Source organism: Lepidochelys kempii, chromosome 2, assembly GCF_965140265.1.
Source record: "Lepidochelys kempii isolate rLepKem1 chromosome 2, rLepKem1.hap2, whole genome shotgun sequence".
Classification (NCBI taxonomy): domain Eukaryota; kingdom Metazoa; phylum Chordata; order Testudines; family Cheloniidae; genus Lepidochelys; species Lepidochelys kempii.
The window spans coordinates 76763188-76891039 of NC_133257.1; the positions used below are offsets into that span (position 1 = coordinate 76763188).

The 127852-nt window shown below is 41.8% G+C and overlaps 2 protein-coding genes across 8 annotated transcripts; both read right to left on the reverse strand.

Moving 5' to 3' along the window:
- Window positions 1–11339: 11339 nt before the first annotated feature.
- Window positions 11340–78969, reverse strand: LOC140906747 (E3 ubiquitin-protein ligase RNF138-like). 6 transcript variants are annotated; one of them, XM_073331306.1, is made up of 21 exons: window positions 78076–78316; window positions 77766–77892; window positions 76353–76518; window positions 74892–75007; window positions 73253–73324; window positions 72752–72857; window positions 71796–71903; window positions 41965–41983; window positions 41738–41788; window positions 41597–41640; window positions 40099–40171; window positions 35952–36069; window positions 29835–30013; window positions 26874–27092; window positions 24743–24895; window positions 22381–22596; window positions 18419–18880; window positions 16770–16949; window positions 15978–16128; window positions 12680–12884; window positions 11340–11578 (listed from the first exon to the last, which is right to left on the reverse strand). In XM_073331306.1, exons 2-21 carry the CDS (start codon window positions 77870–77872, stop codon window positions 11543–11545), a joined length of 2781 nt encoding a protein of 926 aa, XP_073187407.1. In that variant the 5' UTR covers window positions 77873–77892; window positions 78076–78316; the 3' UTR covers window positions 11340–11542. The 6 variants fall into 6 exon arrangements, with proteins under 6 accessions (XP_073187407.1, XP_073187404.1, XP_073187403.1 ...); XM_073331303.1 differs by lacking the exons at window positions 11340–11578; window positions 12680–12884; window positions 15978–16128; ... (10 more) ...; window positions 41965–41983; window positions 78076–78316 and adding exons at window positions 67234–70109; window positions 78819–78969; XM_073331302.1 differs by lacking the exons at window positions 11340–11578; window positions 12680–12884; window positions 15978–16128; ... (10 more) ...; window positions 41965–41983; window positions 78076–78316 and adding exons at window positions 67234–70109; window positions 78624–78750.
- Window positions 78970–87896: 8927 nt separating this feature from the next.
- Window positions 87897–105511, reverse strand: RNF125 (ring finger protein 125). 2 transcript variants are annotated; one of them, XM_073329418.1, is made up of 6 exons: window positions 105271–105454; window positions 95738–95891; window positions 93359–93453; window positions 92735–92825; window positions 89852–89959; window positions 87897–88787 (listed from the first exon to the last, which is right to left on the reverse strand). In XM_073329418.1, the coding sequence occupies exons 1-6, from the start codon at window positions 105435–105437 to the stop codon at window positions 88695–88697; spliced, it is 708 nt and encodes a 235-aa protein (XP_073185519.1). In that variant the 5' UTR covers window positions 105438–105454; the 3' UTR covers window positions 87897–88694. The 2 variants fall into 2 exon arrangements, with proteins under 2 accessions (XP_073185519.1, XP_073185520.1); XM_073329419.1 differs by lacking the exon at window positions 89852–89959 and having other exon boundaries at window positions 105271–105511.
- Between the last annotated feature and the right edge of the window lie 22341 nt (window positions 105512–127852).

Below are 127852 nucleotides of genomic sequence, written 5' to 3' on the forward strand. Positions count from 1 at the left end.
TGTTGCTAATTCATTTGAGACTCACTGTTTTTTAATATGTAAAACCAGATAAAACTACAGAGGGTGGGAGTCTCTGTGTCATTTCTAAGAACAGTTGTTGTCACAAAATGTCAATATCAAATTACAAAGTATCGCTTAGAGCAATTGCGCGGTTTACAAGCTTTATGCAGACACTGTCTGTCAGCAGCTTACAAGTTAACAAGAGACCCGAAAGATCTTTTAACTGGTAGTGCCCTCTACTTTAAACTGTGGCGGACTAATCATGGAGAACCACAAATAGAATTATGGGGAATCACAAAATATGCCTATATTCTTCTGTTATGCATTAGTAAGAAAATAAAAGCCAAACTAGTACAATGACTCACATCATTTTGTCTTTTACAAAAATGTTTGTTACTGTCTCAGGATCAATGTATTTTATTTTGGGGCATGCTTTTACAGTCTCTATTTTGTCCCACGCTTTCCCGTTTGCTTGACATCTGTTTTATGTTCATAACTTGTGGAGTCATAATGGGCAATAAATGTAGAACCTAATCCTGCACTCCTTCCTCTGGCAAAACACTCACTGATTTCAAGAATGGTCCATCAGTGTCTCTATCAAGTTTGTGAAACTAGACTTCTGTTACGGGTAGGCATGGTAAAAGTTCAGTTACTGCTTCATTTGCAAATATCACTTCTTTTAGGTCTTCATAATTAAAGTATGTTAACTTAGTGATACCAACGTGGTACTTGATACCTCTTGGTAGAAATAACAACTTTCTTATACATATCAAACTGATCAAGTTGTTTTGGTAACTTGTCTTTAAAAATGGATTAACATGAAATAATGAGAGTATTAAATCCTTCCAGAATCTCTTTAAAAAAATGCTTCCCTTTTCTTTTCAAATGAATAACTTGCATGGGCAGTTACTGGTGTCATCAAAATGATACTTTGTGTACAGTTTACTGCCTACATTTTAACTAACTCAGTTAAAAATAGTAGTCCCATCTTTTCTTGTCTAAAGGGGCCTGTATAGGAGCGTGAAGGAAATACCTTGCAATGTATGAAGGCACATTATGTGTGCAGCCATTAATATTCATGCTAGACATTTAATGAATCTACAGGGCCTTTTGACCCAAAGCAATATCCATCAAACTTCTGTCGTTAGTAAAACAAAATGCTGGGATGGACATTGAACTAATTCTTTGGAACAGTTGTAATAGGAATACAGCTTTAAAAAAAAATCTTCACGGAATGTTCAGGGAACAGGAAATTCAGGTACATTTCTCTGAAGAATATATAACAGATGCCAATTATTCCATGAGGATTCAGGAGCTAGGGAATCTAGTAATCATAAGGGAAAGTCTCTAATTTGGGAGGTTCTATCATACCTGTCAGAAAAGTGTGACCATCCCTTCACCGTTCTAGTCTTATTGCAATGGACAAAGATTGTTTTGGTTTTTTCCAGTTCTTTATAACTACTGTACTAAAATAGCTTGGTTCTGTAAAATGTAGTATTCTTATGAAGTCCAGGGTCTGTCCTTTACACTCTATTACACTTCTGTTTCTAAAGTCAGTGTTCTCTTTCTTGTTTCTAATTTGAGTTTGAAATCAACATGACTTTCTTCACTTGCAATATTTTTTGTACACTAGCAACATACATGTTAGCCTGGGTCCAGGGAGAGCATTTTGGCAGTTAATTGTTGAGGCATGGTTTTGAAACTAGGTGGGACAAAAGGAAATGCTGGAATAAAATATCTGAATTCTAGAATGCAAAGAAGACTTCCCACCAGATTCTTAAAATGTTAAGGCTTAAACTACTAGTATCTCATTGTAAAGGTCTATTTAAGTGCTTCAACTTTCGTTTTTGTGCTGCTTGCAACACATGGGGTCCAATACAGAAGATCATCATTCCTAGAATAATTAAAAATGCTAGGTCAATGCTCTTGCTTTTATCTAGCCTAAATTACCACTTTTTAACAGCTTTCAAGTTTTAAATTACATTCAAAGTTTAATCTTTCATGGTCTTCATATGAAAACTTTTATTTTTTGGGGGGTGGGGGAGTATAAAATACAAGTCACGGAAGCTGGAAATAACATATTACTGATATTTGAAGTTGCTCACAGGACTTACTGAAGCTTTGGAAGTCTCTCTCTCTCTCCCTCCAGCCATCCCCCACCCCCGCCCCTTTTTCTTCCAGGATTAAATTAAACTTTGTGTCTGATATATCGCCTTTTCAACCTGGAAATAAGGTGTCAATTTTTAACAGTGAGAGTAATTAACTATTGGAACAATTTATCAAGGATCTTGATGGATTCAAGATTGGGAGTTTTTTTTCTAACAGATCTGCTCTGAGTTTTTTTCTAACAGATCTGCTCTGAGTTATTTTGGGGAAGTTTCATGGCCTAAGTTATACAGGAGGTCCGACTAGATGATCACAGTGGTCCTTTCTGGCCTTGGAATCTATGTATCTGTATGATTCTATAGCATTCATTTAAATATTCTCTTTTTAAAGGTTTCTTACCTTCACCCATTTTTTGCACAGGAATAGCAGTCCACAAGCGTCCAACGTATGAACCATTTGTCACCACAATTAAAATATATGTTGCAAACTTTAGCTACAACTGACTTTTAGCTGGCTGCCAAAGCCGAGCTCTTGAAGTCCATGGCTGCAGGCTCCTCTGAAATGAGGGACCTAGAAATGTCAGGGCTAACATAAGACTTTTTTTAACAGGTAAATTCCTAGCCCTCTGCCTTGTGAAATACTCAAAAATGAAAGCCAACTGCTTTCAATTTTAAAATCCTGTCATCTGAGCCTTCCTAAAAGGTCACATGTTGTTCTCTATCCTATTCCCACTGTCTCTGTCCGGTTACCCAGATTTGGTTTCTGGTGTCTCTGAAAGCTGTGACCAGAGGTCCACCCCGGCCATGGGTGTATTTGGTGTGCGTATGATTTTTGGGGTAGAGCTGGGAAGGAGTTTAAGAAGGGAAAGGACCTCAACCCAGTTCATGGCTGTGGGAGGGTAATGTTTCCCTGTCTGCTTCTGATGGCCCTAGGGCTGCTCCAAACTATCTTGTAGGTGGATGTCTGCAGTTGAGCTGACTCTGCTTGAACAAGTAGCGACCCCCCGGTCATGAGGAAGAACGGACAGCTCCGTAACACGAGGCGCTGTGTTCATGACCTAATCTCAGATTTGACAGTGATTTATTGTGACCTTACTACTCGATTTCCTCTCTTGTAAAATGGTGAAATGAGCTACTGTACTATCTGCATAACTACATGTTACGCTGAAAAGTACTGGAGACTGCGTGGGTCACAAACCATGTTGAGATTGACGGGTGTGAACATACACGTCAATTAACATAATTGTAAGAATAAGTTAATCATAAATCCCTCCCTAAGACAAGACAAAAGGGGTATGTGAACCCACTCAGCAGCTTTGGACTGAATGGCTGGAGGGGCTTTGTTGAATATTGTTTGGGTAACGGTTGTGGGGGGTTGTGAGTAGGCAGCCCACAAAGAATCAGAGAGCAACACAGGAGCAGCTGAAAGCAAGGTGTGTGTTTTTGTTCAGGAAGAAAATAAAAGCAGAAAACTACAACAAATGTAAGTGGGGGAATAGAACCGCTATTGTGGGGAACTTTCCTGGCTTCTGCACTACCCCGGTGAAGTGGGCTAGGGAAAGGATCTGAGTCCTCGCTCCCACTTCCTTTACCCAGTAGCCTCCCTGCCCTTGAGGACTCCCCTTCCACTCTCCTGTCTGGCAGAGTCGTTGTATCCCCAACAAGGCTGGGCCCAGGATTCCTGGGGGGCTCAACCCCCAACCCTGCTAGCACAGGGGCTAAGGTGTACCCACTCCGGGGTACTCTCTCTGCACTGAGCACTTCTCTGACCCACTGACCATTACATACAAGTTAAAACAAATGCAAGTTATTTAATCAACATTAATTTTAAAAAGAATAAGGAAAAATGGGAATGTTAAAGGAAACACATCACCCCACTCTGTGCCAGGGAACATCACAAACAATGTCTCTGGAATGTCAGGGCAGTTCACAGTCTGTTCCTTGTAAGTCCCAGGCCCCCTTCTCAGGCCCTGGCTGTGCTGCAGAGATGCTGTGAGTTGGTTGGACAGTCGCTCTGGTGGTGGCCACACGCTCTCAGGGTCTAAGTGGTAGGACCCTTCTTCCCAGTCTCGCCCCCGCCCTGTCGGGGTTACGATCCAAGCCTGGCCTGCAGAGCCTCTTGGCTGAGGCACCTCCCTGTGCTGGGCCCACTGCCCAGCGTTCCCCTCGCTCTCCCCAGCTGCTCTCCAGCCCCAGCTCCACCACTCTGTGTCTGCACTGCTGCTGCTGCTCTGCCTCCAGCTCCCTGGGCTGCTTCTTTGGCCCCTCTAGCTCTGGTTGCTGCAGCTCTGCTCCCAGGCCAGGTCTGCTCCGCAGGCTGCTTCTGTGACTCTGCTCCCAGCACTGACCTGCTTCGTGGGCTGCTTTTCTGGCCCCTCTGGCTCTGGTTGCTGCAGCTCTGCTCCCAGGGCAAGTCTGCTCTCTCTGGGCTGGGCCTCTGGCTTTGGGGATGCAGCTCTGCTCCCAGGACAGGGGCTGCTCTCTCTGGGCTGCTTTTCTGGTCCCTCTGGATCTGGTACAGCTCTGCTCCCCAGCTTAGCTTGGGCCCCTGCTTTCTCCTTAGCTCGGCCCCACTCTGTCTGACCCAGGCAAATCCAGCTCACACGGAGGACGGGACCTCCCTGGCCTCCTGACTCCCTGATTAGCCTGCTCGCCCTGTCATTCAGGCTGACCTGGAGCACTGGCCTCTCCCCATTGTACCTGGGGACTGTCAGTCTCAGGGTCCTGATTCCCCATCAACCCTTCCCCTTTGAGTACTGGGAGCTAACAACTAAAACACCCACACTGAATGTTAGTAAGGGGGCAACAGACCCCTTACACAAAGACTGGGGAGAATAACTAACTATAGAAATGTTAATGAAATAATGGTCACAAACGGACTGCTAATAGCTCCATCTCCAGCCAAGGGCGGTTGAGAAGGAACTGAGGGGGGTTAGCCTGTGCATGCTGGCTAGCCTCATGGCAGGGCACGAGGAGAGACAGCTCATGTGCGGGCCTACTGGATGCTGTTACTGAAGTCCTCCGATCATCAGCACAGGAATGCAAGCACACCTCCAGTGGCGCACCCATAGGGACACTACTGAAAGAGGAATGATTCCTTACACAGTGTGTGTAGGATGTTCAGAAAACTGGGTCACTTACACCCCTGTTTATGTAACTGCTGAATTTGGCCCAGAGACTTCTAGAGTAAGCAGGTAAAATTTTTATGGACCTGAATTTGGCTCCAAGGGTATGTCTGCACTCAGAACTGGGCATGTGAGGCCCAGCTCCAGAAGACATACTTGTGTTGGCTCTCATTGAGCTAGCATACTAAAAAGTAATGTAGCTGCAGTAGTGTGGGCAACGGCGGGAGAGGCTAGCGGCCCAGACTACAAACCTGTCCAGACTGGACCCCATGTGGATGTTCTTTGTGTGGTGAGCGCAAGCTTCTGCCTGCACCACTGTGGGTGCCTGGCTATTTTTAGTACATTAGCTGGATGTGAGCTGGCACGAGTATGTCTCCTCAAACTGGGAATCACACCTCCAACTCCAATTGTAGACAGATCCCGAATGTTAACCTCTTGCTTTGCACACACAAGAATGAAATCTGCTTCAGTACATTGTCCCCTTGGAATGAGTGTACAAGTCTCATAAACTGTACATGCTGAAAGGGCTTGGTTGAAACATAGTGCTAGATAGTAGCTACCTGAATTGTATATGTTTACTTACATTTAGACAATGCCAGTTAACCCAGTCAACTCTGGCTGTATCAGCTGCTCACACAAAAGCCACAATGAGCAGGACAATAGACCTTCAAGATGCTGAAATGGCATTGGAGTTGGTTCAAGTTGCTTCCTTCAAGAAGGTGAAGCTGTAGTATTCTAATACAATTAACTTTTAGTTTAGAAATTTGATGGAATTACTAGAAATTTTAAAATTATCTTAAAGGTCTTGGGGAACCAGAAAAAAAAAGAAAAGTAAATGAAGAGAACGAGGATAAGGGGTCAAGCCAAGAAGCGCTTAGTCAATATGGCATCAAGTAAAACCAAAACAAACAGCAACAAAAAACCCTAGCTTCTGTGGAGCAGGTGAATTTTTTTTTAATGTTCTCTTGAAGGAAGAGCTCCAGACATAAGAAAAGTCATGAACTGAAAGCACTTCAGGACTCCTACTTTTTCACCAGTAAAGATCATACCCAGCCTGGGGAGCTGGAACAATTTGTACAGTAGGGGTGCTGAGAGCCATTGAACCAAACTGTAAACCCTGTACATAATGGAAACCCATTCCAAGCCCGGGGGTGTTGCAGCACTCCCAGCACCCCTAGTTCTAGCACCTATGTACCCAGCCAAGTATGTAATAATCTTAATAAAATATACCTGGTTGTTTTCTTCCTTTTTTAAACTCATGAGCTGGAGTGGGATGTCTAGTTTACTCCATATAGGGCTTGAGCTGTACGTTAACTGTAACACCTTGATGTCTCAGAGTCCTGTGGCACCTTATAGACTAACAGACGTATTGGAGCATAAGCTTTTGTGGGTGAATACATGCATCTGACGAAGTGGGTATTCACCCACGAAAGCTTATGCTCCAATATGTCTGTTAGTCTATGAGGTGCCACAGGACTCTTTGCCGCTTTTACAGATCCAGACTAACACGGCTACCCCTCTGATACCTTGATGTGTGTTTATTGACAAAATATTAATTAACAACTTGAAATGTGTTCACCTCCTTCCTTCCAAGATTTGTTTTAGCTCATCTAAAAAGTTAAAATGTTTCACTAAACGTGATGGAACCTCTGTAAGGAAATTTTCATTTTGAGACAATGTGAGTCAGGTCTTTGGGAAGACTATATAAGACCAGATCTTGATATATCTTCAGTGCTGGTTTTACTAGAAATGGTCATATTGCAATTCAGCTTCATCCCGTCAGATTAGAACTTCAAGGTAAGTTCCTGTTGACAGTGAAGACATTCCCAAAATGCAGCACTTTATCACCCAACCCAGATATGTGTTTTTAATTCCCCACCCTATTTGTATAGAAAAATAGTATCACAACAGTTGGTTAAGCTCTGGTGTGTTCTGATGGTTATCCCTCCCCATAAAAAAAACACCTTTAGTCTCCTAATTTTATGCAGTCTTCATCGATTGCTATTTGAGGCCAGCAGGACTTAGTGTATGATTAAGTGTTTGATTGAATCTGGGCCTTCGTCAGTGGAGTACTATATACCTTAAGCTTTCTCGCTCTGATAGAGCTAGTCATGTTAGAGTTCAGGTGGCACATTTATTTACAGGCCTCTTAAGAATAAATTTGATAAGCTTCTGACTCAAAAAAAATATTATATCTGAAGTCCTACGTCTTGTAGTTTGTTTAAAATTATGAAAGGCTGATTGTTTACAACATTCCATTCTTAAATATTTTTAGCCAGAGCTAGTTGAAACATATAAAATCATAAGACTTTTTTGTGTGTCTGCTGTTGCATAAATCCACGCAAATCTGTCTCCTTATTTTAAGAGATGGGGCATTTTTGACTACTTACATGCAAATTGATCAGTGAGGTGCCTCAAACAAGGAAGTTATTTCAAGTCAGATACAGTATGATACAGATATATATTTTTAATCCACCCTGCTTATTGCCTCTAATCACCCTTATTAGTTTTACCTGACTGTTCTCTATAGTCTTCAGCTCCAACAAAGGCTAATAGAAAACAGCTAAAAATGCTTTAAAAATATTAGCTGCATTTTCAGACAATGTTGTTGAAATGCCTTCACCACAGAGCTGATGGGAAAATGGTAACTATTTTACTCACAAAAAAATCTAAAGAAATGAAAATTTTTGGATTATGATTTTTGGAAAAATTTGAAAACTGAAAAATTTTACTAATCAAGTTGTATTTGCTATTATATAAATACTTTTTTCAAGTACTTAGTATCTAAAATATGTACTGGTGAATTGCCTACAGATCTGCAAAATCTCTTGGCACGTTCTTTGTAGAAAGTTACACCTCTGGGCACTGTACATACAAATCTACATAATACAAAAAGAAAAGGAGTACTTGTGGCACCTTAGAGACTAACCAATTTATTTGAGCATGAGCTTTCGTGAGCTACAGCTCACTTCATCAGATGTTTACCTGTTGCACCAATAAAATAAAAACCAGCAGGATCTTATTAAAGGGAAAAAGGCAAAATACCACATTTATTGTGAATACAGAAAGAATCATAGTAAGCAGTTAGTTATAGCTATAACATTCCATTCAAACTCATATTTATTCTCACATTCATTCATACAAACACACGCTCACAGGTTCTGCAAGGTTGTTATCATAGTTACCAGCCTTAGAGTTGCTCATGCCAAGCCACTGGCCAGGTGGCCTGGACATGAGGAGGGAGCAGGGCCTTGTCAGATGCTCATCTGATGCTCCTGGAAGTTGGTTTGCAGAATCAGACCCCAAAGTTCTCACTTTTTAGAGTCTATTTTTACAGGAATTTCTTCCTATGCCAGTCTATGGGAATTGCTTCATCATGCTGTTGCTGAATCAATCAGCAGATAGCACATTCCTGAGGGCTCCAAGATGTTATCTTGTTCTTTGGTTCTCCCATTCTTGAGGCTGTTGGGTGGATTCCAGTCTGCCCTCCGGGGGGGGGTCCTCTGGTTATTTCCACTTGACGCCTTCTTCAGCCGATGGACACTGGATTCTTAGGCTGACACCTCCCTGATCATTCAGTTATTATCCACACCAAGCATCCATCCACATACATCCTCTATCTCTATTTTAATCACAATGGTTAATACAACAAAAGGGCGGGGAGTCTCTGGGTGCTGTTTCTGTTGTTAGAGTATTGCTTTGAGTCTCTCTCTGTGAATTGCTTTGAGAACAGACTCTGTCTGAGAATGTACTAACACAATTAGCAGCTTGCAAGTTTCACACATAGAGGGAGAGAAACAGTACCAAAAACCAAGAGACCTCTTAATTAGTAATACCCTGGAATTGAAACTCTGGGGAATCAAACTCATTTGTGATTTTAATACAGAACTTCTTTAATATGATCCAACATACCGTGGAAACTGCAGCAGACTTTATATACACACAGAAATCATGAAACAATACCTCCTCCCACCCCACTGTCCTGCTGGTAATAGCTTATCTAAAGTGATCAACAGGTGGGCCATTTCCAGCACAAATCCAGGTTTTCTCACCCTCCACCCCCCCACACAAATTCACTCTCCTGCTGGTGCTAGCCCATCCAAAGTGACAACTCTTTACATAATCAAGTCGGGCTATTTCCTGCATAGATCAAGGTTTTCTCACATCCCCCCCACCCCCATACACACACAAACTCACTCTCCTGCTGGTAATAGCTCATCTAAACTGACCATTCTCCAGGTTTAAATCCAAGTTAAACCAGAACATCTGGGGGGGGGGGGGGTAGGAAAAAACAAGAGGAAACAGGCTACCTTGCATAATGACTTAGCCACTCCCAGTCTCTATTTAAGCCTAAATTAATAGTATCCAATTTGCAAATGAATTCCAATTCAGCAGTTTCTCGCTGGAGTCTGGATTTGAAGTTTTTTTGTTTTAAGATAGCGACCTTCATGTCTGTGATTGCGTGACCAGAGAGATTGAAGTGTTCTCCGACTGGTTTATGAATGTTATAATTCTTGACATCTGATTTGTGTCCATTTATTCTTTTACGTAGAGACTGTCCAGTTTGACCAATGTACATGGCAGAGGGGCATTGCTGGCACATGATGGCATAGATCACAGTAGATCACTAATTTCTCGTGCTCAACTTGATAAGGCCCAGAGATGAAGGATGGCCTAATAGCTAGAGTGCTAGCCTGGAACTGGAATGACCAAGGTTCAGATCCTCTTCTACCAAAGTCTTCCTGTATGACCTTGCTTTAGTCTGTTCATCTCTCTTTGCCTCAGTTTCATATCTATAAAATGGGGATAATACTTTCCTACCTTGAGGGGTTGTGAGGATACACTGAGATTGTGAGGTGCCCAGATACTACTATGGTGGGAGTCATATAAATAATTTAGTTAGCAATACTAGGTCTTGTGTCTGATGTGCTGTGTTGCACTGACTATTACCAATATTGTTTTATTGAACTTCCCTGTGTCTCTGTATCCATCTGACTCTTGCCTTATATTGAGATTGTCCCTACCTCAAGGAGTTTAATCATGTTCTGTGATTGTACACCGCGTAGCACATTGGGGTCCTGATCCATGACTAGGGCTCCTAGATGCTACAGTAATATAAATAAATATAAGAAATTTCAAATGATGTGAAATTTAGCATAAACACTTTTCTAGAACATCCTGTTTCCTGAAATATGATGTATATTTGCAATAATAAAAATAAATAACAGCTTTGTGTAGGATGCAGGTAACTTGCAGTGTAAAATGAAGAATATCTATTGCTGAAGGACATATGAAAGACAATTTCGATCTCAAACAAATTAAATACAAACATATTCCATGAATAGTGAATATGCTGAATAATAGTAATTGTCTGAGCATGTCAGTGTTTAAAATTTATTTAAAAAATTACAGGTGATATTATCACTAATACGCACCATCATTAACACTCTGGAAAAATAGAGATGTGTTTTCTGTGAAACAAGTACACTGGAACTTGAGTGTTCTAAAAAGTCTGTCCTTTTTCCTTAAAACTGTTCTCACTTTTGCCAGATGTAAAGAGGTTAAAGCAGCTCTTCTGAAAGCATTCAGAGCAACTTGCTCACAATATATCCCTGTTCCTCAGCTTGTTCACTCTATAAACAGTGGAAATAATCAACCTTTCAAATCTAAGGAAGTGTGGTGTCTCTTGGACAAGATGCAAAAAGACAGTCAAGTCATGGTGTCGGATAATGTTGTATTTATCATTTAGTGCTTAGCTACTTTCATGTACTCAGGTCTTTGAAGCTAGTCTTGTTTTGAATGTTTTGTACAATAAAAATATGCAGCTGCCAGCAACGTCTCATGAATCAGTTCATGAAAATGCATCAGGAGCATTTAGTAGGTGTACATGTTTACTTGGATTTGTATGCCAAGCTGAGGTGCCAGCAGCCCAATGAGACAGTGTCTAATTGTTGTCTTGGTAAAATGGATAATCTAGGCTGCCTGGTGAGACTTCAACAGATTTTAAAAAATCTAGTCTCTCTTTGTTCTGTATATCTTCACCATGTTCAGGGAGATTTAAAGCAAATGTCAGATATCTCACACAATGACACATTTCCACGTGCAATGAGTAGAAGCCTTAAGCCTACCAATTTCAGACACTTTATTGGTCTTGTCATAGTACCCAGATGTTATCTAAGATGATGCTTTATTTTTCATTCTTAACAGATTTTAGCAAAATGACTAAGATGAACTATAACTGTAAAATAATTGTGTGATTGAGACATCCAGGTGACTTCAAACACCGATCTCTTGGTCATTGGTTTTTATGTCTCAGATTTCATTCATTTTATGTCTCAGGTGTTCATTCTGTTAAATGAAGAAAATGCATCTTATAACTAAAGGAAATGCCAAAACTTGAATGACTCTAGAAACACAAACAACAATTTTCAGGAACAACATTAAACAGTATAATTTGAGTGCAGATCAAGACGAGGTAAGAGACAGAAATTTTAGGGGAAAGTGAATCTTTGTCAGTATCCTGTTGGAAGACTTGTACTACATTATTGCTGTTCTCTATATTTACAGGGTACGCCTGTGCCTTGCTATGGATGTTGGGATTAGCCAGTTCATCCTTGCTGTATTTTGAGGTTTCATCTTGATCAGATTGGAAGAAAGAGTTTTCTCAGTTTACATATGTACAACTCCCTGCCTCGAAGACTGCCAGAGATCCTGTGTTATTCAAGACACAGTGAAGGCCACCTGATTCGGTGATTCTGGTTTATAAAACAGTTTTAACCTGCTCTCTTCTTTAGTATTAATTTTTATTTTATTATTTTAATGTATTATATAAAAAACTTGTATTTGCAAAAGGAATCGCCATTGGGCAGAGATGCTTGTCATCCTGTGCAGTAACCCACATGTTTTAAGATGAAATAAAATAATAAAAATAGTGGAAAATGCAGTAGCAGATCAGATGTTTTAAGTTTGGGAATGACTGAGGACAGAGGAGATGAGGACAGTTACCAGTTGGAAATCGGGTTTACAAACAGTGAGAGAGATGCGTGTGTATAATATATAATCCTGGCTTCTGTGAAGTCAGGAGCAAAACCTCCATTAACTTCAGTGAGGTCAGGATTTCACCCATCATGACTCAGTGCATTTTCCCTCACTTTTTAGGTTAACTTTAATTGCTACTTTATACAGGGATGTAAAGCTTTAACAGTGGATATCTGAAAAACATTTGCTTGTAGCTAATAAAATGGTGTATACTGTAAGTTACAGGCTTTTTATTTGATCTTTTTTAAGTATCAAGCCAGAGTGTCCTGGATATCTTCTTTTCCCCCTGACATTTGTTCAGCTCTTGTTCATTTAAGTTCAACTATATCACCTATTCAGCACACAATTATTTTGCGAAAAAGCCTTGTTTAGAAAATACCTGAATCTTTTAACTAAAAAGACAATACTTACGTTTTCTAAAATCCAAGCTTCTTTGTTTTTTATCATTTTTTGGTGGTATTTCTTCTTCATGCAACATGTGCTTATAATAGTGACAAGGAGCATAATGACAAATACAGCCATTGTCGAGGAAACAGCTATTATAATATTTTCTTTAGTTGAGCCTCTCCTCTCACACTTTTCTCCCATATACCACCAGTCATTACCTGCTGGACATCTATAAAATAAGAGCAACACCTATTTGACATCTAACAAAAATTAAAGAAAGATACAGTTCTGTAAATTGTAGGTTCATTATTAGTATACACTAAACCTTCATGATGCAATCTAACTCTGAATTAAAGTTGCTCTATGGGGTATTCCCATCTGTATATACACAGAGAGCTGCCACCTTGCTGCTGTTTCCCTTTGCTATCGTGTTCCAGATGGAGCCACTCTAGTTGACAGCCTTCTAGGGAAAGTCTAAAGATAAGACTGGTTGATCATTCTGATTACTTTAGCAGTTGACTTGGTTATATATGTCCCTCTAAAAAAAAAAAAACCCCACCACTGAAAAGGCACAACCTATGAGGAGAATTTAGTGTCCTTGGACCTCTTTCCCCCCCCCTCTGGCTGCTGATTAGCTCTTTTTTTCCCCCTTGAACTGATGACATTCCAGGTAATACAAAATTAATTTTCTACTCCTGGAAACTGGTGCTACTATCAGCAGAGCTGTTATGTGGCTTGCCTGTGTTACTGTTAATTCATTGTACTGACCTGCTGCAGTTCTGCCCACCTGCCATGCTCATCTCCTCTCTGTTGCACTTCTGTTTCCTTCAGCCAATCACTTCAAAAAAGTGTGTGGATGGGAGCAGAAGGTTATCAACAAAAGCAGCTCAACCAACCACCAAGTGCCTTACGCTATCCTTACAATTCAAAAGCACTCAATTAGCATGTTCTAGCAACCCTCTTCTTCTGCACCCCCACCTCTTCCTCTCTCCCTCATTATCAATTAAGCTCATCTGTCAATTTTTAAACTGGAAGACCATCAGGACAGGAACTATGGACCAAATTGTCAGGTCTGACCAAGTAGTGTTTGGCACAGGAGCTGGGGTTGAGGAAGCAAAGGTAACTTCACCCCTGTTGTTCCCCAATTCTGTGGATGGCCCAACTGAAGATGCTTCAGTCATGTCCCCTTTCCTTGGCCAGGCTTCCTCACCCAGTAGCTGGGCGGGATGTTGGTGTAGGGCTGCCACCTGGGGATTTTCCTTATGCTGGGGCAACTCCAAAAGATATTGGTACGACTTAAACAGAGCTGGACCATCGCACCAAAAAGTAGAAATGGTCTTCTGTTCTAAAGAAGTACTACTGGAGAATGGTGTGGATTGCACCCTCAGCCAGTTTGCAGACGACACTAAACTGGGAGGAGAGGTAGATACGCTGGAGGGTAGGGATAGGATACAGAGGGACCTAGACAAATTGGAGGATTGGGCCAAAAGAAATCTGATGAGGCTCAACAAGGACAAGTGCAGAGTCTTGCACTTAGGACTGAAGAATCTAATGCAGCGCTACAGACTAGGGACCGAATGGCTAGGAAGCAGTTCTGCAGAAAAGGACCTAGGGGTTACAGTGAACGAGAAGCTGGATGTGAGTCAACAGTGTGCCCTTGTTGCCAAGAAGGCCAATGGCATTTTGGGATGTATAAGTAGGGGCACTGCCAGCAGATCGAGGGATGTGATCGTTCCCCTCTATTCGACATTGGTGAGGCCTCATCTGGAGTACTGTGTCCAGTTTTGGGCCCCACACTACAAGAAGGATCTGGAAAAATTGGAGAGAGTCCAGCGGAGGGCAACAAAAATGATTAGGGGACTGGAACACATGACTTATGAGGAGAGGCTGAGGGAACTGGGATTGTTTAGTCTCCAGAAGAGAAGAATGAGGGGGGATTTGATAGCTGCTTTCAACTACCTGAAAGGTGGTTCCAAAGAGGATGGATCTAGACTATTCTCAGTGGTAGAAGAGGACAGGACAAGGAGTAATGGTCTCAAGTTGCAGTGGGGGAGATTTAGGTTGGATATTAGGAAAAAAATTTTCACTACGAGGATGGTGAAACACTGGAACGCGTTACCTAGGGAGGTGGTGGAATCTCCTTCCTTAGAAGTTTTTAAGGTCAGGCTTGACAAAGCTCTGGCTGGGATGATTTAATTGGGGATCGGTCCTGCTTTGAACAGGGGGTTGGACTAGATGACCTCCTGAAGTCCCTTCCAACCCTGATATTCTATGACTCTATGATTCCTTCTCCTTAGCCAGGACTGCTATTGTCCCCAGGAGATATAAGTTATGGCACATGGAGCAGGTGTTCCTGAGGTTTTTATTGAAAGATATTACTGTAAATTTACAATACAACTGCCACTTTTCTTCTAATCCATAAGCCTGGCAGCCCTACAGGCTGCAGTTTGTGGCTGTCTGGCCCTTTTAAACTCCGTCTATTAAATTATGGCCACATTTCTAGAAAAGGATCCACTTGCATAGAAACTATAAGCTCACATGAAGTGTATTGGCTTCAATGAGATTTTGCATGATCAGGGCTTAAATTAAAAGCTTGATGCACTTGGCCTTCAGAATTCTGCCTCACAGCAGTCCCAAGGTGTGCATGCTCTGGCATAACATTGCTATACTACTAACCAATTGAAAGGATGATGATACTGAGATCTGGAACAATGTTAACCAATCAGATTGCATATGTTAATGAATCTACCTTGCTTAGCTATAATAAATTCCAGAAATGCTGCTATACACTTCCTTGAAGGCAAAAACCTAGTTTAGTCATCAAACTTCCTGTCCCCTTTAGTTTCAAAGCCAAGCTGTTACACTTTTGAAATTCAGAGCCATAATCAGGACCACCTGATATTTCTGAAAAAACTGTTCAGAATGCATGTAACAATACATGGGTTGACTTCTTGTTTCAAAAATATAAATTTCCTTGAGATTACATTTAACTTCTGTTTCATCTCCATTAATATTTAACCCTCAGTTTAGGATGAGGTAATCCTTAACTATGATAACACATTAACAAAGCCATTAAAAATAAATATAGATTAAAAACAGAATACTTTAAAATAGGGAAAGACTGAGCCTGGGAAAAGCTGTGTTGCCCAAACTGGTCACAGATTTAGTCAGGATTTGTGATGTTAGACATTCGCTGTATTAAAACCAGCCAGTCTTCTCTGCGGGTAACAAGTTTAATTTATTTTCTTAAATGATTAAACTCTACTCCACGGTTTTCTTTCTGATCACAAAATTCACCTTGGGATTGAAGTAAGTTAGTTACCTGCACACTGGTTTTTCATCGACGACAATGGAGATACCACCATTTACACAGAAATTTAGAGTTGCTGTCACGGGTACTGTTGTGGGAATGGTGGTTGCTGTGGCGCTAGCATTTGTTAAGCTTGGTTCAGTTGATATCAGATGTGAGATATCTAAAGGGGAAAAAAAGAGCATGTGGTTTTCATGCCATACTCATTTTTAGTTGACCAGCTATAAGACTTTTCCATTACCCTGTTTTTTGAAGCTCTCTGATTTTCTGCAAATGGACACAACATTTCCCTACATTAAAATGAGAATATATAACACCCACAAGTTTGCACTACTGATGAATTCTAAAAGTAAATAGCAATAATATACTGGCTGTGACACATCCTAAGCAATTTTCAGCTGTTATAAATAAATAACTGGTATTTTCACCTTTCAGCAGCATGAAATTCCTCTGCCACGTTTTGCAGTTTATATTCAGAAACAGTCAAGAGACCAGAAGTGGTCTAGCGAAGAAATTTTGTATAGGAACAGCATCACATAGTGTATAATTAGATTTCTAACCCACTAATGAGCTAGGTTGAGATGATTATACAGTGACTATATCTATCCATACTTTCAGTCAAGCACATGATTAACTTTAAACATGAGTAGGCCCACTGACTCGCAGGACTACTCACGCATAAAATTAATCATGTGAATATATGTTTATAGGAACGGAGCCTTATGTAGTACTAAAAACATCATACTGCATGCTTACTGCATTATAAAGAGTTACTTTATATAGCTACCATCAATGCTTACATACCTTCCATTGTTAAAAGAATGTAAACACCATCTTCTTTGATGAAGTTGAGGCTTCTAAGCCTTTCATGAGTTAGAAATCCATTAGTTCCACGTCCTGGCCCTCTCATGAATTGAGTACCATTAGCGAAATTAGCAGGCGATCCTACTTTGTCTGGCCTGTCCCAAAAATAAGATGCGGAATCTGCAAGGGGGAAAAAAATGCGTGTATGTGTGTGTCCTGAATATTTAAACAGGAAGTCAAAACTCAGATAAGGAGTTATATTGGTTGTACAATTATATAAATTACTGTCTCTCTCCCCTCCACACTTCCTGGTCCTGAGAATCAACTCAAGTGTGCAGGAGGCTATTATCAAGAAAGTCTTCTGGTGGCTTGTTAAATAGATTTTTATCTTGGGATGGAACATGAGGCCTATTCTGTGTGTCATCCAAAAAATATTTTTTGGAAGAAAGTTGGAAGAAAAATTGGTAACACGGGATTAGTTTTTAAAATGCACTAGTTTGGTGGTTCTCAAAGTGAAGCATTTGCTGGTAGTCTGTGGAGAACTAGCTGGTCACAAGTTGCCAGCTCCTCCTCCAGATATGCCAGCTTGACACTGCAGAGCAGAGATCAAACACCTGTGAAAGTAGCTGGTAACACAGAGAAGGAGCCAGCCTTGCTGCCTGTACTAGGGGCTTCCACTACCTAGAAGGAGAAGAATCAAGAGCTGCCCTCAGGGATTGGAGATGTCAGCAGGATACGAATGACCAAGTGAAAAAAGAAGGAAAGTGAGTTGCAGGTGCATGGGTGCAGAGAACCAAGGGGGCTGAGCACTATGCCCAGGTGTGTAGGGTAAAAGGGAACTAAGTGGCAAGGACCAGAATGTATAGGGCAAGAAGATGACTATCAACAGGAAATCTTGTGTAGTGTTGTTTTATTAAAAGGGGATCCCATCCTGTCATTCTAGAGTATTTATCTCACATACTTTCCACATTAGGGAGTTTGATGTGTGTGTGCATCACAGAATATTTGTACTTAAAAAAAAATATTGTGACTTTTAGACAATTTTTAATGCTTTTCAGACCCTAGCGTTACTAAAGTCTGGGAATCCACACAGCTAGTTGTATTTCCATGCAAAGCAAGAACTTAAAGATTGTGATACTGGTAGTTGTCTTTTGTAGCAAAATTCTTACTACACTAGTATATAGAAAGTGTCTCAGGCCTATAGCCAATGTACATTAAAATAAAATCCTATAATTTACCTCCCCATAGAAATTCTTACTCTCTTCTGTTTTCAGTCTTTACCTTTTCATTGAATTTTCTCCTTTTAAAATGACTGTGAGCTATTGCCATTTCTTCTCTTTTCTTCCCTCTCACCCCCTCCAGCTGCAGGTTATTGAATTTGAATTATTGTTCTTTGTCCACTTGAAGACTAGGTTTGACACCAATGCTCCCTTCATCATGGGCTCTGGTTAATGATGGCACTCTTGTCTTGTATTAAATCATGCGTAATAGCTGGTCACCGCTCTCTATATAAAGGATGCCACCCAAGGCCCCTGCTCAACCCTATTATCCTGCTCTGGGACATACAATTCCCCAAAGTCACTGCTTCCTGCCATTGCATCAAATTCCCTACTAATGTAATGTAGTGTAGTCATCAGTTTTTAACTAACCTGTTAATACAGATAGATCTGTTGTTACACTTCTTTGATTTGACATGCGTTGACGAATATCAGGATTTTGATCCAACAGCACCATAGTAGCTTGTTGCCATTCACAAGGCCACTGCAGAAGATCATCATTTACTCCAGAGATTAAATGCAAATATATTGCTAAGTTAAATGGGTTGCTACTGGTACCATTCACATACAAGCCAACCTGAAAAGCATATCCTTTACTAGAGTAAAAAGGAGGACTGTATATTTTATTTTGTGCAGGACTTGTATTGAGGAGATGTGTGAAATTTCTTATATGCCAGACATGATGGGGACACTGTGTTTCTGAAAGGTTAATGTCATCAATAGAAAGGCCACCATTTGATGAACCATTTCCTTTTATGCCTTCAAATACAATCCTGAATTTAGTTGTGGCGTTCAAAGGAACATGGTAAAGCTGCCAATAATCCAGAGGTGAACCTGAAAAAGAATTGTGGGGTTTTCAAAGATGGCAAACAAAGCAGTCAAATACTGTACAGTATTCAGGATCTGTTACAACATTACACAAAAATTTATTAATTCCACTAGAGTTGAGGTTGTGTCAATATCTCTCTTATAAACACTGCTTTTCACGGAATTTAAATATGCATGCAGGAGCACATTCTTTTCCCTTCTAATTTTCTAACGTATGTTTAGTTGTTTAACATGCATAATATTTACTGAATTTAATAGTGGAAAAAAGTTATTGTTCTTAGAGATTTATTTTTCTTGATTATGTATTTTCAAAAGAATTTGACAGTGAGTTAATCCAAATGTTGTGAGAACTGGACGTGCACAAAAAACAGACTAGTATCTCAGTAACAATCCCCTCCTAACCAAAACAGTCCACTGCTCACCTCTACCAGCACCAAAACACAGCCCATGCACATAAATAGTTACATATCAAAAGAACAGAAAAGGATGGATTGATTTTAAATCAGAGCTACTTAAATTACCAATTTTAATCATGATATAAATCAGCAAGCAAGAAACCTTGATTTATATTCATTTTATTTGTGTTTTGCCATTGTACCATTTAGTTATTTTCCTGAAGAAAGACTGATTCTCATTGGTTGGTAACCATTAAAACATGCTGATTAGCAACTAAATATAACTTTTGCATTAAATTTGGTGCTTCTTTTTGCTAACCAGGAGAATACGCTCTATCTGTACATATTTATTTAAGCAGTTATATAGCTTAATATATACGTATTCAGATTCTTAATTTTTACATTTTTATATTAGAAAATGGTGAATGATGTATTTCTTGTTTACTAGATTAATTTTTACTTGTGATTTGTGTCAAACTCTATTTGTATGGAAATTCAAATCAATTAAAATGTACAAGAGAAGTATTTTAATTGTTTTATTAAATAAAACTACCTTAAATATTCTAGATACATAAGGAAAAAAAATTTATCGAACATTTTCTATTGAAAACTACCTGATTTATGAAGCAAAGGAAATATTATCTGTATTTAGTGAATTGAATAAATTATTTCCTATCACCATGTTCTCCAGGATTTTGGAACTAGCAGATCTCATCCTCTCACACCTATTTTCTTGGCTGCCAACTGGTTTCTTAATTCTGAATTAATTAATCATTGAACTGAACTAGTTGAATAAACTGAAATGCAGAAAATATTCTCTGCAGCTGCAGAAGAGACTACTGCTATCAAAATCTGGCTTAGCATGTCAACAAACTCTGGTTCCAGGTGCTTAGCCAGTGACTTCCACCATTTCAGTGGTTTGACTTCCTTTAAAACTTGGCAGCAAATGTGTACTGCTTAAAGTTTTTTTTTATTTAGTTTAAATGATTAATAGATAATAAATTTAGGTTAATATAGGTTTTCAATATCAAATTTAAATAGCTTTATTTTAAAAAAACTCTGTACTTAATTTAAATTTTAAAAAAATCTGATGTAAATATTTTTTAAAAAGTCATTGACTTATCCACCCTGTCCTGCAACCAAATATCCTGAGACAGATTTCAAGAAGTAGGCTGAAGTATAGAGAGAGTAAACTTGCTCTCAGGATAGGTTTAGTGAGAATTAGGGGTTTCCTTTAGATTAACCTGAGGTCTACACCAGCCCTGAGAAGCCCTGATACCTGTCTGTATGAGAGGAATCTGATAGTGTACAGGGATGCCAAAAACACCAGAGCAACCGGCTGGTGAAGTTCATGGGGCAATCAAGCACGCAGGAAAAAAAGGCTTAGAGGACTTGATATTTGCTACAGGGAAGACCTTGCAAGCAAACAGGTCTAATTAGATGTAGGCTATGTCTACACTATGGAGACTATACCCACATAGCCATGTCAGCATAGCTATGCTGGCATAACCCTGTAGTCGGAGCCTACATCAACAGGTTTTTTCCATTAGTGTGGGAATACTGCCTCCCCAAATGATTGATAGCTACTATTCTTTCCTCAATATAGCTGCATCTACACTGAGGGGATTTGGGGGCACGGTTAGATCAGCATAGCTATGTCTTTGGAGGTTTGGTGTTTTTCACACCCTTGGCCATCATAGCTATATTGACTAACTTTTAAGTGTAGAACAAGCCTTCGTCATAAAGGGGAACAAGTCTATTTATTATTAGTAGTATTTATTATTCTTCAGTCTAAAAGAGTGAGCATATGAATAACTGGGTACTGTATGTATAATTATTATGCATTTGCTTTTTCTAATGAGATCTGCTCTGACTTACTAAAAATGACAAAAGATCTTGTGCCTGATCCAAAACCCGATGAATCAATTAAAAAACTTCTGTAGATTTCAATGCATTTTAATTAGTCCTTATCTGGGAAATACACTATTATAGACTGGTCCTGTAAACCTGGAGATTGGTGAGGGGTTTTTATTTTTAATCAGTTTTAAAAAGTGTATTATATTTTCAAAAAAGAGGGAGAAAAGAAACAGGAAGGAAACTAGCATATAGAGTAAATTTTTCAAAAGGGCCCAAGTGACTAAACCCTGTTGATTTCCAGTAGGAGTTAGGTGTCTAATAAGGGTATGTCTTCACTACCTGCCAGATCGGCGGGCAGTGATCAATCCAGCGGGGATCGATTTATCGCATCTAGCCTAGACTAGACGCGATAAATCGACCTCCGAGCACTATCCCGTCGACTCCTGTACTCCAGCGCCGCGAGAGGTGCAGCCAGAGTCAACGGGGGAGTGGCAGCAGTTGACTCATCGTGGTGGAAACACCACGATAAGTGGATCTAAGTACATCGACTTCAGCTATGTTATTCACATAGCTGAAGCTGCATAACTTAGATCGCTCCCTCCCACCCCCGTGTAGACCAGGACTAAGTCACTTAAACCTATTTACAGTTGAAAGCTCACAGAATATATCATGCTACATGTCAACTGCAAATTATGATATGTTATTCACATACTTCTGTGAAGTGAGTCCAAATACTGTTAAATAAATGTCTGGAAATATTTTTTTCCAATTTGATAAGATACCTCAGACCAGGGCATTGGGCTAATCTTTTAGATTCACTCCAACTTTTCCACTTTTGTAATATTAATATCTTAACTATTAATTTGCTCTGCAACTTTTTATGTTGTCAAAGACGCATCTACCTACAATTTTAGATCAGCTACCATGAATGCTTGTGGATATTTCACTACGTTAGGTGAGAGAACCATACTGATGATAAGTGCAAGTCAGTTGTAGTAACTGACTAAGTTACTGGAAAATGACTGGCTGAGGTTGCATCTCAGAATGTCTCCTCAGCCAATAGAATCACTGCAGTAGCAAGAGAGAAGAAAGCAAACAACGAAACTACAGAGGACAGGAGTTAGAAGATGAACAATGATAAAGGAAAAATGCCACTTCATTATACTATGCTTTTCACTCCCAGTTGTCTGTTAAGCATATTGAATATATATCCAACCAGAAGGCACACATTTAAAAAGCAAATTTATTTCATACCTTGTATCCTTTCAACGAGTCTTAAGGTACTATTGGAGCTGGCTAAAGCATACTCCCTGACTAAGATGTTCAGCTTATCACTTTCATGACCACTGTTGTAATAATAGAATTGTAAGCACTGAAATCCTCTTTTCGGATATAGAATGCGGCTCTCCAGAGTAGCTGTGTTTCCCACGCTGCCAGCACTGGTGTTAAAATGCATGAAGTACCCAGTATCTGTGAAAAGGGCATGGGAAATACAAAAGAAAAAGAAAGCATACTTTTCCGGTTACATTTTTATTAATATTATTTAACATCACGTTCTGATAATGCCTAGGGGACTCAGCCAGCTTGGGGCCCCATTGTGTTAGGCCCTGTATAAATGTAGTAAATGATGGTCCCTACCCCAAAGGCCTTAAAGTCTCTGGGGATAGAGTGTTGGAGTAAAGAGAATTTTTCTCTTTTGCTACGTTTCAGAGTAGCAGCCGTGTTAGTCTGTATTCGCAAAAAGAAAAGGAGGACTTGTGGCACCTTAGAGACTAACCAATTTATTTGAGCATAAGCTTTCGATGAAGGGAGCTGTAGCTCACGAAAGCTTATGCTCAAATAAATTGGTTAGTCTCTAAGGTGCCACAAGTCCTCCTTTTCTCTTTTGCTAGCTATTTTCCCCATTTGCCTGTCTCTTATTATCCATGTTCCAAAGCATAGGCTCTTCTGGTCTACCCACTGAGGGACATAGGACTCAGGAATGGATTTACCATGAAACCGTTTGGTGGCATGGGGACCCCAATGATTGGGGGGCCCCCAAAATGCAGGACAAATCTCATCTGACAACTTGCCCCCGAGTCCTGGCCGGCAGCACAGCAAGGCTCAGGGAGGCAGGCTGCCTGCATGCTTTGGCCCATGGCCCCACACTACTCCTGGAAGCAGACGGCTGCTGGCATGTCTCTGTGCACCCTTGGCAAGGGGGTAGGTGGCTCCGTACACTGCCCTCGCCCTGGGTGGCCCAAGGAAACCCACTGCCCCCCTCCCCACAAGAGGCATGCAGAGACGTTCCAGCAGCAGGGCTAAGGCAGCTCCCTGCCTGCTCTGCCTCCCTCCCTTCGCGCCACACCGCTCCCGGAAGCTGCCTGCATGTCCCTGTGGTGCCCTGAGCGCTGACTCTGCAGCTCTCATTGTCTGGGAACTGCACCTGCAGAGACCCCCCCTCCCCACCACCCTCCACCTAGGAGGTGCTGCCAGAGGGGTGTGTGTGCCAGTCGCTTTGGGAGCCACACTGCCTGAGGTAAGCCCCACCCCCTACACCCTAACCCTCTGCCCCAGCCCAGAGCCTGCACTCTGCACCCAAACTTCCTTCCAGAGCCCGACCCCCCACCCCTCCTGCACCCAAAGCCCCTGCCCCAGCCCAGAGCCTGCACCCAAACTTCCTCCCAGAGCCCGCCCCCCCACCTCAACCCCCTGCCCCAGCCCAAACCCCGCACCCAGCACCCAAATTCCCTCCCAAAGCCCAACCCCGAACCTCCTCCTTCATCCAAACCCCCTGCCCCAATCAAGATAGCTCGCTTTATTTTCATTTACTTCCCATTGCTTATAATATAGGAGGAGGATGAAGAAAAAAAGAATGAAAAACTGGGGGGAGATGAGAGAATGTTCTTTTTCTTTGCTGGGTCCTGAGGGGGGTCCCCGAAAATGAAGCTGTGCACAGGGCCCCACTAACTCTAAATCCACCACTGACAGGACTGCAAGGGACCTCCTGATCTCTGAGTCTAGTCCCCTGCTATCTCAGGCAACCCCATCATAGAATCCCATTAATAAACTATCAAGCTCTATCTTGAAACTAGTCAAGTTGTTTGTCCCAATGTCTCCTTTCCAGATGGCCCATTATTTGCTTGCACATACTGCCTGGAGTTTTGGCTGACGCTGTTGAACCAAAACTCATGATGTTTGTTTTGGCAGGCTCAAAACAATCAGTTTGTATTCCCAATGAACTGTTTTCCCAGCCCAAATAATATATATTCTCAAATCCCAACCCTTTCCAAAATTACTACTGAACAGTTAATCACAAACAAGAATTTATGGTTATAGCAGAAATATTTTTCATCTCTCTGAACTACCATGGTTTGTAAATCTTTTTTTAAGTCAGTTAATACATCTTGTGTAGTTCTCTTGTTTTATTATTATACCAAAGGCCAGAAAGCAGAGGAAAGAGATTAGAACTTTCAACCTACAGCAAATATCTACAGCAAAAATGGCATGTGTCCCTGATAATTTTATGCTGCTTGGTTAAAAATTTATCCTCAGGTGCCCTCTGAAGAAGATCAAAGTCACAATTCTGCCATAGCAGAAAACATTTTCAAAAGAGATAAGAATTCCTTTACATTACCTTTGCAGTCTCCCATATTGGTATGATCAGTATGTGGGCCGGCAGGTACCTGAGACACACGCTGCCAGTCACTGTTATCTTCTGAACTTTGAATCATGCCGCACACATTTTCAAGTTCAAAACTGCATGTGTCCATAAAGCTTAGTGAGGAGGCTGCAAGATACAAAAGGAAGAAAGTGGTACATCTGAATTCTAGTCTTCCAAAGCTGGTGTAAGAGAGAATACTAAGACATTAGGCTCCTATGGAATCCTATGCATCCACCAATCCCATCAAAGTCAACATGAGTTGCGTGTTTAGCACTTCACATGATTGGGCCTTTAATTACCTGCGACAGACTGGAATGGGATTGACAAATGCAAAGTTTGGGTTCTTTTTCAGCAATCGTGAACATCAAGTGACACCATCGCACCTGAGAGATCCATTAATCATCTTCTGCATCTCTAAGTGTTGTATTGATATTGTGCAATAGACAGTTGTTTATAAAAATGATAGCCCAGATCCTCCAGTTCTTACTCAATCAAAATGACGATAGACTCTCCTTCCCCTTCAGATCTCCGTCGCCTCCAGTTATCCCAGGCATGGCCACCGGTTTTACCAAAATTTCCCTGACGACTTGGTTAGACTACTAATTTTGGAATATCAGTTGAATGTAACACTGAAGACCAGTAAAGAGGACATGATTTAGCTGGAATTTTTTAAACACAAAAACCTGTTTGCATTTGAAACCTATGGTTACATCAGCCCGTGGAAATTTTGAACATTTTGTCTGTCTCATATAAAAATAAACTAAAACCATACTGAGTGAATGCACAACACGTAGTTTAATAATAAATATTAAGCAGACTGTAAGGGAAAGTACAGGCCAGATTTAGGTCTCTGTCTAAGCTAGGAGAGAGACTGGTTGAAATCCTGACCCCGATGAAATCAATAGCAGAACACACATTGACTTCAATAGGCCTATGATTTCTCCCATTGAGTGGATGTGACTGGAGGTAAGGATAAGAGATATAGAATGGGACATGTGTAGTGAGGAAATAATAAAATGTGCGGAAAAGACAAAGAAAGTGGTTGTATACAATTTACAAAAGGGGGAACAGTCAGAGTTGCAAGAGATAAGGGGAGGACCCAACTATGACCCCAATTCAACAAAGCATGTAAGGACACCCTTAATTTTAAGCACATATGTACATCCCACTGAGCTCAAGTGCTTCATGTGCCTAAAGTTATGCATGTGTTTACGTGTGTTGCTGAACTGGGGCCTAAGCAAGCAAAGAGATTTTTACTAGGATCTTGTAGAATTTGAATGTTCATACTTATTGTAAAATGTTTTTTGAAACCATAATTGTTTTTATAAACATAATGTCTATTGATGCATGATTTGCTTGTTGTGGTGGTGAGGTTACCAAAAAAGTTATGATCTGCATGCCAGTGTATACCTATCTGAACTGGTTTAGCCAATCACAATTACAGATTTTTAATCCCCTTTGATAATGGAACCATATACTATAATTCTCCCTCCCTTGTTTTCATTCATCTTCTTGAATTACATGGCCTATGTGCAGAGGAACTGGTCTCACACTATTACCATACTGCATATAGACTGGATTTAGAAGGGATTTTAAAAAAAACAAACACATTTTCTTCAGAGAAACACCCCACAGTGTAATTTGATGACACACACCCTATATCTCCCAAATTGTGAGAGGTAAGGGTGCAGCCAGTGCAGATATAATAGAGACAGCAGAGATGTCAATTTTTCTATAGTGTCTACTGCAACTGCTGGGGAATCAAAAACTTTGTACAGCAAAGCATGTCTTAAAACAAGCACCCAAGGGATGAATACAAATCAGCTGCCTAGTAAAGGTGTTCTTTAACTAAAGGTCAAATAAAATTGCAGAGGGAGCTTTGCATTGCCTCTGCACAGCAGGACTCCCAGAGGAGTGGTCTGTTATTTCTAGCTGTCTTAATTGCACTGATATTTCTGGTGCTCTTAACATATCCATTTTTCTAAACCGTTGGCTTCTCTTTTACTTGTGCTAGGTGAGTCCCATATGGGTAAATTTTTCTTGATTTCTTCCATATAATGAACAGAAAGTGCAACAATGATTCAAGAGAACTTGAAAAACTTACTGCAGTTGTATAGGCGATTTAGCTTCTGGAGATCATAATCACTGAAATCCATTCGTTGCCCAATCACATCCATGAATTCTGGTATGTTAGTTACTATGGTTGGTTCAGTTCCATTCATGAACGACGTTTTACTATAGTGCATCACAGAAGTGTAATCATAAGGAACGTTCAGGGCACTTGATGTTTTATCATCGTATGTATTGAAATTGTGTTCTTTACCTAATGAAGAAAAAGAAGGGAGAGGTAATTGATCAATCAGGCTACAAAAGTTACCTAAAATGCATATGTGTACAGTCTGCTTTTACATTAAAAAAACCTGTGTAATTTAAGAGTTCTAGGACTGAGTCATAGTTTTTTAAGGGCAAAAGGGAGCACTATGATTATGACTATGACTAAATAGTCTGCCCTGCTGCATAAGACTGCCCATAGAATTTTACCGCACGCTTCCTGCATCAAACCCATAACTTCTCGTTAAACTATAGCATATCTTTTGGACCTCCAGTCTTGATTTCAAGACTTCAGGTTAGGAAGACTCCACTACATTCCTAGGTAAGTTGTTTATTTATTATCATTTAAAAAAAAACAACTTATTTCTGGCCTGAAATGTTTGTAGCTTCAGCTTCTGACCATTGAAACTTTTGACTTTGGATGGTTTAATATAAAACTTTTTGATGCAACTCCCAGTTTGTATGTTGCACCAATAGCATACACCAGGTTGTCTGTTCTGTTTTCAGTTTGCCTGGTGTGAACACATGGTGGTAATTTGCTGTGAACTGAGGAAATAGCATTCTTGGGGTAGAGATAGGCCATGGTGCTTTGCTTCACAGCAGGGCAGGAACTGGGTACATTGTTGCAGGCATGACTGGGGCTGGCTCTTCACCTGGCTGGCATCAAGGTTCTAGATCCTCAAAAGATCCTGGCTTCCAGGGGACAGCTCCTCTCTAGCATAGGCGCCAACTCCGTGAGTGCTCCAGGACTGCAGGGCCCCTGGGAAAAAAAATAGTGGGTGCTCAGCACCCACCGGCAGCCCTGCCAATCAGCTCCTCCCCCCCTAGATACGAGACACTGGAGAGCAGACGTGCCAACTTTCTGAGTTTCCCGGGGGATGCTCGACACCCGCTCTGCCCCAGGCCTATTCCAGTTGTCAACATCCTTTTGGAAGTGTGGACGCCAGAACTGGACACAGTATTCATGTAACTGTCTCAGTACTGCTCTATGCAATGGTAATAATGCCACCCTATTTCTGATTGATGTACCCTTATGTTTCGTGCCTGGTTATTTCACTTACCAGTACATAATCTAATAAACCAGGGGTGGCCGAACTGTGGCTCCGGAGCCACATGCGGCTCTTCAGAGGTTAATATGCAGCTCCTTGTATAGGCACCGACTCCGGGGCTGGAGCTACAGACGCCAACTTTCCAATGTGCCGGGGGGTGCTCACTGCTCAACCCCTGGCCCTGCCCCCACTCCATCCCTTCCCATGCCCTCCCCTGAGCCTGCAGTGCCCTCGCTCCTCCCCCCACCCCTGAGCCTCCTCCATGCCATGAAACAGCTGATCGGGAGGGGGAGGGGCTGATCGGTGGGGCTGCTGGTGGGTGGGAGGCGCTGGGAGCGGGGGGAGAGGGTGAGCTCATGGGAGGCTGCTGACGTATTACTGTGGCTCTTTGGCAATGTACATTGGTAAATTCTGGCTCCTTCTCAGGCTCAGGTTGGCCACCCCTGTAATAAACCATTTAGAGCAACCCTCAGTTAACCCTCAGAACATGTCCCTATACATATTTTCTAGACTTTTTTTAAAAAAATCATCTGTTTGAAGCGAAGTTTTTAAACTGTAAAAATGTTTTTAAATTATTTTATTAGTCTAAAAAAAGAGCATCCATGTTCTAGCTTTGTGGAAACATATGCAGTGTTGTTGTGACTGTGTTGGAGCCAGGATATTCGAGAGATAAGGTGAATGAGATATTATCTTTTATTGGACTAACTTCTGTCTCTCTCACCAACAGAGGATGGTCCAATAAAAGATACTACCTCACCTACTTTGTCTCTGGAAATATATTAGCATTTAAAAAATGTTAACAGCAGTGTTACCTGCTGATAAAGCATCAGCAAAAAAGAATTAAATACCAATCCAAAAACCAGATGCAGTTTAAATTAAGTCATTCTCTGCAATATATTCTGCAGCTTCTGGCTGATCATCCGTAAATAAAATGTATTTGATCTAATAATTATGTCTTTCGGTGTTGGATTTTGTAGGTGTTCTTGAGTTAGGAAGGAATGGAGTTCATATTCAATACCACAACCTTCATATTGCCTGACAAACACAGAAGATCACAATGAGCTGAAGAAATAGAGATCAATAAGATTCCTGAGACGGCCCCAGTTGTGGACCAAGCTTCTACCCCCCTTGCCTATAATAGTCCAAGATTGTTGAACTCCCCTGCTGCATGGCTCATATTTTTACCCAGGTGACTGTTTAAGGGGGTTGGAAACTTTAGTGGGAAAAGAGTCCCATAGGTTGGGTGGTATCCGTGGGTTGTAGTTTGCTGGGATTTTCCGTGGTTTGCTCCTGGTTTTGATTTGGTTGCACTGGGTTTTTGTTTGTTTTTTAAATAATGTCAAAAGCATCTAGAGAAGTGGGTGGCACCACTGTAAATTACAATAAATGAATCCAATTATTTTACTGTGCTCCAAAGTGCTCCCTTACTCTTGGTATTACACCTGGCAGACTGAGGCCCCAATCCTGCATTAAGGCCTCCGGGAAATGCCTTGATACAGATGATAATAAATATTGAGGTCTATGTCCCTTAACATTTACCTCTTTGGTGTGAGTATTGGTTAAAATAAGTAAATTGAGGTGAGGGAATCAAATTTTTAAAATCCTACTGTAGCTGAATGAGATGTTACACAGATTAGTCTTCTCCATTGCCTTAAGTGAAAAGAAAGCAAATGAAAATGGTTTACCAGACTGAATTCTGTCCCACATTATGGAGACATAATCACCCCGGTCGGATCGTGATTGCTCATGCCAGAATCCGAGTGCATGAAGGAACTCATGTTGAATAGTTGCAATCCTGTCGCAGTTGGCTCCAATTGAGAGTTGTTGCTTCCCTTCTTGGCGGTTCCCTACATAGGACCAGCAACTAATAATAAAATAAAATGCAGGACAGATCTGAGAAATACATAACTGATGTCCCCCAATAATATCTGTAATCAGTCTGCTCTGACAGATACAGTTTAAATGTAAGAGGTACAAAGGTTTATGAAATGATGTGTTTGCTACACAGAGAATGCATTTCTTTTTTTCTATAATTTATTCTGGTTTAATATATTTGGAGTTAGTTCTTCAGACTTGTCCCTTCCTCTAATATTCAGTTTAGTGGTTTTCACTGTGTCTGTCTGTCTGGAACTTGCTTTGTTTATATTGGTTTATTTCTTTAACAGGAAAATGTCACAATACTAATGACAGAAAGGGTTGATGGGATTTTCATTGATACTGCAAAAACCCCAGAAATGAGGAGCTACATAAAAATGAGTTGCTTGTGGAAGATGCTGGCATTGACAGCCCTGAAGAATGAAGCCATCTGTATGGCCTTAAAAATAGGGAGACAAGTTGAGTGAGGTAATATCTTTTATTAGATCAACTTCCCTTGGTGAGAGAGACAGACTTTTTGGTTCTGAAGGAACCCAAATATGAAATTGTAGAACTAATTGTGGTATGTAACCTAGCACTTAAATCAGCTTCTATACCAGATGACTAGAGGATAGATAGATGACTAGAGAATAATGCGACACCAATTTTTTAAAAAAGGCTTCGGAGGCACTCCTGGCAATTACAGGCCGGGAAGTCTATCTTCAGTAACAGGCAAATTGGTTGAAACTACAGAAAAGAACAGAATTGTGTTCAACACATTGTGTTCCACACAGCTTTTGTAAAGGGGAATCATGCATCGCCAATTTATTAGAATTATTTGAAGGAGTCAACAAACATGTGGACAAGGGTGATCCAGTGAATATCGTGTACTTGGACGGTCAGAAAGCCTTTGACAAAGTCCCTCACTGAAGGCTCTTTTGCAAACTAAACAGTCCTGGGATAAGAGGGTAGGTCCTCTCATGGATCAGTAATGGATTAAAGCATAGGAAACAAAAGGTCAGAATAAATGGTCAAATGGAGTTAGCATGCTACCTACCTCTCTCAGAATGGAGAGAGGTAGGTAGCATGTTTGCCAGGGATCTGTATTGGAACCAGTGCTGTTCAATGTATTCATAAATGATCTGGAAAAAAGGTGGAAACAGCAACATGGCAAAGTTTGCAGATGATACCAAATTACTTAATATAGTCCAAAGCTGACAGTGAAGAGTTACAAAGGAATCTCACAAAACTGGGTAACTGAGCAACAAAAGGCCAGATGAAATTCAATGTTGATAAATGCAACGTAATGCAAACTGGAAAACATAATCCCAACTACACATGCGAAATGATGGGGTCTACATTAGCTGTTACTGCTCAAGACAGAGATCTTGGAGTCATTGTGGATAGTTCTCTGAAAACATCCGATTAATGTGCAACCTCAGTCAAAAAAAGCAAACTATGTTGGGAACCACTAGGAAAGGGACAGCTAATAAGACTGAAAATATCACAGTGCCACAATATAAATTCATGATATGCCCACACCTTGAACACTACATGATGTTCTGGTCCCCCCATCTCAAAAATGTTGTTAGAAATGGAAAAGGTACAGAGAAGACCAACAAAAATGATTTGGGGTATGGAACAGCTTCCATAGGAGGAGAGATTAAAAAAACTGGGACTGTTCATCTTAGAAAAGAGAAGACGAAGGGGGGATATGATAGAGGTCTATAAAATCATGGATGGGGTGGAAAAAGTGAATAAGGAAGTGTTATTTACCCCTTCACATTACTCAAGAACCAGGGGTCACCCAATAAAATTAATAGGCAGCAGGTTTAAAACAAACAAACGGAAGTACTTCTTCATACAGCACACAATCTACCTGTGGAACTTGTCACCAGAGGATGTTGTGAAGGCCAAAACTATAATTGGGTTAAAAAAATAATTAGATACTTTCCTGGAGGATAAGTCCATCTTGACTAATTGACCCCTATGCTCTGGGTGTCCTTAAGCCTCTGATTGCCGGATACTGTGACTGGATGAGAGAGGATCGATCACTTGACAACTGGCCTGTTCTTTTCATTCCCTCCGGGGCACCTAGCATTGGCCACTGTTGAAAGGCAGGAGGCTGGGCTAGAGGGACCATTGGTCTGAGCCAGTATGGCCAGCCTTATGAGCTTACACAGAGCTGTTCTTCAGATCAGCAGGAGTCCAGCTTCCTGACAATGTGCCCCAACCTTTACCTAAAGAAAGCACATTTGTGGGTAAGCAGGTAGTTCCTCAATCATCGAGTTCTTGATCTCTGTTGTGATGTTGCTGAGAAGAGTGTGAATCATCACTTGTGATGTGGAGACATTGCCAGCGAAGAGGTTGTAAAGTCATATAATTTAGCTGCATTTTTTAAAGTTTATGACTACCAATAACTTTTACTGATAAGTTAGTCAAGATAAGGGTAATCAAACTAATTGTCGAAGCATATAAGGAAGGAATTTCTCCTTAAGCACAGCATTGCATAACTTAGCGATGAAGGCTAGATACATTACCAGACTAGATGGGCCAATGCTTTTGTCTGCTAGGGCAAGTTCTAATAGAGGTACAAAAAGGAATATAATGGCAATTGGATGTCTAACATAGTGAATGCCAGTGAAAATGGGGTAGGATCTGAGCCTAAAATAGGGAAAGAACAAGTAAAAAATGACTTAGACAAGTTAGATGTCTTCAAATCACCAGGGCCTGATGCAATACATCCTAGAATACTCAAGGATCTGACTGAGGAGATATCTGAGCCATTAGCAATTATCTTTGAAAAGTCATGGAAGATGGGAGACATTCCAGAAGACTGGAAAAGGGCAAATATAGTGCCCATCTATAAAAAGGGAAATAAGGACAACCCAGGGAATTGCAGACCAGTCAGCTTAACTTCTGTACCCAGAAAGATAATGGAGCAAATAATTAAGCAATCAATTTGCAAACACCTAGAAGATAATAAGGTGATAAATAACAGTCAGTATGGATTTGTCAAGAACCAATCATGTCAAACCAACCTGATAGCTTTCTTTGACAGCGTAACAAGCCTTGTGGATTGCGGGGAAACAGTAGATGTGGTATATCTTGACTTTAGTAAGGCTTTTGATACTGTCTCACATGACCTTTTCATAAACAAACTAGGGAAATACAACCTAGATGAAGCTACTATAAGGTGGGTGCATAACTGGTTGGAAAATCATTCCCAGAGAATACTTATCAGTGGTTCACAGTCATGCTGGAAGGGCATAACGAGTGGGGTCCCGTAGGGATCGGCTCTGGGTCCGGTTCTGTTCAATATCTTCATCAACGATTTAGATAATGGCACAGACAGTACACTTATAAAGTTTGCGGACGATACCAAGCTGGGAGGGGTGGCAGGTGCTTTGGAGGGTAGGATTAAAATTCAAAATGATCTGGACAAACTGGAGAAATGGTCTGAAGTAAATAGGATGAAATTCAATAAGGACAAAAGTACTCCACTTAGGAAGGAACAATCAGTTGCACACAAACAAAATGGGAAATGACTGTCTAGGAAGCAAGTACTGAGGAAAGGGATCAGGGGGTCATAGTGGATCACAAGCTAAATATGAATCAACAGTGTAATGCTGTTGCAAAAAAAGAAAACAACATTCTTGGATGTATTAGCAGGAGTATTGTAAGCAAGACACAAGAAGTAATTCTTCTGCTCTACTCTGCACTGATTAGGCCTCAACTGGAGTATTGTGTCCAGTTCTGGGTGACACATTTTAGGAAAGATCTGGACAAACTGGAGAAAGTCCAGAGAAGAGCAACAAAAATGATTAAAGGTCTAGAAAACATGACCTATGAGGGAAGATTGAAAATATTGGGTTTGTTTAGTTTGGAGAAGAGAAGACTGAGAGGGGACATGATAACAGTTTTCAAGTACATAAAAGGTTGTTACAAGAGAGGAGGGAGAAAAATTGTTCTTACCTCTGAGGATCGGAGAAGAAGCAATGGGCTTAAATTGCAGCAAGGGCGGTTTAGGTTGGATATTAGGAAAAATGTCCTAACTGTCAGAGTAGTTAAGCACTGGAATAAATTGCCTAGGGAGGTTGTGCAATCTCCATCATTGGGGATTTTTAAGAGCAGGTTGGACAAATACCTGTCAGGGATGATCTAGATAATACTTAGCCCTGCCATGAGTGCAGGGGAATGGATTAGATGACCTCTCGAGGTCCCTTCCAGTTCTAGGATTCTATGATAATGATGAGGTTTATTAAACACCATTGACTAAACCTTGCAATTCTTACTGTTGAAGTCAGTGGGAGTTCAGACGTCCAGGATTTAGCCCTATATGGTCTTTTTTGATCTGGCTGCTAAAACACTTGGATTTATGAGCATGGAAAATTCATAGGTCTAGGGCCATAGATTCATAGGTTAGGTTCAGCATTGCAATGGCTAACGTTCAGGCGTTCTGCCAGCCAGTGGAGTCCACAACCCTGAGTTAGGTGCCCAGGCTCCCAGTCCCTATAGAATGCATGAGGAAAATCAGGTGACAAAAATAGGATCCACCAAAGTCCAGCATGATACTGAGTGGGGAGCTGCCTAACCTAACAAGTAGAAAATGCAGAGGAGAAGAGCAGTTGGCCTAAGCCCCACTCCTCAAAACGAGGTGGACACCTAAAATAATACCTGTTCCACTTTGCATCAATAGTCATTACAACAGGGCCTGGAACTTGGACCTCACACATCCCAGGTGGGATGCGTTGTTCCAAGAATCATTATCATTGTGTCTCTGGCCCAATGCCTTAAGTATTTCACACAAAGTGGAAGAGATTCAACAGGAGAGACTGAGAGACAGGCATCCCTGAATACTTTATAGTGCAGTGGTTAGGGCAGCCACCTGTCGGGTGGGAGACCTGACTTCAAATTCCTGCTCCACATAGGTGGAAGTGGGACAGAGGTGGGATTTGAACCGGAATCTCCCCTCTCCTGGGTGCATGTGCTAATCATTGGGCTAAAAGTTACAAGGAGGTGGCATTACCACCACTAATAGTGTTTCATGTGAAGCCTGATCTATGAGGCATGCTCTCAATATGCCTACTGGAATGGGCCCCACAAGCAAGATAGATGGGGCAGTGCCTAGTTTGAAGATCTCGCTGGGGCAAGGATGTGAGCTGGGTGTCAGGACTGAAGTGGCTGTGTGCATGTCCAGTGGCTGAAATTTAGGTAACTACAGGGTTAGGTGGCAGCTGAGCAGGGGTTTTGAGGATCTATATTTTGGAGTTAAGTGCCTAAATCCCTTTGTGGCTTTAGCCCATAGCATTCAGATCACACTTGCACCTTGGTGGTTCACTATTAGTACACAGGTCTATAAAGTAAAATATTTATCATGGAAGAACAAATAGCCTGGGGCTGACTTTGTACCATTTTCCAGGCACAGGTGGGAGTCAAAACAAGCCTGCTATGTCACTATCCATATGTAATTCCCTTTATTATGGTCGGACAAATTTGCAGTCCTGCAGTCTAGGCTATGGCATTCCCATTGTGGGGAAATTTTTTTTTTTATAAGACAAATTTAGTAGGAGAACATGAGAATAGAACTTCATATGCCCACAGGCCAAACAAGAAAAAATGATTTGATCCAATAGCTTGATTTACCATGAAAGGTCCCATGTCTGTTAAGGATTCAGTTCTGTGCTCAGTTGCATCAGTACAACTTCCATTGGGTCCTAGAGCATTTGTTTGCAAACAAGTATAATAAGGGGAAAACTTAACCTTTATCCAGTTCATACCAGGTTTTGGGCTATTACAGTTTCCAGTGTGTAAAATCTGAGAAATGAATAGGTTGAGATAAGGAATTATATTCCGTTCCCAGTTTTTGGAGAATATCCTAATTAGTGCACATAAAAACTGGCCATATATCCAAATGGAATGAGAATTTGTCACGTTTTTCCTCTTACCCACTGCCCTTGAACACTGATATATAATTTTTTTCTCCTTCCCAAGGTTTGAAGTCAATACAGGTTTTTAGGCGATACCGTTCAAATGCTTTGAGGATAAGTCCTTTAGCATTCATTTCTGTAAGAGAAACAAATAGCATTGTTATCAATATAGGGCCAAATCCTAAGGTCCTTGCTGAGCTTTTTATAGACCTCACTCTGACAAACTACTATTAAAATCTTGGAGTTTTGACAGATTAAGGATTGAGCAAAAATTCAGTAAAGGCCTAAGAATCTAGACTGCTGGAAAACTGTATTCTACCTTTGTTTTATCTCAACATAATACAATATGTTTCATGGGCGATTTCAAAACAATTAAGGTGCATTGGCAGGGGGAGGGAGCAAGGCAAGGGAGTCAGCCTCTGAAACAATCAATGTGAATTGAGGGAGGGGGGACAGAGCAAGGCAAGGACATTTAACTGTTTCATGTACCAGCAGTGCTGCAAGTGGATATATCAGGCTGCAATTCTTTCTGGCTGTGTGCAGGTTGCTGCTCAGGTACCTGTACCTTTGCTGGAAAGGGGACAGGCAGAGGCTACAGCACAAGGCAGTCCCAAGGGAGCCCATGGACTGGAAGGGGACCCAAGACAGACAGTATTGCAGCAGGGCAAGGGGGCTCACAAGTATGGGGGCTGCTACTGTCCAGGGTGGTGTGTTTAATAACCCAAGGCATAACCCAGGGCAGCCTCATGGACTGAGGGAGGCAAATGACCAAAGGAAAGCATCCACGCATTCAGGGGGGCAGGCTGTGTGGATCAGTGGGGTAGTCAGCGAAGCTGTGCAGCAAATGCTCAGTGACTTTGTTTCTGAGGTTTTTTCCACAGCATTACAGCGCTTCAGAGGACACAAGGTCACCTAGAACCAGAATGTTCTCTTCCACCGAACACAAGGGATGGCGGTAATGCTGATCTCGGGGGTGAGTGTAATCTGAACCACACAGAGGTTGGGGGAATGGGTGGCAGAGGTGGTATCCAGCCTTCCAGCCTGGCAAGGGGTGGCACTTGCAGGGACCTTGCTCAACCAGTCATTCAGTGAGTTCACCTAAGGGGAATAGGAGTCAGCCTATTGGGGTATTAAATACTCTGGGCCCAGGAGTGGGAGGTCCAGAAGCCTGGGCAGACCCACCTAGGGGTGGCACCTTCAGTGTGGACACTGATGGTATTACACAGCTGCTGCAAGCTAATCTGAATTTACTACAGCAGCTTCAGGCAGTTAGATGTGAGGGGTCTGCACAGGGTGACAGGGCAGGCCCAGCATGGGCTCAAGTTTGGGCAGCAGGACAGGGAAGGGCACATGGGAACTCATCGGCCATCAGGACATGTAACCGCATGGGACAGAGTAGACACTCCCGGGGAGGGGGGGGGGTCTATGGGGGAGCAGGGCTCTGCAGAGCTCCCTCCATGCAGTCCTGAATACAATTATGCTGGGGTGGCTTACCCGATGGGAGTTCACCTACTCAGTACAACTAAATATAACATCCTGAGAGGCGAATTCGTGGATATAATATCCCTATGGCACAGGGAGGTGTTCACAGACAGTAAACATGGGCAAAGCAAGCAAAAGAGAGAACTGCCCAAGAGGCCAAGGGTGCCTAAAACATGGAAAAGTTGAAAGGCTACCTTCCTTATTTACATTATCCCTATTGCACAGGGAGGTGTTAACAAACAGTAAACATGGGCAAGACAAGCAAAAGAGCGAAGTGCCCAAGAGGCCAACAGTGCCTAGAACATGGAAAAAGTGGAAGGCTGCCTTCCTCATCTGGGCGGGTGTTACAGTACAGGCCTACCCAGACAGCAGCCCTGCGTTTGTTAAGTATACGGCTATAATCAGGCGGGCACACAATATGTTTGGGGGCATGTCATGAGCAGTTTCAATTAAGGGCAGCAAGACAAACTGGGATAAGGTGGCATCACACACTGTGGTTGCAGTGGATGACACCAAGGGCGCCAGGGGTTTGTTCATATCGCAACAAGCTCAGAAGGGGCCGCAGGCACGTAATAGTATTTGCTGGGCATTTAATAATGGTGGTTGTTTTCACAACCCCTGTAGATACAGGCATGTTTGCAAGACGACTACGGCTGGCAATTTTATTTTGACAAGGCTATGCCCATGGGCTCTTCAGTATCCCGTGCAGCTTTTGAGCATTTCAGTCCAATGGTGCACTGGGAAGGGGTGCAGTCAGCAGGAGTAAATTAAATAGTGCATTATTTGCATAATTTTTGTTTGGAGGGCGAGCCAGGTCACATGAGTGTTTTCACCTGTTGGACACATTTCAGGCCCTGGCTAAATAGTTGGGGGAACCCCTAGCGAAGGACAAAACAGAAGGCCCTTCCACTACATTAACCTACCTGGGCATTGAGCTGAACTTTGCTTGCAGGGTTGTTGCCCCAGGGCGGGCATTTTGTGCCAGGCTGGCAGCAGCAATGGCCAGCATAGCCAGGCTACACCATTACATACGAGTCACTACAGAGTCACTACAGAGATGAAAGAAGACTTGTGGGTGTGGGAAAGTTTTCTAAGTCAATTTAATGGGGTATCATTGTGGAGGGACAAATGGGTATTAATATGGGGATTAATTTGGGGATTGGAGCTAATATAAGGGTGTGCTTCTGGTGTGACAACATGGCAGTGGTACAGGTTATCAATCACCAAACTTCCAGATCACACAGGGTTGTGAAGTTGGTAAGGGCATTTGTTCTCCAATGCTTACCCTTCAACATCTGTTTTTTCTTCCAAGCACATGCCGGGCATGGATAATGGCATAGCAAACGCCTTATCTCATTTCCAGTTTGCCAAATTACGTAAGCTGTGGGCTCTCTGGAACCTCGGAATGTCATGTGGTTGGTGGAATGCTCCAACTTACAAGTTGTTTATTTTGTTTTCTTTTAAGGAGTCTTGTCAGTTCAAAGATCCAGAGAATGAGTCGCCTATGCAGCCCTCCGTTAAGGGCGGTTGTTGCAGTACTGGGTCAAGGACAATGCAGCTGCTGGTGCCCCTTGACGATCACACATGGAACAGCAGGTTTTTTCTCCCCAGTAGGGCTGCTAGCCAAGAGGCCATTTGGAGATGTCTGGGAACCCGACGGGGTTGGGGGGAGGCAGCCAAGCAAATGGCTGGTGCCTCCTTGGGGCAGATGTTCAGTGCAGATACTCCATAGGGAGGGCAGCCAGTGACCAGACAAATGGCCTGGTAAAGAACTTAAAAGGAGGTACTGGATAAAGGAACAGAACGGGGGAGGGGGTTGGGGACTCCTATGATTGGTATGTCAGGGAGCCAACAGCCCCGCCCCCACCATTCTCATAGCCCTCCTTAACCCTCTTATGAGGCTGGTGGATGGTAAGCTCCAAGCCATGGGTCAGCTGGGGAACCTGGATGGAAATAAAGGGGGGGCTGGTGGAAGCCCCGGAGAATTGATTTGAATAAGCATGGATTTGCTTGCACTGTACATTTTATCTGCTGGGTGGTCCCAGACATATATATAATAAAGTTGCAGCCTGATTAAAACCCATAACAAGTCAAATGTCCTTCTTGCGGTATACCCAGACAATTGTATTCTACCTTTGTTTTGTTTAAACATAATACGATACGTTTCATGGGTGATTTTTATGTATACTGTATAAGATGATGAGTACCTAATGCTTGATCCTGACAGTTGCTGAGTGTTCTCAACTGCTACTGACTTCAGTGGAGTTTATAGGACCAAGGATTGAATAAAAACTGAGTAAAAACCTCAGATTTCACCCAGAGCAAGTAAAGGGTTATAAACATCTCACTGGCATTGCTCAGATCCTTGAATGCTAGCAATACATCTGAGTTGTCATCTCTAGGAGACCTACTTGGCTTAAATTGGTTAGCCTATTTCTTCATCTATTCATATCCAAACTTTTTGTCACTCTGAACCATACAAATGGAAAGGTGAGATTCCCTGAATTAAAAAAGATCCCCAGTAACTTTTTCTTTCTTTTCACTTAATGCAGTGTCATACCTTAGACAGATGACTTTAAAAACAAACTTGTATTTAAAACTAGTGCAACTTTTCAACCAAAGCAGACACTATTATTTATATATATATGTATGTATATTTATATTTCAAAGGCAAATACTGTACCCAGGCTATCCTCAAGGACATATGGGATGGTGAGGGGCCACCGATAGTTGTCACCAATAATGGAGTTTCGTTCCTGTATTTGAGAAGGAAAATAAATGTGAAGAGTTCAGTAAGGGATGACATAGGAGTAGGCAGCAAAAACAAAATGTTGTAGCTCTAACCTGCAAGTAAGAAATATGTCTCTTATGAATCTCTGTGAGTAGTTGAGAAATAAGCTTAGGAGCACAAATACTGAGGAAGATGGCCCAGTGGTGTAGGCCTCAGGTTTGAAATACTAGAGACCATAGGCACCGACTCCATGGGTGCTCCAGGGCTGGAGCACCCATGGAAAAAAAAAAAAGGTGGGTACTGAGCACCCACTGGCAGCCCCCTTATCAGCACCTCCCCCTCCCCCCAGCACCTCCTGCTCACCATCATCAGCTGTTCCATGGCATTCAGGTGGCACTGCGGGGGAGGAGCGAGGTTGGGGTGTGCTCAGGGGATGGAGCAGAACAGGGCAAGGCAGGAGCGAGAAGAGGTGGGGCGGGGATGAGGTCTTGGGGGAAAGGGTGGAGTGGGGGTGGGGTCTGCAGTGGCACCTGGGGGGAGTACCACCCGGCACACTGGAAAGTCGGCGCCTATTCTAGAGACTTCCCAGGAACAAAATTTCAAATCCCAGCAAGGTCAGCTAAACCCTAAATTCCCTGCCATTTAGGAGGGTTTGTCTTTCATTATAATATAAAGTCCTATCTGCTCTGCCTGGACATTAACAATCCCATGACTCTTTTCATAAGTTTAGGAATTTGTTCCAGTGGCCTTGACTAAAACTACCCTTACTGTCACTGATGTACCACGTACAGATTGATTTCCATCCTCCATCCCAGAAGTAATTCAGTAGTGACTAATAATTATCTGCTCCCATTGAATTAGATAGCAAAATTCCCATTGACTTCAAAGGAATTAGGCTAAAGTAGATTGTCAGGTATTCCCACTGGGATTCTTTGAGATATAATGCAATAATTTTTTGAGGTGAATAGGGATACCAGAGGGATGTTCTAAAATGAGATGCTAATCAAGGACCTAAACTTGCATGAGGAGGCAACTCACATGAGGAGGAAGGGTTTGCAGGGAAGAGTCTGAAGTTTCATATGCTGACAAATATTGTGCAGAATTGCAGATAAACTAAGGATATCTCAAGCATGCCTGTCTGCATGTGATTAATGCCAATACTCTTAAAACTACAAGTCTAAATCACAGTAAGGGAAATAAGTTTATTACATTGATCTAATGGCTGAACTGATTTTTATTCTAGTTAATGCTTCTGTAAATTTACATGACTCATTCATTATCTATGACATTTTGTACAAATACATTCCCAAATTATTTCAATTTATTGTTACATAAACAACATTTATGGCTAGTACAAGCTGGATGGGCTGAGCATGTTCAGATCAGCCATGCTTTATATTCCATAACTCAATGACACATTTCTGGTTTTATATTTTATGTTTGAACTCACCCCATCAAGTTGGATATCTCCCTCAAAAAGGTTCAGTCCTAAAGCTAAAAAGTAAGAGCTGATTAACATTCAGACATTGTACTGATTTCTCACTGTTGCAATGAAACTTTCAAAATATGAAAAAGAAAATTAAAAAATAACCTTCATTGATGTCCAAGATATCTCGATCAATTCCACCATCTACATCTACTTCTGAAAAACAAAAGACAAGTGACATAGGACATTAGTCTTTGCTATTATCTTTATGAAGTGTGAAAATTAATGTAATAACAATAATAGTAATTATAAATCTGTCCCTGCTGTGTCTGAGCTGCTGTTTTTGTTGGCTGCCTCCAGTGCACTCAAATAGAACTCTAAACAGAACTCACCAAATGACTCTGGAGTAGGCTAGTGAGGGGAAAAAAAAAAGAGAGATTATCAGGATGCACAAAATGAAAGGCTACGAACATTATTCTTTTAATAATATTACAGATCCAGCTTGAGCTCAACTAACAGCATTTATTGCTGGCCACTTTCAGTGTGTTTTAATAGGCTACAATCAGGTTGCACTGGGAACCATGTGGCTGTTTCTGTGTTCCATGCACTCAGATGTTCCAGTATAGAGTATAGACTAGATAAGCCAAGAGATCCTTTCCAGCCCAATCTTCCCTGATTCTATAATGTCAATAGCCCTCGATTAAATACTAAAGTTTTAGGACCTAGGGGTGACAGTGGATGAGAAGCTGGATATGAGTCAGCAGTGTGCCCTTGTTGCCAAGAAGGCCAATGGCATTTTGGGATGTATAAGTAGGGGCATAGCGAGCAGATCGAGGGACATGATCGTTCCCCTCTATTCGACATTGGTGAGGCCTCATCTGGAGTACTGTGTCCAGTTTTGGGCCCCACACTACAAGAAGGATGTGGATAAATTGGAGAGAGTCCAGCGAAGGGCAACAAAAATGATTAGGGGTCTAGAACACATGACTTATGAGGAGAGGCTGAGGGAGCTGGGATTGTTTAGTCTGCAGAAGAGAAGAATGAGGGGGGATTTGATAGCTGCTTTCAACTACCTGAAAGGGGGTTCCAAAGAGGATGGCTCTAGACTGTTCTCAATGGTAGCAGATGACAGAACGAGGAGTAATGGTCTCAAGTTGCAGTGGGGGAGGTTTAGATTGGATATTAGGAAAAACTTTTTCACTATGAGGGTGGTGAAACACTGGAATGCGTTACCTAGGGAGGTGGTAGAATCTCCTTCCTTAGAGGTTTTTAAGGTCAGGCTTGACAAAGCCCTGGCTGGGATGATTTAACTGGGAATTGGTCCTGCTTCGAGCAGGAGGTTGGACTAGATGACCTTCTGGGGTCCCTTCCAACCCTGATATTCTATGATTCTATGGCACTTATGTCCTACCATCACATAGATCTACCTTTAAAAAAAATATTATTGCATAGTACAATGGCTAACCGATACAGGTATGCCATGGGAATGATACCAAAGAATTTTCACAGACTCCATCTGCTTTTGAAGAATCCGATCTTGTAAACTCTTACTCACACATGTAGCCCTCACTTACATGGATAAAGACTACCCCCACACAAGTAAGGGTTGGCAAGCTCCAACTCAGCTTGCATAGAATACATAGTTGTCATCCTGTTCATTTTCCTAGGCTTATTTAATTTTCTTTGTACATGGAGTCTGATCCAATGTCCATTGAATTCAGTAGGAGACTTTCTAGTGTCTTCAATGGGCTTTGGATCAGGCTCTTAAGTGAACAAATCGGAGCAGTTTCATTGAGAGGAGTAAATGAGTGCAAGGTTTAGGATGAACGTAAGGAAATTAAACCAATCCTTGGAATGCTTCTTGTTAGTAGGGGTTTTTTTAGAGACTGGTAATGAAAGAGTGTAATTTGCCTCTGGACTGAATACACAGAGGAGCCAATTTATTTCCAAACTGCAAAAAGTCTCATAATTCAATTAATGGTGATCTGATTTAGAAGTAATTAATAATCACCTTGATAGTTAATCTGACTAAAATTAATCCCCCAAGAATGATGTAATTAATATTGTCAGTTTCACGATGGTTTATCCAAAAATTGAAATAACAGTTTCTATAAACATAATTTTTTTTTAAAAAAAAAAAGCTTTATCCAAAGTGCTGAATGCCTTTAGTGCCATTAATGAAAGGTAAAGCATTTCTGTGGTCGCTATGATTACAATCACAATGCCTCCAGGCTTCAAAATCCATCATGCAAACAACACATACATCACAAAGCTAATTTTTTTTCAGTCCACGGACAAGATTTTCCAGCTGCATCAAAACTTTCATAAGTACAGCCGTAAAACAATTTTATTGATTCCAACCTGTACACTCCTGGTGAGTAAGAGAAAGCATGAGTGGGAGATTATTCAAATACCAAATTATTTCCAATTCCTCATGTAATGAAATCCAGCCCAGCTCAGCAGTGACTGAAAACTGTCACCACTGATGGCTTCAATGTTGAAGGAGTTGGTGATTTCCTGCTACATAGGGCCTAATCCTTACTCATATGTAGCTATGGAATCCAACAACTCCCAGTGAAATTACCTATTTTAGTGGGGATACTTGTGCGTGTAAAGATTACTCAGGGGAGCACCAGCTGCAGGATCCGGCTGCAGGTGTCCATAACCTCAAAGCCAACACAACTTACCAGAATGCCAGCCCCTACTATTTTATGAATAGCTACAATTTTGTACATTTATAACAAATTCACAATTAAGAATAACACCGTGCACTGCTAGCTGACACCAATTAAGGGTGTGTCAAGGAAAAATCCATTTCGTCCACTGAATACTATTTTAAAATCTAAAGGGAAGACGTTTCCTCTTTCCTGAATAATTTACTGTTTGTGGTTTATTCAGCCTAACTTTGGGAAACACTTTGAATGATGTTATATACATTAAAATGTAAGGTGGCCAGATTCTGCCACCTTAACTCGTATTAAGTAATACATTGCTCCATGAGTTGTCCCAGTGATACCAACATGAGAAAAGGTACCAGCTCCTGGCAAAGTAATAACAGTGTAATCAGACTCTCCACTTCCACCCACACAGTGTTTGTCTGACCCACAGATTCAGAATATTGTCTGCTCCAAATTCTTGCAAATCACACTGGGTCTTATTCACAGAAGTAGGAAAATACTACATTTCTCTGGAAAAACATAAGGCAGTATATAATTTCAAAGTTGCTATTGTTGTACGGTGTCATAAAATAGCTCACCACAGGTTGGGGAAGCTGCTAGCACAGCCAAAGAAAAGCATGTCCAGCTTGACTAAGAGGGCATTCACTTCCATGATATATTTATTATATTAAACAAAATACTTGGTGTCACTATCTATATTCCAAATAGTAGAATAGGTTTTACCATTTACCCTGATTCCAGGGCTGGACTGTCTATTCAGCCAAAATTGCTATAGAAAAATCAATGGGAGTTCTGCCAGAATAAGGAGTGTAGGATCAGGCCCTCTAGATATAGAGGTGGACTGATCATAAGTAGCAGTAATGAGAAAATCTACTCAGAAAACAAAATTTTCTGTGTTCCTCCTCTATGTTCTTAACGACGGGAGAGAACTGCTCATTTGCAGGAACAATATGCAGCAGTTTTTCTTTTTTTCACAAGCTTGTCATGACCTATATTACACTTCAAAATGTAAAGATTGTTTTCTTACCAGACCACAGCCAACCTGAAGAAGAGACCAAGTGAGGAGCACAGGCACAGACAACATACCCATCTTGCTTTACTCTGCAAAAGGCTGTGGACTCAATTTCAGAGCAACTTTCTAATTAAGGAAGTAAATAGAATACTTCAGAACCTTTGCCCTAGGATCTGTAGCTAGATGTTTTGTATCTTTATCTTAAATTGTCCAATCAGTAAAGTCTATTTCTTTTATCAGATTTATTACCACCATACATGTGTTCATTGAGATCATTAATGCGTATCTTACAAGTCACTTTTCCTTATGAAAAATAAGAGTAATAATACTTAGCATTTAATTTTGGAAACTAATCACAAGACTCTTGTGAGGTAGAGAAATTATTATTAATATACCTATTTTACAGAAAGGGAAACTGAGGGAGAAAGTTTGTGACTTTCCTAAGGCCACATAGGAGGTCTTGTCAAAGCCAATGCTCGAATCTGAGACCATGCTTCCCTATATAATGCCTTTCTCTAACTTGAAGTACTGCATTTGTCAATAAATTGAGTCATGGTATCCTGCTGGATCATTTACAAGTTTCCTCAGATTGAATTTATTCATTTTGGTATTACCATTTTGTTATCCTTGAACATAGTTCTACTTCTGTCTAGATTTTGTTTAGTTTCTTGCCAGCCTTAGTTAAGCCTTCTACTATTTTGCATACATAATGGTCACCATTTGCCAACACACATCCCACAGAGATCTAAGATTACCACAAATGTTCCTTATACTTAGAATAAAAGGTACCTAAGTTTGGTAAAATTAGGTAACCATGAGTTTAATAAAAGAAAAGGAGGACTTGTGGCACCTTAGAGACTAACAAATTTATTTAAGCATAAGCTTTCATGAGCTACAGCTCACTTCATTGGATGCATTCAGTGAAAATTACAAGTGGGGAGATTTATTTACACAGAGAATATGAAACAATGGGTGTTACCATACATACAGTAACGAGAGTGATCAGGTAAGCTATTACCAGCAGGAGAGCGGTGGCGGGGCGGAAACCTTTTGTAGTGATAATCAAGGTGGGCCATTTCCAGCAGTTGACAAGAACATCTGAGGAACAGCGGAGGTGGAGGGAGGAGGAGGAAATAAACATGGGGAAAATAGTTTTACTTTGTGTAATGACCCATCCACTCCCAGTCTTTATTCAAGCCTAAATTAATTGTATCCAGTTTGCAAATTAATTCCAATTCAGCAGTCTCTCATTGGAGTCTGTTTTTGAAGTTTTTTTGTTGAAGAATTGCCACTTTTAGGTCTGTAATCAAGTGACCAAAGAGATTGAAGTGTTCTCCGACTGGTTTTTGAATGTTATCATTCTTCTTCTTATGTTATAATTCTGCCATATGATGAAAATGGCTCAGTAGGCTATGACCCCTGCCTCTGGAGAGAGAAGGGCTACGTGGAAGGTCACAGTGAGCCTCTGAGGCTAGCAAAAATCTGCCTGGAAGCGTGGGACCAACTGAGACAAGGTCGGAGCTTTGTCACAGATTGTAATGTTGATAATCTTGCATTAGCCCTTGGCTAAGGCCTTGTCTACACTACAAAATTAAGTCGACTTAAGTTACGTTGAAGTACAGCTGCTGCAATAATTAAGCTGCTGTTGCATGTCCATACTACATTCTTTGTGTTGCTGGGGTGCATCCATACTAGCAGCACCTGTATCAGCCCAGAGAGCAGTGTACTGTGAGTAGCTATCCCACAGTGCAATTCGCCACCATCTAGTGCAGGGTGTTTTGGGAAGAGTTTGCAATGCCTCGTGGCCACAAACCAGGGCTTAAATTCAAATGGAGCCATCCAGAGCGGAGCTCTGGTAAATATTTTCAAACCTGCGAGAGCCCCGACTCTGCCCCCGTGGGACAGAAACCCCAATCCACAGTGCCCCTCTGCCCCCCTGTGGGGCTGAAGCCCCTAGAAATCCCCCCCATCCCAGCAGCTGAAGCCAGGAGCCCTGAAGCAGGGGAAGCTGGGGGGGGTCTGGGAAATTGTCTGAGTATTTAAGCCCTGGTGCAAAGGAGTTGTGCAAGGGTGGCTGGAAACATGTGTTCAGCATCCCATTATGCAGGTTTCTCCATCCCATCATTCAATGGCAATCCTATTACATTTCATGTTACTTTTTGGAAGCCCCGCTAACCTGCACGTCCGCCATCTCCGTGAGAAGCATAGATCCCGCGCTGCTCTTCAATATTGCACTGAGCATTACAAACATGATGTGCCTGATCCTGCAGTACTTCCTAAGCTGCGAGTCTGATAACGATGAGTTGGTGGCTGCCTTGCAGCGCGCCGTGGAAAGAAACAATTCAAGATTGCTGTTAACATTCACTGAGCAGCTGCACATGGTGGCCTGCTAGTTCTGGGCCTGAGAAACAAGCATGCACTAATAGGATCACATCGTTATGCAGATATCGGATGACGAGCAGTGGCTGCAGAACTCTGAGATGCACAAGGCCACATTCCTGGAACTGTATGCAGAGCTTGCCCCAGCCTCCCAGTGCAGCAACACCAAAATGAGACCTGCACTCATAATGAAGCGAGTGGTGATTGCTGTGTGGATGCTGCCAATGCCAGATTGCTACTGATCAGTCAGGAATCTATTTGGAGATGGTAAATCCCCTGTGGGCATTGCGGTGATGCAAATGTGCAGGGCCGTTAATTGTATCCTACTACGAAGGACTGACTCTGGGCAATGTGTGGGTAATAGTGGATGGTTTTTCCGCAATGGGGGTTCCCAAACTGCAGTGGGGCGATAGATAGCATGCAGATCCCTATTTTGGCACCAGACCACCTTGCAATGGAGTACATCAACAGAAAGGGTTATTTTTCTATGGTGTTGCAAGCACCACTGGATCACTAGAGTTGTGTCACCGGCATCAATGTGGACTGGTCAGGCAAGGTCATGATGCATGCATCTTTAGGAACATGGGCCTGTGCAGAAAGTTGCACACAGGGACTTTCTTTCCAGACCAGAGGATTACCATTTGGGATGTTGAAACACCAACAGTAATCCCTGTCTACCTTTTACTTCTGTGGCTCATGAAGCCATACACTGGCCACCTCAACAGTAACAAGGAGCACTTCAACAACAGGCTCAGCAGGTACAGAGTAACTGTTGAATATGCCTTCATTGGTTTGAAGGGCTGCTTGTGCTGTCTGCTCATGAGATTAGACCTCTGTGATTAGACCGGAATCCCAGGGGACTCAGCTGAGGTCACTCAATTAGGGTGAACTGCAAAAAATGGGGCAGGCAATCCCCAAAGCTGATGGATATTCCAATACTTAGATTTACCAAGCCAGCACAAAACAGCTTCTTTTATACCTCACCAGTTACTCAGAAATCACCAACACATTTCCCTTAAACTAACCCAGCCTCAGGCCTCCACCTAGACACCCATGTCAAATATGAGGATTAATGAAAATCTTATTCATCAAAAAAAAAAGGTTCTACCAATCCCAAAGGATCGGACACATTACCTCCCAGGTTATGAATATTTCAGATCTTACCCAAATACACACTTACAGCCAATTCTTATTAACTAAACTAAAATTTATTAAAAAGAGAGAGAGAGTTGGTTAAAAGAACAGTATACATACAGACATGAGTCAATCTGGAGATTCAGATTCATAGCAGAGATGGAGAGCTTTGTAGATGCAAAGAGTTCTTTCAGAAATAGTCCATAGGTTATAGTCCAATGTTTATATTCAGGGTGGTCCAGTCAGAACTGGGATCTCAGTCCTTGTGGCTTAGGCTTCCCCTGCATGAAACCTCAAGCAGATCTGAGATGACAGGATCAGGATCCAAGGGTCTTTTATACAGTGGTCTAGCAGCTACTTGACCTTACAGTCCTGGGTGAACTATAGGCTTTTGATGTAACCTTCTGTTTCCTAAGCACCACCACTAATTTGCTACACAAATTACCATAGGGCAATTTATCTATTGGGCAGTATATCACAAACTTCAAAGAGACATAGACAATGACATTATTTCACCCAAGATTCATCTAAATGTTAATATTCCCTTTTTAATCCCCAAATTAATAGTTATAGTGACGGACAGGAACTGTCTGTTTACATGGCTAGCGTCTAAGATACACACAATTAGTATCACTTCTAACAACATAGGTTTGCATTTCAAAATTCTAGTTTATCTAGCATCGAATGGCCCTAATTACCATTCACATACTTTCTAACATGCTTTAAAGGTTGGCTCTGGGTTATTTAGCCTGCAAGTTGCTTAACCCTTTCTGGTCATGAATCACAACCTCAGTGAAGAAAATATCCCATGGTCACAGCTGCGTGCTGTGCACTTCATAACGTCTGTGAAGGAAAGGGGGAAAAGTTTCTGCAGGGTTCGCGCATGGAGGTGGATCGGTTGTCCACTGATTTTTGAGCAGCCAGATACTAGGGCTATAAGAAGAGCTGAACGGGGAACTATTTGGCTCAGAGAAGCTTTGAAGGAGCATTTTAACAATGAACCACAGTAATATGTGTTGCTGTAATATGCTGTGCCTGGCACTGGTTTTTTGCACCATACTATGAACCTTGTAATGAGTGCTGAATGTGTGCTAATGTAACAGTGCAAATGCAACTATTGCTGTTATCTTTGGACGTTAGCCAAATGTCCAAATGCTTAATAAAGATGGAATAAGTTTCCATAAATAGACTTTTATTCCACACTCATGCAAACATACCTGCTTAAAGCTTAAATAAGTATCATGCATACAGGTAAAGGTATCTTTAAAGGGGGAGGAACATGGAATTCACAAACACATACAGCAACCTAGTCTCCCACAGTTGGGTGTATGTGGGGGCTGTAATTGTGTATACTCCCCCACGGGAGTGGCTGGGGTACTGCTGTGGCCTCGGAAGACATGTGGAATGTGAGGGGGAAGTGTAGGGAGGTCCTAGAATGCAGTTCTCTATGGGCTGCAGGGGGAGGCGAGTGCAAATGTGTTCAGCCTGAAGTTCAATAAGGGACCACAGAATGTCTGTTTGCTCCATTAGCAGCATGATCCTCTCTTGTCACCCATTTCTCCTGTCCTCGCTATCCCTCTGCATTTTGTCATTGATTGTCCCCCTCCAAGCCCTCTTCTTGCAATCCGATGCACCAGAGGCTTGCATGACATCCTGGAACATGTCTTCCCTTGTCCTCTTCTTTCTCCTCCTTATCTGGGCAAGCCATTCTGCCAGTGTGGATGGAGAGACCCTCAAGGCCACATTTGCAGTTGCTAAAGAAACAATGGACAGAGGTACTATTGTGAGTACATTCACTCCCCCTGAGCCACATAAGTTACAAGCACAACATTCTGACTTCCCCTTGGGATGAATAGAGCAGGGGGTTCTCAACCTTTTTCAGTCTGAGACCTCCCCCCCCCAACATGCTATAAAAATTCCACAGCCCACCTGTGCCACAACAACTGCTTTTCTGTATATAAGAGCCAGGGCCAGCGTTAGGGGGTATCAAGCAGGGCAATTGCCCGTGGCCTCATGCCGCAGGAGGCCCCATGAAGCTAAGTAGCTTGGGCTTCAGCCCCACTGCGGCGGGGCTCCAGCTTCAGCTTTCTGCCTTGGGCCCCAGTGAATCTAATGCTGACCCTGCTTGGCAGACCCCCTGAAATCTGTTCACGGCGCCTGCAGGGGCCCTGGACCCCCAGTTGAGAACGGCTGGCATAGAGCACAGCGGCAGTCCCAGCCATGAAGAGTACACCTGAAGGGGAGGGAGGGAGTTGGGACAATAAGAGGGGGTAGCTCTCAGGCATCAGTACAAGAGGATGGGGCAATTAAACTGACTACTGGCACCGTTCTCCACCGGCAGTGGTGATTTTAGCAGATATTTCATTCATGACTGTAACTGAGGCTGAAAGGGAATAGCTCCTGCATATGTCTGCCTGCAGACCAGGGCTGTATGCTGCTATGGTGCCTGCTGAAGTAATTGCTGACTGGTGTAGGAAAGTGTCCTACTGTGGTGGAAGAAATAAGGCAGCCTGCCCAAGAAAATTTTAGCAGAGGGTTGCAGGCTAGCAAAGTTTCCTAGCGGTCTCTATGGAGGAGTCACAGGACATCCTGGTGCACATAAACTATTCCGCAGGGCACCCTTTGCCTAGCTGTACAGGGGAATGAGAAGCAGGTAGCAACTGCACCTCTACTGGGTATTTCACTTCCTCTTCTAGCCTGATAAAAAAAAATAGTATATGAACAGATGTGTCCCTGCAATACTGAAGCAAACTGAGTGCTTACCAGAGGTTCCCTCTCCTGCATCAGGCTTGCCAGTGCTGGACTGCTGGAGTGGCTCGACTGCTCAGGAATCAAAAACAGGTCCTACCTTGCAATGCCACTGGAACCCCTGGTCACCTGTCCCAAATACTCCTCCTCCTCCTCTTCCTTGTCCAGTGTCCTTGTCCTCAGGTGGTGGCTTGTGACTCCAGCTCCCCCAAAGTATCCATGGGGCACTTGGCGGTAGAGGTGGGGGCACTGCCGAGGATGGCATGCAGCTCCTCATAGAAACCGACTGTTGCATCCCTTGCCTTCTGGTACGCCTGCAGCAGCTCCTTGATTTTTCACGCTGCGCGGCTGCATGTCCCTTTCATAGGTAGGGTTATCACTTAGCCGGTATTTGACAGGCCTGGCTGGGATTTTTAAGGATTTGCCAGTTGCCAGAAAAATAATGTAATCTTCCAGGGTTTTTTTACGTGGGTCTAAAGATTTGCATTATTATCACAACACCAGGGCCGGCTCTAGGCACCAGCAATCCAAGCACATGTTTGGGGCGTCACTTTTCAAGGGGCAGCACTCTGGCCTTTTTTTTTTTTTTTTTTGCACTTGGGGCAGCAAAAAAACCTAGAGCTGGCCCTGCACAACACACTGGGATAGGTAATATTAAAAGTGTCTGTGTCCAGCTAAAGATGCTGCAGTGTTCCCAGCTCCACTGCTTACGTGTTAATGGATCAAAACTGTTGAAAATACAGCAGCTGTTTGCCCACCAACACACAAGGCACCACGTGTGTGCAAGAGAGGGTTTGAGTCAAGAGTGAGGAGATGTGCAATGTTATTAATCTTATCTATATATGTTATTTCTCTAGATACTATAAGTGGCTGTTGAAGCGGGGGTGAGGTTTGCAAAGTTGCCTTGTGTATGGGGGTTAGGGTTGCGGTGAGCTTGCCTTGTGGGGAGGGGGTGCCTGTTTTTTGCATTTCAAAGGTGGTAATCCTAGTTGTAGCCCTTCTCCCCCATGCCCAGAGCGATCTGGCCATAGATCTCAAAATTCCTACAGCTGTATTGGAGCTGTGACTGCATGGCGTCCCCTCCCCACAGACCCAGGAGATCCACTACCTCTGGTGTACTCGAGGCAGGAGTGCTTTGGCTGCATGGAGCAGGCATGGTCAGCTGGGCAGTTGTTATGTTAGCTCTTCATGCCAAGGAAACAGGAAATGGAATTTCAAAAAATTCCTGGGGCTTTAAAAGGGGAGAGGCGAGGACCTGTGTACCTGGCTGCCGGGCAGCAGAGTTCAAAAGGGTGACCAGAGCAGTCACTTCGGGCCATTGTGGGACACCGTAAGTAACGCAGCATCTATACTGACACCACATCGGCCTACGATGACCTCATGCTACGCCTCTCGCCGAGGTGGATTTATTAGGTCGGTGTAGTGGGTGAGTTAAAGCGGCAGGAGGAACATTGTAGTGTAGATGCTTACACAATTAGGTCAATATAAGCTGCTTTACGTCAACTAACTCTATAGTGTTGATGAGGCCTTTGTAACGTCAGCTCCAGAGTCTAAACAGCTGGTATTGGGAGTGACTCTGGGGGCCTATTTCCCTTCCCACTCAAATTTCCCACACATATACCTGTCTGAGACAACCCCTTTCTATATACACACACACTTTCTCTCTCTCTCTCTCTGGCTGGCTATAAGAGACATCCAGCAGTTAAGGAAGCTCAACTTCCCTCAAGAAACAAAGGGAATCCATTCCCCAACTGCCTTACCAGCAAAGAGGACTCATCCCCAACCACTCTACAGCTAGAGACAGTAGGATGTCTTGCTTAACACCACTACTGCAAGCAGATACTGCATAACAGCCCACCTGTCATGTCTGCAGCTACTGTAAGGAGCAGCCCGCAGGTAGGTGAGTGACCTAAAAAAGAGTCCATAATGTACTGGGAGGGGGGAAGAAGGGGTACGGAGCCATATGGAAGGAAGGAATTATATTTAGTAGTGTTTGTAGCATTTTCATCTGTTCCATATAGTTGGTTTTCCCCAATTATTTATCCCAAATCAAATTAATCAATGCTGGGTTTGACATTGCACCCAACCAGTCTGTATATGTAGGACTTGCTTCAGACTTCCATTTTCTCAGCAGGATGTATTTTTCCACTAGCGCACACTTGCTATTGTGTGCCACTAAACACACAATAGCAAATACCATCCCCATAATACAGACAGCTTTTTGGTGTGCCACTTGGGCAGACTGCCAAGCTAGGCCCTCAACAGAGCCAAAACTAAACATGACTAAAGCTATAAACCAGCTAATTAAACAAAGCCCTAACTAAGAAACAGCTGAGTGGTTATACACAATTATCTATCAGATGTCAAGTGCTATTATTGTTTATAATAATTTACTACTTGTATACCTCTTCTTTTCTCCAAAAGAAAAGTGCTCTCCTTTTTTACTGCCCTCTCTCAGCAGCTCTGAGGTCTATCCACCACAGATCTTAGAGGAAAAGAAAATAACCAACTTTCCCTTTTCCAGTACTCCTTCTTTATAGAGTAGGCTGGATTTTTTGGCAGAGAAATAACCAGGGCAGCCATAACTCTCAACAATCTGTTAGTCCCACTTTAACTCAATTAAACCGCTGTTTTCAACGAACCAGTAAATGTGACCATGAAAGAGAAAATTAAAATGGAGGCACATGTGAACACTTATATGCATACCTAAATTATCATAATAAAACCAATCACATCACAGGGAACTAAATACAAAAGCAATATATTAATCACAAAATTTCAGGACATTGAGTGAAAGATCTTAGAGCAACAGTAACTCTGTCCCCCATGAAGCATGTACATGGATTGATTAATGTTTAGACTCAGGTCTGGCAGGTGGCCCATGCAGGAGAAGGAAAACTGATTTCCAAAATAACAAGAATGTGAGGCCTAGCCAGCTGATTCATAAAAGTTGTGCCAATCACACATGCTATATAAGTCTGCACCACCAACCCCAGCAAACAGCACAAGGTGAAGAAAGCATTAAGGTGATGAGTAAGTGCTTAATGTTCATACTGGACTTTTAAGACAAAAATTATATTATTTAAAGTCTAAGTGTTATAATGGGTTTTATTATATGATCACATGCCTGGGCAATGAGCCTCCAGCTCTGACACTAACTTGCTTTGTGACTTCAGGCATGTCACTTAACCCATATCTTTAAAATGTAAATAGAATAACAGTCACCTAATTCATAGGATATAGAGCACTATGTGCCAAACTGTGTTTTTTAAGGCAATGGTCCACATCGGGATAATCCTTCCCTGAATTCCATGGTTGACATCAACTGAAATCTAACCTCAGATTTTAAAAAAAAAACACAAAAACTTTAAGGTGGAAGTAACACCATACACAGTTTAAAGGTATCTCTGTTGGAAGGATGGAAACAAGTTCTGCCTCTGAAATGTGACTGAGGAACTGGATGAGTGCACTGTGAGTGGAACTGAAAGTGAATTTGTTATGGAGCTGATTACACTGAGTGGTAAAGCATGTGCATTGCCATCAGTGTGGGGGCTGATATTAATTTAACCAGTGATTTCCTTGAGTTTTAGTGATTGGTAGGAAATATACTTGAGCAAACTTAAGTGTAAATTAACAAAGAAGTGTGTGTGCGCTGTTTTGTGGCTAATGTAGCAGGATAAGATATAGTTTTAAACATAAATCACAAGCACATAAGCTGAGGATTCTTAAAGTAATATTGGAGCGGCATTAACAAAAGACATCTTGGTATTCCCATATATTAGGTACCTAATATATTTTAGACTGTACAAAACAGTGCTATTCAATCTGCAAATCAATTTTTCCCCCTATGACGGGAGAGGTGTTAACAAATCACTTCATCTTGAGTAGCCCTTTGAAATTTGTGTAAACTACTTATGCTAAACTATCTTTTCCACCTTGTATGTAATTGTGACATTCAGTGCATTTCCCAGACCTGAAGAAGAGCTCTGTATAAACTCAAAAGTTTGTCTCTCTTACCAACAGAACTTGGTCCTATATAAGATATTACCTCACCCACCCTGTCTCTCATTCAGTCTGACAGTCTGAGATATTGTCACTTTCTTCCTCAATCAGCTCTGCATAAGACAGAGTTGTACTATCACCCCACTGACCTGCATGTGCCCATAAATTAGGTTCAGAGTCATTGGCTTGAGGACGAAGAGATTCTTTTTGGGGTCTGTCTAGGCCATAAACATCTTCAGTTTCCCCAGTCTGTAGTACTTGTACATTTGAAAAAATAATTACATTATCTAAAAGCTTAGGACATTTATCTGAGTTTTTCTCCTTGCAATTGGTCCTCTTGGATAGAAATAACAACTTGAATGAGGGCAAAACTGCTTAATGAGTCCTGGGCAGCTATAAGAGACGCTGCAAACTCTGGTCCTTTGGCAGCCAATTAGATGCCTCTTTTTTTTCTTTTTTTTTCCATAAGCCCAAATGCTTCCCCCCACTTACTAAGACAAGCAGAGAGGAGTAAAACCCAGCAGAAAGTGGAGGGTGATATAGGCCTATTTGAGTAACCTTCCAACCTCACTCTGCACATTCACATCCCCACTGTTGCACACGGGGGGCCATGTTGGGAGAGGAATATAAGCTGTCCTGGGTAGGGACCATCTCTTTGATACGTATTTGTACAGTGCCAAACACCCTGGGGCCCAGACCTTTAGGTGATACGGAAACAGGAACAATTATGTCAAGGCCACTATCCTTTCAACAAACTGTGAGTATTTCCCTACAGCAGGTGACGTTGACTTTGTCAGGGTTCCTTCTCCATCATGGAAGATTTTCTGAATCAGCAGCTATACAAGACATAAAAATGAGTGGGGGAAAAGTGCACGAAGTGAGGGGAAGGAAGAAAAAACAGAAAACTTAAGGACAAGGATGGAAAATATAATCAGAGGGGAAAGGGCGCAAAAATTTGTAGGACTTGAAGATATTTGGGGAGATAAAGAACAAGAAAGGGGCTGAACTTATGGGTGAGGGATAATACTCTACAGATGGGGAAAGAGATAGTAAGAGGGGCATACAGGATAAATGTGGGAGGAAAACAGATAAGCAGGAGGAAATGGCAAAATGTTGCTCATGTTGTTTGCAAATACTGTCACCATAAACTACAGAAACTTAATCCCCAATTGTAACTTGAGCTAACGACTGAGAGCTGTGAAATGACTGAAAGTGAAAGAGCCAGCTTTGCCTTGTTTCAGAGTAACAGCCGTGTTAGTCTGTATTCGCAAAAAGGAGTACTTGTGGCACCTTAGAGACTAACCAATTTATTTGAGCATGAGCTTTCGTGAGCTACAGCTCACTTCATCGGATGCATACCGTGGAAACTGCAGCAGACTTTATATACACACAGAGAATATGAAACAATACCTCCTCCCACCCCACTGTCCTGCTGGTAATAGCTTATCTAAAGTGATCATCAAGTTGGGCCATTTCCAGCACAAATCCAGGTTTTCTCACCCTCCACCCCCCCCCACAAATTCACTCTCCTGCTGGTGATTTGTGTGGAGGGTGAGAAAACCTGGATTTGTGCTGGAAATGGCCCAACTTGATGATCACTTTAGATAAGCTATTACCAGCAGGACAGTGGGGTGGGAGGAGGTATTGTTTCATATTCTCTGTGTGTATATAAAGTCTGCTGCAGTTTCCACGGTATGCATCCGATGAAGTGAGCTGTAGCTCACGAAAGCTCATGCTCAAATAAATTGGTTAGTCTCTAAGGTGCCACAAGTACTCCTTTTCTTTCAGCTTTGCCTTGTTTTTGACTTATCTTTTTTTCTTTGTAGCTATTCTGGATATAAGAACAGACGCACGGGTAGTTTTGTGAGGCGAATGTTGCTTAAAGGACAAGGGTGATGGATGATTGTGCACTGACTGCTGGGTGGGCCCAAGTGATTAGGATGCCAGCTTGAAATGTGCGAGGCCAGGGTTCATGTCCAGCTCTACCATAGGCTTCCGGAAAAACTTAGTCACTTAGGCCCAGATCCTCAAAGGTTTTAAGCACCACTGTGAGCCACAAAACCCCCCACTTGACTGCCACCTACCCCTTTTGGCACCTAAAGTCACTCAGTGCCTAAGTTTTTCAGGGTAAAAGTTCCCTAGGCCTCTACATTTCTGCCTCTGAGCAAGTACATCACTGCCGGCCTCTAGGCATCCCACTGCTCAGCCGTAGTTAAATGAAAGAGCAACATATAGGCACAAAGCACGAGCTTGGGCCTGCGGCATTTCATCGCCCATCATCCTCCCCGCCCCCAAATTCTCTCTCTCTTTCAATCACACACATGTACATGTTATCTTTAGGAATGACTGTGAAAAATGCTTTTTCATGTGTTTTTGATAATTATTTCAAACGATTTTTTTCACCTGGAATTGGGCTCATGTCTGAAATACTTTTACACTAATATTTTTTGAAGTAAATCTCCTCTGTGGGGCAGATTCTGCACTGTGGTGTAGTACAGCTGCTCTAGGCTCCTCTGCTGGCACAAAGTCACCCTACAGTGGATGCTGGCCACCAAGAACTATTCCAATAAAGGGCATCTCTCAAAGATACAGATCCAGCAAAACAGCTGTTCTGCCACTCCTGTCCCAGCTGCCAGGAGACATGGCTTGAGAAAAGAGGAAAAGGCTTGGACATCTCTGTGCCCCAGAAATCCCTGGCTGCTATGTCAGTCCTTTGCCACTATTGGTTCAAGGGAGTGCCAATGTGAGCAGGTACGATAGCTTTGGACTGCCCAAGGGAAGGATTCTCCTGATCTCAGACTTTCTCCCTGTACCACCTATGTACTCAGGCTGTGAGCTGTCCAGACATTTCTCTCCTTAAAAATAAGCTATGTGTGGCTGAGCTGTTAGCAGTTTATAAGGAAAGAAATCTAAATGAAACAAAATTCAGCTATGCCTGCTTCTCTTCACTATTGTATAATGTAATTACCCTCAGATGCTCCCTTGTGGTTCTTATTTGTACACCATTTTAATTTTAAAGGTGACCACTAAAGCGTGGGGAAAAGTTGGATTTGTACCTCTCTTTCTCTCCTTCCCACCCCGCCTTAATGTTTAAATTTGGCGTGACATGGTTTTTTAATTTCTTTTTCTGTTTCAGTTAATGGGAGTTGAGTACTCTGCCTCTTCCGTGTTGGATCCTTTGAGAACACAGAGCTATTAATCCCTTTGTAAAACGTAATCAAATAAATAGAGAAATCTGGACGTGTCAGCTTTTAACTAATAGCAAATCAGTAACACAATTAATGTAGACTTGGAACAGTTACAGCAAGTCTATTACTGCAGATAGATTTTTTTTAGAGGTGAAATATTTCAATAGAGATGTCCCACCCAGGAATAGGATAACTGCTCAATGAATTATCATCTCTAAATGGAACAAATATAAAAACATTTAATTCAAAGGTGAAACCTTTCCATGCACTTTGTTTCTGGATTTAGACAACTAAAAATACTTAGTTCCTTGTTGTGGTTTAATGATAGACTATGAAAGTTTTTTCGGGGGGGGGGAAGCCCTCTCTCACAAAACTGCTGGATAAAAAGACTTTACAAAAGATTTTTCTAAGAGCTAAACAAACAAAAAAAAAATGCAGTTACCCTCTTAGATGCAGCTACTGCCAGAACAGAATCAAAGTTAGTGTTGAAAAGACCATCTAATTAACCTTCTTACTAATTTACATTTTTTTAATCTACACCTATAAAAAGCCTAGTGTCAGACTCCTGGCTTTCCTTGATGTATGGCACATTCAAATTCTGCTGAAATTAAGCTTTTCATTAAAAAAAAATCTAGCTATCACTGCAAAGAAAACTTTGCTAATGTAAACCAAGTGTTACTGATGCAGTGCTCACTTCATGAATCTGCAACCAGTCTCAAGCAAGAACTGAGGGGTGTAAACTCTCCTGTCCATAACACTATAGTAGTGGTGTTGACTCTTAAGGCTAGTGATGACATTTTAAATGTAAATTTAGCTGTTTAACTGCTGATCACTTTAGCAATAGGGAAGTGGGTGAGAGTGAAGTCTATAGGTATGGGAATTTGCTGTAGGAAAGGAAATGTGGATGTGGGGAAAAGGCAGACACACGAAAACAAGCATGAGAAACAGAAGATAGGAAATAAAGGGCATAAATAAGGATCCTACGCTTTTCCCACTTAGTGATGTTGAATGTGACTAACAAATAACCAAAGATTAAGAGATCCATAAAGGCACTATTCCATTCTTGATTTTCGTACAAATCTCCCATTGATATTCATGGAACACAAGACCGGCCATGCTGGGTCAGACCAAAGGTCCATCTAGCCCAGTATCCTGTCTTCTGACAGTGGCCAATGCCAGGTGCCCCAGAGGGAATGAACAGAACAGCTAATCATCAAGTGATCCATCCCCTGTCGCCCATTCCCAGCCTCTGGCAAACAGAGGCTAGGGACATCATCCCTGCCCATTCTGGCTAATAGCCATTGATGGACCTATCCTCCATGAATTTATCTAGTTCTTTTTTTGAACACTGTTATAGTCTTGGCCTTCACAACATTCTCTGGCAAGGAGTTCCACAGATTGACTGTGCATTGCGTGAAAAAAAAAATATTTACTTTTGTTTTAAACCTGCTACCTATAAATTTTATTTGGTGGTCCCTAGTTCTTGTGTTATGAGAAGGAGTAAATAACACTTCCTTATTTACTTTCTTCACACCCGTCATGATTTTATAGACCTCTATCATATACCCCTTAGTCGTCTCTTTTCTAAGATGAAAAGTCCCAGTCTTATTAATCTCGCCTCATACGGCAGACATTCCATACCTCTAATAATTTTTGTTGCCCTTTTCCGAACCTTTTCCAAGTCCAATATATCTTTTTTTGAGATGGGGCGACAGCTGCACGCAGTATTCAAGATGTGGGCGTACCATGGATTTATATAGAGGCAATATGATATTTTCGGTCTTATTATCTAATCCTTTCTTAATGATGCCTAACATTGTTTGCTTTTTTAACTGCCGCTGCACATTGAGTGGATGTTTTCAGAGAACTATCCACAATAACTCCAAGATCTCTTTCCTGAGTGGTAACAGCTAATTTAGACCCCATCATTTTGTATGTATAGTTGTGATTATGCTTTCCAACATGCATTATTTTGCATTTATCCACATTGAATGTCATCTGCCAGTCTGTTGCCCAGTCACCCAGTTTTGAAAGATCCTTTTGTAGCTCTTCACAGTCTGCCTGGGACTTAACTATCTTGAGTAGTTTTGTATCATCTGCAAATTTTGCCACTTCACTGTTTACCCCTTTTTCTAGATCATTTATGAGTATGTTGAATAGGACTGGTCCCAGCACAGACTTCTGGGGGACATCACTATTTACCTCTCTCCATTCTGAAAACTGACCATTTATTCCTACCCTTTGTTTCCTATCTTTTATCCAGTTACCAATCCATGAGAGAACCTTCCCTCTTATCCCATGACTGCTTACTTTGCTTAAGGGCCTTTGGTGAGGGATCCTGTCAAAGGCTTTCTGAAAATCTAAATACACTATATCCACTTGTCCACATGCTTGTTGACCCCCTCAAAGAATTCTAGTAGATTGATGAGGCATGATTTTCCTTTACAAAAACCATGTTGACTGTTTCCCAACAAATTATGTTCATCTATGTATCTGACAATTTTGTTCTTTATTATAGTTTCTACCAGTTTGCCCAGTACTTAAGTCAGGCTTAACGACCTGTAATTGCCAGGGTCACTTCTGGAGCCCTTTTAAAAAATTGGCATCACATTAACTATCCTCCAGCCATTTGGTACAGAAGCTGATTTAAATGATAGGTTACAGATGACAGTTATTACTCCTGCAATTTCACCTTTGAGTTCCTTCAGAACTCTTGGGTGAATACCATCTGGTCCTGGTGACTTTTTCTTTTTATAAACTAAACAGTAATAGGAATACTTGTGGCACCTTAGAGACGAACAAATTTATTAGAGCATAAGCTTTCGTGAGCTACATGCTCTAATAAATTTGTTAGTCTCTAAGGTGCCACAAGTACTCCTTTTCTTTTTGCGGATACAGACTAACACGGCTGCTACTCTAAAACCTGTTTAGTTTATCAATTTATGCCAAAGCTGCCTCTAATGACACCTCCATCTGGGACAGTTCCTCAGATTTGTCACATAAAAAGAATGGCTCAGGTTTGGGAATCTTGCTCACATCCTCAACCGTGAAGACCGATGCAAAGAATTCGTTTAGCTTCTCCGCAATGGCCTTATCGTCCTTGAGTGCTCCTTTAGCATCTCGATCGCCCAGTGGCCCCACTGGTTGTTTAGCAGGCTTCCTGCTTCTGATGTACGGAAAAAAAAAAATTAGCTATTACTTCTTGAGTCTTTCGCTAGTTGTTCTTCAAATTCTTTTTTTGGCCTAATTATATTTTTACACTTCATTTGCCAGAGTTTACACACCTTTCTATTTTTCTCATTAGGATAACTTCCACTTTTTAAAGGATGCTTTTTTGCCTCTCACTGCTTCTTTTACTTTGTTTAGCCATGGTGACTTTTTGGGTTCTCTTACTATGTTTTTTAATTTGGGGTATACATTTAAGTTGAGCCTCTCTTATGGTGTCTTTAAAAAGCTTCCATGCAGCTGGCAGGGATTTCACTTTTTGCGTTGTACCTTTTAATTTCTGTTTAACTAACCTCCTCATTTTTGTGTACTACCCCTTTCTGAAATTAAATGCTACAGTCTTGGGCCACTGTGGTGTTTTCACACCACAGACCTGTTAAATTTAATTATATTAGCAATCCAGCTATATTCACCTCTTGGACCTGATCCTGTCCTCCGCTTAGGACTAAATCAAGAATTGCCTCTCCTCTTGTGGGTTCCAGGACTAGCTGCTCCAAGAAGCAGTCATTTAAGGTGTCAAGAAACTTTATCCCTGCATCCCTTCCTAACGTGATATGTACCCAGTCAATATGGGGATAGTTGAAATCCCCCATTATTAAGTTTTTAATTTTAATAGTCTCTCTAATCTCCCTGAGCATTTCACAGTCACTATCACCATCCAGGTCAGGTGGTCTGTCATATATCCCTACTGCTATAAAGATGATGTACCATGGATTGAGGGGAGTATGGTATCCTAAATTTATATCCTTGACAATAATTAAAAATGGAATTAGGCCCACTTCTGAAAATGAGTTTGACATCCCCAGTCTAGAGGGATAGAGAAAAATTTTTATCCAGATAAACTTTTACTAGTCCTTACTGGTGAATGTGCCCACAAAAATGTGGAAGTGGCCATCCAAAGGAGAACTGGTCATTGGTAAATGCTCTAAGTTGCTTAAGGCTTTAATTTTGAAAAGTAAAAGGTGAGCGTTGGCCTTTCCCAATAAAAGGCTGAATTTTTGGGGTAGCTCGAGAAATGGTACAGCGCTGCTTTCTCTAATGAACTTCAGCTGATAAAGAAATCCTAATATCCATGATTTTGATGTCAATCACGCACTTGTAGTAGGCAGCTGCACATTTTAACAATATTTAAGGCCTGTCTTCGCAAGCAGTCTCCCAACAAAGGAGGTTCTAGGGGTTGTCTTGTATGTTCATTTGAAAAACATATATACATCATCAGGGCACTCCTGCATACAAATATCAAGAATGCATTTGAACAAATTCTGAATGGGTAGAGGGATAGACTAGTGTACAAGGTCTTTTCCATGTCTAAGATCCTGTGAAGAGGTGTAGGTGCTTTGACTAGATATTGCACAGACAATCCAGGAAGTTTTTGGAAAACATAGGGGACAATTTCCTGGTGCAAGTGCTAGAGGAGCCAACTTAGGGGGAGAGCTTTTCTTGACCTGCTGCTCACAAACCGGGAAGAATTAGTGGGGGAAGCAAAAGTGGATGGGAATTTGGGAGGCAGTGACCATGAGTTGGTTGAGTTCAGGATCGTGACACAGGGAAGAAAGGTAAGCAGCAGAATACGGACCCTGGACTTCAGGAAAGCAGACTTCGACTCCTCAGGGAACGGATGCGTAGGATCCCCTGGGGGACTAACATGAAGGGGAAAGGAGTCCAGGAGAGCTGGCTGTATTTCAAGGAATCCCTGTTGAGGTTACAGGGACAAACCATTCCGATGTGTCGAAAGAATAGTAAATATGGCAGGCGACCAGCTTGGCTTAACGGTGAAATCCTAGCGGATCTTAAACATAAAAAAGCTTACAAGAAGTGGAAGGTTGGACATATGACCAGGGAAGAGTATAAAAATATTGCTCGGGCATGTAGGAATGAAATCAGGAGGGCCAAATTGCACCTGGAGCTGCAGCTAGCCAGAGATGTCAAGAGTAACAAGAAGGGTTTCTTCAGGTATGTTGGCAACAAGAAGAAAGCCAAGGAAAGTGTGGGCCCCTTAATGAATGAAGGAGGCAACCTAGTGACCGAGGATGTGGAAAAAGCTAATGTACTCAATGCTTTTTTTGCCCCTGTCTTCACTAACAAGGTCAGCTCCCAGACTGCTGCGCTGGGCATCACAGCACGGGGAGTAGATGGCCAGCCCTCTGTGGAGAAAGAGGTGGTTAGGGACTATTTATAAAAGCTGGACGTGCACAAGTCCATGGGGCCGGACGCGTTGCATCCAAGAGTGCTAAAGGAATTGGCGGCTGTGATTGCAGAGCCATTGGCCATTACCTTTGAAAACTCGTGGTGAACGGGGGAAGTCCCAGATGACTGGAAAAAGGCTAATGTAGTGCCTTTAAAAAAGGGAAGGAGGAGGATCCTGGGAACTACAGGCCAGTCAGCCTCACCTCAGTGCCCAGAAAAATCATGGAGCAGGTCCTCAAAGAATCAATCCTGAAGCACTTACATGAGAGGAAAGTGATCAGGAACAGCCAGCATGGATTCATCAAGGGAAGGTCATGCCTGACTAATCTAATCGCCTTCTATGATGAGATTACTGGTTCTGTGGATGAAGGGAAAGCAGTGGATGTATTGTTTCTTGACTTTAGCAAAGCTTTTGACACTGTCTCCCACAGTACTCTTGTCAGCAAGTTAAAGAAGTATGGGCTGGATAAATGCATTATAAGTTGGATAGAAAGTTGGCTAGATTGTCGGGCTCAACGGGTAGTGATCAATGGCTCCATGTCTAGCTGGCAGCTGGTGTCAAGTGGAGTGCCCCAGGGGTCGGTCCTGGGGCCGGTTTTGTTCAATATCTTCTTAAATGATCTGGAGGATGGTGTGGATTGCACTCTCAGCAAATTTGCGGATGATACTAAACTGGGAGGAGTGGTAGATACGCTGGAGGGCAGGGATAGGGACCTAGACAAATTAGAGGATTGGGCCAAAAGAAATCTGATGAGGTTCAATAAGGATAAGTGCAGGGTCCTGCACTTAGGACGGAAGAACCCAATGCACAGCTACAGACTAGGGACCGAATGGCTAGGCAGCAGTTCTGTGGAAAAGGACCTAGGGGTGACAGTGGACGAGAAGCTGGATATGAGTCAGCAGTGTGCCCTTGTTGCCAAGAAGGCCAATGGCATTTTGGGATGTATAAGTAAGGGCATAGCGAGCAGATCGAGGGACATGATCGTCCCCCTCTATTCGACATTGGTGAGGTCTCATCTGGAGTACTATGTCCAGTTTTGGGCTCCACACTACAAGAAGGATGTGGATAAATTGGAAAGAGTCCAGCGAAGGGCAACAAAAATGATTAGGGGTCTGGAACACATGACTTATGAGGAGAGGCTGAGGGAACTGGGATTGTTTAGTCTGCAGAAGAGAAGAATGAGGGGGGATTTGATAGCTGCTTTCAACTACCAGAGAGGATGGTTCTGGACTATTCTCAGTGGTAGAAGAGGACAGGACAAGGAGTAATGATCTCAAGTTGCAGTGGGGGAGGTTTAGGTTGGATATTAGGAAAAACTTTTTCACTAGGAGAGTGGTGAAACACTGGAATGCGTAGAATCTCCTTCCTTAGAAGTTTTTAAGGTCAGGCTTGACAAAGCCCTGGCTGGGATGATTTAATTGGGGATTGGTCCTGCTTTGAACAGGGGGTTGGACTAGATGACCTCCTGAGGTCCCTTCCAATCCTGATATTCTATGATTCTATGTATGTAGCTGGTCATACCTGTTATACAAATCTGGCATATGTAGAACCTAAACATCCAGAAGGTAAACTACAGCTGGTCCTAAAATTGCATTATGGCTGCAAGACATACTCCTCCATATCCTCCTGACCATTGGTAAAGCATTCCAGGAGAGAGTGTATTTAGCAATCTGATAGTACCAGTGGCACAGGAAAGGATAGTTTAGCTATGACATAATAAAGGACTAATTCTCTATCAATGCTATTTAACTCCAGAAAAGTTTAAATACATTTATTTTGTATGTTGTATGGTTAACGGAATGTTTAAAAAAAAAACCCAACCCTGTAATGTTGCGTAAAGAAACCTTTGGCAAAACAGACAAGTTATTTGGAGGTATCCTGGGACTGTCCATAAATTAATTTTTTGGTTGTTGGGACTTCTACTAGTTAAAATATAGTAAAAAGACTGGAGTTATTCATTCATTTCTGGCTCAGTTCAACAAAACACTGATGCATATGTTTAAGACTCATGGTCCTCAGTGAGAATTAAGCATGTATGTTTTCAGTGTTTTGTGGCAAAAGGGAAATTGATGGAATCTCAAGTATCACAATTTTATAACCAGGTTTGGGCCATGCCATGTTAATCCACTTGAAAAAGCAGAAACAGAGAGCTGTAGATTGGATGACTGAGTTTTAGGAGAAAAAAAATGGAAACTGTACAGTAACAAAAGCCACACCAGTAGACTTCACATATTCTATTATCCTTAATCTCTTAGTTCCATTTTGGCGAGCCAAATTTTTGCTTGAGCAAAAAACAGAGCACAAAAGAAGGGAATTTAGAATAGAAAACACTTATGAACATGGATTATTCCTGCACTGAGTTTCATTGGGCATGTGTACTTAGGAGAAGTGATGTACAACATGAGGAAGAGGAACACAAGTTTTTTCCAACTCAAAAGATATTGGGAGAGTGACCTGAGTAAGAAGGGCATGGTTCAGCAATGCAATCAACCATAACTTCTTCACATATCTTCCCTTGTCTACACACAGAGTTACTCCTGGCCAACTCCATGTGTGGACACTCTCATTCTGGAATAAGTGTCCATACGTGGAGTTAATCAGGAAAAATTAATATGGAACAACTCCATCTGTAGACAAGCTCTTAAGATATCTCTTCAGCAACCAGATTTGCCATCTTCGTTAATGGCTTCAAGGCCACCCCTACCACTCCCTTTAATACATTCTGCTTTTCCCAGTGATGACCCATGGGACAGCTGTAGTTGAATCTGCAAACAGACTTGGAAGCATGCACCTCTCTGCACTGCCCAAACCAAACTTGTGCTTCTAGCCTCAAAACTGAATGAAGAACGTAAGGCCTCTGTCACTATATTGATAGTGACCAGCTCGGAAAGGATCATAAAGGTCAAGCCAATATTAATTAGCCAACAGGACAGGTCATTAGTAATATGCATGTTTAAATATTTATCATCAATTAAACTGTGATGCCACCAGAAGTAGGTATAAAGTTTCTGAATTAGAATCTCAAAGGACGAAGTAGAATCAAGAGAACTGGTTCTAATCCCCAGCCTTATGACAAGTTCCTCCTTGTTAGAGAGTGAAGACACATAGAAAATAAATTGTTTTAATAGAAAACCAAGAGGGTACAATTCAAGCATCAGACACTATCTTCAACATCAGTACATTAGAATGTGTTAATAAAAGGGTTTCTCAACAGCACACTTCCAATAAAATTTGAACATTTTAGTGCAATCACCACCCATCACCAATACACAGCCTCCTCATGGGTACATTTGAGATGCAGAGTGGGAAAGAGAATGACAACAGCAATATAATATCTGACCAAACTGCTTCTTTTCTTGTCATTCATCAGTTATCTAAAAAAATGTAGTTGGAGGCCATCTCACCATAGTAAAAATATAAAACCTTAAATAAGAAAGATTTGCTAATATACAGTTTACCATATGCAAAACAGGGAAACATCCCAGCCATTAAGGATTTTTATACTGCATTTAAATACACAAAACTAGAATGCAATAAATGAAAATTACTGTTCAAAGATTAAATTCCTTGTAACATATTGCAAAAGGATTTGTTATTTTAAAAATCTCAAAACATTTAAACTCAAAATTTTAGTAATCCTATCAAATGTGAATAATTATTGCTGTAACAGTAGAAGGATTTTAGTCTCTGAGTTAGTGTTTTAAAATGTAAGTAATTTAAACTACAGTTCTCAAGACATGTTCAGGTAGCTGAAATGACTTGTTCAATCAGGTGTTGATCTCAGAATGATTCAAAATAATCTGTACTGGCTCTAGGCATTTATTGCCATCTCCACTATATTACTATTTTGTTGACTCTGAGAACAAATGTATGCATAACTAAACTTTGAAAAACAAACACATTCTATAAGAAGTGTTCACAGTAGAAGAGTTAGCATGTTCTGAGGTTTTTTTTTTTTAAATTACAAACTTTTTAGCAGTGGAATTCCTTGAAATTTATTGCCCCCTCTCAAATTTTGTTTAAGATATTGTAAACAGGCTGGAACTTTAGGGGATCTGTGAAATAGCCCATTCCTCTATATTTTTGGCAACTATCCAGGAGAGATAGTATACTATCCATTTACACTTTCAAATAATTAGTATATATCCGGCACTATAGCTCTATATATACCGCCCTCTCCCTGCCACCCCCTGAATGGACCACAGAATTAGGTTTCAACTTCGAAAATCCTTACACTGTAGGTTCTGGTCTTTACATACATTCCAGTCTGGATAGATCTGGTTTATGAAGCGTTTACGGAAAATGCATTGCAGTCTCCAGATTACTTTGTTTGGAAATAGCATCACATACCTTTTAGGGGGAGGTTTTCCAAAGGCACAAATGAGTTAGGCACCTGAACGCCATTTGTACTGTTGCTTGTGCTTAGACAATACCACTACTCAGATCACTAACTGCACTGCAAAATTATTGGATATACTCTTTTTTTATGTACACAACACCCATGTACAATAATGACAGTTAGAGATATGGGTTAGGGGAAAAACACTGAGTCCCAATTGACCATTTGGAAACATCCTATTTCTCCCAGCCTTGGGAATTCTCTATACACCTGATAAAGCCATTTCTTAGGGACATGCAAGAGAACAAAATAGGGCTTTTTGTTTCTTATATATAAAAGCTCCAAACTTAAAAATAAAAGCTTGTGTTTTTAAAATTGTGGGAATATCAAGTCTTGCCTTCCCTGTTTTTGTTGGAGGTCATCTTGGAGATAGTGAAGTTCCTATTCTAGTTCTCCCTAAGGGCTGCGCAAGGTATGGAGGTGGTGAATCTTCTTAAGGAGATTCCCCCCCCCCCCCACCTCCCAACTGGTTATTCAGGTTTACAACACATGTTAAAGTTTTAAACAATGACTGACAAAACATATATCAATGCCTTGATACCAATTATGTCCTAATCCTACCAGTTTTCAAGTTTAATGTCTTCCCTGTTTTTCATGGTAGACACAACCTGGATTTCTAATGTAACTAACCAGAAAAATAATATATAAAAGCAAAACACGCTGGCCTTTTTCATGTATCAAAAAGAGACACTTTTTTTCTCCGCATGTTATCCTTAAATCATTCACAAGGCACACTGTCAAGTAACGCAAAGCAACAAAGCACTTCCTCTCCCCACCAGTTTGCGGCGTGTGTGGGAAGAGCTCATAGCCCCTCAGTCCAGGAAGCAAGATGTCCTATTTTAGTGATACGCCAGAGAAATAACAAAATAGAAATAATTTCCCTCAGGCCATGATATAGCATTCCTTCTTAGTGATGTAAGTGAAACCAATCTGCTCTAAAATACTGCACTATTGAAAAGAACTATTTCAACTTTCCATAATGGCCACTCTCACTTTTATTGTTAGAAATTACGGTAGTAAAAATATCACTTCAGCTTTAAACAAAAGTTACACACAAATATTCTCTCGAGGATATAATTTTGCTTTTTATAGTCATGGTTTCATTTTCAAAGTGCAACACAGCATCTTTGCATCTGATTCCCACCCCCGAATTTGGTATTAACAAAAATATAACTGCAAGATCAACAAAACCATAAAAACGTACACAGAAATCAAGACACCAGTGAATAGCTCCAGCAAGGTCCCTACTTAAAGTAAAAACGCTACTCTCAGTAAAATGACTTAACACCTTTCCAATAGCTGTACGATCAATTATGTAGAATTAAGAATTATAGTAATAAAATTTACTCCATTTTTGTCTAATCAAAACATTTTAAAACTCTTGTTCTTGGAAAAGATATTTAACCTGAAAAAATAGATACTGAATTCCCTTTTTATTAATATACATTTCAGATTACTGATTGGATTCATGTAGCTTTTCCCTCAGAGTGCAGTAAAATGCAGAGGACCTACACTTTAAATATTCACATGACAAGATTCTTCAACAGCATTTTGGTACTGGGTTTCTTCATCAAGCTGAAGATTCTAAACACAATAAAACATTTGATCAAAAACCTGACAAAAGCTGTACATGCTTATCAAACTGTTCAACACCATCCTTTCTTTGTATTATTTGTTGACAACATATGGTATTGTAAATGGCAGCTAGATAAAGCATCTCTTGTGTTACAATATATGCATCAAGAACAGGGTGGATAAAAATCAATGATTCTTTAAAAAATTAAAATCAGTTTTTTTTATTTAAATTGGATTTTTTTGATAAAATGCTTTGAGGAAAAAACCTATCTCATCGTGGAATAGGAATTATAAATTCTAATTCTATAGTATGAGACAATATATTCATGTAATGTTTAAGAAAAGTTTTTGTAAATGAGTTCCAATAGTTCATGGATTAGGGACCCAATCTTATGGGGTTTCTGGGGCTTCTGTATAGAAAGATTAACCTAAATAAATCAACCCACCCTATAGGACTCAGTGCTAAGTCTAGAAGATGCTTAGTTTTGCAGTTCTCAAACTGTGGATGTGTCTCTCCAGAGATAACATGTTTGTTAACAAAATTTTTTTTTTAAATAAATAAAGATAGAGGTGAGAAACAACAGACCTCAACCCTATTGTCCCTCTGCACATTTGTGTACACAGAGTCAGTCCCTTACCTCTCTCTAAAAGTGCAAAGTTTCAAAAAGTTCAATGAATAGAAGATTGTTGGGGACAGAATAGATCTGGACAAGGAGAAGAAGTCTTCAAATAAATGTGAGAAGGGAGGGACAGGCAACAGAAACAAAAGTGAAACTGTTTGAGCAGCATATTCCAGAAGTCTTGAGGTCTTTCTGAGAGTAGCCTTCATTGATTTGAGATCTACCATACCATTCTCTTACGAGAAGGGAAAACCTAAAATGGCAGCAGGCCGTAAAAGAGACCCAATTTGGGTCTCCATCTACCTCTGAGTTGTGAAGAATATGTATTAAGGTTATAACAACCAAAAAGAATGCACTTTTACGTAGAAATCCATGATTAAATCGAGTTTTCCTGACTTCCTGATTTAAATCAATTTGATTTAAATGAAATCTACCCTGATCAAGAAGGTTGGCTAAACACTCAGTACTATATCTTATACAGATACCAAAGAGATGAAAGCAGAGTAGAACTCTATAGCCTAATGAACCCAGTCTATCTCCTTCCCCTGATTTTATTGTAGGCTAGTTAGCTAGGGAGATGGATTCTCTACCATATAATTCTTATGAGAGGGTTTTCAGGCAGCCAATATACCACTAGGACATCAAAGGTGCATGCTAAAACTGTATTTTCAAGGCCTCTGATTGTTGCTTTGCCAACCAAAAGAGAGGACAGACACCATAAAGGTAGCAGTCTGGAGTCTGTCGCACTTCTCTTGGGAATAGGGGCAGCCTTGGGCAGCTGTGCAAGGCTGAAATTAGCTTTGTGCAACAACCTCGTCTACACTAGATGGGTGTTCAGCAAGATTTAGCAGCATCTCTTGCCAATACTCACTGTCAATAGCAGTTACTGTTTATAGTGTAGACAACAGTTTAGAAATGGCAGAACTACCTCTGCAGGTTCCACAGCAGCTAAGCATGTAAAAGTTGCAAATCTTGTGTGGGCTCTGCAGCCACAGACGCTAATTTAGTACTTTCCTTCAGAGAGAAAAAAGTTTCCCATTTCTCTGAAGAGCAAGAAAAAAGGAAAAATGCTTACCACGAATTCTCCATAGTCAAACTGGTGTCTTAGATTTAGATGGCTAACAAGATTTCTAGTAACCTGACTGGGATCTGCCCATGGGAGAGACACACAAATTGGACAAATCTAAATTTGAAAAATTATTAAAAAAAGTATTAGCCAATAATAAGACATCTTTATATTGTGTATTCTATGTAAACCTGAATCTGATATTTATCTACCCTCAAAAGTGAATGTACTAGAGTTTTACATAAACATTTTGAATGTTACACAACTTACAATTTTCCAGAAAAATATGACTAACATTTGAGATTGTAAATTTGAAGTTTAGTCCGTTTTTTAAAAGAGGTTAAAAGTAGTTTGTTACTACATCTGCCTGTAAGTCCTCCTGTCAATTTGCTTTTTAAATAAAAAATTCCTGTATTTTAAAAAAGTTATTCTCCCTTCCACTCCACTGTTTGTGTGGGTCTTGCACACAACTAAGGTGCAAGAGGAAACTATACAGAGGAAACCGTGAAACAGATTACAGAGAAAATAAAAATATCTTTCCCTCCTTATCTTTTGGTTTTAGAAATTTTAGGTTTCATATGTAATAGTAAATTACAAGACAAATAAGATTTTTAAATTGACAATGTTTCTATAAGTAACAGTTCTAGTTAACAGACCAGAAAATAAAAGCATCAAGCTCAAAAAACAAAACAGTTTACATTTCAACTCAACACAGCAACTGAAACTAATGACAAAGAAAAAACAAATGCCTTATGACTGAAGTGAAGTAAGAAAAGTTATGGTTAACAGGGAAATGGTTTTGAATGAAAACCCCTTCAACTTAACTACAGTGTCATCAATGCAATTCTTTTCTTAGAGCATAATGCTTGTTTGGAACTGTAAGAGTCCATAGAAATAAACTATTACTCTAAATAACTAAAATAAGGGGTGTTTAAGATGCTTACATTGAAAATATATATACTTACTACAGGAACTATCTGATAAAGGTGTCTATTGTTACAATGATCCAGTAGGTGTTGCCGGGTAAAGTTGGTTTCCTGACACAGGGGGCATTTGAATGTGGGATGTGCACTGGAAATGGAAGTTATACAGTATTATATGGATCCATTAAAACAGAACTTAAGAGATGTCAGAGGGAGATAACATCTGCTTATGTTGTCATTTCCTTTATTCTGACTACTAACAGAAAAGGCTTTCTGACGCCACTTTGCTAAATTGTAAATTTCAAGCAAAACTGTATATGTGTGTGTCACTATGTATTCTATTAAGTTAGGGAATTTACACAATTCTTCTGTCTTTTTATTGAGGCCATACAATGCACCCTGGAGGTTCTTCAAGAAGTAACAAGAACACCAGATTCTTACTGATAAACCTGCATGTACATGAATCCAAGGATTTTTTTTTTCTTAAAGAAGTTTGTCAGTTTGAATTAATTACTTTTACAATATTGAATTGAAGAAGCCTACCTTGCATCTCCCTGAAGTGTCTGAAGATTAGCCATCTCTCCGTTATCAAATGTAGATGTATCACTCCTATTACTTTATATAAAATGTTAGACAAAGTATACAAGTTTAATTTGTTTTTGAATACCTAGCCCCCAAAAATATAGTGGTTTTTTTTCTAATTTTGTAAGAAAAAAAATCCATTGAGTCCCATTAATTGTAAACTGATCATATAGGTAGAATATATGGTAATCATATATAACATGACAAATAATTAAATATCACTCAGCTTTTTTCTTTTGCACCAAGATGTTGTTTTTCACTTGGTTAGCATGATGAACTTTAATAGAATGCAGAGGTAATTTAGTATGAAAATAGTGTTTAGTATATGCTTATCCATTCAACAGCAAGACTGAATTTTTGGGGCAGGGAGGGGAACGGGAAGAGGACAAATAGCTCCAATGGCAGTATGGACTGTGTAAACAGAAGACAGGCTGTTTTCTAAAAGGCATTAGACAGCTGTTTGCTCAGGATGATACTTTACAACACTAGTTAAAGGCATAAATCCTCCATAATTTGAAACTGTAGAAATGAGTTTCTGCAGTTTGTGCACACAACTAGGTACTTCATACAGTGTGTTATAAGCAAGAATGCTACTTTCTTTAAATGCAGGTTTTGACCATGTATGTATCTTTAACTAAGCAAAGCCAAATTGCTCAACTATGCAAATGAGCCCTAAGAATATGCATATTGACAACTGTACATTTGGCTAAAATAAACCCTACTACAATTTGTATGTCTTATAGTGTTAGACACGGGAATTGTGTGTGTAATCTGGTGTGCAGTAACATGACAACTTCTAGAATATTTTTCCAACTCAACCACTTCAGAGCAGCATGGCATGACAGGTATGTAAAATACCAACATCTGAGCCCATTGCTACATATTCCTTGTTCTTTACCACAGATTCATTTGAAACTCAAATGGATTTTTTCCCCCAACTGGTCAAACTACTGAAAATAGATGGTGATAAAGGTACACAGTATGTGTAAGTATATACTAAACTAAATGTGAATTCTGAATGCCTGGCTTTGTTTTTACTCCGGTATTGGCAAAACAGGTTCTTTAGCCTTATGGCTTGCAACTGAGAGATGGTAAATGGCATCTGGTTATATAATTTATAAACCAACATGTAAAGATGCCAAAGGGCTATTATCCACTTTCAAGAAGATTAACTCAAGATGAGTCAAATCTGAAGACAAAATCCTAAACAGCAGACAGCAACATTTTGAAACAAGAGGAGGCTAAGTGACCACCTATCCATTTAAATAGTAATAAGAATCGTGAGAAAAATAAAACTTCTCTAAACCTAAGAGCAATCAGACCTGCTATAAAGCAACTTGTTCAATTGCTATTAAGGCAAAAACACAGTTGGAGGTACTCTCACACTATACACCCTTTGGGGAAGGCTTCTGGAAGTCATTCCAAAACATGCTGTAGAGCACTTTTCTAAATGCCACAGATTGAAGAATAAAGAACAGGATCTAAAGGGTGTTTCTAGAGAAATATTCATTTTTGAAGCATAAGAACTTGGACAACACTGTTTACAAAAAGATAATGTGCCCTAGAAAAAACTGAGTCATACATAAAATACACTAATTACCTGTTCCCTGTTGAATCTTGGGAAATCTGAAAGTTTGGAATAACAGACGGAACACCATATTCATCCTGATACTTCTTACATGTTTTATAATGGTGTCTCATGCGAGAAAACCTAACCTGTAAATGAAATTTCAAACCATGTAGATGTTACAGTGTAACTAGAACATCTAGGAAAATAATTACTTCTGCCAACAGATAAAACAAGGCATGTAAGGAAAACAGAACAACCCTGTATAACAATATATTAAATTCTAATTCCTCTTCTAATGCAGCTTTAACAACTATATTCTGTATCCACTTATCTAAGCATATAACACTTAACATATTAGGCATTATATCCAACTCTTGATACAAAAGAAAAAGGCGCTATGGGATATTCATTTGTTTTAAATACACCCTTTCCCTTCAGCAATAATGTATTACTTTGTGATCCTAGCCCTCTTGCCATTTATGTAGTCAGTTACACCTCAAACTAACATTTTCAGGGATTCCTATTGTCAAGCAGGAATACTGGCTCCCTTGAGCACAATGAAGAGCTTCACAGAAGGAAGTGAGAGCAGGACAGCTACAGATAGAAACATGTCCAAAGGTTATAAGAACACATTATCTTTCACAATAGTATGCTCAATTGACATATGTAAGCCACTTTGTTATTTCCAGTCTACCAGTTTGCAACTGAGTGTAAATGGCATTTGGTTTTATAGTTTATAAACCAGAATGTTTAAATGATTCCCTCACCTTATTTCATTTTAAACAGAGATCATGAGTAACAAAGCACCAAACTCTACTAATAGAGGATCTCACACACTCCTCTGAGACCCAAGAGTGAGTAAGGGTAATATTAAGACTTTTTGGATTCAAATGCTTCATAAACAAAACTTATTGGGTGAAATCCTGCCTCCATTTAAGGCAAGACTCTTTTTGACCTCAATGGGGCCAGAACTCAGTGTTCTGAACATTAGTGATCTCTTTACCAAAGGGAAAGCGGAGAGATTAAATAATATGGTAGTTTACTGGCATTTGTATTGCTGTTTGCATTTTTTATTTTTGTGCTCTCTGCTGTAAATTTGAGCATTTTTAAAAAATATAGCACATTATGAGCTCTTCAGTATATTTTCTAGTTGTATGACATTTCTCATTGTCATAGTTATTCATGTTCTCTTGGCATGTTTTAGAGTTTTCATTCATTCCTCTCAATTATTTTAACTTATGGAGCACTATCACTTTGGCACTTTATAAAAAAAAATTGCAACTTTATTTCAGCAGCCACTTTGCTCTGATTTCAAAGTGTGTTTGATAGCTAAGGACCAAGTTCTACTTCAGATGCAGGTGCATGCAAACCTGCCTCACTTGGGGCTTGATGCTGCAACTACTGGCCATTAATGACACATAGCAGCATGAAGGATCAGGTCCCAAGTAAGGAAAGTTTATTTACTTGTAATAACTTTTATGTTTACTTCACCTGTTTTTCACAGCATCTACAACACCCAGAAAGCTTCTTCATGTTGTTTTCAACATCTAGAGCCCTTTTAGGACATGATCTTTCCTTTTTAGTCACAGTTCCCCGGCACAGAGGACAATGCGTTCCACTTTCTCTGATTGCTGTCAGGAAACATTTCCTGCAGAAGCTAATCAAAGGTAACACAAATTAGTTTAAAAAAAAAAAAAAAGTTGGGTAGGTCAATATTTTCTGCTTTAGCATCGAGGATAGCTGAGTAGCTACATTATTAATTATCATAAAAATAATAGTCAGGCCTTGAACCAGCAATAAGTTCTGCAGGATAAGGGTCACTGGCTGAAGTCCTCATAAAAACAATATAGATAAGAGGTAAAGTTATTATAGAAACATACTACTGATGATCACTTTAGATAAGCTATTACCAGCAGGACAGTGGGGTGGGAATAGGTATTGTTTCATATTCTCTGTGTATATATAAAGCCTGCTGCAGTTTCCACGATATGCATCTGAGGAAGTGAGCTGTAGCTCACGAAAGCTTATGCTCTAATAAATTGGTTAGTCTCTAAGGTGCCACAAGTACTCCTTTTCTTCTTACTACTGATCAAGTTATGGGATGTTTGGCAATTCATTTTACACAGAGATTGTACTTTCTAATTCTTGAGTTGTATAATTTGAATGATCATTAGCGAGATACTGAACATGTGATATTGAGAAAATTATCAGATGCTCATGTTTATCGCTAGACCAGTAGTAATATAGCCCAATACTGCAGCCCTTCACTTATGGAACTGCCCCCATAAATTCCAATTAGTTGGTTTTGCAGTCCTCCTTACCTCCCATATATAAACAACATTCCTTTCAGTGTCTGTGTTGATTTTTAAAAGGAACACTTTTGAGGTAGTTTTGGCAAATTTCTAGTTTGTAATTAAACATGTCTCAGAAGTAACATACACTTTCTGCAGCATTGTGAATGACAGCTAGAAAATGAAACTGATTACACTCTTTCCATTTTCTAATCTGAGAGACTAGCCAATGGAGAAGAAATTAAAGGTACATATTAAATAAGATTTGTAAAATCATTTCACTTCCAAATATGTACGATAATAATAATCATGCAAGGAATTTAAAAATATTTTTCACCTGATGGTTCTTTCACTACACATGAAATGAGAAGGACAAAAGCTCTGAAACACCTCATACACAACCTAAATTTAGCATTGGCTAGAGGTTTATTATCAGTGGACTGGAAAAGCTTTAAAAGGTCAGGTTTTACTGTATGTATCACACTGCAGTAGACACTGCTCCCAGGCCAAGTGTTGGAAAGTTAGGGGGAAGAAACAAAAGGAGTAACAGCCTCTCAGGAGGCTAGAGGACAAGGGCTCATCCAGGGGAAGGCCAGGGGCAACTGATACCTACACGTGTTGGCAGGTTACTGTCCTCACAGGCGTTTTGAAGACCTCCTGGCACACGGGACAGTAAAAATCCTCTTCATTGAAACAAATAGTGGCAGGTTCCTCGGCCATGGCCGTGAGTCTTGACGGTTCTGGGGGAGTAAGGGGGGAAATCACTCACTTAAGGAGACATAAGTCTAAACCCATTTCCCCCTTGCGGGGATGAAGGGCGGGTGGGGGAACAGGCCCCTGCGCTCTGGTTGGCAGCGTCCCCCGCCAGCTTACTTTGAGGGGGCGCTGTGCGGGCAGCTGGGGCAGAGGGGGCTCCTACTAACCAGGGGCAGAGCTGCAGGAAGGCGGTGGTGGCCAGCGGGGAAAGGGGGCTGGCAGGCCGGTCCCTGTCGCGGCGAGGACCCGGGCACCAGGGACGGGGAAAGAGGCCGCGGCCAGAGGCCATGGGCCGGGACGGGACCGGTCTTCTCCCCCCGCACAGGCCCTGTCTGTTTCCGCCTCTCCACTGGGCCCGAATGGCAGCGGGCGGCGCCCTCCCCGCTCAGGGGCCGAGAGCGCGGCCCGCAGTACCTGGCGGGGGCCCCCCTGGGCGGGGCCGCCGCTCCAGCGTCTCAGGGCCTCTCAGCCGCAGCCCCCGCCGGCCTCCATGCGGCAGCCGGGGCGGCCGCAGCAGCTGCCCCGGGGCGGGGTGGGCCGGGTTTCCATGGCGATTACCTGCGGCGGGCCCCGGCGGGATTGTTATGAAACAACAAGCGCCCCGCCCCCCCCGCTGTGGCCCGCTGGATGGCCCTTGCGGGGCAGCCCCCTTCCCGCCACCCCCGCGCTGGTACAGAGCCCCCCCCCCGGGATCCTGCCGTGCCCGCGTCCCCACCCCTTGGCTGGAGCCCCTCCGCCGCTGCCAGGCGCCGAGCTTCCCCTTTGCGCCGGCCAAGGAGGAGGGGGGGGGGCAGCGTGTGACCGCAGTTCCGGGGCCCTGGGCGCCCGGCCGGTTCAGCCCCCGCCGCTTGCCCCCAACGCCTCTCACGCCAGGGGCGAGCAGCGCCCCCGTCCCGTGGGAGCGACCTGCCTTGCGTTCGCGCGGGGGCCAGCCCAGCCTGGCAGCAGAGGTGCCCGCAGCTCCCCTCCCTCTTTTGGTTTCTGCAGCGTGGCTTTTCCTGGGCTGCTGTCCTTCCCGATGGATTTGTCCATTGCCCCTGGGTCAAGCAAAGTGGGCGGAGTGGGCAGCAATTGTGCTTCTTCAATGGAGAATTAGCTCTGATTTCAGCCTCTATTGTTGCTGCCGTGGTGCAAACGCCGAGGGGTATGGCGGTGCTCGGGTGGGTAATTGACTGGCGGTACTGAACCCTTTCGTAAAGGCTAATCGGGCACTTTCCAAATATTTGCTCCAGGAAGCAGATATGTACCCTAAGTTAACTAGCAGAGACAACCTCCAGAATTGGTACCTTCTGCACTAGGGGTGGGCACTGTGGTGGCTGAAATTGAAGCTAATTCCTAGCATAGACTGGGCATTGATGCTGAGATCTCAGAATTCTCAGCTGGGATGAGAGGGAGCAGGCAATGTTCACTATACAGCAATAATATGCAAGATAATGTGGCAGCTGTAGGAGTACCTAATAGGGGAATTACAGCTTCTGAGCAGATTGCTTAACAGGAAACTAACTGGCTGTGTCTGCAGGTGGAAAATGAGGGGATTGTTGGCCAGCATGGTTTAGAACATAAGAACAGCCCTGCTGGGTCAGACCAAAGGTCCATCTAGCCCAGTATCCTGTCTTCCAACAGTGGCCAGTGCCAGGTGCCCCAGAGGGAATGAACAAAATAGGTAATCATCAAGTGATCCATCCCCTGTCGCTCATTCCCAGCTTCTGGAAAACAGAGGCTAGGGACACCATTCCTGCCCATCCTGGCTAATAGCCATTGATGGACCTATCCTCCAAGAATTTATCTAGTTATTTTTTGAACCCAGTTATGGTCTTGGCCTTCACAACATCCTCTGGCAAGGAGTTCCACAGGTTGACTATGTGTTGTGTGAAGAAATACTTAAATATAAGAATGGCCATACTGGGTCAGATGAATGGTCCATCGAGTGCAATATCCAGCCAAGCCTAGGTGTTTCAGAGGGAATGAACAGAACAGGCAATCACCAAGTGATCCATTCCCTTTCTTCCACTTCCAGTTTCTGGCAGAAGTGTCCACAGAGCTGCCTTTTTCAAAGTGTCCAACTATCGTTCCCAATGGCTGTGCTTTCCAGTTACATTTGCAGCAGTGTGTTCTGGGGAAATCTGGCTAGTTACCTTAGAGTGCGACAGTGTCTGTTGCCAGACAGGGGCTGTGTATTCACCTGAGGAGTACGCTATGCAGGTAGCAACATCAGGGAATAACATTATTGCCAATGGCCATGATTATATTGTGACTAGCAACTGTGGGGTGTGGTACCTGTCTCATGTATACATGATGAAAGGTGCCAACACACAATTTTTCTCTTATTCAAAATGGCCACCTTCTCCTTTTACAGTCAATGGGGGTGAAGCCAGGATGATGGCTGTCATTTCCTCACATGCTATCGGTATGTGGAAGTGGGGCTTCCCTTAATAAAGGTGGCTGCCACTTCCCACTCTTCTCAAAGAGAATTAAACCAGGCAAAATGGCTGTCACTCTGTGGTTCAGGGGGCTAGATGGACACAGGGACTGTGATGAGCAGCAGTGGCACTGTGAAAGGTGGATGAGAAGAGTGAGGCATTGCAGAGGATAGAGATGGGGTGGGAGATGCAGGGGTTGATGGCAGCTGCCTCAGCATAGAGATAGTAGTGAGCAAGGGGAGTCCCCTCCAAACAGCCAGGGGAAGGCAGGGTTGTAGTATTGCCAGTTCTCACAAACTGGCTGTGTGAGACAGGGGATGTTGGTGCCTGCAGGAGGAATTGTCAAAATTACATCAGAAGCTCCTGTGGACCCATGATTTTCAGGGCTGGGCACATGAACAGAGCTCTGTGCAAGAGCCTTGAGGCTAAGGGCACAGACCTGCCCTGCCTTTAGGTAAGGGCCTAGATCAGAGAGAGGAGGCTTGGAGTAGCAGCAGGGAGGAGTTGGGACAGAGAGTGGTTCTGCTGGGACCCTGACGGAGGAGTAGCTTCCGGGGGAGGGACGAAGTCCGTGAACTGCTGCCACTGTGTCACAGACAAAGAAGTCCGGAGGCAGAGAAGCATTGCTGTTCAAACTCCTGCCCCCTCTCCCCCCACACACATACATACATACGCACGCACACACACAAACAGCATTTTCCACTAATCTCATGATTTGGAAGGGGAAGCACTGACTCATGAGTTTTGATCTCCATAGGTTGATAATACACAAATAATAGTATTCATAGTGTGTGTTTACTGATATAACTATAGTGGTATAATTATGCTAGAAATTTCCCTGTATAGGGAAGCCCTCATACACATTAAGCAGATTCTGTAGTGACCTATCTGAATTTGGGTCAAGGTAGTTAACAAAAAACAAACAAACTCTTACTTTCCCTTTTAAAGATAAACAGGCCTCATTTGTAGAGATTAGATTACTTTAAAATAAAGCACAGTCCCCTTATTTGAGGCCCTTGTTGAAAAAAAGGAGGATGGGAGGAAATGGTGCCCTTGACTTCTACTCTGCCGCCACTCTGAAGCTGAGAGCTGGCTACTCTCCGCAGTGAATGTATAGAAGGGGTTGCCAGGCAGGGGAACCCCCACCCCTCTTTCTAAATCCATGGGTCTTTAGGTGGGAGGAATGCAATGTGAAACCCTAAGTCCATGGGCCAGTGTGGCCTCTTAGGACTATTTAGGATCCTAGCAACCAACCAGAGCTCTATACTACATCAGCCAGTGATGGTTGCAACAGGTAGCCTTATGCTTCTTTCTGGTGCAGTGAGGACTACCCAAATACACAGAATAATACCCTGAAGATTGGTGGACCTGCCTGACTGATCTTGAATGTCTGGAGGGTAAGAGCCTTGGCTCAAGATCGAAGCCTGTAGCCCTTTACTCAAAGACTCAGGCTGGGCCTGTAGTTTTTGGGGTGGATGGAGGTAAATCTGTTGGAGGAAACTGAGCTGGAGCTGAGGTCCATCCTTCAGGATCAGATCAGGGGATGTTGGGTATGGACTCCTGATTCAGGCCTAACTCCAGTTACTATTGATATTGTTATGCAGAAAGATGCTAATAATACGCTTGATGGCAATCTTTGATCCAGAGACTGTCAAAGACCTGGTTAAAGCTGATGGGTGTGCTAAGCACCATTCTTTCAGACTTAGTGGGAGGAGCAGTAAAATCCCTTTTATATTGCTTAAGAGCTGGAAACAATGGTTGCTGGCCAAAGTGATGGGCCACATGGTGAGGCCTTGTCAGAGTTTACTGATTGAAAATGCAGGCAGGGACTAAGGGTTTATGTTTATGTCTTGTGTTTTGTAGGAGAGACAAGGTGGGTGAGATTATCTTTTACTGAACCAACTTCTGTTGGTGAGAGAGACAAGCTTTGGAGCCACACAGAACCTTTCTTCAGGTCTGGGAAAGGTATTCCTAGTGTTACAGCTAAATGCAAGGTAAAACAGATTGTTTAGCATAAGTAGTTAGCACATATTCTAATCTAAGGAACCATTCAAAATAGAGTGGCCTGTTAACACGTTTGCAGTCAGAGGACAAAAGAGGGGGTTAGTGGGTTACAGATTGTTGCAATAAGCCATAAATCCAGTGTCTCTATTCAGTCCACATTAATAAAGTGCTTTCAGAGTCTTGTTTCAAAGGTGCTAGAACATGGAAGAGTATTATTTAATTGTTGAGTTTCAATCAATGGTATAAATTCTCATGCTTGGTACCATTTAGTTAGTTACTACGTGACATGCTGTCATGTCTGTGTGTGAGGTTTCCTGGTTCTTTGTTCCCATTAGTGTGACCATGTCAGTGAGATGAGAAGTGGAATCTTCCACAGCTGTGGGGACCTGATGAGCCCATTAGGAAGAGACTACACTGAACCTTGACTTGTGACTTCTCCATCCTCTGGATAGGATGAAGTGAATTTTTTGGATGGTGGAGCAGGCAACTTGGCCTGAACACCCAGAGCGAATCTGCAGTCCTGAGAGCCCCTTGGGGGAAATCAACAACTCTTCTCCCTGCTGGGGAGGAGGCAGCCCAAAGCATGGACCTCCAGTAAGAGAAAGGACAAGTAGAAGGCCAATGCCAGCTCTGAAGGAGAAGAGCCATATCCCAGACCCAAGGGCAGATGGAAACTCTTTCCAAAGATCTGTGAAACCAGAGAGAGAAACCCTGATTGATGAGCTCTAGACTGCATGGATGTGAGGAAGAGATGTATGAGGACCTGTTTACATGGTGAGATTGACCAGATAGCTGTTCTGGAATAACTCCCTGTGTGGACATTCTTATTCTGGAATAAGAGTGCCTTTTTCTGGTTTAGTTTAGCCCAGTTTGCACTATTATTCCAAAGTGAGAGTGTCCACATGAAGAGTTACTCTGGAATAACAATAGTACTTTAAATTCACATCTGACCTTATTCCAGCATCATTTCGCTATGTAGACAAGCTCCCCTGAGAGTGAAGATTGTTCTGGTCTCCTGAGTTTGACCCTACATTGTGGATCTCTCAGGTGTTGCCTTTATTCTGGCACCTGCTGTTCCACCGGAATGTAGATGTATCGAGACCTCAGAGCCAAAAACAAGCGCAAAGATGTTTCGTGAGTGTCTCTGTCCATTGGACGTACAGTTAATGACTTCTGAGAGCTGATTAAACATTTTGTTTGTGTCACATATCCTAGGTGGGGAGTTGGGGGAGCTAAAGAAGATGGAGAGCTCAGCCTGGTTCCTAGTCAAACAGGTGTCTGCATCACACAGATAACCACAGATGGGCCTAACTGTCTCCCTCATTATAAGCCTCAGTAGAGAGATTAAGGGCTGAATGGCCCAGAGAGGCTGAACTCTCTTCTTATTCCTACAGGTTCCTTTCAGGCCGTGCTGAGATACATTGGCCAGGAGTCAGTTGGGAAGACTCTCCCAGCTGTTGCCTAGGTTGTGCCCACTCTAGGGATATGTGGGTTTCAGTCTCCAAGGGCTATCATAGAATCATAGAATAGCAGGGTTGGAAGGGACCTCAGGAGGTCATTTAGTCCAACCCCCTGCTCAAAGCAGGGCCAATCCCCAATTTTTGCCCCAGATCCCTAAATGGCCCCCTCAAGGATTGAACTCACAACCCTGAGTTTAGCAGGCCAATGCTCAAACCACTGAGCTCTCCCTGATTTCTGCTCTTTTACCCTCCTCCCACACATGCCAAAGCAGCTCTCTCTGTGTTTTCTGACTTGGCATGAAGATGCTGGTAGCAGCGAGCCTGGCAGCATCTCTAGGGTATGTCTTCGCTGCGGAATTATCTCGGGTGATTGGTGCTTAAGGCTAAGCACTTGGCTCCCAAAAGTGAGCAATCACAATGTGAAGCCCTACTTGAGTTACTGTGTCCTCACTTGTGGTGCACTCATCTATGTGTGCCACTAGGACTTCTGGGAGTGTATCCCATGGTTCTTTGTACAGCAGTAAGATGAGCAGCTCTATGGTTCTTTCCTACGGAATTGTGGGAGAACCTGTCTGTCCTGGGCACCTGGGGGAACAAAGGGAAGGCATTGGAGAACTGTCAGCACTCTAGTTGTTCAGCCTGTGTCCTCATTGCAAAGTGGGAAGGTTACCAGCCTGAGTGAAAGCCTCTCTCAGGCTTTAGCCTCTAGCTCTAGCTACACTAGCTAGTTCAGGCTGAAAGCACCACCAGACGTGGTCAGAGGTTTTTGTCTGGGGACAGAAGTAGGATTAAGGTAACACCCAGTTGGAACCTGTGCTAACTCTGCAGTGAAGACATACCCCCAGAGAACGTGCGCTCGCCTTCCCTATCACTGAAGAGAAAAAATGGTTCCTTAGCTGGAGCCTTCCTATGCAGAGCTGATCACAGCGTCTGCACGTGACGGCAGCTTAGTGTGTCTTTACCTGTATGTGTGCTGGTGAAAGTGCAGGCTGGACACAGCTGTACAGTGTAAAGAGAGCCCAGGCTAGTGGGTCGGGGGCTCGGTGGTACCACAGTTCCAGTTGGCACCCTGGGGGGAACCCATCACAAACAGCTCTTTATACCAGCCCAGAAGCAGTTGTGCAAGCCAATAAGGTTAATTCTTTCCTGTTTGAATTATACATGGGAACTAGGCAGGGATGTTCATTGCCTCCTTTACTCTTCACATTGACCATGGAACTGTTTGCAGAGGATAGGACTAGTGAATTTATCTCAAGAATAAAACTTGCAGGAATACATCAGAAAAAACACTGATAATGTTATTTTTATCTAACCTGAAGATTTCTCTAAAATTAGTGTCTAAAGAAATCTTTGGTCTGGTTTAAAGTGAATTATGCCAGATTTGAAATACTAGTTATAAATTTGCCCAACTCAGAGAAGCTATCCCTCCATAAAACATTTGGGTACAAATGGGCAACAAATTCTATAAAATACTGGCAAATTTAACTCTCAAACAACCTACAAGAGCTATATGATTTCAATGTCATATCGTTGTTTCAGCAAATGAAAAAAGATTTGGGGTGTGGGGAAAGTATACAATGTATTGGTTAGGAAAAATAGTCAAAATGACTATTCTGCCAAGTTTCAGAGTAGCAGCCGTGTTAGTCTGTATCCGCAAAAAGAAAAGGAGTACTTGTGGCACCTTAGAGACTAACAAATTTATTTGAGCATAAGCTTTCGTGAGCAGCTCACGAAAGCTTATGCTCAAATAAATTTGTTAGTCTCTAAGGTGCCACAAGTACTCCTTTTCTATTCTGCCAAGGATATCTTTCTTGTTTCAAAATATTCCTATAATCATCCTAGACAAAACTCTATCAGGAATACAGAGACTGTTTGAATTTATATGTAATAAAAAAGACAGAATGAGTGCAGATACTTTGTACAGAGCCACTAAACAGGGTGGACCAGCTCTTCTAAATATATGATACTATCAATCCAAAACATTAGTGGATTGAGGTGCTCTAATTAAGCCAAACACTGGGTCTTTACTGAGTAAGAAACTGGTGGCAGTGTAAATATTACTAGGTTACCAGTTTAATAAAAAATCACATCCTTCTGCAATTTATATACATCTTTTAGCAAAGACTACTCTGTGGTTTAGGACAGAACTCTAAATGCAGTATTTTTCTTCACCAATGAAACCCATTGCAAATAATCCAGATTTTAAATCAAATCACAAATCAGAGTTTTAATGGTTCCGTGAGCCATCTAATACATATGGCTGGCCAGCTGTTCACCAAAGAAACTTTTTTCTAACTTCTTAGAAATCAAAATTAACTTTAACTCACCCACTCTCCCATAGTACAAGTATTTTCAGGGTAGGCATTATGTTTATCAACATTATAGAAAAGTTGTTTTATAGAGAAACTTTAGTAGAAATGCTGGCTTCTGGTGGATTTGGGAAAAAAATAAATTAATTTATTTCTGTCTTTGCAGTCAACATTCCTAACAAAGAAGTGTCCATATGTGACATGGTGGGGGGAAAAGATTTGGATTGACAGATTGCACAAGAGGAAAGGGCTTTGATTTGGAAAAGATGGGCAGTCTCAGTTTGTATTATGGTAAATAAAAATGTCTTTATGATACTCTTTCAATGGTAGCTCACATCAGTCAGGTTAAAAATATAGAGATTTTCATTCATATATGGCGGACATATCCAGTTAGAGAGTATTGGGATGTGATTAGTAACTAAATATTACAAATTGTTGGATATTTATTACCAAATGATCCTTTACTAATTCTTCTGGGCTTCCTAACAGAAGTGTTCAGCCTCAAAGAAATGAAGAATTAATCTGTCATCTGCTAGTAGCTGCTAGGCTGCTGATAGCTTCTCATTGGAAAAAAAGAAAAATAGCCCAAAATTAGAGGAATCATTCCAAAAACTATGGGAGGTTGGTACAGAAATACTTATGCATGTTATGTATCCAGTAAAATAGACAAGGACAAACAGATAGTTAGATATATGGTTACTGTTTAGCCAGTATACTTACAAAGTACAGCAAAAATCCAAGCATACCTATCCAATGATTTTTAATATTAATGTTTGATGTACACACCTGGTTTGATAAATATGAGCAGTCAGTACTTTCATTCAGTTTACTAAAATCACCAGAAACATGACTTGGGTGTTGTAAAGAGGCTGACTCTGTAATATGCTAATACCAGCTAAATAGAGATTTCATTATTATAATTACTGCATGTTTCCTCAGACAAAATGATTGTAATGATTAGTGTTTTATTTCTGATGATTACGTGACAGTGATTTGACTCCTGAGTTCTGTTTCCAGCTCTGCACACTGGGAAAATTTGAAGCCTTTTTTTATTTTTGCATTGATGCAGCTTCCCTGATGCAGCTTCCCTGATGCTACTAGTGATAGAAGCTGCAGTGTAGACAGGACACAGTTTTTCCACACTTTGGTTTTCAGGATTGGAAAAGGGGTGAATCTTACAAATCCTGTTCAAATCCAGCACAGGTTGAGTCATCATGGCCTTGTGGTTAAAGCACATGACTGGGAGTCAGGGAGACCTGTGGTATTTCATGTTCTGCTGCAGCTTTCTTGTGTTGCTTTAAGCAAGACACTTAACTTCTCTTGTGCCTTAGTTTCCACATCTGTAAATAGGTAATAATTTTTACCTACTTCATAGGGATTTTATGAAGCTGAATTAATTACTGTTTGTAAAGAGTACTATAGAAAGAGCAAAATATAATAAAAAGAAAGTGCTGGTCCATTTGAACTTTATTCAGTAGACTGCAGTAATTATTGGTAAGCAGCTTCTGGCAGGGGAAGAAATCGGGCTGTTGACCTCAGAGAAGTAAACTATAGGGAGGTTTATGTGAAGGTGTTCATGTTGTTAATGTTGTTGTAAATCTTAATCCTTTAATAAAGCTGTGACCTTGATGTTGACAAGTAGTATGCCATAGAGCAATATATAGCGTGGCACCAACCTTGTAAATCTCATGTCATTTTTGCCACTGACATAGACAACATGTAAAAAGAAATCAGACAGCAGAGGTTTATGAAGAACATTTATTTGAAGGAAAACGTTTTAAATCAGACTATTTTTTTAGATTAAATCAATGGCCCTGCCAACTTTTTATTCCTCATGATAAAACGTATTTGTGAAATGAAATCTCAACAATGAAAATGTGTGGAATTACACAAAGAAGTTTGTGTGCTTACTTCTCTGTTGGAGGTACGTTTTGAAACAAGGCTATATCCCTATCTTCTGGTCACTGTAGAGCAGGGGTGGCCAAACGTAATGAGCCTCCGAGCCGCATACGACAATCTTCAGTAGTTTGAGAGCCAGGGTGCTACTGCCGGGGCTCCTTCTCCACAGGAGGCACCTGCTGATGTCCTGAGACCCCATCCCTGCTGGGCAGAGAAGACCCTAGCCCCACCACCCTGGTGCACGGCAGAAGCCCTGAGCTCCCTCCCCGCCCAGTCTGATAGGCTACAGAATCCAAAAATGGCTGTGCCTTGTTTGCTGTCTGGCCCAAGCATTGCAACATCATCAGCAGTATCATGGCGACTGTGGCCTGCTCATGGAATGTGCGAGCACAAGCTGCTCTCTGCTCCAGTCATTGCTTTCCCTTTGTATAAAGATAATGGTGTTTGTCAATGAGGAATAAGGTAGTACAGGCAGACAGTGATTACTGCATTTTAGGTGTTCAAAAACAGCAATATGGCAGCGTGATCTTTTACATTTTTGTCTGATGGAGTTGGAATTTAATTTAAAAACAAAACTATTTTTTCAATCAACCTGTTTAAGTCTAAAATCTGACAACGTCCCAGTAACTGTAAAAACTGAATCTGAATGAACAACGTAATCTGTTGAACATCTATCCCACCCTTTTCAGTAGAATTATGTGCTGTTTGGATGATTCACATGCACATATTCTAAAAATGACTGGTGTAGAACGTTTTCAATAAGGGCTTCTTCTACTATGTTTATATCCTGGAATAAGAAAAGAAAAAGATATTTAGGCAGATAAAAACAATTACCATTTTAACAAGCTATTTCTATTCTTGAGAGCTTGATTAGACCATGACCCAACAAAACATTGATTTCAGTGGAACTATATGCATGCTTAAAGTTAAGCACATACATAAGTAGTTTGCAGGATTGGGGACTTACATTATACTACTCAGTTTTAAGCACTGACAATTTATCGTGGGTGAAATCTTTACTATGAAACAAATTTAATTATAAAAGGAAGAATGCCAGAAGAGACTGACAAGTAAAATATGATATGCAAACACCAGTAACTCCTAAGGTATTTATTACAGGCCCCAGACACACAGATGCATATTATGTAATTATATATACAAATAACAAAATGTTGCGTATCTCAGCACTCTGTGGCAAACAAGATAAAAAAAAATACATGAGCCATCAATAAAATATTATCCAACCCAGGTGTATTACTCTTATATGCATGTAGTATAGATTAACATTTTATTGATGGCACATGTGGTTTTCTCAAGTCTGGCACCACTTCCTCAGGGGTTTGCCCTCACTTTAGAAAGTATTGGATTCATCTCTTTTTTTCAGTATGATGTCTGGATGAATGTCAGTCAGGGCGATAAAGGAAACCACTGAAAAAATGTTTTTGATATTTTTAATAGTGTTTCAACTCTTGTTATGTATAGTCTAAATTTTATCAAGTTAGGAGAGTGTAAGTAGCTGTTGTTTAATAGCTCAATCCATTGAAGCCAGTGGGGTAAGTTGAGGAACAGAGAGAGGTTAAGTGTTTGCCAAAGGTTACACCATGACTTAGCAGCAGAAATGGGAATAGAATCCACGTCTCCCAACTCTCAGTCTTGCGTTCTTACCACTAGAGTCTGTTGTCCCCACTAATATCTATTACTTCTTCATAACCTCACAACGTATCCTAAGCATGACATTCTGACAATTTAATGCATACCCTCATATGACATATTGATTGTCAGAGGTACAGAGGGAGATATGTAAAGAAGTCAGGACAGTAGCTTATAAAAATGATTATATTATTTACTCACTATGTAGTCTTCATGGTAGAATGTGTGTCTGAGTTGAAGGTGCCTTATAAAATTCCTGCTAAAATAGCTTGGATTTTCACCAGGTATTAAACGACAAATTGGACAGTACTGTAAACGGGAAAAACTATCAATATTGAGTTTTCATTACAAAGACGTTGCAGAAGGAAATATTATCAGTGTTAAGGGGAGAGAAATGTGAAATATCTGGAACAGTAATAGCTAAATGGCTTTCTTTGAGTGACATAAATATATTTACTGCCAAACACAATATACCTGCAGTCCAGCAGTAAAGTTAGGTTAATCCCAGTTGCGCGTTTTCTGTTCAGTGATCCCATGGGGGTGTCTGTCTGCCCTCATCTCATGCTTAACTCCTTCCCTGCTACCGGCTAACCCAAGACTGTAAAATGAAAAGTTATTTGTTGTGCTCCCAACCTATGTGCCACATGATTTACTTTTCCACTGAAAATATGTGGTGGTTTACTGTGCTACTTAAAACAAAAATGCCTTCATTGTTTTGGAAGGAGATTTTAGTTCCTTCATAAATTTTGGTCCTCTGCAATATAGCTAACCATTGTAATTGTTGCAACATTTACTTCAAATCATATCATAAAAATATTAGTACACATTAAAACAGCATTTGAATAGCATGTTTAAAAGGCTAACTTATTGACTGATACTTTTAGAGCTAAATCGTGCTCTGTGCTCTTCTGGTATGAAAGAGGAGGTAGAAACAGCAGACCAGAATCTCTCCATGAACCTCAACTGAGCACTCTCAGAAACAGATATCTAATGTGCCAACCCACACAATACATCCCATGGAGGGTGGATGATCTAGTTATTACTTAGTCCTGCCTTGAATGCAGGGGACTGGACTAGATGACCTACTGAGGTCCCTTCCAGTCCTACACTTCTAGGGTTTCAAGATTAAGGGGAGAGGCCAGTCTTCTAGCTGCAACCACTGCCCTATGGAGTGTTTCCCCAACCTGCCCTGGAGAACCCTTTGCTATGTGGCAGGATTCTGGTAACAAATTATGCAATGAGCAGTGTCTATGCTCTTGCTGTACCAGTTAGTCACATTTATAGGTCATGTTGCTATGACCTCAATGTGACATAGAGGAATTTCTTGACTCTTTTGGGGTTTTGTTCTATAATCTAAACATTATTTAAATTAAACTATAGTTTGTATATTTGTGTGAGGTTTTCAAGGAAGGTGTTACACCATTTTAATGAAATGCTGTGTAATGTATATTATTTACTGGTGTATAAGGGATAAACTTGTTTAATTGTGGAGTGAGACCTTTTAACACAAGAGGGTTAACTAAGTTGTAAAGGCCTTATTCTGCCCCATAACTGCACACAGCTACTGCTTACACATTTGCTCTAAGTACTATAAATAAACATATTTATGCTAAAAAATGTAACATTTTTGTTTGGCAATTACCAGGTTGGCTTCTATATCTGCTGAACAATCAGCAGACTTGAACAAATAAATGCTGAACCTAATTTAAAACCACACAACTAAAATTTGGCAAAATATGATCTGCTAGGGTAGTAACTCTTAATGGTGAACCCAATGTTCAACTGTAACCTTATTTGTTCTTTCCTTAATTTGTACTCCCAATACTATATACACGAGGGGTGGGCAAACTACGGCCCGGGGGCCGCATCCGGCCCTTTAGACATTTTAATCTGGCCCTCGAGCTCCCAATGGGGAGCGGGGTTCAGGACTTGCCCTGCTCCGGGCATGCTGGGGCTCTGCACAGCTTCCAGAAGCAGCAGCATGTCCCACTCCTGTTCCTATGTGTAGGGGCAGCCAGAGGACTCCGCATGCTGCCCCTGCCCCAAGTGCCGCCCCTCGGAGCTCTCATTAGCCAGGAACTGTAAGCATTCATGGCCCGCCATATAATTTCCATACCCAGATGTGGCCCTTGGGCCAAAAAGTTTGCCCACCCGTGATGTACACAGACCTACCAAAACGTTAACATCAATCTGATAGTAGTTAAGCAGATTGAGAACTAACCTGCACCACAAGGGAGAAGAGAGTGTTGTCCTTTGTTTTATTAGTGATGAGGGATAGTTGTGTCATATATCAGTCATTCAATTTGTTAACTTTTTGACTTGGCATCCCTCAGGATCTGGTCGTAAGCAAATTCAACTCCCAGTGAAATCAGTGAGAGTCGTGCACAGAACTTGTCAAGATCAGGCCTATATACAGGTCTTAATCCTGTAATTTGATCCCCACAGTCAGACCCTTATGCCTCATGGAGCCCTAGGCTTGGGGCCATTCTATGTAGTTTTGTTTGTACAACTGTAATAATTTGTCCTTGTCCTGTGTGTCCTTTGTAGCTCTTATGAATCACTGGAGTAGTTCTCAAATAATGATCCATAGATCGTTTTGTGCTAGGCAAGAGGACTATCAAGATAGACAGAAAATACTGCACAGAAAGTGGAGTATAGGAGGTTAGGAGCTGATGTTGGGTCCGTGGAGAGAAATGATGAATACAGAATTTTAAAAGTGGAAGAATCACTGAATCTAGTAAAACTGTTGGTGGCATGGCATTTTGAAAATGCATGTCATTAGTCCAAAGGGCTAACTATAAACTCTCCTTTGGAGCCATCATGACATATGGGTGTATTTCTAGTATAGAACTTTTGATACTCTTTTCTAGCAACGCTAGCTGTGGTGGAATCACTGGTACAGATTGGGTGCAGGCCACTTATTTTTGTAATTACTGTGTCATCCAAGCCAAGTTTGTAATTCATGCTTTTTTTCCACCTGTTATCATGTCTCCTAGTATCTGCAGCCAAACAGGATCAATCAGTTTAATATGTAAGTTCAATAAAGTACACATTTGTACATATAACTGACTGAAAGATAGTTACCACTGCTCTCCTTTCTGTTCTATGATAAGTGAGACAATGGTCCATTAGATCATCTTCATGCAACTCACACTGGCAAAATGGACAGGCATATCTGGGAATTACAAAGATGGCATGATTATGAATGACTTTCTTTGTTTATAAAAAACACAGGTAGATTTTGTTTTCCAAAAAGTAATGAGGAGTTTACCCTAAATATTTAAAAATGCTGATTCTTAGCAGTATGCTATACAATGGTTGAAATTTTTCAAAGAAGAATGTGATAAAAAATGGCCTTTTTTCAAAAATAAAAACGTTAATGAAAAAGCTGTGAACTTGATTTTTTTTTATTTTTGAAAAGTGTCACATTTCATATTGTTTCTTATTGAGAACATTCTCAAAATCATTATTACTGGGTTTCAATAGACAAAAAAACTGATGACCATTTTGATAAAAAAGTGACAAATTGTAAAAAACAGAAAATGGCTACATGTCAAACCCTGTGAAATGGAAACAACTTCCAAACTTTGACCTTTTTTCTTTTTGTAATTGTTTGACCAGCTGTACTTTGTACTATTTTATCCCAACACCAATATACAGTAAACTCAATAGAACAGTGGTCACATTATGATCATCAAAGGGCGGTACCTCGTTGCTGTGTCTCCAAGCTCTTGTAGAGGTCCATATTTTTCTATATATTGCTCACAAGTCCTTAAATGAACTCTCATTTCACTCAGACATACCTAGGCAATATTAAGAAGCAACCTGTTATTCTTTAGCCCAACAGACATGTCATATACCTGGTGGTCTTGTTCACTTAGCATAGCTTATTATCTTTGCCATTCTGAGGCCAGGTTTACATTATCTGCACTACAGTAACACAGCTATGATGTTGTAGCCATGCTGCTATAACCCTGTAGTGTAGATGCAGACTATGGCGATGGAAGGGGTTTTTCCCTTTCCTTGGATTTTTCACCCCTCTGAGCACCATAGCTATATCAACCTATTGTAAACCAAGTCTGAAAACTTAGAGGCCAGTTTGCTTGAGAGCTATTTTCATTAGAGTGGTAGCATTTTCATTAAGAATATATCATAATTTCTATTATTAGCCCAACTTCTCAGGAGTTATAAGATCTTACTGACTGAGCAGATTATTTCAAAATATTACCTATCAAAAAAGTGCATGTTTTTGAGTGTAAAATTAATTAGAACTAGATATCTAGCAGTTTGAGACTTTTGTCCTGGTTTTCAGACTAACATTTTAGATCGTGAAATGAAGTGTTGGAGACAGTGGGTCCTACCCACCAGGTCTTATGCAGGTAAAAAGACCTATTTGATCACATTCCTCTCCGTTAAACTGGTGCAAATCTGGACTGACTCTACTAAAATCCACGATACTTTTACTAGACTGAGGGCCAAATCCTAGTACTGACGAAGTCAATAGCAACACTCTCATTGGCTTCATTGGGACTGGGATTTGGGTCTTACACGGATGTAACTGAGATCTGGCCCATTCACTTTACTTCACGACCATGTTACAGTAAATCATGTGAACCAGGCCCTTTACGTATTTTTTACAAAGAAAAACAACAAGAGCCTTGTACTCCTTGACATATCAATGACATTTTCTGTTGCCTCTGTCTCAAATAAAAAAAACTACAAAAATGCACATGTAGTAGTATTAAGGCACTGCCTTAAACTATCCATTACCAGTGAAATACAGTTTTCTGAAATACAAAACACAAGGTGAAAATAAAAAATAAAAGTCACACTATTATATAACATTCCTGATATGTTTCTGATGCTGTTTGTAATCTAACTAATCAGATAACAAAGGCACTTCCTAAATTCATCCCTTCATTCTGGCATTCCGCTCCAATATGTTCATCTTACAGCTGATATAGAAGAATTAGTAGGTTTTATTTTGCAGCTGATAAGATAAAAGGAAGTAAGACACTGAGAAAGAAGAATGAGGAAGGAGTTGCTGTTCTGGCCTATACTTAAAATCAAAACAGGATGGGGTATTCATTATGCAGAATGAAAAGGGGACAAGTATGCAGTGAAAGGTTGTGAACAAAGTGACAAAATGTTTTGGTTTTGTATGAACTTTCAAATTAATGTATATGAGTAAAGTACGAATCAACTGTCTTCCTTGTCCAGACCTGCTAATTCATTCTCTTGCTCGACCCTGCAAAGTTAGAAATGATGGGCCTAATTCTCTACTGCTTTGCAATTTGTTTAGTGATTTACACATGTGCACAATGGTAACATTTTACAAGCAACTTTGCACAGGGGTAAATGATAACACAAGCGTCTTGCCTAAATTAAGAAAAAAAGGTGTGGGTTTTTTTTCCAGTTGTTAGCTCAATTGAGGTATTTTAACTTGACGGAAAACACCAGTAACACTAATGTAGATGCAATTTAACACCTTTAGTTTGATTCTAGCAGGTTGTTATAGTGTAGGTTCTTGCAGCTGAGCTCACTCAATTTAGAAAAGCACTTTTTCCCTAGTCTAAATAAGGCCACAGTCTAAGGTAGTGGAGACTCAACCCTGGCAAATCTGGACCTGGGATAAGTAGGTCCAATTGGTCTGACTGAGTTTATTTTAGTTTGTTTACATGAGGAAATTGACTGGCATTGCTACAGCAAAATATTCTGCTTGCCCTGAGGCCAGGTCTATGCTAAAAAATTAGGTCAATCCAGCTACATTGTTCAAGGGTGTGAAAATCCACACCCGGGTGTGACTTGTAGTTCAAGGGACCTGAGCCCCAGTGGTGACAGCACTAGGTCAATGGCAAAACATTTCCCTTGACCTAGCTACCGTGTCTTGGGGAGGTGGATCAATGACAGTGCTGGGAGAACCCCTCTTATTGCTGCAGTGTATGGCTACGCTGAAGCACCAACTGCAGTGTGCTGCTGTAGCAGTTTAACTGTAGACACAGCCTAGAAAAGAGGCCTTAATCTTATAATTTCTTGTGCACAGAATATCTTTAGAGTTAATCAGTAATGAACGTTAGACTTGCAAACCTGTGTGTCACACTCTGTGCAGTTTTGGTATACAGTTTTCATCTTCTTGGCAATATCAGTAGCTGGAATTCCTTCAGAAGGAAGATAAGACCGGCAATAAGGACATGTCCATGTATTATTCCTTAAACTTGTAACAATACAGGAGTGACAGAATCTGCATAAAGAAATTAAAACAAATATAAACACTTTCCATTAAAGCAGTACAAATAAATCATAATTATGGTGACATTCCAGTTGGGGATGTGTGTGTATATATGTCATCACTAATATAATATGGCATGATGATCAGTTTCTATGGCAGATCTGGTCAGTTAAGAGGTGTGTTGTTTGCTTGTAGCATCCTACTCTATAACTTTGTTGATAAAGTAATGTACAGGTCATTGGAGTTTCTACAATAGGAAAATTTTTATCCATAATGTTCCATTAGTACAGCAACACTGATGGTAGCAAGGGTGACTCCTGTAGGTGCAGGCAGTAAAAATGCCACAATTTAGCATGTTGCCCCTTGACCTGATCAGCCCATGTCCCACATATTAATGCTGCCTCTGGCAGGAATAATTTGCCTGGGGGGTTGGTAGAATGTCAGAGCCCTGGTCTGAATATAAACCCACAATAACCCTGCTTTGCAGCATCACTGTGCGCTTGTGTGTTCTCTAAAAGTATTTAAGGGCTGTATATTTGGCTTCAAAACAATAAGCTGTAGGTTTGTTTGGCAGATTTCTCCTGCACTTGCTATTGTGAATACAAGTAAATTATGGCAGAAGCTGTAATACTTTTGAAGGAATGAGAGTAGGGGAGGTTTATTCAGACAGTAGAATCTAGGCTAAAATAAAAATAGTGAAGGGTTCAGGATAACAAGGGGTTAACTTGTCTGCAACCCTTTTTAACATTTATGTAAATTACTTAAAAACCTGGACAGGAAGATAATGCTTAGGTTACTTTATGTAAATGAAGTGGCTATAAGATCACAAATGCACAATGAACTATGGAGGCAATTAGATGCTTTTGAATTTCAACGGGATAAATCACAGTATATCTAAGAGTATGGTATTCAGTAGAAATGCAAGAGGGATATAGGGGTGGATTGGGACGTGAGGAAGGTTTGAGGGCTAATCTGAATTTTGGGAGGGTGGGCCCAAGTCCATCTAGACAAGAGGCCCACCTCCTCAATTGAGGGAGGGGCCACAGAACTCAGAAAACAAGATTCCATGAGACAACAAATGATAAAACATGAATAGGAATTGGGGTCAAAAGTTCAAAACAAGGGTTCCAGATGGGGACACCAAGCAGAGAACCCTAGACAGCATCCCACTGCTTCATAAAGGAGTCCAAGGAGTAAGTGGATGCTGCCCAGAGACACTCTGCCCAGACCAGTGAAATGACAAGGAAATGGAAGTAGGCTCTACTATTGCAGAGAACCTCTCCGTTGAGTGTCCTCCTCCTTGACTGAGGTATGGCCATCATGGTGCTAGGAGGAGGTTGACTAGCAAGTCACATGACTTCTTGGGGTCACAGATAGGGAGTGCATAGCAGAATAGATGTGGAGTAAAGTGCAAACAAAAACTCAGCAGGAGGTTCTGGAGGAGCCAAAAGAGTGGGTGCAATCTTGCACATTGGAGGTGGGCATGTGCCAAGGATTCCATCTCATCGCAGAGGGGACAGGAGTCAGGGGCATTAATTGCCATTATCTCTGGCAGACCTAGGTGGAGTAAAGGTTGGCTAACTGGGGTTCCTCATCCTCGCAGGGTGATAGAACACACATCACTGTGGAACATAAGGCTACGAATATGCCCTGTTTGGAGCAGGAGTATGTAGTTATGATCTCTGGCTATCGTTTCAAACAGAGCAGCTGGATATGGTCCAGTCTGCTTGGCTGGTGCACCGTAAGTAGCGGGAGGGATCGGGGGGCATAGCCCTTAATTTGAGCCCTAACGGCCCAAGAATAGGGGCTGGTGTGGGAATACCCTCTTTCTGGACCTGTTCAAGAGAGAAAAAATGGATTCACAACACAGCAGGCAGTTCAGTCATCTCAGGATTGTGTTTACCCCAAGATTAAACTGGAGCCTACAAACTGGGAAAGTTAGAAAGAGAGTGGTATAAGGAGCTGGAAGAATTATCCAGTCAAACACCAGTCTTATTGGAAATGTGATAGAATTGGCTTTGGAGGTATCTTTTAAGGCAGAATATTAATATATATTGGTATAGAGGTGTGGTGTTGCAGAGTATCAGAGGGGTAGCTGTGTTAGTCTGTATCCACAAAAACAACGAGGAGTCCGGTGGCACCTTAAAGACTAACAGATTTATTTTGACATAAGCTTTCGTGGGTAAAAAACCGCACTTCTTCAGATGCATGCAGTGAAAATTACAGATACAGGCATAAAAATACTGGCACATGAAGAGAAGGGAGTTACCTTACATCCTTAGAGGTTTTTAAGGCCCGGCTTGACAAAGCCCTGGCTGAGATGATTTAGTTGGTGTTGGTCCTGCTTTGAGCAGGGGGTTGGACTAGATGACCTCCTGAGATCTCTTCCAACCCTAATCTTCTATGATTCTAAGTGGAGAACCAGTGTTGACAAGGCCAATTCAGTTAAGGTGGATGTGGTCCACTCCCAATAATTGATGAGGAGGTGTCAATACCAAGAGAGGGAAAATTGCTTTTGTAGTGAGCCAGCCACTCCTGGCCCCTATTCAAGCCCAAATTAATAGTGTTAAGTTTGCAAATGACTTGTAGCTCTGCAGTTTCTCTTTGAAGTCTGTTTTTGAAGGTTTTTTTTGTTGAAGGATGGCTACTTTTAAATCTGTTATTGAATGTCCAGAGAGATTGAAGCATTCTCCTACTGGCTTTTGTATGTTACCATGCCTGATGTCTGATTTGTGTCCATTTATTCTTTTAAGTAGAGACCGTCTGGTTTGGCCAATGTATGTGGTAGAGCGGCATTGCTGACACATGATGGCATATATCACATTAGTAGATGTGCAGATGAATGACACCTGATGGTGTGGCTGATGTGGTTGGGTCCTCTGATGGTGTTGCTAGAGTAGATATGGGGACAGAGTAGGCAACCAGGTTTGTTACAGGGATTGGTTCCTGGGTTACTGTTTCTGTGGTGTGTAGTTGCTGGTGAGTATTTGCTTCAGGTTGGGGGGCTGTCTGTAAGCGAGGACTGGCCTGTCTCCCAAGATCTGTGAGAGCGAGGGATCACATTCCAGGAGAGGTTGTAGATCGTTGATGATGTGCTGGAGAGGTTTTAGCTGGGGGCTGTACGTGATGGCCAGTGGTGTTCTGTTATTTTCCTTGTTGGGCCTGTCCTGTAGTAGGTGACTTCTGGGTACCCATCTCACTCTGTCAATCTGTTTCCTCACTTCCCCAGGTGGGTATTGTAGTTTTCAGAATGCTTGATAAAGATCTTGTAGGTGTTTGTCTCTGTCTGAGGGATTGGAGCAAATGCGGTTGTATCTTAGGGTTTGGCTGTAGAGTAGGGGTGGGAAAAACTTTTTGGCCTGAGGGCCATATCGGGGTGCGAAACTGTATGGAGGGCTGGGTAGGGAAGGCTGTGCCTCCCCAAACAGCCTGGCACCCACCCCCATCTGCCCCCTGCCACTTCCTGCCTCCTGCCTGCCCCCCTCAAAACCCCTGACCCATCCAACCCCCCCTGCTCCTTGTCCCCAGACACCCCCTCCTAGGACCCCTGCCCCTAACTGCCCCCCAGGACCCCACCCCCTCTCTAACCCCCCCTCTAACTCTCCCTGCTCCCCATCCCCTGACTGCCCTCCCAGAACCTCTGCCCTATCCAACCGTCCCCTGTTCCCTGTCCCCTGAACACCACCCCCTGAACCTCCACCCCATCCAATTGCCCCCTGCTCCCTGTCCCCTGACTGCCCCCTGGGACTCCCTACCCCTTATCCAACCCCCTGACCCCGGCCCCCTTACCACGCCGCTCCGAGCAGCACGTCTGGCCGCCGCTTCCAGCTGGAGCCAGACATGCTGCTGTGCTGCCCTGCATGAGCAGGCAGCCCCACTGCCCAGAGCGCTGCCCACGCGGCGGCATTCCTGCAGGGGAGGAGGAACAGCAGGGGAGGGGCCGGGGGCTAGCCTCCCAGGCCAGGAGCTTGGGGGCCGGGCAGGACGGTCGTTTGCCCACCTCTGTTGTAGACAATGGATTGTGTGGTGTGTCCTGGATGGAAGCAGGAGACATGTAGGTAAGTATAGCGGTCAGTAGATTTCCGGTATAGGGTGGTGTTTATGTGACCATCACTTATTTGCACTGTAGTGTCCAGGAAGTGGATCTCTTGTGTGGACTGGTCCAGGCTGAGGTTGGTGGTGGGGTTGAAACTGTTGAAATACAGGTGGAATTCTTCAAGGGCCTCTTTCCCATGGGTCCATATGATGAAGATGTCATCAATGTAGCGCAAGTAGAGGAGGGGCGCTAGGGGATGAGAGCTGAGGATGAGTTGTTCTAAGTCAGTCATAAAAAGGTTGGCATACTGTGGGGCCATGAGGGTACCCATAGCAATGCCGCTGACTTGAAGGTATAAGTTGTCCCCAAATGTGAAATGGTTGTGGGTGAGGACAAAGTCACAAAGGTGTGCCGGGGCCTCATCAGGGATACTGTTCCTGACAGCTTGTAGTCCATCCTTGTGTGGAATATTGGTGTAAAGAGCTTCTACATCCATGGTGGCCAGGATGGTGTTTTCAGGAAGATCACCAATGCATTGTAGTTTCCTCAGGAAATATCTCAAAGATAGCTAGGAGTGCTGGTAGTGTAGGTCTGAGGAGAGAGTCCAAATAGCCAGATAATCCTGCTGTAAGAGTGCCAATGCCCAAAATGATGGGGTGTCCAGGATTTCCAGGTTTATGGAGATTTGTTCCTGTGCTATAGCAGGGAGCTTCTTGAGCAGATGGTGTCATTTCTTTTGGTACTCCTCAGAGGGATCAGAGGATAGTGGGGATCAGAGGATAGTGACCTGTAGAATGTGGTATTGGAGAGTTGCCTGGCAGCCTCCTGTTCATAATCCGACCTGTTCATGATGACTACAGCACCTCCTTTGTCAGCCCCTTTGATTATAATGTCAGAGTTGTTTCTGAGGCTATGGATGGCGTTGCGTTCTGTATGGCTGAGATTATGGGGCAAGTGATACTGTTTGTTCACAATTTCAGCCTGTGCACATCTGCGGAAGCACTCTATGTAGAAGTCCAGTCTGTTATTTCGACCGTCAGAAGGAGTCCACGCAGAGTTCTTCTTCTTGTAGTGCTGGTAGGAGGGTTCCTGTGGGTCAGTGCACTGTTCAGTGGTGTGTTGAAAATATTCCTTGTGTCGGAGACGGTGAAAGTAGGCTTCCAGATCACCGCAGAACTGTATCATGTGCGTGGGGGTGATGGGGCAGAAAGAGAATCCCTGAGATAGGACAGACTCTTCTGCCGGGCTCAGTGTGTGGTTGGATAGATTAACAATATTGTTGGGTGAGTTAAGTGTATTACTGTTGTAGCCCCCTGTGGCATGTAGGAGTTTTGATAGTTCACTGTCCTTTTTCCTCTGTAGAGAAGTGTGTGTTGTAAATAGCTTGTCTCGTTTTTGTAATGTCCAGCCACGTGGAAGTTTGTGTGGAAGGTTGGTTTTGTATGAGAGTCTCCAGTTTTGAGAGCTCACTCTTGATCTCCTGTTTGCTGTGTTGTGGAGTTACCAAAGAAAAGTCTTAAGCAGATTCTTAAAAAAAAATTGTGGGGGTAGGGCCTGCCACCCTCATTACGTTAAATAAGGTTTGAAAATAGCAGGTAGTCTGGACTAAATCCTCTTCTCATTAAAGTCAGTAGGAGACTTACTACTAACATGAGAGACACCAGGATTTGGTTTGTTAAGATTAGCGAAGCTGTCAAGGATGTGATGGGATGAAGTCAGGACTATGGAAATTACACTGTGAAGCTCTCAACAGCAGGTGCACAAAAACTGTTATCAGATTTCTCTGTGGACATGCTTGACAAATGGCAGACTGCCAGAGAGAGTGTCCACATGATTCTCTGAGATCATGCTGTGAGCATGCTGAAAGCTTTTACTGATGTTTTGTCTAGGCTTGCTGAAATGAGAACTGAAGCAATAAACTTTGATATTTTCACTTCATTTTTACCTTAATTTTTCCATTTTCTCCTCCTTCAATGTGTTTGAAAGCCAAAAATGCAGTGAGGAAACATAGTCTGTATATTGCACAAAATGGGCAACAAATATAGCTTCCTCAAATTTCCCTTTTTGATCCAGAATGTGCTAAACCATCACTCGCAGGTCCAGATACTGCATTTCAACCAATACTTAATCCAGATAAATATATACGTTTTTAAACTAGCAATCTAGGTGTGCCTCTGTTAGGAGACAAACTTATCTAGGGAGTCAATGGACCTGTGGTCAATAATCCAAAGCAGCATAGTTACTGGCAGAGTAAATATCCCATTACAAGCTGGAAAAAAAATTGTGTCTCATATTACCAGAAGTTTATATTTCCCTAGTAAAAAGATTATTATCATAGCAATCTAATCAATGGGTCTGCAGTATGTAAAAATTGGCTGAGAACAATGAGTTTTTCATAAATGTCCTTTACTCAAACTATACATTTAAAAAGGTCTAAGGACCTAGCTGCACTAAAAAACCCACCACATTTGAATATGAATGCACGAAAATTGTATTATAATATGTTTTTTTTTTCTTTCCCGGTGCAGTAACACTGGTCCTAAGAATTTGGACCTAGGGCTCTAAATGTTGCTAACGGTGCTGGAGCTCAGCTGGTGTTAGCAACACTGGGAAATCTTTGGAAAATGTCCAAAATGTAAATAGTTGTAGTGGTTCTGAATCTCCACTGCCTTGCCCCTTGTACAGTAATTTACACCTAGGCAAAGTAGGTGGAATACTACCAAATCAGAATTCTCAGGCTGGTGGTGACATTTTGCACCTACTTTGCCAGGTGTAAACAACTACACAAAGCACCAGGGAGTGGTACATCAGGCCTAACATGTTTTCTATCCAAGAATAAACCATGTTCTAACATGATTTGACCTCAGCCATGTTTCACAGCCAGGTTTTAATCTGGATTACTTTTGTATTTTAGACAGGGTTTAATAGTCTTCTATAAACATCCGTGATCATGGTTCAGTTGAGTTGTCAGGGGCCCGCCCCTGTTAATGTCACATGGTATAAGACCGGTTTGTCCTTTGTCCACCCTACCTATCAAATCACCATTGGGGAAGGGTGATATAGCATATCAGGACAGATGGAAACACAAGAATTTATTGTGTACAAGATAATATTCTGTTACTGGGCAGTGACTTCTTCCCTCTACTGACTAACCAGGAAGCAGTCTGGATACATTTCAGGCTATAACATAAACTACTCTACAGCTGAGTCCTACCATTAAAACAGTTTGCTCTCCAGTTTTATTTGGTCAATACAAATGTAAATACATAAATACCACAAAACAGCCAGGATGGGGGTAGAAGAAATAAACGCTGAGCTTCTCAGGATGTTGTCTTTGAATCTTGTTGAGGGCCCTATTCCTCTGCTCTACAAATACAGTTTCTGGATGATTGATTGACTGATTGAAATCTTGTGCAAGAACTTGTCTTTCAGGGGCACATGGAGAGGAATTGTAGGAAGGTATTGGGAGGACAGTGGCATAAAATGAGTAGACTTAGCCTGCGTAGTGTGATGAGTTGTACTAAGTTGAGCTTTAGCCTGTACCCGCTACTAGGCCAGTCAACTTGAGTTAAAAGCAACAGCAGTTTGAAATTAAGGGGTTTTCATTTTGGTCAGAACTTGATTTAGGCGCAGGACTTGAGTCACAGAGACTCTGTGTATATAAAATCTCCCCACTGTATTTTTCACTACATGCATCCGATGAAGTGAGCTGTAGCTCACGAAAGCTTATGCTCAAATAAATTGGTTAGTCTCTAAGGTGCCACAAGTACTCCTTTTCTTTTTGCAGATACAGACTAACACGGCTGCTACTCGGAAACCTTCCTTTAAAGAGGAAATGTTTGGCCATAGGTTATGTTAGGTTTTTATTACTTGACTACTTCATTCATAGTGTTTGTTTCTGAGCTAATTCATAGAGCTTTTTCTGGGTTTGTATTTCTTGCTCCGCTTTAAAAACTCACCTGTGGCCAAATATTAAATCTTTAGTCAAAAAATTTGAGTCTTATCCTTCAGCCCTTCCTCTCGTGTGTTACTAGTGTACTGGAAATTCACCTGCGCAAAGACTCTTGCATTAGGCCCCAAATCTTTTTTTTTTTTTTCCTGTGCTTCTGGAAAAGAATTTTCCCATTTAAATTATTGAATCAAAAGGAAACTTCTTTTGGAGTTCCAAACACAAGCACGGTTTAAACAAAGCTTTTTGTTACCAACTTTGGCAGAATAAATAAGTATTTGTGCAGACTGGCATGATTTCCTAGTTTCAAGGTCTGCTTGTTTTCCTGGCTGCCTCAAGTGTAAAAATCCTACTAATAGCATTTGTGTGCTTGGCTCAGCCAGGAGAGACAAATACACACAGCAACTTTTTGGCTGTGTTTGCAGTAGGAATCTTTTGGGCCCACAATTTCCAACAGGTAGCATTAACAGAGGCTGTAACACAGGCACGGCTCAGGCATTTTTACCACTATACTATTGGTAAAATATCTGACCACTATCTGACCCTGATCTGACATGCTGTTAAAAATGCCTCAGCTTGTTTGAACCTGGTTTACGCCACCCACATTCTCCCCCAGTACCAACTCTAGTGGAGCTGCACACTGAAAATTACAGGTCAGAAAAATCCTAGTATAGAAAAGGCCCAAAACGAGCTAACACACCAGGTAGCTGATCACACAACTGCTAGACACTGAAACTGAACTGAAACCTTAGCATGTGCCTGGGTTACTGATTGATGACAAATTCCCTGGAGACGTTTTTCTACCAAAAACGTTAAGAATAGACTGTAGAATAACAATGATAAAAAGTAACAATAATCCTTCCCACTTTTAACACACCTTTCCACCCAAAGGTATCACCCCCCTTTGGAAACAGTAAATTGCTAGTACAGATGGCCTGGGTACAGAAAACCGGATCTCCAACCCCAGCGTCCCTTGTTCAGCTGATCTCCAGCTCACTTGCCTTAAAGTCCAGGTTAACCAGCTCTTTGGGGGGTGGGGGTTTAAATCGTTTTAGAGACAAAACCTCACTTTTTTGTTTTAACCTTTGGCGCTGCTGAAAAACAGAATATTGGCTTTGATCCTAAACTAGCCCAATTCTCCTTCCTAAAAAAACCCCCAGTTTGTTTACACTCTTTGGGGCCAAGTTCGTCCTGGTGTAACACCCTGAGGCTCAACTGAGTTACGCCAAGACCTGCTCCTTTCTTGGCAATCTTTCGCGCAGAAGAAGACGGGCTTCAGCCAAAACCAACAAGGGGCGTGGGGGTGGTTCGTTGGGAGGAAGTCTCCAGTACCCCCAACCCCTTCCCCGGGCTGGGAGGAACCCACTCTGCCCGGCTAGAGCCAGACACAAAACGGCGGCGCTTACACGTGGCCGCACTGGGTCCTCACGGGCTGGTGCAGCACCTCCAGGCAGATGGAGCAGTCAAAGGACGGGACCCGCGGCTGCTGCTCAGGAGCTCCCCCCAGACCCCGCGCGCACCGAGGGGCAGCGGCGCCAGCGCCCCGGCTGTCGCTGCTGAGCAGGGAGCCCATCGCGCGAGGCAAGCGGCTGCGGGTCGCGGGCGGCGAGGCCGCCGGACAGTCCTGCCGGGCTGCTGGTTTTGCTGTTTCCCTGTGTCGCTCGCAGTACAATGGGGCGGGGGCGGGAGGGGGCCGGCCCCGGCCCTCCCCCCTCATCCTCTCCGCAACTCGAGTCAGACGAAGCCACTGGGAGGCTGGTGTGGCTCTGGGGAGGGGGACACGGCGGCGCAGGCCCCGCAGATGCTAAAACAAGCACCGTAGCAGAGATTAGCGTCCACGATCCACCCCCTCACCGAAGTTTAGCTGCACACAAGAGGCCTGGCGCCGGCCTTCCCTTTTTGGCTCTGGCTGTTTAATTATGTCCCTCTTCCTCCCTGCCCACCACGCCAAAGAAGATGCTGATTCTTTTCATTGGCAAGAGTTCAGACGGCGACACGATTGTCCATGGTAGCACAGACACCAACACAACCCCAAACTAACTAGGGGGCACTAACTCAATGAGTGTTCAACTTCCTTCAGCCTCTGCCTTTATATTTGGAGGTTTAGAGTAGCAGCCCTGTTAGTCTGTATCCACAAAAAGAACAGGAGTACTGGTGGCATGTTAGAGACTAACAAATTTATTAGAGCGTAAGCTTTCATGGGCTACAGCCCACTTCATCGGATGCATAGAATGACACATATAGTAAGAAGATAGATATATATATATATATACAGAGAACATGGAAGTTGCCATACAAATTGTAAGAGGCTATATTAAGATGAGCTATTATCAGCAGGAGAAAAAAACTTTTATAGTGATAATCAAGATGGCCCATTTAGACAGTTGACAAGAAGGTGTGAGGATACTTAACATAAGGAAATAGATTCAATATGTGTAATGACCCAGCCACTCCTAGTCTCTATTCAAACCCAGGTTAATGGTATCTAGTTTGCATATTAATTCAAGCTCAGCAGTTTCTCGTTGGAGTCTGTTTTTGAAGCTTTTCTGTTGCAAAATTGCCACCCTTAAACCTTTTATTGAGTGGCCAGAGAGGTTGAAGTGTTCTCCTACCGGTTTTTGAACGTTATGATTCCTGATGTCAGATTTGTGTCCATTTATTCTTTTGCGTAGAGACTGTCCAGTTTGGCCAATGTATATGGCAGAGGGGCATTGCTGGCACATGACGGCATATATCACATTGGTAGAAGTGCAGGTGAACGAGCCCCTGGTGGTGTGGCTAATGTGATTAGGTCCTATGATGGTGTCACTTGAATAAATATGTGGACAGAGTTGGCATCGGGCTTTGTTGCAAGGATAGGTTCCTGGATTAATGTTTTTGTTGTATGGTGTGTGGTTGCTGGAGAGTATTTGCTTCAAGTTGCGGGGCAGTTTGTATGGCAACTTCCACCTTATCTTCTTACTATATGTTCCATTCTATGCATCCAATGAAGTGGGCTGTAGACCACGAAAGCTTATGCTCTAATAAATTTGTTAGTCTCTACGGTGCCACAAGTACTCCTGTTCTTTTTGCCTTTATATTGTACCTGCATCCCTTTCCCCCTTCCTCCCTCTGTATTGTGACTAGATAGGGTTGCCAACTTTGTAATATTTAAAAACTGGACACTCCAGCAGGAGTGCTGGAACCTCCCCTTGCCCACCACATCAGCCAGACCTTACCTTGCCCCGCTCTTCCTGGAGGCCCTGCTTCTGCCATGCCCCGTTCCCTGAGGTCCCACCCCCCATTCACTCCTCTTTCCCCCTCCCTGTGTCGCTCACTGCTTTTCCTCTCTCCCCCCACTCACCTACAAAGGTGGGGCTGGGAGTTGCAGCCACCCCATGCAGGTAGGAAGTGGCCCTAGCTGAGTAGGGGCTGGTGCGGGTGATCACTTGGTGACTACCCACCTCCCCTGCCCGCACTAACCGGACTTTGGGTGTCCAGTCAGTAGATCTGACTGTGTTGTACCAATAAAATAAAAAACAGCAGGATCTTATTAAAGGGACAAGGCAAAATGCCACATTTATTGTAAATATAATAATAAAAAGAAATATATACAAAACTCACACTGTTGTATTGTTACTTATTCATTCATTCATACAAACACACACACACACACAGGTTCTGCAAGGTTGTTATCATAGTTACCAGCCTTAGAGTTGCTCATGCCAAGCCACTAGCCAGGTGGCCTGGACATGAGGAGGGAGCAGGGCCTTGTCAGATGCTCATCTGATGCTCCCGGAAGTTGGTTTGCAGAATCAGACCCCCCCAAAGTTCTCACTTTCTAGAGTCTATTTTTATAGGAATTTATTCCTAGGCCAGTCTGTGGGAATTGCTTCATCATGCTGTTGCTGAATCAATCAGCAGATAGCACATTCCTGAGGGCTCCGTGCTGCTAGATGTTATCTTGTTCTTTGGTTCTCCCATCTTTGAGGCTGTTGGGTAGATTCCAGTCTGCCCTCGGGGGGGGGGGGGGCGGGGTCCTCTGGTTATTTCCACTTGACGCCTTCTTCAGCCGATGGATACTGGATTCTTAGGCTGACACCTCCCTGATCATTCAGTTATTATCCACACCAAGCATCCATCCACATACATCCTCTATCTCTATTTTAATCACAATTGTCAATACAACAAAAGGGCGGGGAGTCTCTGGGTGCTGTTTCTGTTGTTAGAGTATTGCTTTGAGTCTCTCTGTGAATTGCTTTGAGAACAGACTCTGTCTTAGAATGTACTAACGCAATTAGCAGCTTGCAAGTTTCACACATAGAGGGAGAGAAACAGTAGCAAAAACCAAGAGACCTCTTAATTAGTAATACCCTGGAATTTAAACTCTGGGGAATCAAACTCATTTGTGATTTTAATACAGAACTTCTTTAATATGATCCAAGAACTGGACACCATCAAAACCGGACTCCTGGTCTCCCTGTGACTAGATTGTAAATGTTTGATCACTGGGTATCTTGTCTTTATATGTGTCTGTAAAGTACCACGTTCTTGCACTATAGAACAGTGGCTCTCAACCTTTCCAGACTACTGTATCACAGGAATCTGATTTGTCTTGTGTACCCCCAAGTTTTACCTCACTTAGAAACTACTTGCTTACAAAATCAAAGATAAAAATGCAAAAGTGTCACAGCACACTGTTACTGAAAAATTGCTTACCTTCTCATTTTTAGCATATAATAGTAAAATAAATCAATTGAAATATAAATATTGTACTAACATTTCAGTGTATAGTATGTAGAACAGTATAAACAACTCATTGTATGAAATTTTAGTTTGTACTGACTTTGCTAGTGTTTTTTATGTAGCCTGTTGTAAAACTAGGCATATGTGGATGAGCTAATGTACCCCCTGGAATACCTCTGCTTAGCTCCGGGGTAAGCTAATAGCTTCATAATATGTGGATCTTAAAATGAAGTGAATTGTGTTTGTAAAGGTGTGTTTCTCCTTCTCTTACATTCTGCTTCCATGACTCTGGTTCTTAGACTCGCTAAGGTCCCAGTTCTACCGCTCTTACTGAACTCAGTGTGAGTAAGGCTGGCAGAATATGGCCCTAAATTATTATTATGCTCTGTTTACTATTTTATTTCTAGCAATTCTAGTCTAAACAATACATACACAATAGATATTTGTGCAGGTACAGTATTATCATATGTGCTATTGGGGCAGGAGGGGTTCATAAGCACAGGGAATTTGTAAATTCAGTTAACAGTTGGTTACCAATTTGTTTTGTGATGGATCCACATTATATTACCAGAAGAGTTCCATTACCCAGAAGACAGTCCTGGAAAGAATGACCCCTTTTAGAAAATGGCAAAATCTTTTTTTGGGGAGGGGAATAATAATCCTTTTGGATGACATTTTACTTTCCTTAATTGCATATAGGTACCTGGACAGTGTGGTGATAGATTTGATTCTCACCTTTTAAAGGCATCTATCTATGTATATATTTTTAGAGTATGACAAAGATCAAAATGAAATATGACCCAATGAGATCATAGAGCTGCTTGGGTTGAAGGCAGTATATGCATGAGTAATAATGTTATAAAATAAGATATAAGGATTCTTGAAAAGAGACGATTTTTAACCACTCTGCCACGTAACCCTGTTTGGTGTTGGTCTAATCGACAGCATGCTTAAAGTGGTGGCAGCAGTTAGCAGGTTTTTATGCTAGGCCTATTGAAGCTATTAACATAGGTGCAAACAAATTTTTAAGAAATTTTCCTTAGTATTAAGTTATTGTTTCAGATGCAAACAGCCATGGGCCAGATTCACTTCTGTGGGCACAGGAGGAATGCAAATTACACCCATCCCTCTCTTCCCCTGCCTAATTCAACCACAGAGCAGCTGCACTGGCATGCAGTGCATGCAGGAAGGGCATGTATTTACCTATTAAAAAAACCTTTCCCACTAACCATGCTAGCTTGCAGGTTATCCAGTGTGTGAAAAGGGACCAAACTTTTGGAATTCAAAATCCAACAGGCTAGACTCCAAAGTACCAGTCTGAGATGTTGAGGTAATGGCGGAGCAGAGCTCTCTGCCTTTCAGTAAATCACAGCGTAACCCAAGTTGAGCTGCTCCATTTGGCTGATTTAGAATGCCTTCCAGTGAAGATTCTTAAAATGACCTGTAAAAGATATTGAAAAATTGGGATTGGGCACTTTTTTATTTGCTTCTTTATGATGTATAAAGGAGGCCTGTAAAGTCGTGTATTTTTTTATTTAAGGGGTTTTTTTTTCTGTTTGTTTGCTTAGCTTCAAACTATCAGATATCTCAAGTCTGGCCTTTCCCTGGTTTTTCTGGTGGACTTTGTGTGTGTGTGTGTCTTTGGGGTGATGTTATTGAGCTTTCCCACCTTAAGTGAGGGCTGCGGGTACCCCTGCTGCCTGCAGCTCCAGAGGCCCGCAGCAGCCGTGGGCTCAGCAGTTCCCCCACTGCCCACAGTGGCCAGGAGCTGGAGGATTCCCCCACTGCCCACCCTTGCTGGGAGCTGCAAGGTACCCCAGGTGCCCACAGCTCTGGGAGCCTGTGGGGGCCGGGAGCTCAGGGGTTCCCTTGCCACCCATGATGGCCAGGAGGGGGGCAGTTCCCCCACTGCAGCTGGGATGGGAGCTGCGGGATACCCCACCACCTGTGGTGGCTTGGAACTCTGGGGGCCGCCGGAGGCGGTGGGGGTACCCTGCAGTTCCCTGCCCCTGCTGGGTGCAGGGGACTCTGCAGCTCCCGACCACTGCAGGCTGAAGTCACAGAGATTGCTGGAAATTGCGGATTCCGTGACTTCCGCAACCTCTGTGACTAAATCATAGCCTTAACTATAGTCCCTGTAATGTAGACATGGCCTGAATTTGCCTATGGTGTTGAATCTTTAACAAAGATATCGTTTGTCCAAAGAGTTCATTAGACACCGTAATTATAAAACTGCTTCCAAAAGCTAGCAAACACCAAAGTTTTAAATGGATAAAAATCCTTTTACCTCTCAACTGCACAACTTTCAGTTTGTTGTCACTTGTGGTGTCATTGCTTCACTATTTTTTTTAAAAAGCCTTGCCGGATAGACAAACCCTGACTTTATAATGTAAGAAATAAGCAGAAAATGGATACTTTTTGGGGAGTCAGAGGGGGCCTTTCTGCATGTGTTATAATGAAATAAAAATGGGGAACAAGCTCAATACCTTTAAAAAGACTGAGCAAAAGAATCCTGAAATGAATCCTCAAATGTAAGAAGAATAAACAAAACAAAGAAACGATGCAAGCAGACATGTTTTCTTACAAATGATGCTTACTTTTTCTTGTCATGTGTTAAAATCTGTAAGTATTTTACAGTGCATAGAATTGTAGGTTGTGGGTTATCAGATAGAATTGCATCGTTACTTCACTGATTAATGGTCTTGAAAATAAAATAACCTCTCATTTTTTGAAAGGTCAGTACATTCATTCTGTATTACGTTAGGATGCAGTTTACTATTGTTTTGCAGAGTTAAATTAATGAAGAGAAGATTTTTAACTCGCTTTTCTGCTGACAGATCATTTTGAAAGCAGCCCTTTCATTTCTAATGACTTAGATGTCACATGCAGGGAAGGTGGAGCAGATTTTTAAAACTAATCATTCAAATTCAGGAAACAGCTTAATTGGGAGATAAAGCTTATAAACAAGGACAACAGGAATCTGTAGAGCATTGCAGCGATTTCTCATTGTCTTGCTTCCTATACTGGTAGAATTTTTGAAGGGTTTTATTTTTGTATTCTACCTGTCCTAACTTCTGATTTTGTACTCAATACCCTGATGTTAAGCGCTTTAGAAATTTGTGTGGCAAATAAAAATAGTTAGCATTATTTACCAGAAAGATATAAGCAGTGCATTGTGTTAGCTCCGGGGTTCTCAAACTGTGCATCAGGATCCCTCAGGGGGTCGCAAGGTTATTACATGGGGGGTCACGAGCAGTCAGCCTCCACCCCAAACCCTGCTTTGCCTCCAGCATTTATAATGGTGTTAAATATATTAAAAAGTGTTTCTAATTTATAAGGGGGGGTTGCATTCAGAGGCTTGCTATGTGAAAGGGATCACCAGTATAAAAGTTTGAGAACCACTGTCTTAGCTGTTGCTGGACAAAGGGCATGATCCTGTGTTCATTGCCCACCTAAAATGGGCACTGATTGCACTGGGAGTTTTTGAGGCACAGGGAATGCAGGATTGGGCAACAAGGCCTTGATTATTCCTGCCAGATTCTCTCATAGAGGAGTCCCTCCATACCTGGATCTCCCATACCCACATGTAAATTACCACTGATGGATTTGTAAGAGACAGGAGGATAATTATGAAAAAGGTGAATAAGCCTGAGCTTCTCACATTGGTCTTAATACTGCTCTCTGTTGTGGGTATGTCTGCACTGCAATCAGGAGGTGTGATTGCACCATCTGCAGACATACCAGAGTTAGTTTTGACGTAGTTAGCTGGAATAACAATAGCTGTGAAGACAACACGGCATGCCCCACCTGCCCAGAACTCTGGGTACATACTAAAGTGGCTAGCGCATGACGCTCTGTGCTGCTGCTGTGTCACTGCTCTTGTTACTGGAGTTAGATTTGCAGCACAGGTAGCGAGATCAATCACACTTCCTGACTGCAGTGTAATCATACCAGTGACATAAACCCAGAGCAACTGATGCTAGTGGGGATACTCAGGACTTGCATCAATAAAAATGAAAGCAGAATTTCACCCATTGTGTTTGTTAATATGCAAGTATGTGTTGAACAAAGGTGGCATTCTGAAAATTTCAGAGTAGCAGCGGTGTTAGTCTGTATTCGCAAAAAGAAAAGGAGTACTTGTGGCACCTTAGAGACTAACCAATTTATTTGAGCATAAGCTTTCGTGAGCTACAGCATCCGATGAAGTGAGCTGTAGCTCACGAAAGCTTATGGTCTAATAAATTGGTTAGTCTCTAAGGTGCCACAAGTCCTCCTTTTCTTTTTATTCTGAAAATTATTAATATTCATATATAACGAGTACTGGAAGTTTTAAGTTTTTGATTGCTATCTTCCAAATTTAGTAATGCACAGAAATTTATCCAGATTTTTATCCTGATTTTTAATATTCAGTTAAGAATGGAAACTGATATGTAAGATATATTTGGGATGTGCCAGTTATTTTTTTGTGCTACATATTCTTCCAAAGAAAATGGGACCCTTTTATTAATATTAACAAAATATAAATAAATTATCATGAAGCATGGATAAGTATTCCAATTCCAGTCTATATTTTCTGTAGTTTAATACCTTTACATGAGAAAAACCAAATGTGACCCACTTTTTAGTAAGAAATAAAAATGAGAACCCAAAATGTTTGACGTATCCTAGATATAACCAGCGTACTCTCTCATATAGATAACTTACATAGCTGTATCCAGACCTGACTGGAATTAGCCAGCTCTTGTTAAAGTGGTTTTCTTTGTAAATTTAAGTGACAGCTTTGATTTGGAAGTAAAATAAAAATTTTCCAATTTTCTGGCATCATACTTTACAGGGGTGATTACATCTCCTTAATGTTTAAATATTAGTAACTTTTATAGTAATATTATTATTAACTTACCAAATAAAAGATGTAATGACAGTAAAAGGAATACTTCCTCTTCATGTAGTATATGCTCATACATCACACTACTGATGAATGATTACAATAAGTGTAATAGGAGTTATATTTATATTTCATGACAAATAATAAGCGGGCAAAATATCAAATGATGTACTTTTCTATTAAAAAATTGAAGCTAAACATGCCTTAATGCATATGATATATTTTAAGAGTTCAAATGCTGGTGCTAAAAAATTGATCAAGTCAGGATTACATTCCTGTCAGACCCCTTGAATTTAGTATTTTCTGTAAGTAAATTTACTTCCTTTTACCAGTTACTGTTTTCCCTTAGTTTTACATGCTGCTAAAGAGCAAGGACACAATGTGTATATTCTCTGTTATGGGCCAAACTCTAATCCAGGGTTTCTTAAACTTCATTGCATTCTGATCCCCTTTGGACAACAAAAAATACTACGCTACCCCAGGAGGGGGATGCTGAAGCCTGAGTCTGCCCAAGCCCCGCTGCCCGGGCAGGGGTGCCAAAGCTGAAGCCAAAGGGCTTCAGCCCAGGGCAGAGGGCCTGTAACCTGAGCCCCACTGCCCAGGGCTGAAGCTGAAGCATGAGCCCCACTGCCCAGGGCTCAGGTTTAGGCTTGGGCTTGAACCCCGGGCAGTGGGGCTTGGGCTTGGGCCCCAGGAAGTCTAACACCAGTGCTGGCGACCCCATTAAAACGGGGTCGTGACCCACTTTGGGGTCCTGAACCACAGTTTGAGAACCGCTGCTCTAAACTAATTTATACCTGTGTAAATGTGGAGTCATTTTATGGGTGTAATCTCACCCTATGTCAGCTCAAAGGCAATGGCAGACATTAGTGATACTACATGATAAGTTTCAGAGTAGCAGCCGTGTTAATCTGTATTCGCAAAAAGAAAAGGAGTACTTGTGGCACCTTCGAGACTAACAAATTTATCTGAGCATAAGCTTTTGTGAGCTACAGCTCACTGCATCGGATGCTGTAGCTCACGAAAGCTTATGCTCAAATAAATTTGTTAGTCTCGAAGGTGCCACAAGTACTACATGATAAAAATGTCATTAGCCAATACTCAGTATATATCAATTCACAAAAAGAAAAGGAGTACTTGTGGCACCTCAGAGACTAACAAATTTATTTGAGCATAAGCTTTCATGAGCTACAGCTCACTTCATCGGATGCATTCAGTGGAAAATACAGTGTGGAGATTTATATACACAGATAACATGAAACATGGGTGTTACCATACACACTGTAATGAGAGTGATCACTTAAGGTGAGCTATTACTAGCAGGAGAGCGGGGGGAAAAAAACCTTTTGTAGTGATAATCATGGTGGGCCATTTCCAGCAGTTGACAAGAACGTCTGAGGAACGGTGGGGGTGGGGAATAAACATGGGGAAATAGTTTTACTTTGTGTAATGACCCATCCAGTCCCAGTCTTTATTCAAGCCTAAGTTAATTGTATCCAGTTTGCAAATTAATTCCAATTCAGCAGTCTCTCGTTGGAGTCTGTTTTTGAAGTTTTTTTGTTGAAGAATTGCCACTTTTAGGTCTGTAATCGAGTGACCAAAGAGATTGAAGTGTTCTCCAACTGGTTTTTGAATGTTATAATTCTTGATGTCTGATTTGTGTCCATTTATTCTTTTACATATAAACTGTTCAGTTTGACCAGCGTACATGGCAGAGGGGCATTGCTGGCACATGATGGCATATATCACATTGGTAGATGTGCAGGTGAATAAGCCTCTGATAGTGTGGCTGATGTGATTAGGCCCTATGATGGTGTCCCCTGAATAGATATGTGGACACATTTGGCAGGGAGTTCAGAGGCCGGGCAGGACGGTCCCGGGGGCCAGATGTGACCCACAGGCTATAGTTTGTCCACCTCTGCAGTATTTAGTACCATTGCCCTGGCCTCATACCCATAGTTTTATGCAACTGAGCAATTCCCTCCTCATTTCCCTCAGCCCTGGTGGGTCATACTCACCACGGCTGGAGCTGTGAGTGGCGCCGTGCACAAGCACTCCGAAGCAAAAGTATCAATAAGTATGTCTTGTTTACAACTTTAGGGGAGCCAGGGAAAGGTGTTCTAAATCTTAACTTTTGGTTTCCTGAGGCCTATACCGACAGTGTGTGTTTTACCTGTAGCTACTGCCATTGCAGACTTGAAGGGTTCCCCCTCGACACTTGAGGAATGCCTGAGTCAGATAAGGAGAAGAAGGAAGAGGAATTGGGATGACATGTTCAGCGAGATCTTGCAAGCCAGTGTGGTATCAGACCATGAACAGAAGGTCTGGAGGATGAATATTGCAGGCTGTATAGAAAAGGAAGGAGCAGTCAGGAGAAAGGCCAAGGAGTCGGATAGGGAGATGCACCAAGACATAATGGGACTTCTCTGGCAGCAAACACAGAAGCTGCAGACTCTTGTGGACCAACAGATTCAACAATCCCAAGCTCACTTGCCTTTGCAGTCCATGGACAGCTGCAGCCTAGCGCCTTCCCACATACCCCCTCAACATTACACATGGCATATGGAGTCACATCCCTACCCCTAGCACTCCACCCCTAAGGATATTAGGGACAACCATAGCTTCATATATGCTGATCTGTGAGAGCCACAGTTGATGTATGTGTGGCTAAAATGGACATGAATCTTCCTCCCTCTTCTTTAAGCTCTGTTCCGTACATTTGTTAAGGTTTTAATGTATTTGCTTGTAACTTGCATAGAATATTAATGTGTTTTTTTACTCAATAAAGCTCTTATTGTTTGGAAAATAATTCATCTGTCTTCATTCCCAAGATATGCTGCAGAATGGCTGGTGGTATTGAAATCACCCACTTACTTGTGATTGTGCACTTTGACACAACTCATAGGATCAGTGACAAACACAGTGTAATAATCATAAATGTGCAGCAAGCACCACAAAAGTAATAGGTGCATTGTCAGTGTTATCCATACAGTTGTGCACCAAATACCACGTAATTCCTAACAGGCTCCCAAACTTCAGGGCCAGGGAGAGCACGTTACACCATACCACATGTCAAGGTTCCTCCCCCACTCTGAACTCTAGGGTACAGATGTGGGGACCTGCATGAAAACCTCCTAAGCTTACTTTCACCAGCTTAGGTTAAAACTTCCCCAAGGTACAAATTAATTTTATCCTTGGAATATCCACTGCCACCACCAAACTCTAACTGGGTTTACTGGGAAACATAGTTTGGGCATATCTTTCCCCCCAAAATCCTCCCAACCCTTGCACCCCACTTCCTGGGAAAGGTTTGGTAAAAATCCTCACCAATTTGCATAGGTGACCACAGACCCAAACCCTTGGATCTGAGAACAATGAAAAAGCATTCAGTTTTCTTACAAGAAGACTTTTAATAGAAATAGAAGTAAATAGAAGTAAAGAAATCCCCTCTGTAAAATCAGGATGGTAGATACCTTACAGGGTAATTAGATTCAAAACATAGAAAATCCCTCTAGGCAAAACCTTAAGTTACAAAAAAGACACACAGACAGAAATAGTCATTCTATTCAGCACAATTCTTTTCTCAGCCATTTAAAGAAATCATAATCTAACGCATACCTAGCTAGATTACTTACTAAAAGTTCTAAGACTCCATTCCTGGTCTATCCCCGGCAAAAGCAGCATACAGACACACAGACCCTTTGTTTTTCTCCCTCCTCGCAGCTTTTGAAAGTATCTTGTCTCCTCATTGGTCATTTTGGTCAGGTGCCAGTGAGGTTACCTTTAACTTCTTAACCCTTTACAGGTGAGAGGATTTTTCCTCTGCCCAGGAGGGATTTTAAAGGGGTTTAGCCTTCCCTTTATATTTATGACACCACATTACTATGGTGTGCTCCTAAAGTGCTCTTTCAAAGCCTCCCTGAGCTGTTGAGCCCCTCATGGAGCTTTTCTGACAGCCCTTGTATCTGGCTGTTCAAACTCAGCAGACAGCTGCTTCACCTCCACCCTCTACCCTGGGGGCAACCTTTGCCTCACTGATAGAATGCAGGTCAGAGCAGACAGCTATAACCAATGGGATATTTTTTTTCACTGAGATCCAATCTGGTGAGTAAACAATGCCAGTGCTCCATCAATCTACCAAAAGTACATTCAACTGTCATTCTGCACTTGGTGAACTGGTAGTTGAATCTTTCCTTGGTGCTATGGAGGTGTCTAGTGTATAGCTTCATGAGCCAAGGGATCAAGGGGTAGGCTGGGTTGCCCAGGATCACTATTGGCATTTCAACATCACCAATGATAATCCCCCAGTCAGGAAAGAAAGTCCCTGCTTGTAGCTTTCTGTTGATGTACTCTGTGGCAGGACAGTCTGATGCCAAAATAGGGATGTGCGTGCTATGTATCGCTTCACTGCAGTTCGGGAACCCCATTGCTGCAAATCCAGCCATTAGGTGCTGCACACTGCCAAGAATCATAGGTCTGTGTAGCAGGAGACGATTAATGGCGCTGCACACTTGCATATCAATGGCCCCACAGTGGATTTTTCAACACCAAAACGATTTCCCACTGATTGGTAGCAATCCAGTGTTGCAAGTTTTCACAGTGCAATCGCCACTCACTTCTCTACTCTCAGTGCAGCTCTCATTCTGGGGTCACTGCACTGGAGGGCTGGCGTGAGCTTGGTACACAGATCCAGGAACATGAGCTGTGCATCCAAATGTTCTGCTGCCATTGCTTGTCATCCCAAGCCTGCATTATGATGCAATCTCACCAGTCAGTGCTTGTTTTGTGGGCTCCACCATTTTACTTCTGCTCAGTGAATGCCACTAACATCTTGAACTGGTTCTTGCTATGCCCCATAGCAATCTGCCCTCCATGAAATCATCATGTTCTCCACGGCTCTTCTTGAGGCTCTGCAAATACCAGAGGATCATGCGTCCTGTGCTTGCAAAACTCATGACAATAGCACAGAGCTGTGTAGGTCCATGCTTCTGTCAGAGATGGTGGACAGCAAAATATCCTGTGTGGATTCATCAGATTTTTAAAATAGGCATGAAAATTATGTGATGGATTTGGCATAATGGGATAGAGAAAGTTACATGATGGGCACTTGACCCCTCAATCCCAGTAACCCCTGTGTGACTCCTTTCTGCCCCACCATGCATTGCCAAAACTGCCCAAAAGTCAGTGAACGGGATGCTGGCGAGTTGCACATTGGGATACCGGCCCATGGTGCTCTGCACTGTGCATCAAAACAAGCATGCCTGGTGAATATGCACAGCACTGACACAGGGACCCATGTATGCACACACGCATGACATAATAACTGCAGTGGCTTTATGCCAACGTAACGTGTGGACAAAAGTTTGTAGTGTAGACATGCAGTAAGAAGGATTATAAACAGCTTCTACTAGGGATGAATATTTTAAAATCATTAGTCCTGGATAACTTGCACCCAAGAGTCCTAAAAGAGTTGTCTGAGAAGATCTCTGGCTTTCAGATGTTATTTTTCAATTAATCTTGGGCCATGTCCACACTAGAAAGTTTTACCGGTACCACTTTTGCTGGCATGCAATTGCCAACAGGGCTATGTTGATAGAGCATGTGCATACTTGGCTGTTTTTGCCAGAGACATGTGTCCTCACTGTGAGAGATTGTGTCTGCAAAAGACACAATGCACCCAAAGTAGGCATCCAAGTGCCACTGTCCAGGACCCTGCGTTGGGTGACAATTTTTCAGTGCATTGTTGGATAACAGCACTGCACTGGGATCAGGGAATTGTGGGAGCTTGGGGTCAAGTTTGCACAATTCCTTTTTTTCCATCCCATAATCTTTGTGGTGTTTTTTAAAATTCCCTAGGGGAAGGTGTGGTGCAAGGGCAGGGCCTCAGGGGTAGCGCAAGGGCTCGGGGGTGTGATGTTTCACTCCATATTCTTTATGAAAATATGCTTATGATATGAATATGACATAATTGAGATGTACTTTATGCAGATGGGTCTTGTAAGATATCATTGGAAAAGTTATAATTTACTGAATGTGATTATCCAATTTGTATGTCTGTATCATTTCTGTATCTGAAGTTAGGAATATTGACTATGTATCTGTATTTCAACTATGCAACTTTGGGTGACGCCTACTGCTAACACTTCAGGTACAACGATGGAAAAGCCAGACAGGGCGGACGGCCCACCAGTGAGTACAATGGACTGTGAAAAGGCTTGGCTTTCTTGTGGAAGCTCCATACTGTCACTGACTCATGGACACTACAGAGGCAGGTGGTCTTGTCACCTGATACTAAACATTACCTGGGACTTGTAACTTTCCACTGGAAGGGAAGGGGGGGGGGGTCAAGTTTGGGAAACAAAGGATTCCCACCTTATGTAAATCTTATGTAAGGGTGGGGAGGAAGGCAAACAGAACTCCTCCTCTCCATGGCCTGTCTGCCCAAGAAGAAAGACTGCTAAAGCCACCTGAATGGAAGGTGCGGGGGAGTCCAGACTGAGACAGAGGTCCAGTCTGAAAAGAAATATAACTGGAATGCTGAACCGGAGAAACTTTGCAACCTGCCTAAAATAATATTTAGGGTAAGAAATTACATATTGTAACCTGTTTCTTAAATATATTGAGCTTAGCTTGCATACTTTATTTGCTCAGTAATCTGCTTTGTTCTGTCTGTTATCTCTTGTATTTACTTACAATTCACCTTTGTAGTTAAGAAAATTTGTTTTGTTTATTATTAAATCCAGTTTCTGTAATTTCTAACTGGTGGGGAAGAAGGGGGGGCAAGAAGTTGTGCATATCTCCCTCCACATTGAGGGAGGGGGTGAATTTCTTAAAACCTTTGGGTTTGTACCCCTTAAAGGGAGTGGGCACCAGAGTGTTGGGGTGAGCCCCTAAGGCTGAATCTTTCCAGAGTGGATCTCTGTCTCTCTGTGCAGTTGGGTGTGGCCCGGCCTATGTGCCTTGCGGGAAGAGGCTTGTGAGCCTAACCCTGCAAGGCCAGTAAAGGGGACCCAGGCTGACAGAAGTGGCTGACTCAGTGGCATCCCAGCATATCAGGTGACACCCCAAAGGGCCCAAACCCGTCACAGGGGGAGAGGGCAGTGCAAGGGCAGGGCCTTGGGTGGAAGGGGCAGCATGGTGTTTCGCCGGGAAGGGGCAGGACCTCGGGCACAATGGGTGGCTCGGGGGTGGGGCCATGGTTCAGGTGCTGGTGCATACCGTTTCCCCCCCTCCCCTTTCCTGATTAGGAAGCTTCTGCTGCCCCTGCCAGCTGCACAAGGCGGAGTGGCACTTTTGGGCCCCAAAACAAGCACCGGGAAATGGAATTTTATCATATCTGGGACAAACATCAGTGGCTGCAGAACTTTTGGATGCAGACGGCCACATTCCTGGACCTGAGTGCTGAGCCCTTTAGGCAAGAGAGACCAGAATGAGAGCTTCTTTGAGAGTGGTGATTGAATACATCCAGGTGTCACCCAGGGGTGCAAATAAGCATGTCCTGAGACACACTGGGGAAATCTGAGAAGAGTTGAAGAGTTCTAATATTGTGCCAATATTCGCAAAGGGCAAATGGGATGACCCAGGTAATTCTGTCCTAGTTAGCCTGACATATATCCCGGGCAAAATAATGGAAAAGCAGATGTGGGATTCAGTCAATAATGAACTGAAGGATAGGACTATAATTAATAAAAAGAAAAGGAGTACTTGTGGCACCTTAGAGACTAACCAATTTATTTGAGCATGAGCTTTCATGAGCTACAGCTCACTTCATCGGATGCATACCGTGGAAATTGTTACCCAAACATTTTGTGTATTTTATTTCTAATATGGGTTCCCACCATCTTAAATACTATATACAGCTCTGCTCCAACAATCCTAGGGAGCCCCCACCTCCTGCAATAAGCAAGGAAGACATCCTCCCCTTGCTACCTGCTTTCTCCCCCTTTCTACTTCCTTCCTATGCCGATTTGTAACCTCTGCCTAATGGCTTAATCAGCCTTCCAGCTCTGCTCCATCCACAAATTAGGCATCTGGGAGTTCTGGGGGCAGAATCATTGCTCATTCAAAGAATGTGACAACTCTACCTTCAGCTGAATAATTCTAGGTTTTCCTTTCCCAGAGAGTGCTCCATTTCTAAAGAGAGGGGGCAATCCTGGTTCAAGAGAGTGTGGGGACTTGAGTGAAATGCTAGGTGTAGAGGTGGTTGGCAACTGGAATTTCCATTCTGTGGGAGATTCCAACACTTTGAAAAAAAAGTTTGTTGTGAAATGGAACGAAAAGCAGAAATTTCACAACTTCCCACAAAACAAAATGTTCAAAAACCTTTTTCGATAAAAATGTTTTGTTTCAGTGTTGACTTATTTTTATTTTTTGTAATTTTTTGTTGTAATGTATGGTTTGTATTTCATATTATAATTTACAATGTATTATAAAGTAAATTTCATAACAAAGTCATTTCAAAACATAAAATCAAAATGTTCCCTTCCGAAAAAGTTTCTTTCAATTTTTTTAAAACTAAATTTGATCAAATTGGCATATTTCTGTGGAATATTTTGATTTTTGACAAATCATTTTCCAAAAGAAAAATGTTCTGTTAGAAAATTTCTGACCTGATCTAGGTAGGTGCATACTTTAACTTTTGTTAAAAAAATATTAGAGAAATATTGAGATATTGGCCCTGATAGGTTTGGCTGCAGCTGGCACATGACACAAGGAGTGGGGGAAGGAGTGCTTATATGCCATATTTTTTGCTTCTTCGATCTGGGAACCAGGACTGCCAGAGCTCGGTTTGGTCCTCTAGCACAAGACTGAATTATTTGGACTGCTCCATTACCAGTGGTAATGGGCCCCCAAAGGTATTTATGCTGGCTGGAAGGTGATGGAGCTTGGAATGCTCTGGCCATGCTCCTCTTCATTCACACCCCACTTCCCTCTCCCAGCTATGGACTGTATCCATATAGATGACCTACAGTAATAGCAAGTATCCAGGAATGGCAAATTAAGATAATTCACTTCCAGCCTTTTAAAAGGCTATTTGGACTGTTTCAGTTCCCCCCAAACATGCCTGTCAAAAGTCAGAGTACTTTCTCCCAGTTACCTTCCAATTTCAGTGCCCAACCTTTAATGGATCCTGGGGTCAGTCCCAATAAAAAGGCGCATAGAATGTGTATCTGTTGTACTGAAGATGTCATTAAGCCATTCTCCGTGTTCCACAGCAACCAGCTGACACTCTCCTTGATCATCATGGATTTAAAATGTTTTTATAGTTCTACAGAAGTGCACATTATACAGGCACAGATGGGCATTTCAAGGGCTAGTAATTCAATTATGATTCAGAAATATTTGTATATTGGCAAAGTTAATTGGTTTCCTCTTTGGCAACAATTTTAAGATTCTTGCTCAGTATTACTGATTGTTGTGAATTGTTTTTTTTAAGGGAATGTTGGATCGTGACATTTGTAGGAAAAAGCATCTCTTGAATACTGTTTTTTGCTGGCACAGATATATTTATGGTACTTTGGGGAGTTTAAATGTTACTTTTCCAGCAGCACTGCAAATTCACATCATTAAAATCTGAGTGGCAAAAATGGTAAGTTCATACTGTAACTTTTCAAATCTGTTAGAATGCAATATAAACAGATTTCCTAGTTTATCTTGTTTCTTTGTTCTTTTAATTTTTTTGTTTGGCATGTGGTACAGTAGATGTATGCTGCCTATTAGACTATTACTACTGTTATGCTGTATTAAAGTTTAAGATGGCATTTCCGTTGCCTGTTTTCAGTCACTTATAATGTACTAACATACATTTTGCAATGAAGTGTCTCACTTTTGAGCCGAGGAATGAATTCCTTAAAATGTTTAGTAAAATTCTCTTTGGCCTTTTTTGAATTATTTGAATGTGGTTAAAAAAAAGCTATGTCAGTGCAATGTTAAAACTGAGATTTTAATCATGCAGAAGACAGGAAATTCTAGATTAACTTTACTCCCCTGAGCAATATGTGGAGAGAAATAAAGAACTCAGATCCCATCTTTTCAAGACATTTTTAATATTAATAGCCTGAAAAATAATTATTGTAATGTTTTTTCACCATGTAATGTTTTGTTTGTGTGACTATAACCTAAGAAAATAATTCTTAGTGAGATAGGGAGATCTACATCGAATAGACTCTACTCTTATTCAGGGCCTCACAGAGGTTTTCGGAGGCCTCGCGCAAAATCTAAAACTAAGGCCCACCACCCTTCAAAACAAACAAACTGATCAACCAAAAACAAACAATCCGCTCCCCCGAACACCAAAGGTGCAAAAACACTAAAGGGAGGACCTGAGGAGGATGAGGGTTGGGGAACAAGCCCACCTCAAATTCCCCTGGCAACGGCAACTCCTGTCCTGCGGAGTTGGGCCCAGCTCTCTACTTTGGGTGTTGGACCTGGTTCACAGGCTCACAGCACCATAGCTGAGTGGCACTGTCTGCAACCCCGTCCACCAGGTCACAGCACCACTCAAATTAGGCCCAGTAGCCATAATGGAGAGGTGGTAGGGCCAAGCCTGGGTGGCACTGCAACCAGCCCTACTTGCTTTGGTTGGCCTCTCAAATGGGGACCTGGGGAAAACTGCCCCTTTGACTCCACCTCTGGGCGGCCCTGTTCTTATGCTGTTGCTAAAAGGAAGTGCATCTGCTGTTTATTTTTCCAAAAGTAAATTGCTTATATGTTCTGATAAGCTGAACTAGCAATACCACCTGCAATGACAACAGCTGGAAACATCCAATGATGTTAACCCTCTTTTTATATAAGAAAAGAAAACTATCAAATTTACTATTAAAATACATTTAAAAGTTGCTCTAACCAAGTATTCCAGCACATTGCCATTTAACTTCAAAAATATTACTAAAATATTAACTTAATAGCAAATATTTATAAATTCAATATTTCAGGGGATTTAAAAACATGGCTAGCATGGATAAAAGAAGTATTGTCAGAATGTTGTGTTTTTTCCACTGACTCTGGGAACAATAACCTAGGTGCTATAAGAGATAGTGTAATCTGGTTTTAAATCAGAATTTTATCCATATGGTTCTGATTAACTTCTTGCAACTTGAGAAAATTATTAGTTCTAAACTTTCCTATATTGTCTGTCTGTACCAAATAGGTTTGCAGTGTGCATAACTTGGTTTTAAGAGTGCTAGCCTGGAACTGATCATCACATGAGGATTTTACATGTCCATGCTCTCTCCCTCCTAGGTTTTCGTGTTCCTGCTGCAATATTGTTCTTAAAACTCGCCCCGGCCATAATGGTTACAGAAAACTGCCACTTGATAACAGCTGGACAAGTTGGTTGGTTAAGATTTGTGCACACGGCTACTCTGATAAAAACCCTATTATATTTTAACCTGTCCACTCCCCCACCTGCTTGTTTGTGCCATCCACCTCTTATGTCCTATCTTTTCATCCATAAACTCTTTGGTGCCAAGACTGTCATTTAGTATCTTTAAACTGACTCAGATTTTTTAAATAATAAGCTTCACACTGTGTGTATATTCAGGAATTAGAGCTGTCGGCAATCCGGATGCCAGTAGTCAATAGCACCATCTACTGTAGAGACAGTAATTGGAATTCAAGAGCATCAAGGATAAAATCAATGGGAGTTTGCCATTGACTTCAGTGGAGCCAGGATTTCCCCCCCAGGTGTTTAAAACAAAAACACAGCTATGGGATCTCAAGAGGTCTCTAGTTTCTGACTAGAGCTGCATGAAGGTGACAAAATTTGTTTGCAGAATGGTCTTGTACTATATTACATAGAATTTGTTTAAGTGTGACCACTTTTCTTAGTCAAGACAACCCCCCTGTGATTGTGCACTTGCAGGAGCTTGAAATGAACCAAAGCTCAACTTTGGCTTTTAGGATCCCAAGCAATAGGGAGTCTATGGTGTAAATTTCCAAGCACCTGGTGTAACCACTAACATGTATATGTATAAATTGGCTTCTGCCCATATATGAATAATTGCAAATGAACCTATTGGGTTCATTTGCAGATCTTAGTGTTTGCAAGTTTGATTAAGTTTATTTTATTTTTCTCTGCTATCAACATGTCCACCAGTAAGCGCAACATTCTGGAGCTGTGGAAGAACCTCTTCAAGGGCATCAGGCCCCAGCACGCTCCCCATTGCCTGGCTGCATGGGCTGGGAAAAAGAATCACTACACTTCTAGGGTCAGAATCAATTTCAGGAGCAAGAGTCTGCTGGGCGACTGCTGGGAGCAGAAGTAGGGTAAAGGGTGAGGTGCCTTAAGACACCATTATGTCAGTATCCTGCTTTTTACAATTTGAACTTTGGACATTATTTTCTGTCTGCAGGGTGTTTGTTTGCTTTGATCTCCCACAACCCTCTCTCTCATTTTCTGGGCTGCTAGCCTCACTCTCTCTTCCTTCTGCTTCTTTCCTTCCTTCCATCTGTCCTCTCACTCTTATTTACTCTCTCAAGCTTCCTCCCTCAATGTCCCACTTCCCCTTTCTTTTTTTCCTCCTCCTTCCTGCCATTGTTCTCACCCAATCTCTTCCCTAATAATAAATAATAATAATAATAAATAATAACATAATATAAATGATTCAGAGCCGTTATTTTTTATAAGCCGTGGAACTATGTTAACTTATTACTGTTACCCTTATCCTACCTTTTTATCCTTTCCTCCTACTATTTATCACACCCACTTGTAGACATTAAGATTTTCAAAGCAGAGATTGTTTCTTTGTACAATGGAGCCACAATCCTGACTGAGGCTTTTGGGTGCTACTATAATACAAATAATTAATAATAATAGCATGTGTCTTATCCAGTGCCCCTTTGGCCTTGTAAATAAAAGTGGTTTTATCTGAATCCCTTTTGACTGCACCATGTTAAGGGACGGTGAATCTGGGATACAACACCCTGAAGCAAATCTGTGCATTGAAGATTGGGCTATCTGACTTCCGTTAGAAAGGCAGACAAGTGAATGATTGAAACAAAAACTCCAGAGCATAATAAAGCCCTTGTCTCATTCTAAGACAAGCCAGGAGACCCACCACAGAGGTGAAAATTTGGGTATCTGGGATAAGATCAGGGCTTATATTGAAATAAGTATTCCAGAAAAATTGTTCCAGAATAACTATTTCAGTACACTTCCAAGTATAGACAAGCCCTAAATATTTGCAGGATCTGAGCCTCACAGCCTGATCCAAGCCAAGTGAAGTCAAAGAGTATTTTTCCAACATCTTCAATGGGCTTTGGGCCAGGTCCATCAGTCCTGCAAGATGCTGAGCACTGTGGCCCCATCATCTTGCAGGAGTGAGCTTTTAACGAACAATACAGTGATCTCATAGTTTTTCTTAATGTTCCAATTTACCTAAGAACTATAGTAGTCATTCAACCAGAGGAGAAGGTGCATAATTGAGTTGAGGCAGGAGGTGGAAACCTGGAGTGCAGGAAAAGGTTCAGAGAACATTGAGGGGGACTTGAATAAGTTGGGGAAGACAATTAAATACTCTGTACTGGTAATTAATAAAGTTGAGGTTTTTTTATTTTCTATTAAGACACACCTCATAAAAATTAACATTCTCTTGGCTTTTTTCAGAATCTTATTTATGAGTAATGAAGAATAAATACTGCAAAAATAAGATTAGTCTAAAAAAGGTAAAAATAAGCTTTGTGCAGAATGTGATGCACTGTTCTGTATTTTACAATAAAATTAAATTAATACTTCAATATAATATTAGATAATTATGTAGTACTCAATATATACCACCATGGACTGCTCTCGCAGAACCTGTAGTAAGCCTAACCAGGGCTCCTTGCATTACATGGATCTGTGGCCATAGAATTTGTTACACAATTCACTCACTGTGGAATCTCCGGTATCTGGGATTTCATTTTGTTTTTAAATTATGTTTCTAGCTCTTATGATTGCAAAGGCTTGGTCTATACTAAAAACTTATATGAAATAAACCTCACCCCTGGCTGATACAGCTATGACGACAAAACTCCCAGTGTAGGTGCAGCTGTGCCAACAGAGGAGTGCTTCTGTTGACATGGCTAATATTGTTTGGGGAGGTGATGTTCCTGCATTGTCAGAAAAACTCCTTCTATCAGTGTTTTTATCTGTGTCTAAGCTAGGGGGCTATGTTGGCATAGTCTGTGTAGTGTAGACACAGCCATAGAAAACCTCCAAAACATGAATCAAATGTAAACCAATGCAGTGTCCTCTACCTGTGTGTTCAGAGAGCTTGAAACAATAGCTCTGAGAGGTGTGAGAGGTTATTCATTTCAATCAGGGTCCTGTGCATACCACACTTCTATGGCTGTAGAATATGGCAGTTGCTCAAGATGTAATGGAATTCAGCATTTCT

What these genes read in the sequence shown, in the direction of transcription:
- LOC140906747 (XM_073331306.1), bottom strand. Translation starts at nt 77,872, where the DNA reads ATGGCCGAGGAACCTGCCACTATTTGTTTCAATGAAGAGGATTTTTAC. An exon ending in GTGGGACAGAATTCAGTCTG is followed by an intron (nt 27,093 to 29,834) that starts GTAAACCATTTT and finishes TTTCTTCATTAG; the next exon opens with GTAAAGAACACAATTTCAAT. An exon ending in CAATATGGGAGACTGCAAAG is followed by an intron (nt 22,597 to 24,742) that starts GTAATGTAAAGG and finishes CCCTTTTCACAG; the next exon opens with ATACTGGGTACTTCATGCAT.
- RNF125 (XM_073329418.1), bottom strand. Translation starts at nt 105,437, where the DNA reads ATGGGCTCCCTGCTCAGCAGCGACAGCCGGGGCGCTGGCGCCGCTGCC. An exon ending in CTTGGAGACACAGCAACGAG is followed by an intron (nt 92,826 to 93,358) that starts GTACCGCCCTTT and finishes TGTAATTCCCAG; the next exon opens with ATATGCCTGTCCATTTTGCC. An exon ending in TCTACCATGAAGACTACATA is followed by an intron (nt 88,788 to 89,851) that starts GTGAGTAAATAA and finishes TTCTTATTCCAG; the next exon opens with GATATAAACATAGTAGAAGA.